At 38.3% G+C, this 144,179-nt stretch overlaps 1 protein-coding gene across 2 annotated transcripts; it reads right to left on the reverse strand.

Annotated features, from left to right (window-relative positions):
- Positions 1 to 21,419: 21,419 nt before the first annotated feature.
- On the reverse strand, positions 21,420 to 100,553 carry slc43a2b (solute carrier family 43 member 2b). Of its 2 annotated transcripts, XM_039757125.1 has the most exons (15): positions 100,448 to 100,553; positions 95,958 to 96,167; positions 61,461 to 61,647; positions 60,333 to 60,388; positions 59,424 to 59,500; positions 45,344 to 45,436; positions 44,042 to 44,175; positions 42,521 to 42,723; positions 40,625 to 40,771; positions 38,977 to 38,994; positions 33,800 to 33,938; positions 32,755 to 32,887; positions 32,207 to 32,280; positions 26,018 to 26,141; positions 21,420 to 23,080 (listed from the first exon to the last, which is right to left on the reverse strand). In XM_039757125.1, the coding sequence occupies exons 2-15, from the start codon at positions 96,115 to 96,117 to the stop codon at positions 22,919 to 22,921; spliced, it is 1,707 nt and encodes a 568-aa protein (XP_039613059.1). In that variant the 5' UTR covers positions 96,118 to 96,167; positions 100,448 to 100,553; the 3' UTR covers positions 21,420 to 22,918. The 2 variants fall into 2 exon arrangements, with proteins under 2 accessions (XP_039613059.1, XP_039613060.1); XM_039757126.1 differs by lacking the exon at positions 38,977 to 38,994.
- Between the last annotated feature and the right edge of the window lie 43,626 nt (positions 100,554 to 144,179).

Consider the following 144,179-nt stretch of genomic DNA (forward strand, 5'->3'; position numbering starts at 1 on the left):
CTGAACAATTCAGTGGCAGCCATCAACTCACATGCAGAACCATAGGTGAAGGGCTTAAGCATTTCACTCTTCTAGTGCTCCTGTGTAGTATAATTATCTCCTGTACCGTCATCAGTCCACACCTTGAACCTGTCCCAGTCATTCAATACATAAGACACAATGTGATATTGATATCAAGAGTGAGCCTGATATGGCCATGCAATATACTGTATAACAAAGAGAATGGAACAGGTAGGTGCCATCTCCGGGCATGGAAACCACTAAGTAAGTGACAGTTCTTTGATCGATGGTGATCACCTCGATAGACATGTTAATGGGGGTACGGTTGGAATGATAAAGGAAATGGGTACCTGAACAATGTAAACCAAGTGTAAAATACCTACACAATAACTATAATCGTAATAAATGAACAAAAAAACAGCGGAGAAGCCGTGGATTAAATAAATAGGCTGTAGTTATCAGCAGGGAGACGTGAATCCTGTGGCGAAGCAAGGAAGGGAATGTAGAGACCGGAGCGACGGACAGCCTTACATAGGCAGGCAACCAACAACGTGGGAGGCGTTGGGATGGGGGACCCAATGCTGCCTCACACGGTGACCGAGCTGCAGGCTATGGACGTATATATGTACGCAAGTAGGATTCAGTTAGCGTTGTGAACCCGCGTACCAAATTTCTTGAAGATGGGCCCATAAGTAACAAAGACCGTTGGAAAGTTCAATATGGCGGCCAACAGTTACGCGTAGAATTTCTAAATGAAACCTGCTTATCTTTTGTAAGTAAGGTGTAAGGAATGAGCCTGCCAAATTTCAGCCTTCTACCTACACGGGAAGTTGTAGAATTAGTGACGTTAGAAAGTTCAATATGACGGTTGACAGTGGCGTCATACCACCGAAATAAGTATGTACATTGGTTTCGGTTATCGCAGGGAAGCTGGCTACCAAATTTTGTGAAGATGGGGCCATAAATAAGAAATTTCAACATGGCGGATGTTGTCGACCGTTATGACCGTTACGTGTAGAATTTCGAAATGAAACCTGCTTAACTTTTGTAAGTAAGCTGTAAGGAATGAGCCTGCCAAATTTCAGCCTTCTACCTACACGGGAAGTTAGAGAATTAGTGACATTGGAAAGTTCAATATGGCGGCCGACAGTCGCGTCATACCACCGGTATAAGTACGTACATCGGTTTCGGTTAGCGCAGGGAAGCCGCCTACCAAATTTCAGGAAGATGGGGCCATAAATAAGAAAGTTCAAAATGGCGGACGTTGTCGACCATTATGACCGTTATGCGTAGGATTTCGAAACGAAACCTGCTTAACTTTTGTAAGTAAGCTATAAGGAATGAGCCTGTCAAATTTCAGCCTTCTACCTACATGGGAAGTTGGAGAATTAGTGATGAGTGAGTGAGTGAGTGAGTGAGTGAGTGAGTGAGTGAGGGCTCTGCCGTTTATTAGTATAGATAATAAATGTGTGTGTTGGGTGTCAAACCGTTGTCCGTCTGTCTGTGTCCGGGCCACGTTCCACAAAGCGAGCCGGAGTTGGGAGGTAAAAGACAGAGCTTGTTGGGAGGTGTGGAGGAGAGAATAGTGATAATTTATTGTTTATTTGTATTCTTCTTATTATTAATGTATTGCCTGTTTAGTGGTGGCTGTGGTGCTTAAGGCACTAATACGAGAAGAAAATTATTAAAAGTCTTCTGGGTGATTTTACTTTGTGTACTGAGCGTCTGTCTGTTGGGGTTAAAGGGGCAACAGCGACCCCTGGCGTTCACAACCTGAAGAGGAAAGTAATTGGCATTATTTAGTCTGGTATAGCAACAATGGTTTACGGTAAGTAAGGGTGTCCTGCAGAGGACTGAATGGCTGCCAGACTCCCATCAAGTATCAGATGGGAGTCTGTTGTCCATAGGAGAGGTCATCTGAGTGTAATGCTCCAGGACATCTTATGGCAGTGTTTCTCAAACTTTACGTATTTGCGACCTGAGTTTTCATAACAGTTTTAATTGCGCCCCCCTAACGTTTCTTGAAAGGGGCCCACTAATACCAGTTTGTTCTTTTTTAATTAATGACATATCATAGATGTATATTTTATTATGCCTACTTAACTTTTATCAACATTTATCTAACTCTATATTTATTTTTCTAGTATCAGAATGTAGTTTAAGTTAATTTGTTTTGGTTTCAATAGATGTATTTTTCATATTTTCGATTCTTGTTTTCTTTTTTTCACATCTTCGCCTTCTTTTTGTTACTTCGTGCCCCCCTAGGGGGGCCCCACAGTTTGAGAACCACTGTCTTATGGTGTCTCCTGACTCCAGTTTGGAGAATGGTGGAATGAATAAGCTCTAAATCAAACCAGGTTGTTGAGGCAGTGCCACCTTCATATATGGCCCTTCTTTTGTTACTCTACTATCTTGTTGCCACTGTTAATCCACTACCATCCACCTCTTTGACATGCCATCTGTTTTCTGTAGCTGCTGTTCACTGCACAGGGTTGTGCTGAACCACACCATATGTTGCCAATGCCGAAATCAAAGATTGCTGGTCCATTCCAAGGCACAATCATACGCATACCAAGCCAATTTATGATGGCCACTCTCCTCTGTAATGAAGGAGGAAGCCAGAATCCTCGGAGGACTAGGGAGGACACACTTACTACGGAGATGAGGCAGTATGAAGGGAATCTAACCAAAGCTACTCCATAGGAGGGGCCATCTGAGTGATACGCCCTAGACTATCTTATGGTCTCTCGTCACCCCAGTAGGAACTCAACATTTGCTCCAGAAGGGGAATCAAATTAATTTAGACTTGAGGGATGAATTGGGGTAAAGCTTCATAGATAAAGAAGAGTGCAAAGATACTAGAAGCTGAGGAACAATGCCATTCAATTGTGGGTGGGTAGGTGGGTGAGCCATCTTAACAGACAAATATGAAACACTATGAGGGTATTTTGTGCTTATTTACACTTTGTGTTAATTCAATTTTAAGCTTTATAAAACCACAATTCAACATGGTGACACAATGTCATCGTCACAGATTGCCTTAATATTGACTGTATGGAATTTGCTTGTTCTCCCTATGTCGATTATTTTTCTCAGTTGTTACTGGTATCCTCCCACAAATATGTCAGTTGGCTTTACTTGTGAATCCAAATTGTTCTTGTGTTTGTGTGTGCATGAGAAGGCCCTGCAATGTACATCCACCTTATCCAGGGTTGATTCCTGTTAGTTACTGATTAGTTAGATTAGCTTTAGTGCTGCAGAGGTTAGCACAGGCACCTCACAGCTCCAGGACCCTGGGATGAATCCCCAGAATGATTCCTGTCTGTGTACAGTTTGCATGTTCTTTCTGTGTCATTTTCTTTGACCACTTCCACAGTGGTATCATGTTCAGTATTCTCAGATCTACTAACTGGGTAGGCAGTTCTGGCCATATATACAAATAAATGGATGAATGAAGGTAAGTTCAATCTCTTTGGATACTAGAGGGCTCTGCCCCCTACTGGCTTCGCCAACCCCCGGGCAGTTGCTCCCCGCTAGCCATTTCACAGCTCTGCCGCTCATACATGGTGAAGCGGATGTACAATTTAAACAGATTGTTATTTTCATGGGAATTGTTACATATGCATAATAGAACTAACTATTTTACATTACAGCAAGTAATTAACCATAGTAAAAAATAGTAAAATTTAATAAATTGAAAGAAAATTATGTTTCATGTTGCATTAGAGGTATTCGTTACGTTATACATTTTCATTCTGTTTGGCTTTGAATTTAACATGCAAATTCTTTTTAAACTTACACTTTTACTGTAAAACTTCAGTAAAAACAATATTTGGAATTAACTTTTCGTCAATATTGCATTGAATTTTGATTCCATGTTTGACAACGCAACATATAGCTACCCATGAGTGAATATTGTTTCTTTCTCTCTAGTAAATAAACCAACTTTTTCAAATGTTTATCCTTGTGATTTGTTAATTGTCATAGCAAAAGCTATTCTAACGGGAAACTGTAAACGTTTTAATATGAATGGCATATCAAGACCTCCTTTGGTGTCTAATGTTACCCGCGGAAGATGTACTAAATTACCTTTCTTGTTGCCTGTTAAAATTTTAGATGTCAGAAATGTTCGACCAATTTTGAATACAACTAATCTTGTCGTATTGCATAGCCTAGCCCATCACTCATACATAAATTATGCAATAACATTCCAATACATCCTTCTTTCAACAGTAATTCAGCCGGTGGAAGACCAGATGGTGTTAGCTGTTGTAGATATTCTACAGGATATTGTAAGTTGATGTTTTCATCTTCCACACCATCACCACCAACTGTTTCAGTATAGGCTATTGATACGCATTTGCCATGTAAAAAATCAACAATTTTCACGTTAATTCGTTTGACTTTATCGTTTCTCGGTGCTAGGATTGCCCATGCACTCATTTCTTCTGTTGATAACCCTTCGGGATGAAATTCTTCAAAAAGATTTGGACATAATAAGTCTTCTTTTATTGAGAACTTAAAGTGAGGAAAACATACAAATCTATAAGAGCCGAGAACACAGGAACTGTGTCTGACAAAACCATTCACACGAATGAGAGGTGACAGGACCGTGGGTGTGGGTCGTTAACCGTAAATGATTAAGAGCAGGGTGGGACTTAAAAAAATCTCTTGGCAATAGTCTCGTCCCAAGGTTTTCTTTTATAATAGAGAGATTTTATTTCAGGCTAAAGGTGCTCTGTGTTGCTGTACAGTGATAAATGTAGACATCTCTGTATTCTTACACTGATGTGGCCAGATGTGTATCCAAGTGCTAATAAATGAAGATCTTCTGAGTCATACAAATAACATACCAACAATATAATTGTTGTAGCATGTTATGGATAGACGTGTTGTACAATCAGTGTATGTGGGTACTAGTCATGTAACGTGATAATACAGTTTACAATACAATACAATACAGTTTATTTTTGTATAGCCCAAAATCACATAGTAAGTGCCGCAATAGGCTTTAACAGGCCCTGCCTTTTGACAGCCCCCCAACCTTGACTCTCTGAGAAGACAAGGAAAAACTCCCAATAAAAACCTTGTAGGGAAAAATGGAAGAAACCTCGGAAAAAGCAGTTCAAAGAGAGACCCCTTTCCAGGTAGGTTGGGCGTGCAGTGGGTGTCAAAAGTAGGGGGTCAATACAATACAATACACAGAACAGAACAATTCCTTAATACAACATAATAATAAAAATTTTAGAAGTACTGTTTAACAGTAGATGATATCACATAATTAGGTTTGGATATTTTTAGAGTCCTGGAGACCTCATCCATCTAGCTGCCTCCCCATTTGGCCATGCCATGGCTGAAACGTTGCTCCGATGAAAGGACCCCTCTTTCCCATGATTCCTGTGATCCTCCATCAGGGATGACTTTACCATAGGCAGGCAAACAACTTGGCAGGTGGGCCGTGGCACCAATTGCCACATTTGGGTACCGAGAACAGAAACAGAATAAGTGAGGGTTAGTATTCAATTATAATAAAAGGAACAAAAGCAAAAAGATGATTGATTGGACTATAAAGATGAGGCTGACTCCCTGTATGTGCAGATTATCCAGTTAGTATTTAATGGAGAATTTTCCTGGTAGCACAAATCAGATGGGCGCTGGATGATTTTTTTTTTCCATGCAAAGCACAAAGGCAGCTTGTGTGGATGCTGCTTTATCAATGTAAAACTGGTCAGATCTGGTTTGAAGGGTACTAATCTCTGTTCAGATGGGTTTTAAGTCTGATTCCATAACAGGAATTAGAAAAAGTAAATCTTTTCTCAGCCGAGAGTCTGTAGCCCACTTTCAATTGCCCTTTGTTTTCGAAAGAGGCTTTTATATGAAAACTTGTGTCGATAAAGCGCAGTTAATTGCTGGGCACCAAGGAGCTGGCTGCTGTGGTCTGTGCCAGCCCTCAGCTTTGCTAATCACCATCTGTCAGGCAGCCACTCTGTGTGACCTTAGTCTGCAGTGGAGAGTCCTTGAGAGGGGCACCCCCTGGTGACGGTGGGAAGGCTTACATTCACTTTTATCTAGTTATACTCTGATTGTGAAATATCATCAGTTCAATTTCTTCTCATTTTTATCACTCTCAGTGAAAAAGTATTATGCTTATTGCTTTAAGCAGGATAGTTAAATATGTAATGTGCTTTACATATAAAAGTGACTTTTACATTCCATTTAACCATCTTAATCCAATTATGTTTCACAGGGGCTGAAATGTAACCTGGCATGGCTTGCAAGGCATGAACAAACCCAGGATGAAATACCAGCCTTTCACAGGGCACAATCACTCACAGCAGATTTAGAGTTGAAAATTACTTCACCTTTGGCATAACAGAGAAAGGCTGAAATATTTGGAGAAAAATGTACACAGACGTTGGAAGAACATGCTGTTTTATTGGGGGCTCACTAGATTCTTTATGGATTGGCCTAAACTTAAAGGAATTCTCCACCTCCAAAATCACTTTATTTCTTTATCTGTTACTTACCACAGAAATGGCTGAGGAAAAATTATGAATCTAATGTCTTTGTAGAGAAGTGAGATCACCAAGTTCCTTAACCTAATAGGTTTGCTAAACCAATGACAGATATTATCAAAATGTCCATGAAAAAAGCTTATTTACTTGTGTCACAAAATGAATATATCAAGTTGTAGGCTCACAACGTCCTGAACACATGTGTTTTGGCTAAAATATCTTATATATTAACATCTACACGTGGAAGTGTGTGTGTCTGTCTGGCCCGGAAGTGTGCGTGTCTTTCTGGCCCGGAAGTGTGTGTGTCTGTCTGGCCCGGAAGTGTGCAGTGGAGTCGGGGTAAAGGCTCCACCTCCGAGGAAACAGAAAATTCACTTAGCCGCTACACAAGCGGGACCAGCACGTCAGCAAAACGAAACCTCCAAAGAAAGACAAATCACTTATCCACTAATGCACAAGCGATGTGAGCATGTCTGTAAAATGGTATCCTTTATTCTTTTCCTCCCACCGCTCATGCACAAGCGAGGTGAGCACATCTACAAAACAAATCCTCCTAGGAGAGAGATGCCCAGAGTAGTTCCTGTCAATTACCCTGACATCTCTACATTTCAATTTTTTTTCTGACAATTTCAATAGTTTCTAGGACTCCAGGCTTTTTACAGTGTGGGCTTACACAGCTAGTTGTTACATAAACCACTTCTGAAAAATCCTCTCATGAACAAGTGTCAGAGCAATCAGAAGTTTTGGAAGGCAGCAAGTTGTGACTGCAATTCCAAAGCCCCAGGGATAAGCAGGTAGATCAACTTTTGAGGGTCGAGCTGTTGGGGGGCTCTTAGTGAAAGGGTGTGGTAACATTTTTTACAAATTTAAGAAAATGTTGTTTTGATACAATAACCAAGTAAAGTCAAGTTGGGGAGCATGCACTGGTACAAATGCGGTGGCGCACCCACTACATGTCGAAACAGCTTGGGATCCTGGTTGGCAATCCCCCAGGCAGACACGTGGTCCAGTCCTACCCTCCGGAATTTACCCTCTATCTGCTGCAGCCAGGTGTTACATGGGCGACCCCTTGGCCTGGCCCAGCCACTTGGGTCCCCAACAATGAGGATCTTATGAGCTGAATCACCCTCGGGGAAACGCACCACATGACCGTAGTGCCGTAACTGATACTCCCTCACAATGCAGGTAATGTGCCTCATTCGTGACTCCATGAGCAACCACTCATTCAACACAAAGTCAAACCAACAGTACCCAAGGATTTTCTGGAGAGACACAGTACCAAAGGAGTCCAGTCTTCATCTCAGGTCACTGGATAGCGTCCATGTCTCGCAACCATATAGTAAGACAGGAAGCACCAGGACTCTAAAGACTTGGACCTTCGTCCTTTTGCATAGATATTGGGAGCGCCACACACCCCATTCTAGTGACCTCATGACCCCCCATGCTCTTTCAATCCGTCTACTGACTTTACAGGAAGAATCACTAGAGACATGAATGTCACTGCCAAGGTAAGTAAACATCTTAACAAGGTTGACACTCTCTCCGCAAACCAACACACTGCTGATGGCTATGCCCAAGAGGTCATTAAAGGCCTGGATCTTGGTTATTATCCAGGACACTCGCAAGCCCAGACACTCAGACTCCTCGCTCAGTCTCTCGAGTGCCCCAATCAGAGACTCCATTGACTCGCGAAGATCACAGTATTGTCAGCAATTTCAAGATCAGTGAATCTTTCTTCACCAACAGATGCCCCACAGCCGCTGGACCCCACAACCTTGCCCAACACCCGGTGCATGCAAGCATTGAACAGAGTAGGAGCAAGAACACACCCCTGACGAACCCCAGAATCAATTGGGAAAAATGTAGAGGTCCTGCCTCCACTCTGCACAGCACTCACAGTACCAGAGTACAGGCCAGCCATGATATCCAGCAACCTTGAGGGGATCCCGCAAACCCTCAGGATGTCCTACAGGGCAGCTCAATCAACTGAGTTGAATGCTTTGCAAAAATCAACAAAGGCTGCAAAGAAACTCTGCCGATATTCGCGCTTGAGCTCTAAAAGAACCCTCAGTGCCAGGATGCGGTTGATGGTAGACTTCTAAGGCAATAACCAATCACTGTTTAAATATGAGACTGTTCAACTTTTGCTAGAAATCTTTCTTTGCATTTCTTCTGGCAGAGAATTACTTTCTAACAAATTGAGAAAGCACTGTAATAAAATAAGAATGTGTAATAAAGAAAAGAACAAGCAAAGTAACATATTAACAAGTAGAAATTAAACATATATTGAATATGTGGCTGATATTGTGTTAAATAAACCACTTCTGCAAAGTTCTTTTGTGAATGGCTGTCACAGCATTCAGAAGTTTAGATGACAAACTTCACGATACACGAGTGCATAGCTCATTGAATAGACAGGTGACACATTGAAGGCCTAATGAACTCCATAGCTGCCTGCACATGTGCCTGCTGCCTGCCTCGTGTCCACTAGACAGAGTGAAACCCACCCTCCAGTACTCAGGTATGCCTTTAACCACAGAGCCGGGAACTTTGGGAAAAGCTGGCAGGCATCTCTTCATCCATGTGCGTACTTATGTCAAAGAGGCTTAGATGGGCTATTTTAGCCCAAGTTTATGAAACTTGTGAGCTCTTTTACTTGTTCACATGAACATTAAGCTCCTTATTTATTTTTATGATTAAAGTCTGCTGTAGACAACACCATTTACTCAGAACAACTAGAAGCTTTTTACAATTTTCTTCAAATTTTTAGTAACATTTTTTGCAATTATACCTCATTACCTCAAATTATAAGCACGAATCGAATAGAACAGTTCTTCATTTTCTCAAAACTGAAGAAATCTTGGTCTTAATGTTACATTGTGTTCAAAGCTATCAATGCTTTCACAAGATAGTACTTTGCTTCAAAAACCGCAAACATCATCCAACAATAACTCGGTCTTCAATATTTACACATTTCTAAATAAATAAAAAACCTTCTTTTCACTGTCCATTTTTTGTTTTGTTAAGCTTATAAGTGATTTTGCAAGTTATATACTGTTTACTAGACATACTATACAGCGAGACACAGCGACAGCGGTTTTAGAATGGTTTGCAGCAATATTATTTACTGTACGTATTCTTTTCATACATGCATGAAAACAAAAAGAATGATAAATACTGCAAGTCACCATCCTAGCAGTACAGCAAAGCAAACATCACACTGTAGTGTTACACCAAGAGGTCAGAGAACTTGATCAGCATCACAATAAATGAGCAAGTATCCCCAGGAATGATGACTCCAGACTTGGCAGGACACGGGTGAAATATTCCCACACACCTCCTCCATGGCTTGTAGCAGGGAAATGTGGTCATAGGGTTTGGGATCATATACCTTCAAAAATTCTTCTATTGGTTTTAATAAGGGGAATATGGAGGGAAATTCACAGATTTACAATGGTAGCTTCCATCAGCCCAGCTCTAAATCTGAGTAGCTCAGTGTAAAGCTATATTACCTGAAATGATGACATGTAAAGGACTCCCTTGTCCTTTTGTTTTCTCCATCATCTTGGCTAGGGATTCCCAAGTTCACCTCTCTAGCCCACTTGCTGGAACTTGTTGTCTAATATGATGGCATAAAAAAAAAATATATATGATATATGTGATAAGAATTGGACCAAGACATCATATAGAGTAAAGATTTGGGGCAGCCACCCGTTTATTGTTTTCCCAGCTGCAAAAGTTGATTTTTAGTAGCACGATGTGCATAGTACAGAGTCCATAACAGAACTGATTAAGTGTAGGTAAGATGGCGGTTTTATGGGCTAGAAAAGGAAATGATGTCATCTATGCCTGAACCGGAAGTGACTTCATCAGAGGCGCTGGAACCTGGAAGGATTTCCCGAGAATGGTCTGTAACAGACTGAGAGAGGCAGTCACCACACTCCGCCACCCCCTGGTCTGATGTAATATTGCAGTTACTCAAGCCCTTTAGCTGCCTCCTACTCGCACATGTGTGACAATATATATATATATATCTGTTTTGAGAAGTCAATGTAACTTTTTTGTGTGAGAAAATTGGAAGTGCACTCCTCCTAGAATTTCTCGTATACTCAGATATGGGAATGGATATTTGAGGAGTAAACCACAAGACAATGATTATATTTTTATATTATGTACATTAAAGAACCATCAACAACAAATAAAATCAAATTAATAATATATTGAACAATTATTATAAAAGTAAAGTTGAATAAATTAGACTCTGCAACTGCAAGAATAAAAAGTACCACTTCTGGTTAGCGGAAATAGCTCAAAAGTTAATAGAAATCTACGTTTTGTACCTAATACTTGTATGAAAAATTTGGTTGACCTAAGTGAAAGCAAACTCAAGTTATCATGTTTACAAACACACAAACACCAAGATATAATTCCAAAATTGGTATTTTCAGACTCAGAAAGGTCTAAAACATTGAGATTCATCAAAATCTTGAAATGGAATTTTTGGACGATTACAATACTTTCCCCATACTTCGCACACAAGAAAGTAAAAATATATTTCCTAGGTAAAGCAGCGCATCACATTAAAAGTGTCTACTGAATCCTGTTAGCAAGTTATTTAAATGTAGGTAAAAATCAATGTTGCGTTTCTCACATGAATTCAAAGAGGGTCCCGCCCTCTCATATCTGTTGGAGGCCTTAAACTCTCCAGACTGCAATGGGATATTTTTCTAAATACCAGCGCACTCATTCATTTGTATCTATGATTTGGATAAAAATACAATCAAGTTTTCTTTTTCTAATATCTGGTTTCTGACCTTACATGTTTTCCCTTTAAATTTGATTTAATGATTAGCGATTAGGCTTTGCTACAATAGGTTTCAAATGAATATGGCTATGATCAGAATATTGAGAGGAAAGTGAGATGTTTTTCAAACTGTTATCCTAGAATATACCTGTAGGAGGAAAAACTGGGAAGTAATGCTGAGTGTAAATGTAAAGGCATGCAGGCAACTGCAGGCAAAGCACCAAATACAGAGGAAACTGGCAGAGAAGAGAAAAAGCAAGAGAGGTAAAGGAGAAAATGGCAGAACTCCACATACCTCAATGACTGCGTAGGTTGGAGGTAAACAGGACAGGAACTGTAAACTTGGATATCAGTGATTGTAATATTCTGTACCTTTAAAAATATCTCCAAGTGTGCTGAAACTCTGACAAAATCAGAATGGAAAAGGCAGTCACTGAGATGAGAAGGGATAAAACACAGGGAGAGGCAAGAGACCACATTGCAAATGGTGCGTTTGTGGGAAAGTCAAGCCAGCTTAACATCAGACGCAGAGTATACAGCCTACGGTTTAATTCTAATGCAGCTAAAGGCACATCAACCCCCAACCCCTGTCCGATCCGCAGATTAATCAAGAGCGTTTAACTGCGGGTCTTTTTGTATTCCAAAGGGGATGTTGTTACTATTTGCTGGGAGTGTGGAGGGGGACCAGGATACTCAGATCATGAATACAGAGTGTCACCCACACACGTATGGGAGGCAGCATGTCTAGCTACTACTGACAAACAGGCACAGGGGAGTAATCAGGTGTACTAATGCCTCCTCTTCCTTCTCTAAAGGAGCAGTAAGACCTAATCTCTTCCAGACCATGCCTTCAGATGACCATTTCCCTCTAGATGACCCACCTCCTCCTCCTCTTCCATAGGAATAAAAAGCCAATTGTGCAGTCGGCCTACTTCAGGACTCAGTCGTTTATGACTCCTCATTTATTTACTTACGTACTTACATGCTTTCAGCAAACCCTACAATAGACGGGGCGGATCCCCAACCCTATTCATTGTATTTTGTCTCTCTTTACAAGGGATGACTACTGTATTAGAAATAGAAAGTAAAGAATAAAAAACAAAGGAGACCAGATCATGAAGAGAAAGAGTCTTTTACACCCTTCAAACCATGGCGGTAGTTGGGAACAGCTACGAAGGTATCTGAATGAACTCGCTCATGGAATGGATGGGGAAAAAGAAAAACAGATGGAAAAATTCTGTCATCATATTAGACAGCCCAGCACAGACTGTTTCTGACTTTCTCCGTTATAATTTCCTTCAGACCTCTGAGAAGTTTATTTTCTTCATTGTTTCCACTGTCAGCGGGCCATAGTTCCACCTTTATATTAATAGACAGACATACCAGTATTTGGGCTCCTTTTATGTTAATCATTTTGGAACAGTTTTTTTTCTTCTTGTGTGTTTAAACAAATATGTCTTCATGTGCAGTATAAGCATTATGTCATTAGTAACTTATTATTTACAAACTGCATTTACTAGAGAGCGTATTACACTGTTCTGAATCTGTACTTAATGAATAGAAAAGTAAACTGAACTGCTGTCAATGTTGGTCTAAGGGTAGACAGGCACATTTAGATCAGTTAACTTTACATCTGATGCTGTGGTTGGGGGGAGGCATGAAGGCAGGAGGGTATTTGTTGCCTTTTATTTTGGGCTTGGTATTAATTCCATTTTTATATCCCCTTCCCTGTATGCCTCTAGAGTTAATAAAACCAGAAATTCATCTTGATATAACTCGTGTGGGTAGAGTTTGCATGTTCTCCCCGTGTCTGTATGGCTTTCAGTTAACACTATTTTGAGATTTCTCTACCACAGAATAAGTTGACTGCGGATTGTAAATTGGCTTGGTGTGGTTTGTAGTGTGTTCTCTCTAAAATGGACAGACACCCAATCCATGAGGGGTTCACTGGCGTGAAAGAGACCATGTGGGATTAGTGGACAAATAAATGGACAGCTAAAAAAAGTATAACATAAAATAGAAATGGATACACACGTACTGTACAGTGGAACTGCCTAACTGCTGAAAGTAAGAAACTGATGATTGGTGGGTCCTTCTCCCAGGAACACTCCAGATGTTGGTTTGGATCACACAGCTACATTTTACTCTTATAAAAAAGCAAACAGGGCAGCCAAATAGAAAAAAATAGATTTTAATTTGGGTAATGGGCCGATGGGAAAACTTCATTAATAAATGATCACCAATGGGTTGGCACTGTCAAGGTGATGAAATGAAAGCAGAAGCAAATATCACCGTATGTAAGATGATCTCATGTGGGAAATGAGACGAGTTTAAGACACAATTACAAAAGACAAAGAAATGAACGACAGCTCTACAGTAAACAATGAGGCAAGGCAAGAAGAAAATGTTACCTTTCAACAAGTGGCATAGTGATGGGGAAAAAAGGCAGGCAAACTAGAGAAATGATAATATGGAAAAAAGAAAGTGACAATAAGACATTAAAGCCATCAGCACAGCAGACCAGGCAGTGACAATAACCTTGATGTGCTGGAGATCATTTACTCACAATGGGTTTCCTTTAGTTTTTGATAAAGAATTTATATTTGTTGGTTGATATTTTAGATTGTATTTATCATAACAAATACAAACAATATAAATTGCTTATAATTTTCAGTATATAATTAAAGTAACCCAAGCTGAGTGGATTCACATCCAGTCTGGCCACTGCCTGTGTGAAGTTTGTGCGCTTTCCTTCTGTATGACTGCCAGTTCTTCTCTGGTGTACTTCAGTTTTCCTCTATCTTTCCAAAGTCGTGCAGGTTGAGGTAACTGGTGATTTCACACTGGACATATGTGGGTGACAAGACCCCAAGATAGACTGACGCCAAGGCCATAGAGGAGGTGCCAGTCTTCTACTTGGTGCTGATAGGTTAGACTCTGACCTTTGAGAACGTGAATTGAACAAAGTAAGCTAGACAAGTATGAAAATGTATGCACGGCGTAACATACAGCTGCATTAGAGAGTGTGAAAGCTGGAGTATTTTTTAGTTGTCTAGTCACCTCATCAAATAATTAATTATCACATTGTAACAATCATGCTCACGCTTGGATGGCAGCAAGTTAAGCAGTGAAGTCCGACCTCGGATTCGCCAAACTGTACTTAACCTTTAATGTCTCACTCGCCTACCACAGTCGACGGATAAAAACAGATAAATAAGTTAAAGATAAAAGGTTAAGTACATGTAAAATGAATATTTCAGAAAAGACAAAATATTACACAAACCCCGAATTCTCCAAACCCAATGTAAATGCGAATATTTATAGTGATAAGAAAAGCACGAAACGGACCCCAACTTACCTTGTCTTAACTATGAAACATAAATAAATTACAAAATGAAGAACAAAAGTCTAACATGAAAACACGGTATGAAAGATGGCAGAATGCACATGATAATATGAGAGTAGAAACACAGTTCAAACGGGGCAATTAGGAAACGTGAGTCAAAAACAATCTCACCTGTGAGTCCAGTTAACAGTCCAGAAGATGAAAAATACAAAACGCCCTTCTGCTGTGTGTAACTGAATGAAAAAAGGGAACGATCTGCTGTTCCTTTCGGTGAAATAATAGCAGTGTGTGTCATGTTAAATCCCGGCCTATTATGATGCTTCCTTCTTCTTCTTCTTCTATTATTTAATGGTGGTTGGCAAACCAACTTAAGGTGCATTATGATGCTTCCTTTCCTCTCCTTGTTGAGGTTTAGATCCAGGATCAATATGCCTTGTTATTTGTTTTCGAACTATTGACTATTAAAAAGGAGTTGCTTGACATGTTTTAAGTGGCTTAGACAGGAACTATTACTTTACAGGCCTCTGATTTTGTTTTTGATGTGGCCTATGAACCAGTGACACTGTGTTTTTGAGGGAAGTGAGGAAACAAGCTTTTGTTTTGGGGCCTGGTGGCTCTGCTAGGCCTTTGGACTCATCAAAGTCGAAACAAGTGTTTTGAAAACCTTCAAGGTCCTTAAACTTAAAAAAATGAACTAAACTTGCATGCCAGCACATAAACACTTTTAACATATACAACATTTAAAATTGCATTTAATTTTATATATTAAGGCTTATGGGTATTCTAGATGAGCAACTTAAAAGCAAGCTGCATTGTGTTAGCTACGATTGAGCTATACAGGAGTTTAAGAGCTAATTATCAAAATAGCCGTTTGCTTTCAGCTCCAGCAGCTCAGCCCTTATCAATGAAGCTGTGTGCTGTGCTTACCAGCACAGCTGCCTACTGGATGCTGGTGCAACAAGCAATTATTAATTGAACAGTTCAGTTTTTCATATGTGGGTCGTCCTGGTTCCAACTTAATGATGAGGGCCGATCAATTAAAAGGCCTCTAATTTTATTAGCTCAAGATTGGGAATGTGAGCAACATAAAACATGATCAGATGATGGTCATCTCCTGGCCAGGCGGAAAGTATGACATTCAACTCTTAGTGATTGTTATAAAAAGATGGATTATTATTAGGGGAAAGAAGTTTACAACGTGAGATAATTTTTATGAAAACAGGTACAGCACGAGGTCATTATTGTGAAGATGACATGTATGAAATAGGGATATTTTGTAATTAGAACTGAAATAAAAATGAAACGCACCCAACCCATCGGGCTCACTTCATGAACTGATGAACAGGCCTTATGTGCTCTACAATTGTTTCTATGCTGTGCAATCAGGTCTAAATTCTGACTGCCTTTCTGAAGATTGAATTTCACCACAACATCCTCTTATTGAAATGCGTGGTCCTTTCTTTTATATATGCAACCCAGAACCTGAAGACAGGAAATCCGCACCTCCTAAAAAGGTCAAGCAGGTGACGCCCTTGCGGTTTACTGAAGGAAACCCTTCTTCAGGTATTTCTCTCTATTATAATACACGAGACCTCTTCAGAGAGACGCTTTCACGTCCCAAGAAACGAGACTTTGTGCCAAGAGATTTAACCACATTCTGGGCCGTAAATTAAAGACAAGGAGTAGATGACAAAGTAGAACGTCGTAAAGAATTTAAAAAAAAGTTGGCACGATACACATGTAGAGCAAGTTAGAGATAATGAAAGTACTAAATTCGAAAGACTCAAAAAATGATAGTAAAGATCGCATTAGCACAAACAAATGGAAATTAGTACTCAGTGAAATAATGTAACAGCGAAAACAGATCAAATATATTGTTTGGATTTAAACTTTTAAGTCGGAGCCTTGTAGATTGTCTAATTCAGAAAAGTAGTGTTTCTTCCCAATGGAAAGGTGTATCCGCAAGAATTAAAAGATTTGTTATTTGGTGAAAGTGAAATCTGCGGTGGGCTAGTGCCCTGCTTAGGATTTATTTCCTGCCTTGCACCCTGTGTTGACTAGGATTGGCTCCAGCAGACCCCATGACCCTGTAGTTAGGATATAGTGGGTTGGATAATGGATGGATGGATGAAAGTGAAATCCACGTGGCAGAGACACGAAGTAGCTGGTGCGTAATGCGGGCCTGTGGCGAAGTGAACAGGGGGCAAAGCCCCCTAGTTTTTAAATAACTAAGAGAAAGGTCTAACAAACATAACACTTACAAAAAACTGAATAAACGCAACTGACATTTTATGTAGCCCCATGCATAATTTTTATTTAAGACATTTTTCTAACAGTGAGCCATTTTAAAGAATAACAGTGATAAGAATGTAATTACATGTACTACAGTACATCAAATGTTTTATTAATTCCATTTTACAATATCATGTGGCTGAAGTTGCTTTCATAGACAGCAGATTTCAGCTCAAGTGATGGACTGCATGATTATGTGGTATTGTTAGTTGTTGGATGCTAAGCGTCTGTGGCTAAATGGATGTGCCCGATGCATATTTTAAAAAATCTATGCTGAAGTCTCAAGCTGAAATTGTTGGCTGCGTCTGATAGAGAGCAGGTCCTTGTGGTATTTTACTGATTAATTGCAGTGTCAGAGAAATATTGAATTATTGTAATCTTTAGATGACTCAGCCATGAGGTTGTTTTTAGTGTAACAGAAACACTGAGTGCACATTTAGTCACAGTAGCGCCAAAGTCTCACTGAGCCATCCTTCATACTTTTCTACATAAGTTAAAGTATTTTTTACATTTACATGGTGTTTCGTCTACGATCTGGCCACCAAAGGACAAAGTGTAGAGTGGTTGGGGCAAAACTCGCCAAAACCAAAGAAACTGTGATTTCAAAAATCGCAAATGAAGATGATGTTAATTGGTTTTTTTCGATGCAGAAGGTGTAATTCATCAAGAGTTTGTCCCTGAAGGGCAGAAAGTAAATGCAGAATTCTATGTGGATATTTTGGATCGGCTACTGAAGAGAGTTCAACGAGTTGGAACGGCTAAATTTCAATCCAGTGAGTGGTTCCTTCTTCACAATAATGCACCATCGTATATGCTGCAATTGTGAAGAAGTTTCTGGCAAACAGGAACGTTGCTGTTCTTCACCACCCACCTTTCTCCCCAGATCTTACACCTGTCAACTACTTTCTCTTCCCCGAGTTAAAATTTCCCTTAAAAGAGCATTATTTTCAAACAGTGGAAGAAATTCAGTGTGCAGTGACAAGGGAGCTTAACAACATTTCAAAAACTGCCTTCCTGGAGGGCATAGAGAAGTTGAAGGAATGTGCAAATAAATTTATTGATCAAGGAGGAATGTATTTTAAAGAATAAAAATAAATTATTTTCATATAAGAAGTTATCTGTACTTTAAAACAGTTATCTAAAAACATTTGGGTCTCACCTTGTATATAGCATTTCTTGTATATTGTGTGCATATATCTCTCTATTATAAAAAAAAATTCTGCGATGTGACATGATCTCTGGAACAGAGATCTTTTGAAGAGAGACAGAGACACTTTCACCTCCCGCCAAATGGACAAGGCACATCATACTTACAACCTTTGGAAGCAAGGCCCGAGATATACATGCAGAACAGGTTACAGATAATGGAAGTAGGAAAATTTGCAGGTCTCAAAAAATGACAGTAAAGATCGCATTAGCACAAACAAACAGAAAATATTACTCAGTGAAATACCAGAACAACTAAACGAGACTGCGGTGGACTGGCACCCTGCTCGGGGATTGTTCCTGCCTTGCGCCCTGTGTTGGCTAGGATTGGCTCCAGCAGACCCCCGTGACCCTGTGTTAGGATGTAGTGGGTTGGATAATGACTGATTGATTGACTAAACGAGATCACATAGTGTTTGTGGATGTCTGTGGGAGGAGATGGTGCTGTACAGACATTTAAACGATTGCAGTGGCACACAAAATGCAAATCATGTGGCACAGCAGAGGCAGCAACCAGCAGTTGATCGAGCAAACTGGAGGTGTAAACAACACTGTATTTGTTTCCATTGTATCACAGTTTAAAAGGGGTTTTGGAGGGGTGGCCGCATCTCCTTGGGGTGCGTTAGCCTGCATCTTCACAATGGCCCATAGCGCTCACTTTGAGGGGTTGGCGAGTGAAGCCCCCTAGTACATATGTACAGTATGTATATATATATGTTGCATGCGAATGGATTCAGAAAGTATTCAGACAATTTATCTCATTCTTCCTAGCCCGTCCTCTTAAATTCCATCAGATTGCATGGGAAGCATCTGTAAATTCCACACATGTTCTATGGGTTTTAAGTCTTGGCTTTGGCTGGGCCATCGACAGACAGTCAAGAGTTTTGTCCAGAAGCCTTTCCAGTGTTGACTTGGCTGCATTCTTGGGGTCATTGTCTTGCTGAAAGATGAACCATCACCCCAATCTGAAGTCAAGTGCATTCTAGGCAGGTTTGCTTTAAGGACCACTGAGAAGCACCACCAAAGCATGATGCTGCCACCACTGTGTTTCACTTTAGAGCTGGCATTAGGCAGGTGATGATCAGTGCCTGAGCTTTGCCAGACATAGTGCTTGGAGGTCTGCCCAAAGAGTTCATTTTTTTGTCTCATCAGACCAGAAAATCCAAGTCCAAGCAGAAGTTAGCCTCTCTACTATAAGTGCCTGCTTGATGAAGCGCTGCTGAGATAGTCACCCTTCTGGTAGGTTTTCCTATCTCATGGTCACCCTTCTGGTAGGTTTTCCTATGTCAGCAGAGCACTTCTGAAGCTCTGTTAGAGTGGTCATTGGGTTCTCTGTCACCTGCCTTACCAAGATAGTTGTTGTCTAGTTACAAGGTTTGGCTGGACAGCCAACTCTTCTAGGAAGAGTCCTGCTGGTTCCATAGTTTTTCTGTTTCACAAATATTGAAGACACCGTGCTCCCCAGGACACTCAAAGATTTAGAAATCGTTTTACTCCCTTGTCATGATCTACACCACACAACATTTTGATCGTGGAGGTCTACAGACAGTTCCTTGGACTTTATGGCTTTATTTACATCCCACCATGCACTTTAATTGTGTGCCTTTCTAAGCCAATCAATTCAGTTTGCCACAAGTGCACTCCAATGAAGTTCTAGAGGCATCTCAGAGATTATTAAAGAAAAGAGGATGCACCTGACCACAATCTGGAGTGCCATGACAAAACGTCTGAATTTTTATATAAATGGGAGGGGTCAGGTTTAATTTTTAAAAAATGTCAAGCCTTTGAAAACATGTTTTCAATTTGTCATAAGTTACTGAATTAAATCTACCATATAATAAATTATTCAAAAAATGAAGGTAGCGGATGTACAATTTAAACAGATTGTTATTTTAATGGTAATTATTACATATGCATAATAGACCTAAATATTTTACATTACAGTGAGTACTTAACCATAGTAAACAATAGTAAAACTTAATAAATTGAAAGAAAATGATGTATCATGTTGCGTTAGTGGTATTTGTTGTGTTATACATTTTCAATCTGTTTGGCTTTGAAATTAACATGCAAATACTTATTAAACTTACACTTTTAGTGTAAAACTTCAGTAAAAACAATATTTGGAATTAACTTTTGTTCAATATCGCTTTGAATTTTGATTCCATATTTGGAGTTACATCGTGACAACACAATGTATAAATGCCCATGAGTGAATATCGTTTCTTCCTCTCTAATAAATAAACCAACTTTTTCAAATGTTTGTCCCTGTGATTTGTTGTCATAGCAAAAGCTATTTTTAATACGAATGGCATATCAAGATCTCCTTTGGAGTCTAATAGTATCCGTGGAAGATGTACTACATTACCTTTCTTTTTGCCTGTTAAAATTTTACATGTCAGAATTGTTCGACCAATTTTGAATACAACTAATCTTGTCCTATTGTATAGCCCATCACTCATACATAAATTACGCAATAACATTATGATACATCCTTCTTTCAACAGTAATTCAGCCGGTTGAAGATCAGACAGTGTTAAAGCTTGTAGATATTCTATGGGATATTGTAAGTTGTAAGATGTTTTCATCTTCCGCACAATAACCACCAACTGTTTCAGCATAGTCTATTGATATGTATTTAACCAATTTACTGTGTAACCAATTGACAATTTTCACGTTAATTCGTTTGACTTCGTTTCTCGGTGCTAGGATTGCCTCGTGTACTCATTTCTTCTGTTTATAACTGTTTGGGATGAAATTCTTCGATAACATTTAGACACAAGTCTTCTTTTATTGGGAACTTAAAGTGAGGAAAACATTAAAATTTATAAGAGCTCGGAGCACAGGAATGTGTCTGACAAAAGCATTCACATCATTGAGAGGTTACAGGACTGTGGGTGTGGGCTGTTAACCATAAATGCTTGAGAGCGAGGGCGGGACTTCAAAAACTCTCTTGGCAATAGTCTCATCACGTCTCAAGATTTTCTTTTATAATAGATATCTATATATATTTGCCCCCTGCTCACTCTGCTCGCCCTCCCCCTAAACCCCCCTCCCCCAGGTGCGTTACACACCAGCCACTTTGTGTCTCTGCCGCTCGCATTGTGAAAGGGGGGGCTGAACGCACGCTAAGGAGATGCGGTGAGATCAGCTGCTGTCTTGCTACTGCTGCTGCCGATCTGCATGTTCTGCTTGTCACTGTGCCCCAGGCAAAATTTTATATGAAGTGAAAATAAAAAAAAATCATAGGCTACTGTCAAAGAAATAAAATTGTTTTATAAAATACAGTAACTGTTTCTTGGAAAAAATATACAACTCCACTCTGAAACTACAATCAAAGATTCCTGAAGCAAATCCAATTGTGAAACAAGGCGTTTTGGATTCCTTGCAGAGTGATTTCGTTCTCAAATACAGTTTAATATATAAGAGTCATACAGAGTCACGACAAAACACATCACTAATTTTTAGACCAACCGTTTTGCTTTTATTATTTTTCTAAAAAAAAAAACAAAAAAAAAAACCTAAATCAGTGGTTCCAATAGCACCATGATAATAAGAAAACAATAAACAAATTAAATGTAGAATAAGTATTTGAGAGATCTTCTCCAGTACAGTACTGCTTATATAGCTCTGCTAAAGTGTTTTATTAATAACACACCCTTCACAAGGAAAGAAGCACTTACATGTGATCCTAAAATAATGACGGGTATTGACGACAGGATGGAGAAGAGTCTGCGCCATATTGCAGATTCAGTTTGGCTTTTAATACTCACATGACATACTGCACAGGACACACTTTACAAAGGAAGATGGGAGCAGACACACACATGCTGCTCTTGTTGAAATTCTCAGCCGACTCTGCCTGTTATCACATGCAAGTTCTTAAAATGGCTGGTGATCTTTTTCTACCCTTGTGTAATTTCAGCAGTACTTGTTGATGGCTAGTTACCTCCTGAGTAAACCAGGTGCTTTATGACTGAATAAAGTATGGCAACCCTTGATCCATCCCCTGCTGAGCCCACTGGACTCCAGTGTGGCTCAGTAATGGCTGATTACTTTTCATCCAGTCCCTGCTGGATCTTCTGCCTCACCTGCCTCTAGCATTTCCCTGTAATATGTCTTTTAGAGATACAAGGACTGCCATTGCACAGCGACACAGTCAACTTCCTGAGGCGCAGACATATTCAGTACAGTTCCCTGGAAAATTTCAACCCCAGCCAGCTGGAGTTTCCCCTTTTTGTGTAGTAATCCTTGACATTTGCTGAGCTTCTGGGGACCTTCCACATTATTATTAAGTATAATACAAATATTATGCCCCTTCTCTCATTTTCTATTTCACTGACTTTGATTAATCCAAATCCTGCTGAAATGTATAACTTCATCTGAACACATTCCAATGACGTATTGTTTCATGATCCTGAACTTGTAAAGGCCTGGCAGCCCTTTTGGTAGATTATTTTAAAACAATGTCCCATAATAAAAACAGATTGCTTCGAGTAAATAGGTCAGTCCAAATTTAAACTAGGTGGTTGATCCATCAACTCTATGGATAGTTCTGGATAAACAGTCTCTCTTTGAACAACTTACTGTCTTCCCACCTTTTGAAAACTGTGTTACTGTGGCTCAGAAGGTGATATGTGCTTAAGTGTGCACATGGGTCTCAATGCCCAACAGACAAAGTAGTAGGAAGATCGCTGAAGGTCCCAAAGTCTTAAATGTATTTCTGTGGTAGCTGTCAAGGTTCAGCAAGGCCTTCTAAACAAAGGCTTCATGTTTATTGCTACCATTGATTTTCACAAACAGTTTTGCTTCCTCTTCTTTTTGCTTCTTCTTTTTGCGGAGATCCCGACTGAACCAGATGAGGTAAAATGGCAAGCAGAACCCAAACATGCTGACTCCTAGAAGGCCGATGTTCACCTAAAAGGACAAAGCAATGTATATTAAACTATCTCTCACTCAGAAATCTTTGAAAACAATGCCATGAAAAGGCTAACAGACTATAGAACGTGTCCTCACTTTACTCCTTATAAATCATTCTACTGCCCCCCTGCCATGTGTTTTTGTTTGGTTGAATTATGTATTTTCAGAAGGACTCCCATTATGCTAGAATAATAGTCTCAAAAATATATAAAATTGTTCTAAGAGTCCTAACTACAAGTACACACAGTTTCAGTTAGTGCATAGGTTCTATATTTCCCCTGGGTAGGCATTTCTCCAGATCCATTGTGTCAGTTTTGTTCATTAAAGGTCCCTGATATTTTTCTCCATATATTTTGGTCCTGTCCCCGAGTGTTTTTTTTCCTTCTGGTGATCTATTGCTCTTATTTTATCCTCTTTAATGGTAGTTCCTCTATTATATATATCCTCTTGGATTTATTGTCTTTCAAACTGTCTTACCACCAAATTAGGATTTTCTCTCTGGGCACCACTGCTACTAAATTGATAATGGCATCAAGATGGAAAACCTCACAGTGTCTTAATGGCCACTATTGGAAACTAGCATTTCACAATTTAAATCTTCTTGAACAATCTGCTTCACATACAGTATAAATAAAGCCATATTCAAGACTTTGAATTTCTGAGGAGACGCATCAAACAAACTCAAGGTTTTCATATCTCACCACTCTTGAGGTAATCAATCCATGCGCATGGATAGGAAGAAGTAGGACAGAACTGAAATCTTTATTTATAGATGAAGTATGTAGGTGCGGATACGTGTCAATATAGATTTATGTGAATATATGCATTATTATACAGGTATATATATATATGTGTGAGTGCCTGTGTTTTATTGTTCATATTTACTGTGTGTATAGTTGTGAGGAAGTATGTTTGAATACAGGTATGTGTATGCGTTTGTATCTACATTTATTGGTTTCTTTTTTGTACATTTATTTACTTTTTATGCTGTCCTTTGACATGTCCTGGGCTGGCTAAATCTTTCTCTTTTTATGATCTTTCTTAAGGTAGGATTAAATACTGGGGAGAGAGTTAAGGGCTTTGGTGGGTAAATGGATTTGGTAAGTTTATCCTTTACTTGTACAGATGGGTGGTCGGTGGGAGACCGTTTCTCGTTTTGGTTTCTCTTTATGTAATAATCTCATTGGCAATGTATTTTTGTATTAAATAAATATCACAAAAATTATTCATATTACTTAACTTTTATTGTCATTCTTCAATAAACAGCAAGACTCACATGAAAATTACACAGACATGGCCAGTGTACACTGTATCCAGATGGCCAGTTAGCAATGGGATTCCTACCACCTGAGTAACACAGGACTGAGGTTCTGGCAGTTAGATGGCACTTCTTACTGCTATGGTACGTAGATGGGGGTCACTAGCAAGCAGTAGTCCTAATAGATGTTGTAGTTGTAGTGGGGCAGAGAAAAGATTTTTGATGGACACAAATTCTGAGATTGAAGCAACAGATAAAATGCAGCAAGAAGTTCTATACTCCAGTATGTCTATAGTGAGGCTCATTTGGCCTACAGTGTTTTATTTTGCCTCTGTGTAAAATATTCATCACTAAATTTCATACTTAAACCAGTTATTTTGATTTATTTTAGACAATTTCGAACATGTATTCAGGGCTGTAATGATCCCTGAATTATCACAACCACCAAGAATGTCCATAAAAGTCCAAATGGACCGAATTGTTACAGCAAGTGGTAGAAATATTTATGGGCACTACAGGAGTGAAGAAACTAAAGTTGAAACACTAAAGAACAGGAGATTGCTTGTAAAATGTAGAGTCATAAGGTTCAGACCCTGCTTAATGCATGTAGTCATCTTTTGTAATATGGCTATCATGATGTCATGGGTCACATGATTCATGCATCACATGTCTAGCAACTACATAGCATGATTTCCAACTAGACACACACAATGGTAGTAACTAATGAAAACCAAAAATACAAAATGGCAGGACCCATACAGGCAAATGAATTAAACGAACAGCCTTTTACAAATCAAATGACAAATTCTCAACTGGATCGACATCTAAACTCTGGCCTGGGCACTAAAGGACATTAGCATTGTTATTTTTAAGTCATTTTTGTGAAGCTTCTTCTTTATGTTTTTACTGGAAAACAAATCTCCTCCCAAGGCACAGGGTTCTTGCAGACTCCATCAAGTTTTGCCAGGATTTTCCTGTATTTATATTTTAATTCTTTTTCCTCCCTACCTTCACAAGCATTCCAGAGCCTGCTGCACAGATGCATCCCAAAAGTGAGATTCTGCCACCACCAGGCTTCATGGCAGGAGTGGTGGGTGTATAGTATTGTATAGCATTTGGCGTGGGGTTTGGTCTGATGCCAAAAAAGTTACAATTTTTGTCTCATCAAACTGTAGAACCTTCTTCCAATTGCCCATGTACCATTTGTTAAACTGAGATGTCATTTGTTTGTTTGTTTTAAACTGGCTTTCTCTTTATCACTCGCCCATAAAGCTGTGATTGGTAAAGCACACAGTCAACAGTTGTTGTCTGGGAATTCTCTCCAGTCTCATCAGTTGTGACTTGCAGTTCCTTGTGGGAGGTGGTGAAAGTGATGAATATTGGGAGCAAAAGTGTTTCTTTATATTCTTTCTAGTCTGAAAAACTCTATTGGTCAGCCTCATTTAAGTTCGGTACACCGTTTTGACTATTTTTCTACTTACTCTACTTTGTTAACGTTCTAGTTGATTAGAGATGCAAGAAAGAATTTCAACGTACCATTTCTCTTTTTAACTTTACTATAAGCAGTTTTTCTACATTTTGACAACAGGCACCACCTAGTCTTTGATTAAGGAGTGATCAAAGGAGTTCTGCTATAATTGGGCATTTCAGTTCAAAAAAGTGAGCAATGATCTTACCCAAAGGGGATCTCCATTTAGAGGACCCATCATGGCCATGAACAGAGGCTGTTGAAGCAAAGCGAAGAGGGCACTGATCAAAGATTGCATTCCAGTCAGACTGCCAAACTGTGTTGAAGGGTAACTACAGAACAAAGGTACAAAGGAAAAAAAGAAATTCATTTAGTTTTAAGCAATGAGAGAAGGGTAGTCTTCATTAAATCATAAATCATAGATTAAATAATATTTTATACTTTATAATGAGCACTACTTTTATAAATAAATACAGAGATGTTAACTTAGAAGAAAGCTGAATTATCTTTAAGGTGCACCAGTCAGCTTATGATCAGTGTAAAAGCTGATTTATGCCTTATCTGTTCGCAAAAGGTCACAATTCTTCTGCAGCAACAGTTACATGACATGAGCAGGGCTGCACACTTCTCTTTTTCGTCATGTTATGTATAATTAAAATATTTAAAGTATACGGTACTGTAGACATGAATAACATTAAAAAATAAGGAGGACTTGAAAGAGAGACTAGTAGTTGAATTGCAAAGCTACAGGAGTCTCTATGACTTTTCAATGCAAGGTTACAGAGACTGGCAGATGGCACTTAATCCAAAGAAAAAGGAAACACTTATTCATTATGGGTGCATCTTTTTAAACTGTAGTACAAATTAAAAGGAAACACATAGAATAACAGTCTTTATTGTTATAAATGTTATTGCTTTCGTAAAGGGAATACCTGTAATAACTATTATAACTGTTTGCAGATATTATACTATAAAAGAAATAAATACATAATCTTACAAATCAATCTTACAATTCCTCTTCCTAGAGCAGCAACAGAGCAACACTGTGTTTAGCCACAAATATGATGTTATTAACACACAGCTTAGATAATCTATAAATATAAAAGCGATAAGTATAAAAGTCTGGTCACAGAGGTAATGTGCCTTTTCTAGGTGACAGTCTTTGTGTAAAATACACCTAATGGTTTACTACTTCTAGCACAAAAACACATTCTGACATGTTTTCTAGCTCTTACACAGTACAAGCCCATTGTCAAATATGATGAACTAAAGGAGTGTTCTCATGTTTGGGAGAGTAGTGGTTGCTCTTAAATATAGCGATGGTGGTAACGTTATTACCTCACCTCCTTCAATAAGCCCAGAAGCAGTGAGCACTGTTCCTAACTGTAGTGACAGAGACACAGTTTAACTTCCTTTATTTGGCTCATACTGAATATGCTCATTTCAAAACACACTTTTAAGCAGGGGACGCCAAGTCTGGTCCTGGAGGACCACTGTGGCTGCAGGTTTTCATTCTAACCCTTTTTTTAACAAGTGTCCTGTATTTGCTGCTAATTAACTGCTTGTGAATTCAGTTTAATAGAATTGCTTTCTTAAGATTTGTTCCCCTGAATTTCTTCACCGTTCCTCTGGATTGCTTAATTTCTTTCCTTAAATGGCATCCAAACAGAAATGAAATGTGAAGTGAGGGAGCCAACATAAGACCAACTAAGTTAGGGCCTTCAACTCCAACCAATTTCACTCCAACCAGCCTGAGGTGCCAATTCTTGCCGTTAATTAAAGCAGTTCTTTAATTTTGTGGTTTGTTGCTGCTCTTGTGGTACATTAGGAGACACTTCTGAAATTGTTGATTTTCTCTTTCTAAGAGCACTGTTAAAATGTTCTGAGGACCTGAACAGATTGACATTCCTGAGACCTTTTCAGATATTGTACGATGGACACCAGTTGTTTTGGCTCATTTTGTATCTCATTATTTGTTTGGCTGCTAATTAAGGAAAAAGAAACAACCAAGGGGTCTAAGTCTCCAAGAACAAGTCAAGTAAAATTTGTTCAAAAGAAGTTAATTAGCAGCAAAAACAGGCCACTCAATAAGAAGAGGGTTAGAATGAAAATCTGCAGCCACGGTGGTCCTCCAGGACCGCAGCTGGCGACCCCTGCTTTTAAGGACTAGAATGTGGAATAATTTGCAGAATGATGTATAGGAGAAAATATAAAGGAGATCTGTAAATGAAAATCATAAAATAGATGTTTAGAGGCAAAGAGGACTTTGTGATCATCTTGGTGAATCAAGAAAAGATTACTAAGGCCTTGAGTAAAACTGAACTGAAAATGATGGATGCTGTCACGATGAAAGGGTGACAAGGCAGTTAAAAGAAGCCTTTCATCAGTTTGCTTTGCAAGCACAGTTGATAATATATAAATTGATAACACTGTAAATTCAGAATTCAGTATGAAAACATTGCATGTGATTAAGAAGACTGTGAGTAAGGAAGTACAGGACGCTAGTTTTAATATTTTGTTGTGGGATTACTTTGCTGTTTTAGGCTAAGGGAAGCTTACTGTCACCAGCTCAATTATGAATTCCACTTTGTAGACAGGACACATTAGCAAAATGTAAGGTCATCTGTTAAAATTCAAAGTTGGTTTCAAAATAGATCTTGTAACAAGTGAACAATAGAGAAAACATGAGAAATCCACAACATGATGTAAAAGGAATCAATAAAATGTTCTAGAATAGATGAGTCAAAGCCCACATGTAAGTCTTAACAAAATGTAATGGGAACTTGAAAGCAAACAGATGGCAGACTGCTCCCGTTTTATGTAAGTAACAGACAGATGCAAGAATGATTTATATTGCATTATTTTCGCACTGTGTAATGAACTTAGATATATTTTTTAAACCTAGGAAATTGCACTTATGTTGACAATTGTTGAATAAAATAACTGTAAACTTCAATTTTCTTTAAAAATAATGCGCTACTGTGGCTGGCTGTTTATCTGTCCAGGATTTTAAATCAACTGTAGCTTGTAAACCGTTTGACCTATCGAACTGAAATTTGGTACACATATACTACGTGATGTCTACTATCCACTTTTGGGGTAATGATTGACCTCCAAGGTTATTCCTCTTTTTATTTTTATTTTATTGTAGAATCAACTCTAAGCAGCGGTCAGCAGGACAGCTTTGCGGCACATGTGTACTGGCGCTGTTCTCATTTCTACCACCTTCGCCGTCACTTCCCCTACCTCTTCATATCTTAAATCATTCTTGAGGCAGACTTAAGGTCCAGCTTAAGTGAAAAATTAAACAATAAGTACTAAGTAATTGCAACAGAAACACTGACTTAATCAGTTTTAACGCGAAAAGATGTCAATGAAAGAAGAGAAAAAGCGGGCCGCTAGGGTGGAGAAAAGAAGAGCTGCTCAGGAAGAAGCAAGCACATCAAACTCTGAGCAAACGAATGGTAAACGTACAGAGAAAGAGTAGGAAAACTAGGAATGCTCAAGTCAAGTGTAATCGCTGTTACTGGTATATTAATGTTACCTGTTAGATCACCTTCATATACTGATGCCATTAAACTTACAAATACATTTCCATATGTCCATATATGTTGACAAATATTTTTCCCCAATATGCATATATCTAATATATGTATACATACGTCAATTGTAACAAGATAGGGAGTACTTGCTGTAACCTGCCACACTCACTCTTAACACTGTGAAGGCCACAATATATTAAAAGGTTAATTCATTAAAGTAATCATTTAAGTATGAGGAGGGAGGACACAAAGTATTAAGTAAAAGGAGCAAAAACTAAACCTTGTTACCTCTTCAGGATTCCCTCAGCTAACCTTGAATCCAACATCCACCAGCTGATGTAGCTTATAGACCTCGCCAACTGAAGATCACTAAACCACTTGCTTACTCTTTTCCAGTCTCTTCTCCTCTCTCCCTCTCAATCCTGGCCCTCTTCTGCAACTTGAGCCTTTGTCCAAACTCTCCTTCCAACTACATACTAAATGGTACTTCTGGCTCATGTATTTATTTTTAAGTCAGTAGAAGGGTGAGATAGGGTGAGAAGCTCAGTCATCCAGGAGGGGCTCAGAGTACAGCCGCTGCTCCTCCGCATTGAGTGGAGTCAGATGAGGTGGCTCGGGCATCTGATCAGGATGCCTCCTGGACGCCTCCCTGGTGAGGTGCTCTGGGCATGTCCAACCGGGAGGAGGCCCCGGGGAAGACCCAGGACACGCTGGAGGGTCTATGTCTCCTGGGTGGCCTGGGAACGCCTTGGGATTCTCCCGGAAGAGCTAGAAGAAGTGGCCGGGGAGAGGGAAGTCTGGGCCTCTCTGCTCAAGCTGCTGCCCCCGCGACCTGACCTCGGATAAGCAGAAGAGGATGGATGGATGGATGGATCAGTAGAAGGGCCTTTATGTAAATCTGGAAGATTCCACCAGGTGGCAGTGCGAGATATCATCAAGGTGTGAAAATGTTCAGCTTCCTTGTATTGTGAACTGCCTGAAAGATCCATTAAATTCTGAGGACACCTTGCCACAATATCTCCGAAAAGGACAGGATGTTTAATAATTACATCCATCAATCCAGGGATGCGCCCATTCCAGCATGCATTGGGCACGAGACAGAAACAATCTCTGGATGGGGCATCAACTCATTTCAAGGTGAATACAAGCACAAACATACACTAACATCATTTTAGCATCACCAAATCCCCATGGGGCAAACAACAAGAAGCTACTTGAACCCAGGACTTGTGTAGTTGTGGTCAGGGAATTGGGACCTGTATCTGAAAGGAATAACATGGGACAGGTCTAGGTAACACAGAAAACCTCCAGAGATGAAAGTGAGCACCAATGCAGGGGCTGTTATGTCCTTTATGTGTATTAACTGCCCAAAAATTGTAATAGTTATGGACAAATTATAGACTAGTGAGGGGGAGGGGGACGGGTTATGAGGGTGGCAACCTGGGCAGAATCATGTCATACATTCCCAAGACACTAAAAGGCAAATGATCCAAAAGGTTACTGAAATATGTGATCTTGCAAAAATTGCTAGACAAAGAGATACCAATAGGTGGCAGCACAGTGCCAATATCTGGAGAAGCTTGTGTCAGACTGTCCATTCCAGCTGCAATCCAGGAAATTCCACAGTTGACCAGAACTATCCCTCTCTCCAGTAGACTAAACACATTTCCTGTGTAAATTTTCCAGACCAAGAGAATAGGAAGGAAGGAGGCTGTCTTAGAATCTCAGCTCTTTAAGGAAACGGAAGGCTTAGACACGCACCAACCCCACAGCCTGGTAGAGGGCATTCTAGTCTGGAGTCAATGGAGCAGAATTAAGGCAGACCGTTACAACAGTGGTGACTCCAGGATGAAGTCATCTCACAACTAGACTTTCAGGAGTCCAGAGAAGAATTTACAGTGAAGACTTAAATGGCAAAAGGAAGAGAGGCCACAGTTGAGAGAGACTGAGTGACTGTAGATGAGGGGAAGAGTGTCTCTGTATGGTATTGCAGTGGACACATGTAGGCCACCCCACCAGAGGGAAAAAGAGAGAGAACAAAAGAGAGCAAGAGAGAGGCCGTATGGCAGTAGTTTTGGGGTATGGGTTTCAGTGTTAGGATGACAATTGGCCTCCCAATAAATATATGGCACCTCAGAGGGAACTAACTGCAGCACATGGAACCATTGTGCCCATCTAAGAGAAGAGCAGGAGAACAGCTCTATTATGCTTATATAATAAGGGGAAGCACTTTGTCCTTGACTTGAAAGAGCAGTGCTATATTGCTCATTTAAAGAATATCCAGCTGGGACCTGTCTTTGAGGCCCAGAGGTCATACAGAAGCCAGTCCCGACCCTGACAGTACTGTAATTCTGTGCCTGAGATGGAAGTGACCTGGATTAGGCTTAAAAATACCATTGATTTTGAAAGTGAGATGTGAGTTTAGGGCCGAGGCTAACTGACTGCTAGAAAAGACGTTAGGTACATCTGAGAAAGAAACGGGGGTGTGTGTGGGGGGGTAGAGAAAAGCAGGAGGTGAGAGCTCAGTGTGGTGGTGTGGTACTTGGGAGGTGGGCAAGTGGGGCTACGTCACAACACTTGAGAGACAGTGCAGTTACCCTTAAGGTATTTAGACAATGGCCGTTGCTTCATTCTGTTTCTTTCTACTTTGTGTTATTTCTATTTATGAATAAAAACCTTTCCTTGGTAGCTGTAGCTCACTTTGTATTGTAAAATATATGGGCACTTTTATTTAACTACAAACATACACACATTTTATATATATGCATGCTTTTGTGTTTAAGCACACTTTAGAAAAATGAACTTTTAAAATTAACATCTTAGGAAACCACACCATTGTGTCATCAAATACTTACACAGCTGCATAAAGACCTCCAACAGCTGAATGAATAAATCCTCTAACAACTGTGTGTAAAATAAATGAAAGAATCTGAAAATACAAAAAATAAAATAGTATGAGGGAACGGGGCATTAAATTAGCATTCATAATATTTTCTTGCATTACCATAACAAAAGGAATTATCCAATAACTTTTGCAGAATTCATTTGCCTTTTGGTAGTAGTCCAAAATCACCACCAGGGGCCAGCAAAACTTAATTTGAAATGACAGTGTAAAAAATTTACTGTTGCTTAATAAAACATGCATGTCACTTATATAAATAGCATCATGGAAAATATAATGTTACTTTTGGTAAAAAAAGGTGAATGAGTGAACTATTTTTCAAAAAGTGTTTTTCGATTTTTTTAACATAAACCTAGTGACATCTCTTTGCAGGAATTAACTTTAGTGCTGGAAACTGATCATCAACTCTGCGACTGGAGCCATATTCTTCATTATGTCAGCCAAGATAGTAGTAGATAGCACTAGGATTTACTCTGAGTGAGTTAAGGATGCCATACTTACTTGAAGGGGGAGACTAGAGATGATACAGGTAATACCAAAAAAAACCAACAGGAGATTGGTGAAAATGAAAGCCCGAGTAGCATTTGTAATTTTCTGGATTTGCCTATCTCTGCGTTTTGGTTGGGTGGAATCACTGAAAAAGAATCAAACATGTAATGTATATTATTGATGATACTTCATTTTTCACATGGGATAAAACTGTTAAAATACTACTTCAGGTGGGGAAAGAATTTATTCTACCAATGCTATGAAACTGCCAAATTAATTTGTGGCATTATTTGAGGAAGTACCCCTTAAAACAGGGGTCCTCAATCACGGTCCTGGAGGGCCGCAGTGGCTACAGGTTTTTGCTCCAAACCAATTGCTTAATAAGAAGCACTTATTGCTCAAGTAACCCTTCTGCTTCACTTTAGTTGTCTCACGTGTTAAAATTTTGAACCTTATTGCTTATTTTAATCTTAAACAGCTGTATTCTTGGTTTTTAATGGCTCCTAATTAGCAATAACAGGCAAATGACAAAAGAGACCAGCATTTCTCCATTTAGCTTGTTACTTTTTACACTGGTATGTATTTATCATGCACTATTGGGTTTAATTAAATACTTGGAAGGAAAGTGAAGTGAAAAAAGTAAAGGACTGAGAATTACTCATCCATTTTATCCTCCAAATCATTTGGATGTTATCCTTAGAAAGGGGAAAAATATCTAGGATATGAGAATTACCTGACATAGCAGAGTTAAAGAACTTGAAATCAAATTATTGGCAAGAATTGCCTTCTAATTAAGCAACTGGATTTAAAAACCTGCAGCCACTGCGGCCCTCCAGGACTGTGATTGAGGACCCCTGCCTTAAAACATTAACCAATTTGCATACCTATTTCATTCCTACATTTTACTGGCATTGCAATGGGTTTGCTAAGAAAATCATACACTTTTCTTTACACAGTGTTTCCTATGTGTACTTGTTGCTTTTCATTTGGATTTAACTACAGGCTACCAATTTTTGTGTCTTTTGTGGATGAACCTTGCCTTTCACTTTGTTCATACCTTCTGTCCTCCTGCTCCTGGGGTGCAGTATTACCATCATCACACTCCTTGAGCTTCCAGTCCATAATGTAGCCAATTACAGGAGCTGTGATAAGGCACAGCAGCTGCAGAACACCGAAGATGGATGTATAAAGACTTACTAGAAAGGAGGAGCAAAAGCAGTATAAGCATCACGAATAATTAACAGATTTTCAAAAATAAATGTAATAGTCAAACATCTACAGTTGTTAGTCGGCAAGTAATATGACATGATTTATACATATAAACAGATATGGACTGAAATTAAAGAATAACTGGGCTACATTAGGTACAATCTTTAAATCGTGGTGTGACAAGTTAGGAGAGATCTAGTCCAACTGACTTACCACAATAATTAAAGCAAAAGTCATTGAAAGTGGAATTTTTAAATAATCAGTTTGCTTGTGAGTAACAATAAAGGTCAGACATGATTTGTCTCCTAGTGGTTAGGTTTGAACCTTTGGACCTTTTGTGAGGGGTTTTCCTCCCATGATTCTGCTGTACATAGGCCCTGCTCAGACTCTGCAATGGACTGATACCCTCATGCATGCTAGGGACCTGTCTTGCACCCAAAGCTGCCAGGATATGTGCATACAGCAGTTAGTTTGAACTGAATTAAGGAGGTCTGTGAGTATTATTTTAATGCATGTTTTCAAATAATTTCAGCTGTTACAAAAAATAAGTTAAAATCAATAATGCTGCATAAAGGTTTAATAAACACTGCATAATGTAAAACATAATGTGACTAAATTGTGAACAGGTATGTTTAACTAAAAGAAGCAGCCTTGCAGCCTCTCCCAAATAAGGGCTAAATAAAATAAAACATCCAGCCATTCTACTGTACAATAATACAAAAACAAACTGAAAACACCCAGAACATAAATATAGTAAGAATAAAGTTCAGGTTTGTGCTTGGATGGTTTATTCAGTATTTGCATTTTTTATATCAATCTACTATAAACTAGCTAGCAATGAACAGAAATAAGATAATGGACACAACCACAAAAACAATAGCCAATTATTTAACAGCCACTCTTTGGGCTCAACCAGGCTGGATGATTTCTCTATTTTCATCAAGTTGTTGTTCTTGTTTTGGGTCAGATCAAATCTGCTCATATCATTCCCTACTCACATGTGATGTTGTGCCTAAGACAAATATATACTGACAGAAAAAGAAACAACGCTATATAATGCTTATTGCCGGACTGAAATGTTCTCCATCATTGCTAAAATAACACAAAACAATGAGAATAATAGGAAAACAACCAGCACAACAACAAAAACAAAAGGAAAACAAAAGAAACAGATGTCTTGCAATCCTTCTGCACCCAGTATGACCGTTGCTTGTGGCCACCACTGCTGGACACATCAGGCAAACACAGCCAATAAACAACTGCTTCTGCAGATATGGAGTGTTATCCTAGTGCAGTAGAAAGGCCTGATGAAGATGCCAGCCATTATCTGTCAGAGGGATCCTTCTCCTGATGTTTTGACCCATGGGATCCCAAAGGTGCTCTATGGCAGTGGTTCTCAAGTTCGGTTCGGGTGGCCCCCAGTGACTACAGGTTTTCATCCCAGCCCATTTCTTTTAATTAGACTCCTTAAAATAAGCTGTTATTTCACAATATTTACAGCATGGAGCAGGAATTTAGGTTTTAGATTTCTAAGAATTCTTTCTTCTTTCTTTTAAATATGTACCTATTTTAAATATTTGGGTTATTTAGGCCATTACTTACTAATAAGTGCAAAAGTGGGAAAACACTGAGGTAAATGCTGCCATTTAGTATTCAGGGTTATTTGTGCTGGAGGCTGCTTTGCTCATCATTAATTGTTAGGATACAATTAAAAAAGCAAGCTCGACAAAAAATTTAATTTAAACAAAACAAATGATGAAACATAATTAAGCATTTTATATGGCCAAGACTATAAACATGTCTTAATTTCTTATGAATGAAAAAACGAATGGAAAAAAAGTTGGATAATTAAACAGTGAGACTGATAAAAGGTAAAAATTACTCAATGATTTTGAAACAAAAACCTGCCGCCACAAAGGCATCCAGAACTGAACTTAGAAGAACTGCTTCTCTGTAGAGTTAAGGACAGCAGGCAGGCCAAGGCAGCACACCTGAACACCAGCATGCATTCCTTAGGACAGCTGGGACCTGTGCAGCTGTGTGTGGCCTGGTATTGCCCTGCTGTGGGGCCAAGTTGTGTAGGATGTGTGAACAGAGGGCCACCAACTACACATCTTACACCCAGGCTGGCATCATGAAGCCTATACCTCAATTATCCTGTCATTGAGGTGGAAATTGCATCTTCCAGCAGTTTCAGCAGATTAGTAAAAGATCTGAAATGATTTCTCAGATGGAGTGGTGTGATGTGTCAGTCCTGGTCTGCTGTGGTCACTTAAGGGCGACCAGATCTTGGAACGATCATCTGTCCTGCTTGTCTGCCTTGATCTTTCCAGCAGTCAGCACATAGTGGAGCAGCTTAATCCACAGTGTCTGGCACACAACATACCTCCTGCAGCACACCAGTGGTCCTCTCCTTTGTTTATGACATTAAGGTGTTATGAAATACACATAAAAAAAACTTAACTAACTGTGCCCTTTGTTTTATTGTGACACAAGTTTTGAATTATTGTGTTTAAAAAGTGAATGATATTCCACCCACACCTCGGTGGGCAAAAGTTCATTAAACTTGCTTGCCAATGCCTTACTGCACAAGCTACTTTGCTGGTCAAAAGGCTAAATGAGTTTTTGTGCAAGTACACAATCTAAAATGAAAGTATTCTCAGTCCAAATGATGTGTTTCATTTCTTGAACTGTATTTCAGAGAGTAAAGCATTGTTTTTATAAACACTAGGGGGCTTTGCCCCCTGCTTGCTTCGCTCGGCAACCTTCCCGCCTGTGCTACTTCGTGTCTCTGCCACTCGCGTATATGAATTTCACTTTCACCAAACGACAAATATTTTAATTCTCGCAGATACGCCTCTTCATTGGGAAGAAACACTACTTTTCCCTGATGGCATCATGAATTAGACGATCTACAAGTCTCCGAAGTTTAAATCTGAACAATATATTCAATTTCTTTTCGCTGTTCTGTTATTTTACCAAGTACTAATTTCCGTTTGTTTGCGCCAATGCAATCTTTATTATCATTTTTTTGAGACTTTCGAATTTAGGTACTTTCATTATCTCTAACCTGCACTGCATGTGTATCGCGCTAACGTTTTTGAATTCTCTACGATGTTCTACTTTGTCATCTACTCTTTGTCTTTTATTTCCGGCACCAGGTGTGGTTAAATCTCTTGGCACAAAGTCTCATCTCGTGGGACTTGAAAATATCTCTCTGAAAAAGTCACGTCTCGTCCCAGGCTTTTTGTATTATAACAGAGAGATTTAAAAACCAATCATTTTAGTGATGTCATTCTGTAAATAACAAGAGCTCCCAGAGTGATATTGCATGTACCTGTATTCCTAATGTTCTTTTGAAGTTCCACTGTCCACTCTTGATTACTTCTATATTTCTAAAATATTCTGTTGAGTGAATGGGCATCTTAATATGTTTGCATGCTCTGTAATGTCCTGTAATCCCATCTATGAGTCCCATGTTGTTACTATTACTGCATGGGTTCACTCTGGCTCCCCATAACCATAAATTGTAATGCTAGTTTGTCTTCTTGTTTTTCTTTCATGGCCATATCTCTTTAGTCTTGTTGGCAGCATCTCTATCCCCTTGATAACAGCTGAGGATATGCTCTCATATGATACATATACTCTTATCTTCTTTATATTTAATATTTAAGTAAACACTGTCTGGCTTGAGTATTTAATCACAAAATCCTCTTAGAATCAAACTTTCTGGTGCTTTCTTGGTTTTTCAGTCAACAGTTATTTGACTTCTAACTACTTCTGTTCTGACTTTTGACTGTCTTGGCAATTTTCCCTCACGCACTACTGTGGGTTCAAGTGAAGTGAAAAACTGAATGTGTGGAAGGAAAATAAGTGTGGAGGATATTGCTAGTCTACAGCCTGTTGACATGTTATGAATGAAAGTCCAACTGGATGAATGGACTGTCATTCAAACAACTTCTCATGTAAAAAATTGAACTGGATATTAAAGGCAAATGATCATTTTAAATTTATAAAATGACACATTTATTGAAGATGCGATAAGATCTTATAGCCTTTTTTGCATTACTTATGGTGGCACATTATTTAGCACTGTTAGTTTGCAGATTCTAAATTGGTTCGGTATGGGTGTGGTTGTGAATGTTTTGTGCCACAAACAAGCACTCCATTAAGGGTTAGTTCCTGCTTTGTACCCAGTCCAGGTGGAACGGGAACCAACTTCTTGAGACAGTTCAAAAATAAAGGAATTATAATAAGGATAATCCCACTGATAATCCCATGTCACTGATATTGAGATCTGAATGTGATGGTCCTAGCCATGTATATTGCAAGCGTCCACATTATTATTTGCTTTGCTAAAAAGTGTACAAAACTGGCAATAGATTCTTGAGCTAAAATGTACTGTTTGTCACAGTAGATGATTACTAGACAATGAAAACTTTCCTTTACCAGCTGAGGACAAACACTGCATGTTTCAAATGAACTCTCTTCCTCATTAATTTACAATTAGTATTCTTTACTGGTTTCTTGGGAATAATCCTCCGATGAAAAACAGATCTTGTAATTTGTTTAATGTGTACTGTAATTCAACTGTTATTGTAATATTTTGATTATCCAGACATCCATTAATTTTCTTAACTAAGTTATAAACAGCAGGTTTGTAGGAAAGCTGGAGCCTATTCCAGCAAGCTTTGTCTGCATGGCAGGAACAATTTATAGATAGGGAACCAGTCCATCACAGGGTGAACATATACAAAAAATAGGGGCCAATTTACCAGTCCACCTAACACACATGTCTTTGGACTGCGGGAGGAAACTGACACAGGCACAGATATATTTTTAAATATTGTTCATTTTTCTTTTTTGGAATTGTCAGTACTGAATTTAAGCAGGGTCCTCAATGTATTATAAACTCAAAGTGTGTTAAAACATTTACTCAGCTATGAATATAATTTAGTATAATGCACAAATATCTAATCTAACTATACTATATCACTAAATTTGACTAAATATTTTCAGTCTTACCAATTTTCATCTTTTCCTCTGTAAACACAAGCAGCACGGACGCAGCAATAAAGCCAAAGACACAGGGTTAATAAATTTGAGAGAGGGAGAGAAAGCAAGACATATTAGAAAGATTAATGAACATTAATCACATGAAAGGTATAGAAGAACTGCTTTTTTGGGATGCCCAACTTCCCAGAACATTCCATAAAAGAAATATTTTGCTCCCCAAAAGGCATTGTGTTTGATCACATTTAAAGATTTGGAGCTGCATGCATGCATACTGGCTCTTCATGCTGATTAGATACATTGTTGATGTAGAGAAACATTACATAAAGGACAGAATAAGACATAGGTTCACTTGAAAGATACAATTCTCTCAAACTTAGATGTTGTTAGAATCAAGATAACAGTCATTTGTCACATGCTCATTGAATCTGTGCAGCAAGCCTTCCCATATCTTCTTTGTAATAAATTACTATCATAGTCTAATATTTTGTGCCAGAATAATGTTGATATTTGCACACTATCATTATACACTTCACCTTTCCCATTAGATTTCAAAGATGTCTATTTAGTTTAACTGTTTGTGTGGTTACGTGTGATGGATTAATGTCTGATGCTGCCAAACCTCTTTTTACCCTGTACTAGAATTAGTGACTCCAGCAAATAAAAGAATGAATGCATAATTAGGCTTCAGTTATTTTAAACCGTCCATTACATTCAATGCTTTCCAAAAAAAGATTTGAATGTGCAAGAGGAATAGAAAAGTGCTGATCAATGGAGAAAATCTATTAATATATTTTCAAGGAAACGGTTGATGTGTAGATGAGATAATAAGTAAACCAGGAAACAAAGTCTTTAAATCATTCAGTTGAAATGCTTAAACAACAGATGTAAGGCATATTTCCTGTAGCTCGCAACTAGCTCACTGCAAAACTAGTTCTAGGCATTTTATATAAAAAAACGTAATTCTGGAAAATGTGTGGCTGGGTTCTAATCAACTATATTTACCTATTTAGCTGATGTCTTTATATAAGGCAACTGTCAACATTTATGATACAATTGGTTACATTTCTTTTGGTTTTCCATTTGGAGCACAGACAGGTGACTTGTTCAGGGTCACACAGTGTCAGTAGCAGGATTTGAACCCATAACCCTTAGGGTTTGAAGTCCAAAACCTTAACTACTACACCACACTGCCATGCACACTACATTCAAGCAGTCCCCTTTAAAGGTGAAATTTCTGTTTAGGGACAAATTAGAAGGTAAGTTTATTTTTGTTGGAACCAACACAAATTATGCATGTATAATTCTGCTTGGTAAATGTAAGAAGCAGGATAAAACAAAAATCTTGACATGAAAGTTAAGCTGAGATCTGCTTGTTTTCAATATACACTACAGAACACTTCAATTTAGGGTAATAACCAACTTTGAGAGATTCAGCAAATAAGTGAATGAAATAATATTTGGAGTGTGATTTATTAAACTAATGTAAACCACAGCAGAAATGGTTTAAGACTAGGATCTGCAGAATCGAGGCAATATTATACTTAACATCTCAGAAACAATATCCCAAATACAAAAACAACAAGTTGCTCTCAGACCATTTCCTAGAAATTTTCCAAACTTAGTTAAGGATTAGTCAGTAAGTCTTCCCTTGGCTTACCTGTTTCAAGATTTCCATCAACAAGAGACTCCAGAATGTTGTTCATGGCACCCATGTAGAAGATGAGGCGGAGCTGTGTGACGCACATGGTGATTAGACTCAGAAGGAATATGGGGCTGAAGATGCTGCGCATGAAAGAGGGTGTCGCTGTAAGAACAGAGGAAATATTTCAAGTTTAAGCCCAGAGAACTTCAGCTTTTCTGTTTAATGGAAACTTTTATGTGAATCTGCTAATTCTTGTTTTGACCATTTTAGGTACAAAAATTCTCAATGGCAACTTTGACCCAGGAGAGACACATTAGCTGTAAGTTTCTTGCTTCTAGAAGAACAGATTATTAATTAAAAGAAATGTTCTGACTCTTATTCTTTTGCATTAGACAAAAACAATTTATAGTTTACTTTCTGATAAAGTCAACAAAATATTTTTATAGTTAGAGTTTATAGTTATAGTTCAAAATATTTTACTGAAACATTTCCTTCACGAAGAACACAAGAGTGCAAATAGTACAAGACTGCTCTTGGCTATGTTATTACTTAGATCTCATTGTTAATTGGGTACTGGTTAGGAGTGGGTGGGGACACACACACTCGATATTTTTGAAAAGCAAATGATGCAAAATGAAGTAACTCAAGTAAAGGGAATATCCATCCATCCATCCATCATCCAACCCGCTATATCCTAACTACAGGGTCATGGGGAGTAAAGGGAATAAATTAACTAAATACACCTCTAAGCACTACTGTAAGCTGTTTTTGGAGTTCCATACAAATGTCGTAATGTTTTGAGTTTGCAGACAGAAAACATGGGCAGGCATTATAATTATACAAGAAGCTCAATTAACAGCAGGGACTGGCTACAAATTAAGAGACTGGTTGGAGTGAAAATTTACATCCAATGTGACTATCCCAGACCAGGATTACCTATGCTTCACGAAAAACTTTTAGCTATTCATTATGCATTACATCGTGTATATGGCTTTCAATTATAAAGTACTACGTACAGAAAGAAAGAAAGAATAGGACAGAATAGGCTTGATCTGTTTTTATGAGTACATTTCTATAGGTAAGAAATCATTAAATTGCCTTTCTTTAAATCATTTTAAAACTTCCCCTGCCAATTTTAAACTAAGAAACTTACTGACATTTTATTTTTCTCTAGCTCTTTGTGAACTATTGCCTGTTAAAGTAAGATGCTGCAGATGTTCTACCAGACGGTTGTGGCGAGTGCCCTCTTCTACGCGGTGGTGTGCTGGGGAGGCAGCATAAAGATGAAGGACGCCTCACGCCTGGACAAACTTGTTAAGAAGGCAGGCTCCATTGTAGGATTAAAGTTGGACAGTTTAACATCTGTGGCAGAGCGACGGGCACTAAGCAAACTCCTGTCAATCATGAAGAATCCACTGCATCCACTTAACAGTGTCATCTCCAGACAGAGGAGTAGCTTCAGTGACAGACTTTTGTCACCGTCCTGCTCCACTGACAGACTGAGGAGATCGTTACTCCCCCACACTATGCGACTCTTCAATTCCACCCGGGGGAGTAAATGCGAACATTAATTTTATTTTAATTCTTTTCATTTTTATTATTATTTAATTTAATATTGTTTCTTTGTATCAGTATACTGCTGCTGGATTATGTGAATTTCCCCTTGGGATTAATAAAGTATCTATCTATCTATCTATCTATCTATCTATCTATCTATCTATCTATCTATCTATCTATCTATCTATCTATCTATCTATCTATCTATCTATCTATCTATCTATCTATCTATCTATCTATCTATCTATCTATCTATCTATCTATCTATCTATCTATCTATCTATCGAGGCTATCTTTCATAGTGGTGTGTTTTTGTAAGCCTGTACGTTTTACCTCATGATTAGTGCTTCTTACCTTCAGCTTGTGGTTCACACTTGACCTCAAGATCCACTGTGGACAAGCATAACTTGTTGCCATCTTGCACAGCCAGCTCCTTAGGTTGCTGCTTCATTGAATTTCCCACACTAAGTCTTCGGCCTACTGTGGTCACTTGCTTGTAGAACTGTTTCCCGGTGATTTTGTGGTCAAAACCCAACCAACTGAATTTAATTTTGACCCTGTCAGGTGGAAATACAATACAACATATTAAATTAAATACACTATACTACAGTGACCATAGTGACTTCACCATGTCTAAACCTTTTCTTTGCAACCATATTGTTGTAGAGCTAATTAATGTATAAATTAAAATAGCATTAAGGATAAGCAGATATTTCATGTCAGAAGTGATCTGGTCATTTAAAATGAAAATATGTAGTAATTATTTTTGTACATAAAACTGAAGAAATCTGTAATGTAGTTTTTTCAGCAAAAAACATAGGTTCCTGCTATATCTGTCAGTATAGACAAGAATTTCAAGCATCTTTTCTTCTCAAACACAAATAAATGTAATTAATTAGTCATTATACTCTGTGGTAATGACAACTAACAGCCCAGGTCACCAGGATCAGTAATAGAAATATGCTGATGTATCAGATCTTGTTCTAAGTGAATAGAAGATAAAAAGGTCTTTGCAAGGATAGCAATCATAAAGTATCATTTACTAATAAGACAACTCGATTGCTATAAGAAAAAATAGTTTTATCCTTTATGACAAAATGTATTAAATTTAAGCAAACATACACTGGTAATTCTTTTTGGGCTTCTAGTTATCTGTGGATTATTTGTAGCATGGTAGCTCATTAAATTCAGACCCACAGTAACATTACCATTTTGTATTGGAATACAACTATGGATACTACCTTCAAATTGAAATATTCTGAGTAAAAAGTAAACAATTAGTATATCACTTTGAGTTTGAGATTTAAACAGATGAAAAGCAATGGCAGTACTTTGTTACTGTATAAAACTACAACTCTTAGAAGAATTCATCCTAACTGTTGCATCCTCATCCCATTCATCTTTCTACTCATTTCTAACCCATTTGTCTAGTTTAGGCTCACATGTAGCAGTTCACTTTTCTGACAGTACTTGGCACACATTCTCTCACACTGGAAAAATCCTCTTTAGACTTGCTGATACGTACAGATCTGGGATGTGGCAGAATAACTGGAGTACTCAGTGGAAAATCTATGCAGATACAAGGAATATGTGTAAACACCTAACACTCTGGAACTGTAAGACAGCAGCACTAAACAATTCTGCCACTCACCCACAAGTCAATAAGGTATAAATTACTGGCTATTACATCTTTCTGAAATTTTTAAACAAAGAAGTGTTGTACAGGAATGCAAAAGAAGCACATTTTGCATGGTACCATTTCACAGAAATCCCACAAAAACTAAAACTGATACAAGAAATGTTGCTTTTTGTCATTAAATTTACAGAGATAGAATATATGTATGCATATTTGTGCATGGTACTGCTGTGACTTACGTGTAGTCCATATCTTCTGGCCCAGGGAAAGGCTCCAATGGCCAATTAAGGAAGCAATTGAGGAAGACAAGTCCAGCACAGCCTGCCCACACCAGTAGAATAGTGATAAAGGTGACGCCCAAGTCATAGATGACCTAGAGATGACATCTGTTACATTAGTGATTACATTCCTTGTATACTGATGCTATACTGCATTAAAAGTTTCCATTGACTTTTCGTAACATCTTGTGTAAAAAAAGAACTTGGTATTTCATATGATGAGTTAATCTATCTATCTGTTGAGAGTTGTTGAGAAGTAAAAATACATTTATAGTTCTGAGGCAGAGAACAGGTAAAAGAACAACTGGAGATAGGGTGCTGGAGTTGGTTGAAATGGAAATGAGTTCATGGAAGTGAATTGGGGTTAGCTTGTTTCCACCTTTCTTTAAGAGGCTGCTGGAAACAAAAGGTGTTAGCCTTGCACAGGAAAGGCTACCAGGTTTAAAGGGTTGACAAGTAGAGGAAACGTAAATGAGCAGTACATCAAAACCAAATATCTGTCCTATCGAACTTCAATACCCAATTCAAAACTCATAAATTGCAGTAAGAGTAATCAGAGCAAAAGTCAGAAATGGGAAATCTTAAAAGAACAACTAACACATAGACAAAGATAGATTTTCTTTTTGATATTCACTAACTCAGATAATGACTCGTTTAGATTACAGCACTTTCTTGACTAGAGTTCTTGTTTTGCCCAATCACAAAGTTTCATCCAAATGACAGGCCACTAATAGCCTTAAAGTTTAAGTTTCTGGATTGCATATTTAACTCTTGCAACTTGTAAAAATAAACACATTTTTAAGTGAGTTCTGCTTTGTGAGCCCCTGTTACCCATAGCAGAGATGCATAAAAGAGGTAACATCAGATTAGTCACGTGAGGTTCAGTGAGGTTTTAATAAGAGCATTAGTCACTAAGAGTTCTTTAAAGAAAAAGGGTTATTTATAGAAGAAACATGTTTGTCTGCATAGAGTTAACAGGTAAAGGCAGAGCCAGACACACAAGCAATCTAATTAGGCTTGACCTCATACCATAATTTGTAAATTTTGTATATTAAGGAATAAAAGCCATCCACGTCTAACTTTACCAAAAACACTGAATAACTATCAGGTGAAAAGCATTGAGGACATAAAAAATACAATAGGAAATATAGAGAGATGACTCAATCTGTAAATATTAAATAAACAGTATATCAGTCAAGATGCCTACAGTTATAGATGAAAACTTGTCAAAAAATATTAAAATAATTGTAGGATTGGCGGTACCTTAATCCCTGGAAACGTGACGGCAGATGATGCATAAGAGCCAATCATCAGGGCAATGAAGGTAGAGCGCAGATCACCAAACATGTTTGGCAGCTGGAATAAAAAAATATACGTTAAATTTATCAGAAAAAAACATGTCACTCAACCTTGTCACACAGCAGCGTGTGAATGAAAGCTGATGGCATTTGTTAACTGGCAACCAAACAGACAGATAGATAGGAAGAAAGATTGCACTTTATTGATGTCCGAGGGGAAATTTACTTGCTACAGTAACACATAAATTATAGTGTGTAACAGAAATATACAAAGTGCAAACTACAGCAGTAAGTACAAGATCCAGAACTATAAATGCAATAGAAACATACAAATATAAATTAAAATATAATAATGTCAAGGTAAGGAAATGCAGTTGTTATGACACTCCTCCTAACTTCATCAGCCTACAATTCCAATTGTCTTTTTTTAAAGCAGATTTAACTTTGCTAAGTTTTTGAAATTATTTTAATATCATTAAACAGACAAAATAGAATGCCTTTTAGGAAACGATTTAGAGAATAACAGGGCTCTCTCAGAGTTTCCCTTACTGATTCACTTTTTACTTAAGAACCAACACTAGTGTCCTGATTTTGCCAAAGATTTGCTCTTATGATTCTACACTTCATCTGATATCAGATATTGAAATATATCCCTTTAACCTAAACATTAATTTGATTTCCTTACTAAAGAAATTACGGTCCAATATCCATTAAAATGAGATGCTTATTGATGTTTAATTGGGATGTCCATTGGCACAATAAAAATTGTGAGAAGGGTACTTCACTAAACTTCAAAACTGGCAGTGAGGTCTGCATCTCACTACTAACTGCCTTTGTGTGAACTAACCTTGTAATACACGTGCCAGTTTGTGACCGGCAGTTAGGGGTCTCTTTGTTCAATGTAGAACAGTACTCACAGTCCAACCCCAAAAAAATAGAAAAAGCAAATTTAGATTTCTTTCCTATGGCTCAGCGGCTATTTCACAAACAGTAACAAAAGCTTCTTTCAAAACAATAGTTTCAACTTTACTGTTTTCCTGATTTCTCCAAACATTGGAAAAACACTCCAACAAGTCATTTCTCACTTCAAGGGTAGGATCATCCGAGATGTTTCTCTAGCTTCTCTCGTAACCCATGCCTCCTCTTTTTATTTGAAGCTGGCTCATCAAAGTAAAAGATCTGATTGCCGCCAACTTTCACAGTGAAAGTACAGGATGTTCTGTGCATACAGCTGTCAACAGAGCTAACAGAAGCCATGGCAGCTGATCACTACCATGATAAAGAGAGGGAGCTGCACAAGGAAAATGAAACAAGGCGGATGGTTCATTTATTATTATTAAAGAAAAAAGATTTCATAAACTGATATGTGTAAGCCTTCAGTGTGATTCATGACAAATAAACAAACCAAGGCACTCTTGTTAATTTTTTCATCGTTTTCCAACAGAGCATAGTAGTAGGGTGTTGTACCGTTGTTATGGATGCAATGAGAAGTCAAGCAAAATGACACCTTTTATTGGCTAACTGAAAGATTACAATATGCAAGCTTTCGAAGCAGCTCAGGCCCCTTCTTCTTCTTCTGCAGAAGGGGACTGAGTTGCCTTGAAAGCTTGCATATTGTAATCTTTCAGTTAGCCAATAAAAGGTGTTGTTTTGCTGGACTTCTCATTGCTCCCAATAGAATCAAAAGATCCCTTAATAATGGAATTGTCACCTTTGTATAATTTTGCAGAACACCAAAAGGTATTTGAAAGGGTTTGTCATGTAATACCTCTGTATAGCTTTGCTTTAAATATCTATCTGCATTCTCTCTATTGCCAGTCTTCTTTTGTTAAGTTGTGAAATAATCAGTTACAGAGTTTCTACTGCCCCAGCAGATATTATCCACCTAAATTAAAGGACAAGTGTCTGTTTATCTGTGTGTCTTTCTGATTGCTAGGGCTTGGAGGAAAAAAATTACAATACACCAAACATGTAGAAGAAGGGTAAAGAAAAGATAAAAAATCTAAAAAGGGTATAAAAATAAGAAAATTGGGTCTTATCGGTCCAATCTGTCATCCAGCATTTTATGCTGGCAACAGCAGCATGGTAGCAGCTTTCTTCAACGCATTTGCGGCATAGCGAATTAGAATTATTGCTGTAATGCTAATGACTAATAACTTTGCTTGGTGGGCAATATATGAATGTAAATACTAATAAATTGATGTGCATGTCGGGACTAGGTTAGAGTCACTAAATCAGGCTGACGAGGTAGCAACCACTGCCACATTTCCCAGCAAAACTCTTCAACTGTAAGAGATTTTTAAGAGCAGCTTTTTCCAAAGAGGAAAAGGCTGCCTCAGATGAAAGGAATTGGGTGCTTATTATGATATCAGACCAAATGGACAACTTGTGTATCAAATAAAAAGCATCAAGTCTACGTTGATTAGTTAGATTTCAACTCATAGTACAGCTACTGTTAAATTAAATGAGATGATATGAACAGCTTATAAAAACTGCACTAACAGTATTAAACTGCAATGCTGGGAATTGAATGCTTCTTCTACGCCTGGAACAAGCAGTCCAAAATGAAATCACACATTGTTATGTACAACACTACCCCTGAAATGTAATAACTGTTGTCACACACGTGCGCATGGGAGGCAGCTAAAGGGCTCGGGTAAGGACAGTTCTGAGACATACCAGGATGTGGCACAGTGCACTGACTCTTTTTCTTCCTTGCCTGCAGGCAGGGCCGGATTTTCCTATAGGCTAACTAGGCTTCAGCCTAGGGCCTCAATATCAAGAGGGGCCTACATTCAAATTGTTAGCAATTTGAACAAACTTAAAAATGGTAGGTGAAAGGGACTCATAAGTGGAATAGCCTAGGGCCTCTTTTCATCTAAATCCGGCCCTGCCTGCAGGCCATTCCCGGGAGATTCCACCTGGCTTTCCTGACGTCACTTCTGGGACCGTGCCTATCGAAGGAGACCTTGCCGGCTCCGGCCCCTGTGATGTCACGTCCGGGCACGAACCAATGGCTGAAGACCTCAATGAGCCCGACCCCTATGATCTCACTTCCTGTCTTCCCCTTTAAAAACCTCCTCCTTTTCCCTATGCCCTCAGTTCTGTATTGGACTCGGTTTTGTGCACAGCAGTGCTATCATTTGAAAAGAACACTTCGCAGCCAGGAAAACAAATTATACGGGTGGCTGCCCCAAACCTTGCTTTGTCTCATCGTGGCTTTTGTGACACTGTCAGCAATGATAGTGATTAAGAATAAATTGGGTGGCAAGTGAAGATGTTGTTACCTTTCTATATATATTTTAATTTTTTCAAATTCACATAAACAAAGCATTGTGTTATTTAGAACTTGTTTCACCCTATATCTTTATAAAGTTTAAAATTTCAGCCTGAGGCTAGACACTGTTTCCAAAAAACTACCAGCAAAAACAAACATTTAATCTTATATAGCACTTTTCTATAGTAAATGCCATCTTAGTGTACTTAAGTGTATCAGAGTGTGATGGAGCCCATATTAGTGTATCAGAGTGTGATGGAGCCCATACCTGGCCAGGACACCTTCTTAAAGGAAGGACCGGAGGAGCAGATATGCACAGGTCACTACCTCCCCTGGAGTGCTAGATGGCAGCCCCCTGGGTTGCAGCAATACCTGGCATTCCAGTAGACCTCCATGGGAGATGGAGTTTGGTGACGCCATGTTAGGATCAGTGGAGGCCACCAGGGGGAGCTGCAAAGCCCTACTCTGTGAAGCTTCTGCCACACCTGGGAGTGCTTCTGGTCCTCACTAACAAGCCACCTGGAGTACTCGTAGGTGCAGCATAAAAGAAACCACCTGCATTTATTCAGAGAACCAGAGTCGAGAGGAGGACAAGGACAACAACGATGATGATGATGAAGACCACAATGACAAAGCTTGCCAGTCAGTGGAGGAGTGGAGGCAGAAGGATACAGAAAGAGGAAGAGAAAGAAAAGGCCAAGTGCTCTGTGCTGCTTTATTTGTTGTTGGTGCTTTATTGTACTGTGCATTGGTGGTAGACGAAGAGAAAGCGTTTCCCACATCAAAATAAAGCTGTGTGTGTTGATGGACTTGTGCCTAGTGTCTGTCTGTGTCGGGTTTGGAGAACTGGTATGTCCAAAGGAGGCCACAAGAGATACAGTAAAATTACATTTAGCAGACAGCCAAAATAATAAGTTGATTAGGGTCACATTGTAAGCAAGAAGTGAAAATGGAACTGGCCATGTTTTATGTTTAAACATCCATTCCTTAGCCATTAGATTACACCTCATATGAATAATGAGCAATCCTTGAATGAACAATACAATGTAATATGAAATAGAAAAAAAAATTCTCTGTGACATTTGTTTTCCTTAGATATTGTCAATAGTATTTCTTTAGATGACCTTTGCAGTGCACGTTTTAGGTACTCCAATGGTTTGCTACCTCAAGTTAGCACAAACAGTAGTTAAAGCTGATGACTGCTGCAACGCATCAGCTGTTTATCTGGTATCATTACACTCCATCATTGCTAATTTTTGGGTGTGTTCCAACAGTGGTGAAGGATTAGGACAATAGTGAGTGGATGTGGCGATTATGGTTGAGTGCTTACATAAGAGCATAATAAATTCTGTAAACAAGAGGAGACAATTTTGTTCATTAAGCTTGTTTTGTTAGGTATTAGCTAACAAAACGAGCTACGTTAAGTTCTCCTTACATCTGATCAAAGTGTTTTTTTAAATCATTTGGGCTCCTGTGACAACTACATAACTCTAAAAAGCATGTTAACATTTTACTTATGAATGCACTTTCCTTTAACTTGGTTTTGTGGTGAATGTCTGTAATGTAGGGTGGCATGATGGCGCAGTGGGTAGCGCTGCTGCCTCGCAGTTGGGAGACCCGGGTTTGCTTCCCGGGTCCTCCCTGCGTGGAGTTTGCCTGTTCTCCCAGTGTTTGCTCTGGTTTCCTCCCACAATCCAAAGACATGCAGGTTAGGTGGATTGGCGATCCTAAATTGTCCCTAGTGTGTGGTGGGTGTGTGTGTGCCCTGTGGTGGGCTGGTGCCCTGCCTGGGGTTTGTTTCTTGCCTTGTGTCCTGGTATTGGCTCCAGCAGACCCCTGTGACCCTGCAGTTAGGATATAGTGGGTTGGATAATGGATGGACGTCTATAATGTCAAGTAAAATTCTCAATTAATTTGTATTACTTATTTTTCTGAAGAAGTATTAGCCTGTTTTCAATTCTTAAATTGTTTTATTTTCTCTTAAACTATTCAACCATATATAAATAAAGGAAACATTTTCTAATTATGAACAGCACATAGTACAGAAAACTCTAGACAATCCTTCACAATATTATAGTAAGATGAATGCAGATGGATTCAAAAATGAGATGAAGCAAGTTTAAAAGATTGCAAGGCAAGGTCATTCTGTGACAAAAAAAAGAAAAAAAAAATTTGTGCTAGATCAGGGGTGGGCAAAGTCAGTCCTGGAGGGCCGCAGTGGCTGCAGGTTTTTGTTCCAACCCAGTTGTTTAATTAGAAAATAATCCTTGCCAATAATTTACTTTCACGACTTGTTAATGCTTTAACTCTGCCATGTCAGGTCATTCTCATATCCTAGATTTTTTTTCCTTTCTAAGGATATTGTCCAAATTATTTGAAGTCTAAAACTGAAGAGTAATTCTCAGCCCTTTACTTTTCTCTCTTCACTTTCCTTCTAAGTATTTAATTAAACCAAAGCGTGCACATTAAAAACACACTGGTGTAAATGGAAACAAGTTAAATGGGGAAATGCTAGATTCTTTGTCACTTGCATCTTATTTCTAATAAGGAGCAATTAAAAACCAAGAATACAGCTGTTTAAGACAAAAATAGGCAATAAGGGTTCAAAATCTTAATGAGGGAGACAACTAAAATGGAGAAGTGTTACTTGAGCAATAAGTGCTTCTGATTAAGTAACTGGGTTGGAACAAAAAACCTGCAGCCACTTCGGCCCTCCAGGAATGACTTTGCCCACCCCTGTGCTAGATGATGGTCAAAATCAGCACTTCTTTAAGGAGAAAGGGTCTTATATGGGCCTGCCACAGCCAAAGCTAGAAAAGAGATCAGCTTCAGATAATCTAGACTGAGTAAGACAAAATGCATATGTGTTGAGAATATTCTTAGTTAAAAGCATGTTTTCAGTTGCAAAAGACTCTTTCACAAAATACAATAAGCTAAGCTAAGCTAACCAGCTACCGTAGACTGACAACAAACCATTTGTCTTGATGGTGGTTTGAGATGATGCGCTGTAATTACAAAAAATAAAAACATATTCCAACATTTAGCACATCATGGCACAATGCCAAAATCAAATGAAAACATTTAGCAATGAATTCTGAAAATGTTTTGGCAGTTGTGGGGTTGTGTGTTTTTAAACAATCAACGCAGTTTGCTCTCTACTGATGTAGTGCTCTGGTGAACTTTGTTGTTTTCTACCTTCTACAAATACAAAAAAATCAAAGCCAATGGTTTTTGATGGCACGTTGTAACCTATAAGGGATCATGGATTGGTTTAAACTGCCTTTGCCAAGGTTTCTCCAATTTTTCACCTACAAGGGTTTTTTTGGGAGTTTTTCCTTGTCTTCTTAGTGAGGCTGGGGGGCTGTCAAGAGGCAAGGCTTGTTAAAGCCCATTGCTGCACTTCTTGTGTGATTTTGGGCTATACAAAAATAGATTGTATTGTATTGTTTAGAGCAGCAATGTAAAAGGAGAAATGACAAATGTGCAGGCATACACACCACACCGCATTACTGGATATTAATCAAAAACATATATATGCACACATAATAAAGTATTAATAAGTGACAAGGATTAAATGAAACACACACATATAAATGTGTACAGTATGTGGGTGAATTTACGCACTGTTTATGTATGTCTACTGATTGTTCCAGATTGTCCAAACTGTAATCCTGTGCCCCTCCAAATATGCCAGTTTTCAAGTGACTGTTCTTTGCTTCTTTTTTTTTTAACAAAATACTGACATATATAGTTTTTGTCTGTGAAACACATTTTGGCCTAAATACATATGCGTGTGTACATGTGTTTGTCCTTTAAGAAGGGGTGACTCTGAACTTTAAACATAAACACTGTCAATACCTTTTAAGAAGCGCTAAGGACACTGCCTCCTAAATAACTATGTTGAGTAATACTTGACTGGTGTGCTCAGTTCTCCCCTCCAGGCACACAAACAGCTGGAGGATCTTGAGTAACAAAAAGCTGATCACATGTTGTTTTTCTGTTGGAGGAAGGGGGCAGGAGAAGAAGGCAACGTCAGCTGTTGGTTTTGTGTGGATGTTGTTTTTCTTCTTGGTGAATCTGAACAGACCTTTTCAGTGTGTTGTTACGGGCTTTATTGCACACTCTACAAATCTTGAGGAACATCTATAGGTGCTGATGTGTCTCAGCTATGCACTGATTTGAAGCTGCAGACTCAGGGACCTTGACTTGTTCAAACAAGTTGGTAAATACAATTAAGATAGTGTTTTTGCCAACTTTCTACAGCATTGATTTTTTTTTTTCATATTTCAAGGGTTTAATTTCCCAGATTTCAGTATCTCTTTTCACAATTTGTGTGGGAAATTATCTTTTTCTTTTACATTTATTATTTTTAGAATGGAAAAATTCCCACTGCTGTAGGATTGTATAGGTTTATTGGGTCATTATTGACATTTGTACAGAGTTTATGAAATTGTTATTATTATTATTATTATTTTTGACTTAGCACATGTTTTTACCATAAGTGAATTAAAAAAATTGTTACAATATGCCTGAGGGCTTGACTTAACATATCCACAGTTCTTCAGGATTATATACAGCGGTGTGAAAAACTATTTGCCCCCTTCCTGATTTCTTATTCTTTTGCATGTTTGTCACACAAAATGTTTCTGATCATCAAACACATTTAACCATTAGTCAAATATAACACAAGTAAACACAAAATGCAGTTTTTAAATGATGGTTTTTATTATTTCGTGTTTTTTGTGTTTATTTAGTAAATTTTGTGTTTACTTGGGCTATATTTGACTAATGGTTAAATGTGTTTGATGATCAGAAACATTTTGTGTGACAAACATGCAAAAGAATAAGAAATCAGGAAGGGGGCAAATAGTTTTTCACACCACTGTAGGTTTATTGGGTCATTATTGACATGTGTACAGAGTTTATGAAATTGTTATTATTATTATTATTATTATTATTATTTGGCAAATGTTTTTACCATAAGTGACTTAAAAAATTTGTTACAATATGCCTGAGGGCTTGACAACATATCCACAGTTCTTCAGTCTGTTACCATTATACTACATTATTGCTAGTTGTTTAATTATTTACAAGATCTGCAACATGCAATTTCTAAATAAAAATCACTTCTTATAAAATAATGATTTTCATTTTATTTACAGCTGAATAACAGACAACATGTCTTAAGCTTTCTGAAAATCAAGCCAAAGCTTCAAAGCCTTTGTATGAACCTTGACAGCAAAATATTTGACAATTCCGTTTAGTCAGTAAAGTGACCCTTAAATAAGACTAACCATCAAAGAATAAATCTAGAATGGCAGCAAATACATACAGCAGCAGTACAAAAAGGAGAGCAAACAAATTCCTCTTCCTTCTGTGCTTGCTGCACACGGAGAACTGAACCTCAGAAAGCACTTTGCCTCCTTGAAAATTTCTGCCACTCAGACTGACTAAAAACAGATTTTCAGAGTGATGGCTGCACCTAAAATATTTCTGAACTGGCTGCAATCCCATGGCAGCTGCACTTCAGACAAGAGAAAAGACAGAAGTGTCGCCTTGCTATCAAGCAGCCATGAAAAACAAACGTGAGGGAGGGCCAGTAGCGTCTTGGCTGATCCCGATATCAGGCGTCAAGTTTCTTAAGAGTCCAGCTACAGGCAGAAGCAGGCGTCCCTAACTGACCTGACGACTGCACATTTTATACCTTAAAAGTCAGTGTTACATTTTGAGAAATAAACATAAAGGGGAAGTTACATGCCATCTTTCAAACAGTGAGACACACAGGACTCTTTCTTAAAATATGTCTTCCGAACAATTTGATAAACAGACTGCTGAAACTTTCTTTTAGTAAACATAAAAATGAACGCAACTCACTTAATACATTTTGTAAACCTCTAAATGAAGCAACCTATTACTTTAAAAACAATCTAATACTTTATTAGCACACACAAAAAACTGACATTTTTTTAACTTTTAGTGTATATTTAATGTAATATATTTATTAAATATTCTACCATTTTGTCTGAGGCTGGTTTCCGGCTTGCATTCAATGCTGCTTAAATCCCCGTAACCCCCCCATAACACACACACACACAAGTTCTGAACTGAATTAAACATATAATACTAATATTCTAACTCAGAGGTACAGAAAGATAAATGACCTGATTTGTGTTTTTGTTTCCTGAATAGTTTATTATGTTTTTTCACACTCTGAGTGACACTATTGTCCAGTGTTGTCTATTAAGTCTTTAGCCTTATGACCACTTTGGTCTCAAACTCTTTTTCATAGGACTAGCTAATGCCACCCAGCTATTATTGGCTCCCCAATTTAATTTAGCACCAAAATATTGCCATACTCTTAAGCCAGTGACACATTACACAACTTCTAGTCAGAGGGGATAGTAATCTTGACAAATGCAGCTGCTGACTTAATCGAATGAAGAAGTCAGTTTACACAACTAATTTTCATAAGGAATGACAAATTATTCTGCTTAGTGACAAGTGGTGAGTATTCTGAGTTTGCCTTCTTTTTCTATAGAGCCAATAACAAGCTTCCTGGCAGAGCGAATCCCAGGTATTGCAAATTCTGTTGAGATCTGCCCTTTTTTCCATTCTGTTGTGGTAAATATAATACAAGACATCAGACAGACAAGCCTCTCTTCTGTTTGCAAGGTCCAAAACACTCAGATTACTTAGTACTCGTAGCTGTACTGTATGTATTGTACTTCTGGCACAATGCGCTCATTGGTTCTCAACTCTTGCACACATTTGAGTCATACTTGTTTTGATTTTGTTGGGGTGAGGCGCACACGATTTTGAAGGAGTTCATTCGTATGTCTGCTAAACAACTGGTGGTCAGGGGAGTGTGCCACGACTGCTTCTGATCTGCTATGATTTATGCAAATGAAATCTGCAACTGAAAATCCCTGGAAAAGTTGTGTCTGGGGCTTCACAGAGTAAAGGATGAGTTTACTAAATGAAGGTTGGCAAGAGAGGGCCACTAATGTTATATTTCAGCCACGGTTCCTCCATTGATGATGCAATTGGTTATATTTCTCATTCCTTTTTCAGTTTGAGCACACGCAGGCGAAGTGACTTGCTCAAGGTCACACAGTAACAGGATTTGAGCCCCCAACCTCAGGGTTTAAAGTCTAAAGCCTTAGCCATTACACCACACCACTTTTGAGTCCAGGCTCTGATAAATTCAGGCTGTTTTTATCTCAAGTGTGCAGTCAAGTTGCTATTAACTACACTAGTTTTATTTAATAAAGTAGACACTCAGTGTACAAGCTTTATACATACTGTATATTATCACTTAAGTAAAGTACACATAAGCTAAATACACATTTACATTTTTGACAACAGTAAAAACATATTAATAATTATGCATTGTTTCTGCTGCCTGAAACCTTCTCTCTTCTCTCAATACTAAGCCTGGTCATTATGTCTGTTTTTTTTCTGAGATTGTAACCTTATATATCCCAAAGAGGTGCATTTCAAGGTATGTAGCAACTGAAAATTTACATAAAGTGAAACCATACATCTGCGGTGGGTTGGCACCCTGCCCGGAATTGGTTCCTGCCTTGTGCCCTGTGTTGACTGGGATTGGCTCCCACCGTGACCCTGTCTTCGGATTCAGCGGGTTGGAAAATGGATGGATGGATGGAAACCATACATGTATGCCTGAAAGCACAAGTAGGCCCTTCAATGTAGTTGTGCTTCATAAAGCCATGACTTCTGCCTTAATCTCAATGCTGTCATGATAGGATAGAGAAAGCTTCAGAAAATGGATGGATGCTACAATACAAAGTTACTTTAAACAAACTGAACTCAGAATTAGCTAGATTAAAAGAATGGTAGGCTCTCCAATTTTCAGCTCTCTTTTCCAATTTCCTAGTACTGTACATTTTTTAGCATTTTTGATAAACACTAGGGGGCTTCGCTCGCCAACCACCGCCCCGTGCTACGCGCCAGCCACTGCACATCTCTGCCACTTGTGTACTGTATGTGGATTTTACTTTCACCAAACAATAAATGTTTTATTTCTAGCAGATACGCTTCTTCATTGGGAAGAAACACTACTTTTCCCTGATAGCAACATGAAATAGACAATCTACAATTCTCCGATTTTAAAGTTTAAATCCAAACAATATACTTGATCTCTTTTTGCTGTTCTGTTATTTCATCGAGTAATAATTTCTGTTTGTTTGCGCTAATGCGATCTTTACTATCATTTTTTTGAGACTTTTGAATTTTAGTACTTTCATTATCTCTAATCTGCTCTGCATGTGTATCACGCCAACGTTTTTGAATTCTTTACGACATTCTACTTTGTCATCTACTCTTTGTCTTTTATTTCCGGCCCCGGGTGTGGTTAAATCTCTTGCCACAAAGTCTCATCTTGACGGGACAAGATGTCATCTCATCTCTGAAAAAGTCGTTTCTCATCCTAGGATAAAAAGTCTCGTCTAGTCCCAGGATTTTTTAATTATAATAGAGAGAAGAGATATGCAACAACAAAATGCCACAAATAACTTAGCTGACACTTGCCCCAGTGACAGATAATGTGGCTTTCACTGATACAGATTATCCTTGTAAAACTTGGAAAAATGTTATCAAACACTAATTTTAGAATGTTGTAGACCATGATCTTAACTCCTTCTTGTTATGTGTGGAGTATTAGAAACACAATATCTCCACTATGGGGATGATAAAATCTTACTTGATGTCTGCCCTAAAGTTATATAATCCTCTCTTTTAAAAAAGAAAGAAGCTCTGCATGTGTTTAATTGAAACAAGGTACTAATGTGTGTTTAAGTGTCAGAGATATCATTCAAAGCATCCATGTCATATGAATCTGTAGAAAAATTAATTGTTAATTTATCATTCCATTTAGTTCTAGAAAGTACATATATTTGAATGCCACCTGGTACATATGTGCCACTATAAATGCTGTCTATGTCACCTGGTTTACATGCACCACTATATATATGCTTTTTTTTTCTTCAATGTGATCAATGAAATGTTATCAGTATGGTTACCTTACTGGGACTCAGCCTGAATATCTGCATACTGAGCAAGTTCACTATGTAATTCTTTTTCGTATAAATTATAAATTGTGTACTGTCCATGCTTGTTCCAAATGTTTCTTGAAGAACAATTTTCATTGGTGATAATCACTAGGATAGGTTTTGAGTTTGTTCCACTCTTTTATAACATCTTTTCCAGACGCTGAACGAAACCTGGTGTACGTTAAACAGTCAGGCAGTTCAAATTAATGTATAATCTGAACTGACCTTGTGCTAAGCATTTCTATTAACGGATAATTATAAAAATTTTAACTCAGCAAATCTCCTTCATTTCAGTAGAAAGAGAACCCAGTAAGGTAATGAGGCGTAAATACAAATGGCTTCTTTGTGTACAGTAACCACACCAACCGCCTGCTGACAGACAGTATATGACACTTTACAGACCAGGAGACTCGTTTTTTGCTCCAATGACAAATCAACAGGTGCTGATCAAACAGAAACTTCTGGAAAAACCTGGCCGGAGACATATAACATCTGTCAGAGATGAGTACTGACCTGCATTAAATAATTTAATGGCTGATTAAACAATTAACATGGTGATGTGTTGTCTGTTCTAAACTTCAGCATAGATTAACCGAAGTATTTAGTACTGTACACCAGGAGGCAGTTAACTTATAGCCATTTCCATTTGTGTTTATTTTTGTCAACATCTACCGAGGGAGACTGGAAATACATTTTGCTCGTTTTCATCTTCTAAATCAGACATGCCCATTTACATTTACTATTGCACGTGGCTTAGATTTTTTTACCGTGCAAGGATTTTAAATTGGATCTAAAGCCTCCCTGAAGCCAAAAAGTAGATAACCACATTTTGTTTTTTCACACATTCCCACTTCTTAGGCAGTTTAAGAACTTTTCATTGCATAAATATCCAGATCGAAAAAACCTACGCACTTCATGAGTAGATTCTTGTCAAGTGCAGATTGAGCTGCAACAGTATTGACATCACTAGGAGGGAGATACTACAGCCATTGTCAAAATCCCTTAAATTGCCCTTCTTTGTCAACCTAACAGTAATTAGAACCTTAGAACAGTTTTGACAAGAACAGGTAATTCAACATCTCCTCACACCTGAGAATACAGTAATTTTTCAAAATAGAACATTATCATTTCAGGGCTGACATATTTTTTACATTTGTGCATTGCATGCCATCATCACTCTTTTGACTCCATGCAGACTAGCAAACCTGCTATATTTCAAGTGATGCTCTGTGATATTACTCCCAGACTCAAGTTAATTCTGGTTTTCATGTTGCCATTGAATATATTTAGTTGTTTAATTTGTTATGGTTGATCCAGAAATGCACGTTTTTCATAGCCTTTCTGATATTATCATGAAACATCTTTAGAGTCTGTTTTCTTTCAACCAACACAAAAGCAATGAAAAAGTAGCTTTCAGCTAAGGTCTCTATAACAGCTATAGTTGTAGACATGGCTGACCCAAGACATAAATGGAGAGCAACTTTCATCAGTGAACTCAGATGTCACCAGAAAGATTTTGTAGGTGTTGGAAGTGCTGGTGCAGGATTTGATAGCACAAAGCCAGTGTGTTGTAAGTCTGTGTAAGAATTCCTGCCAAAGCTGTTCCACCTACACATCAAGTAGTAAATTTAGCATCCTGATGTTTGGAAATAAGAAATCATTTATGTATGGAAGCAGTGCAAGTTTGTAAAACTTACCGTAAGTGAAGTAAATGTCATGCACATTCCACCAAATCCATTTAAAGAAAGAGCAATAAAAATAAGAACTGAAAGAGCTGTGGAAATACAACAGAAACAGATATGCCATCAGTTATTAACACCATTTCATGCCACAAATACCATACCATACCATACCATATTTATTTGTTGAGCGCTTAAAAACACAGCATTACAACTGACCAAAGCGCTGTACAGTTACAACAAGCAGGACTAAAAGCAAAATATTAAAAATAAACATTAAGAGAGAATTAAAACAGAGATACTAAAAACAGGTCAAGGGACCAAATAAAATAGAGAAAATAGCAAAAGACAAGTGGAAAATGAAACAGGTTAAGAATTAAAAGCCAATGTGAAGAAGTGCGTTTTTAGGCGAGATTTGAATGTGGCGACTGAAGCGGCTTGCCTAACCACTAAGGGCAGGGAGTTCCAGAGCCTGGGTGCACAGACGGAGAAAGCCCTTTCACCACGAGCTTTAAAACGTGCCTTGGGAACGGTTAGGAGCAGCTGATCTGTGGATCTAAGAACACGAGGGGGATTGTGACAATGGAGCAAGACACTCAAATAGGCGGGGGCTAGACCGTTTAATGCCTTATAGGTTAGGAGGAGAATCTTAAAATCGATTCTGAATCTAACCGGCAGCCAGTGAAGGGTTTTCAAAATTGGTGAAATGTGTTGGATTCTGCTACTTCCAGTTAGAAGCCTTGCAGCCGCATTTTGAGCCAGTTGGAATCTAGAAAGTGTGGCTTTACCTATTACTGTATTAATATCACACCTATATGAACTTTTAGCCTCATTAATGAAAGCTAAAAGAATCTTCTAGAACTGAAACTATTTATGTAGATCCCATCAATTCCCTGAAGCAAGGAGTAAAAGTTGTATTGCACTTACAGTTTGGCTTGCTGGCTCCATAAGCAATCAGCATACAGGACACAGCAAAGCAGGCACTGAAGTGAAAGAAAAGATACAGTCACATTTATTTTTTAATTTGAAAAAGTAGGTAATTAGTTGAAATTTCCCAGCAGCTCAGATTTCACATTGTCTCAACTTTCTCTGAAAATTCCTGTTTTGATATCCAACCCGCTATATCCTAACACAGGGTCACGGGGGTCTGCTGGAGGCAGTCCCAGCCAACACAGGGTGCAAGGCAGGAAACAAACCCCAGGCAGGGCGCCAGCCCACCACAGGGCACACACACACACACACACACACACACCAAGCGCACACTAGGGACAATTTAGGATCACCAATGCACCTAACCTGCATGTCTTTAGACTGTAGGAGGAAACTGGAGTGCCCAGGGGAAACCCACGCAGACACGGGGAGAACATGCAAACTTCACGCAGGGAGGACCCAGGAAGCAAACCCGGGTCTCCTAACAGTGAGACAGCAGCGCTACTCACTGCGCCATTGTGCCACCCCTGTTTTGATATATCAATGTCAAATTTAAAGTTTTTGTATCTGCTGCAGGTGAATATAGCAAGTGGTGTAAAAACAAAAAAAAAAGTGTTCATTTTTACTGACCAGACTGTACAGTTACTCAGGAGATAAGCTGAAAAACAGCTATCTAAAATGACAGTAACTAGTTGCCAAATGAAAATAATATAAAATAAGAAAATAGAAAGTTTTCTTCTACTTTTTACACAGCTTTATTTTTTTTCCCAGCTCAGTGATGTCTGATAGGCTGGTGACAATCCTTAGCATTTTTATGCTCAACATTAATGTTATAATGTTATCAATTCAGGTACATGTCTGTGGTCAACGAACTGGTGAAAGCAACCATCCTCCTTGCATGATAAGTACTTTGGTACATAGAGAACAAGAATGTCATGCAGGATAGCAGCAGATGGGAATTCTTTGGGGGGATTTTCCTTTCTCAGTACCCATCCAATTTAACAGAAATGTAATAGGTCAGATATTTCACTGTCACGAAACTGAAGTTAACCGTACTTGAACTTTATTTTTTCTTTCAAAATGAAAAGCTATGTCAGATATTTGAATTTTGTCCACTGCACTCACCTTCCCAGGAGGCGTAATTTTCTGGGCCCATACTTGTCCATAACAATTCCCAAGGGAAGAGTGATGGCACTGAGTAGGAAAGAACCAACTGTGAAGGCCAGGTTCAGCATCTCATCTTGGTCCTTGCAAATGAGCCAGCCATTTACGCGGACCACTTGTTCAGTGCTGTTTGTACTTGTATTATTATCTGTGTGAGGTGACAAAATGAAAACCAGTTACAGAGTAGTAGATGTAAAACATTGAAAAAAACTGATTAACTTCATAGAAGAGACAGACTATAAGAAATTAAGTGAAGGCAATGACAGAAAAATCCCTGAAAAAACAGCTTGAAACCCAAGTAGGTCGAATATAGCTGTACAGTTTGTAAATGTGAAATTATTTAGGAAACCAAGATGTTTCATTGGCCTTTGTACAAAATGCAGATGATTGCAAATACAACTGAAGGCAGCAAAGTCAGCAGACTGAAGAATCTAAAACAGTGAATCGGGGATTGAAGAATACCCTGTAATATATGTACTGTAATATATGAGGGAATGTCAAACATAACAATGATAAGGAAATGGTTGTGAGCTGTGTCCTAGTGTACACTTATAATTAGAAACTTAAGTTAAAGGAAAAGCAAACTCAATACAAGATAGGTGTACACAAAATCAGATGTTTGGCTAACAGCTGGCTTTCACATTTAACACAGCACTAAAATCACTGCTTATAACAAATAAACCTATAGATTATATTTCTAAATCCCTCTCTCAACATACATTTTACTCTTAGTAGGCACTTTTGGCAAAATACACCAGAAGGATGAACTTAAAACAGAGGGAAATAGGTAAAAGGTCACCTTGTTTTAGTAAAAAAAAACAACAAAAGGAACAAAGCCAGCCCTTCTGGGGGAGAATAGGGCCAGGAGGAGTTGTCAGGCAGAAAAAAGCACATCTGGGGCCAAACACCCACACAATCGTATTTACAAGCTCAGATTTATGGCAGGCAGGCTCCACATAAACAATTACATGTAGATACAAATATGCACAATGCCACAAGCACATATAATCAGACAAATCTAACGGCAAACAACTGGAGTTTAAAGTGAAATGTTGTTAAATATGGATTCGACTGTGCACACATTTTGAAATTAAAGTTTTTCTCATTTATTTTTTTAATTTCCTAACCTGAATCTCCAGTTTGGGGTTGAAGTGAGCCACTGCCTGGAACTAAACAAGATCATCATAGGACGTGCTTGCATATATACCCAAACACAATCATACTGGGCCAGACTGGAGATGCCAATAAACTCCTAAACACACTTCTTTTGTCTTTGTAAGGAAAACTGGAATACCTAGGGAAAGATCCCCACAGACATAGGGAGAACGGGCAGAGTTCATACAGGAGGTACCTGGGACGGTATCCAGAATCAGTTTTCTGTGTCATTATGTCATGATCATCGAGTAATCATCATAATTACAAAGACGCCAATAACAAACTATACTAATCAATTATCATAAAACAGCAACAGATTTCTGCTTGTAAGCTTTCTGATTAAAACACTGTTTCCAGATATCTAAAAAAAACAATTTTTGATATTGCCCAGTGAAAGGTAGGGAAAGGGAGGGACAGAAGTTATTTCTGTATCAGCTTGGCAGGAAAGACAAATCCTTAAATTAAAGTCCCAATAATCAAAGAAACAATATAAATTAAACAAATACCGATTACACTGGTAAAAGTCTCTTTGAAATGTTCTTCCCAAAATATTAACATAACGCAACAGTTTTAAAATGCTGCTTCAAGATTCCTAAATCACCTTGTACCTAATGTAATGAAGCAAGCAAGGAAGTAGTTTTCAGTTAATGCAAAAAAATGGCTTCCACTCTGATATCGAATTATTTTTGGCTTCATACGGTATCTATTAAAAAAGAAAATCTTGAGACGAGACGAGACTATTGGCAAGAGATTTTTTCAAGTCCCACCCTCCTCTCAACCATTTCCGGTTAACAGTCCATGGCCATGGTCCTCTCACCTCTCATTCGTGTGAATGCTTTTGTCAGACACAGTTCCTGCGCTCTCAGGACTAATAGATTTTTACGTTTTCCTCACTTTAAGTTCCAAATAAAAGAAGACTTATTATATCCAAATCTTATTGAGGAATTTCATCCCATAGGGTTATCAACAGAAGAAATGAGTACACAGGCAATTCTACCAACAAGAAACAATGTCAAAACGAATTAACGCAAAAATTTTTGATTGGTTTCACGGTAAATTGGTTAAATGTGTATCAGTAGACTTGCTGAAACAGTTGGTGGTGATCGTGCAGAAGAAGAAAACATCAACTTACAATATCTACAACCATTAACATCGTCCATCTTCCACTGGCGTGTTAATTTCAAAGCCAAACAGAATGAAAACGTGTAACGCAATGAATACCTCTAACACAACATGAAACATAATTTCCTTTCAATTTATTACATTTTACTATTTTTTACTATGGTTAATTACTTGCTGCAATAGTTAGGTGTAGTAACAATTCCCATAAAAATAACAATCTATTTAAATTGTACATCCACTTCTCCATACGCAAGCAGCAGAACCATGAAGTGGTTAGCCCGTAGCCCCCACGCGGGGGTTGGCGAGTAAAGCGAGTATGGGGCAGAGCCCCTTAGTAATCTAAATCTTAATTCATCTGAGCAAAACTTGGTGAACATTATTTTAAGTTTGCAGGTCTAGTTTCTATGGAGCTTTCCACAGATCTCTTTCTATTATTCTCCATCAGTGTTAAGTACTGAGATTGTGCCTCAAACTTCATCACTGCCTGTTAGCATTTAAGACTCGCAAAACTTGGTTGTTAGGCTATACCCCGAGTTGTACTAATTTACCTAATGGACTGATGGTTACTGAACCGTACTAATTAGTGGCCCTTCTGTTTAATCTACTTCTATGGATTATCAGCTCATTTTTACTTTTTCCAGCTATTCCTGGTGTTCATATAATATGTGCTTTCATGCATTTAAAATAACTTACATTGATTGCACTTTATTAGTTCATTTGAACTGTTATTTGTATGTGCATTGTAAACCAATTTCTTAAAGCCTACTATATCTGCCTGACAATCCCTAATCTCCTACATGGGAAATGACCAAATATTGGTACTGCATCTTATAAGTAGTAACCATTGGACACACAGCTGAACAAACATCTAATAATAGATTCAAATCTCCATTGTTCTGTCTCTTCGACACTACATAAGTCATTTAACATACCTGTATTTCAATGGTGTCAGTATGTATCTTTGTAAAAATTATGTTGAAAAGCAATTCTGAGATGGAGTTTACCATGAAAGGTTAAAAACAGAAATTGTCAGCAACTCAAATATATGCAATGCTAAAAATATTTCTGAGCTTTTGCAAATCAAGTTATTCCACAATTTCTTCAGCACATCTTTAAACCTTAGACTAGGGGTATCCTGGAGATTTGATTCCCATACTATGAAATCATAATCTCTCTATTATAAAAAAAAAAAATCCTGGGAGAGAAAAACTAGGGAGGCGAGACGTGCTCTTCACAAGAAGATCATGGAAGACACTTAAAAGGCCCTTGAGACTAAAGAGATTGGCTTCTCACGGGCACCTTAAACATGACACTTTGTGCCAAGAGATTGACCCAGGACCATCTCGCTGCACGTAGAACATGAGATTCTTGCAGGACACGCCCTACTTACAACCAATATCAAATAAGACCATGGGCAGAAAAACACTTGGTCGTGTAAAGGCTTTGAGCACACACAGATCCAGGGCTCTCAGCGCATATAAAGCATAAGGACAATATGTTATAGATGAAACGTCGACAACTAAGCGAAGAAGAAAGAGCAGCACAAAGAAAAGAGACTCAAAAGCGTTGGGAGAGAAAAAAATGCAAAAAAGAAAAGAATAACCTATGTGCAAATTAGGAAAATAAGGTAAGTAATAATCAGCCCAGAACAAAAAGAACTCTAAAAAACGCATGTCCAATCGGGCTCAGAATTAAAAGACAAAGTAGAACTTCATAAAGACTTACAAAAACGTTGGCGCTATGCACATGCAGAGCAAGGTAGAGATTATGAAAGCAGTGGAATTCGAAAGGCTCAAAAAAACAGTTGGCACGATACAACTGCAGAGAAAGTTAAACAATATGAAAGCAGGAAAATTAGAAAGCATCAAAAAAAGAAAGCAAAGATCGCAGTAGCGCAAACAAACGGAAACTATTACTCAAAAAAGGGGAAAATAATCACCACGGACCAGGTATCATTGTAAAAAAAGCAGGACAAAGTGAGGTCAGAAATAAAAGACAAAGAGTACAAAAAAAAGTAAAATGTCATAAAGAGGTTAAAAAACAAGGGGGCCAAACACATGCATAGCAGGTTAGAGATAATGAAAACTGGAATTCAAAAGACTCAAAAAAACGGTAGGCGCGAAACACATGCAGAGCAACATACAGAGTATGAAAACAGAAAAAAAACAAAAGTGTCAAAACAAAGAAAGTAAACATCAACAAAGAGAAATTATTACTCGGAGAAATAACAAAAAGGCGAATAGAGATTGAATATATGGACATAGGTGATATGTCATAAGTATGTAAATATTGTAAGTCTTTGAAGTTTAAGTCAGAGAATTTCAAAAACAGGGTTTACCTCACATACATTTATTGGTTACTTTGCAAAAAATATTACTATTATTTTGTCTGTGTCGAAATTCCAAACAGAGAAACCTATCCTGAATTATGGTACAAAGTCATTAAACACATGTCTCACGGACCTCATTTAAAAGATTCAGCACGTTGGGACTCGAAAGATTCCAAATATTGTTTTTACAAAAGTTCTGAAATAAAAGTCAAACTAATGAAATAGCAAAAATTCAAAGAAAAAAAATCTTAAAAGTGTGCTTCCGGAAAACCAAACACAGGGGTTGGCGAGCGAAGTGAGAAGGGGGCAAACCCCCCTAGTAATGTTTAAAGAAAGAATGTATCCAGATTAAAAAAAGAAACACTGAATGATATAAAATCTAGTTTTTGATTCTGCATTTAATGTAGTTACACAGTACACTGCTACTTGTATATTAACTGCATTTGTAACACTTTACTGACCTTTACAAGCTACAAAACAAATGTCGTTAATAAATTAAAAAAATCTAATTAACCCAATAGCTATTTATACATGGCTACTCTCACACCTCATACTGGCAGACATTATTTGGCACCTTGCACTGCACTTCTTTCTTGCACAATATCAAACCCGACGAGTTTCCTTGAGTGCCTTGCTTGTTTTTCAATCAATATGGCAGTAACAAAAGCATACTCCCCACCCCCATGTACTGGGCTTCTTGCAGATGAGAGAAGCTGGTGTGCAAACTGATGGTGGTTGGAGAATTCATGGAGGGGGAAGGGTGTTTTTTTTTTAACTCCACAAACATTTCTGTTGGAGGATTTTTTTTTTTTGCTGAGTAAGCCTTGGAACTGCCACTGTGCTGAGTCAATGGTGATGACAGACACTGCAGATGCTTAAGCAGGAACTCCTTTTAATGCTACAGCAGTAGCTATTGTCTGAAGAGTGACACTTTTTTATCAAAAACATTGAGCAATCGTTCAAAAACAACATTTGTTTTCTTCTTTAAAGGCTTATAATCCATTTAAATAGCAAAGAATGCACAACAAAGTATTGGCAGTGCTGCTTTTAGTCAGCAGACCCCTAAACACGGCAGACGATCTTCTCGCCAGGTTAACAGATAGATGCCTCATCAGGCCTTGACTTGAAATCTATTGTCAGTCTTCTTGTTTATCAAACATGCAGCAAACAGTCTTTGCTGAAACTGTTGTTGATACATAAAGGATGCTGTCTGATTTCATTTTAATGACCTGTGGACCTAGTGCCTATGTTTCTTACTTGTTTTTCCCAACTCTTTCAGGGTGCCTTGTGGAAATATAACGATTTCATGAGCGATTCCTACCAAATCAAGTTATCAGACATGTTAAGAAAGACTGGCTAATGCACAAAGATTTACGGCAACAGCATGAAGAAATTAATATTTCATTTAACTGAGAAATATCTAAAGATTATTTGTCATAGTATTTAGAAAATTTACTGGGAGTTTACTTTTGGCTTTGATGCTTTTATTCTGAACTCTGAAAATTATTCATGCTAGTGCATGTTTCTAAAGGATATTCTCATTTCCTCCTATTCAAAGCATGTAGTTTGTGGAATGCCTAACGTTGAGTGGTCTAGCACAACAGCGTAGTTCTTGCCTTGCCTTCACTGCTGCTGGGCTTTGTTGCAGCTCCCTGAGTGTATTTCAGAAAGAGAATGGAAGGATAAATGGATTAGATTTCCACAAAGTGTTCTTTGCTTAGTATAGATAGGATGGTCCAGATCTAATTACGCAATTTTCATTACGCTATAACTTATTAAGTTTATTACATTAGAAAACCACCCGAAAAATCCCGGACCATCGATAAGTGTGCGAAGTGACGACATGAAGAATCGTCTTCTCGCCGAACTGGAATCGCATAAATCAAAGTCATCCAGACGATCTGGATCTGCATAATTAGATCTGGACCACCCTGTATATCTGAGCCCCTTAGCTTCTTAAAGTCTGACACCCATTTTAGTCTTATGGTTTACGTTATGAGTGCACTTACAGCATAACAGAGCATTTACATTGTTTTATATATCATCTTATAAGTTTATTGTAGTATTTCAGCACCTTTTTTTTAATTTATCATATATTCTATACCATTTTAGTCATACAGGCTAACATCTTATTACTCTCTTTAATTACTTGTTGCTTTATGTCATTATCAACTCCCCAACCTTCTTTCTGAAGTTTCTTTGCTGCTGTATAGGAATATTTTTTAATCTGTACAGTAAACTGAATTTTGTACTTACTGTATTTAGACAGGCGACACGGTGGCACAGTGAGTAGCGCTGCTGCCTCGCAGTTAGGAGACCCGGGTTCGCTTCCTGGGTCCTCCCTGTGTGGAGTTTGCATGTTCTCCCCGTGTCTGCGTGGGTTTCCTCCCACAATCCAAAGACATGCTGGTTAGGTGGATTGGTGAATCTAAATTGGCCCTAGTGTGTGCTTGGTGTGTGGGTGAGTTTGTGTGTGTCCTGCGGTGGGTTCCTGCCTTGTGCCCTGTGTTGGCTGGGATTGGCTCCAGCAGACCCCTGTGTTCGGATTCAGCGGGTTAGAAAATGGATGGATGGTATTTAGACATTTTTTTCATTTCTGAAGTGCTAGTGCAACCTGTCCACAAAATTGTTGCTGATTAAGGATTTACCGGACTTCACTTATAAACTAATTCCAAGTTCAGCATTATCCTCTTATCTGTACTCTTTCTCATTAAAAGTCAAATTTTAATATGTACATTCTCCTCCTTAACATTAATTTTCAAGTTATTCAACAGGCTCCATCTATTTTTAATCAATATCTGTTTGTCCTTTTTAAATACTCTTCTGCAATTATTTTACATGCAACAGAAGCAGTGCTTATTAGTTTATATGAGATCAGTTCTTCCTCTTGTGAATTTGATTGAAAAGATACATTTTTTCACTATGGGAGTTGTGTAAGATTGCAGGCAGTTTGAAATAGTGTCTTTCACTTACCGAATTGATCCAATCATGACTGCTTCTTCTGCTTTAAAAGGTTTTAAATATATTTTTACTTAATTGTTATTCAGCATTCAATTTGTTTCATGATACATGTGTTATTTGTTATAAACATGACTTGAGAAGCGCACTAAGTATATTGGCTCATTTGTGCTACAGTCTATTCAGTTTGATTTGGTTACCATACCCGTCCACGGTGAGCAGACCGCACCACCTGGCACAGTATTAAGGGCATCAATCCTTTACTTCACTTTGGATGTCTGGCCTAAATCCAGCACACATCATAACTGCCACTAAAGATATTATTTAAAGGTAACATTGAATGCAGTCAAAAACAACAGCATGATGAAAAGAAAATGGAACGCTCAAAACAGGGAACAAAAAACTAGAAATAGATTAAGGTAGAAATAATAATCCAAGACATTACCAATAATGACAATAAATCCTGAGGCTGATACAGCGCACTGTCACACCCACCACATGACAAACCAACTCAGGATCCCAGATTAGGACTCAAGTGCAGCCATGCAACGGGTGTCACCTCAGCACCACACTTGATCAGATGGAATGGACCAGTGTGAGGTTTTCTTAAGGTTCTGCCACCAAGCCCCAGATTTTTCCCAGCAGGTTGTAGGGCCTACATGCAGGGCTGGATGCCGATTAACGTCATACCCAGGACAGAGCAATTGTAGGTTGAGTTATTTAATAAATGCAAAAAAAGTCATTCTAAAATTTGAGACAGCATGATTGATTAGTTAGTACTGCTTTCTCGCAGCTCCAGAACCTTGGGTTGAAAACTCCTACCTGACTACACCACACGTAGAATTTGCATATTTTCCCCCATCAATGTGTGCATTATTTTCTGGGTGTTTCAGTTTTCTTCCACGGTAGTTATGTTAAATGGCAATAACAAAATGGCTCCATACAGGTAAGTATGGATGTCTGTGCCTTACTCTCTATGTTTCCCAACCCAAAGCTGCTTTCTGCCTTATGAATGCTAGAATACACTGTCACCTATAACTCAAACAGGCAAAAAGGGTTTCATGGATGGGACAGCACCAATTTACCCAGAAGCTTCGACCAGATTTTGCTTGATGTACCTCAATTTTTATTTAATGTATTAGATGTGGCTGCTGTAAGCATTGCATTTAACTGTCAAGTATCTCTGTTGATAAATAGCATCTGTAAATAACTGTACAGTACATTAAGTTAAAAAAAAACTATATGAATGTTAAGAACCTTTAATCTTTCTGTTTCACTACTCAGCAATTCATTTCTTCCATAAAAGTAAGATTGTGCAATGAAGCAAAATAAATGAAGTGTCAGCAAAAGAACTATGACTTTACCAAACTCTAATGATAAAGTTGCTTCCAAACTATTAGGAAAATGTTTCTTCGCTGTTTTGAGATTGTGTAATTCAGTGGTTTGTAACAGATTTTTTGTAATATAAAACAATACTGTGGCAAAAAAATAACTTGGAGTTTCAGTGCTTTGAAATAAAAAGAATAGAGAAGAAAACTTCAATATAGAATTTGCTATTCACCAAAGTTACAGAACTGGTCAAGAGACTTAATATTGTAATTCCCCACAGGTTGCAACTTAAATTCAAGGAAATTACATTTTTTTTTAACTCTATCATGTAAAAAATCTACTTCTTATAAAAATGAGCAACCACCCACTAAAGGAGAACTTGGAAGTAAAATCTTCAGGATTAAGAAACTGTCCACACCTGGAAGGTATTCATACACCAGGAAACAATCTGCATATAGTGATGGGAGTGGAGTGTTCTAGAGACCTTGAGACACAGGTGATGCTGGTTACCAATGCTGCCCTGAATCTGCCCTATTCTTACAGGGTTTACTAAGGTGTGACGGATTACGCCTTAGTTAGATGTAGTTAGACTCACTAAAAGCCAGTTTCTCAAAACTTTCTAAACCTCTTTCAAACATTCAAGATGTCTGTGAAAACAATTATTTCTTAGCATAGGATGCGAATAGTTAAGCCTCTTTTGTTACTATAGTAATATCTAATAATAGGAGGGCATTAGCAGCAATCACAGGTAAAGCTGGAGTAGACACTTTAGTCAAAAATCTACATTTTTTTTGCAAAAATAAATAAAACTTTTAATCTGTAAATAACTGTTTTTAAAAAAAGTCATATTAAGATACGCCAATAAAGTTGTCCTATTTAGTCCAAAGCAGCAGAGGATGTTTTTTTCCTGTGTTTGCTGCATAATTGTTCTTTTCCCCTTGGCTAAGCAGAAAATGACTTTTCTTTAACCTATGGCAGGGTGATAAGTGTGTCTGGCTAGAGAGAGGGGGTCGGAGGGGTGAGGTTGCCAGGGACAAGGAAATGATCAGAAAAGCACAGGAAATGGTGAAGTCCTGTGGAAAGACAAGCACTAAATACACAACAGCAATAAGAGGTAATATTGCTTTGGAATGACCGTAAACTTTAGGATAAGCTAGAACTTTCAGCAAGGCTTGGATGTGTCTGTCTTCTTCTTGGAAGAGTTGGAGAAGGAATGGATGTATGAGAAGAAGCTACAAGATCACCACATCAACAGGTAGCATCCCGTAGTCTCTGAGAAAATTGGGATGAGGTTACTCAGGTAAGGAGAAGGGCTGGCACAATGTCACTACCATCCTGCAAGGGCACAGCAACAGCCCACAGTACATGTTACCTTTGTTAAAAAAATAGGCAATTATGGAGTCATAGCACTCTAAAGCCCACAGAGCACCCAAGAGAACAAAGGTACTATGTTCATGTGCTATTGGAATTTTCAGAGTTACCATGTGTAATGTCATAGCTTCCTAATCTATTACTGGAGATTTCCACCTAGTGTTTTAAAGAAAATGGAGTTTCCAGTTGATTTTCTTTGTGATATATACAAAAGACAAATGAAGATTTGCTCTAACTTTTTTTTCATTAAAACAAAAACGAAAATTAATTAAGCACATTCCACATTGCATTAAATAAAACTTGATTATAAAATGTCTTTGTCTATTGTGAAGATATTTAATATTATATAATGAAATGAAAACAAAATTCAGTTATGTTATATTCTGGCAAATTTTAATTTCAGTTACCTGCAACATTTCTCTTTGGTAACTACCAAGTGGAAAAGAGGTCATTTTGAATTTCACCCACTTAATGTGAACCCAGGAGGACACAATGCACTTCTAGAGAGTTTTAAAGTCAACACGAGAGTTGAGGCAAAGGTTCATTAGTGCATAAAAAGAAAGATGACAGACGATGAAGATGAGAAGAGTGAGTGCTTGTGTAAAAGTAGTATATATATATATATATATATATATATATATATATATATATATATATATATATATATATATATATATATATATATATATATATATATATATATATATATATATATATACTGCTCAATAGAATTAAAGGAACACTTTTTAATCAGAGTATAGCATAAAGTCAATGAAACTTATGGGATATTAATCTGGTCAGTTAAGTAGCAGAGGGGTTGTTAATCAGTTTCAGCTGCTGTGGTGTTAATGAAATTAACAACAGATGCACTAGAGGGGCAACAATGAGATGACCCCCAAAACAGGAATGGTTTAACAGGTGGAGGCCACTGACATTTTTCCCTCCTCATCTTTTCTGACTGTTTCTTCACTAGTTTTGCATTTGGCTACAGTCAGTGTCACTACTGGTAGCATGAGGCGATACCTAAACCCTACAGAGTGTGCACAGGTAGTCCAACTTCTCCAGGATGGCACATCAATATGTGTCATTGCCAGAAGGTTTGCTGTGTCTCCCAGCACAGTCTCAAGGGCATGGAGGAGATTCTAGGAGCCAAGCAGTTACTCTAGGAGAGCTGGAGAGGGCCATAGAAGGTCCATAACCCATCAGCAGGACCAGTATCTGCTCCTTTGGGCAAGGAGGAACAGGATGAGCACTGCCAGAGCCCTACAAAATGACCTCCAGCAGGCCACTGGTGTGAATGTCTCTGACTAAACAACCAGAAAGACTTCATGAGGGTGACCCAAGGGCCCCATGTCCTCTAATGGGCCCTGAGCTCACTGCCCAGCAGCATGCAGCTCGATTGGAATTCGCCATAGAATACCAGAATTGGCAGATGCACCACTGGTGCCCTGTGCTTTTTACAGATGACAGCAGGTTCACCCTGAGCACGTGACAGAAGTGAAAGGGTCTGGAGAAGCCATGGAGAACATTATGCTGCCTGTAACATCATTCAGCATGAGCAGTTTGGTGGTGGGTTAATGATTGTCTGGGGAGGCATATCCATGGAGGGTCACACAGACCGCTACAGGCTTGGCAAAGGCACCTTGGCTGCCATTAGGTATCAGGATGAAATCCTTAGACCCATTGTCAGACCCTATGCTGGCACAGTGGCTCCTGGTGCACGACAATTCCTGGCCTCATGTGGTGAGAGTATGCAGGAAGTTCCTGGAGGATGAAGGAATTGATACCATTGACTGGCCACCACACTTTCCTGACCTAAATCCAATAGAACACCTCTGGGACATTATGTTTTGGTCCATCCAATGCCACCAGGTTGCACCTCAGACTGTCCAGGAGCTCAGTGATGCCCTGGTCCAGATCTGGGAGGAGATCCCGCACAACACCATCTGTCATCTCATTAGAAGCATGCACCGATGTTGTCAGGCATGTATACAAGAACACAGGGGCCATACAAAGTGCTGCGTACAATTTTGAGTTGCTGCAATTAAAATTTGGCAAAATGGACTAGCCTGCCACATCATTTTTTCACTCTGATTTTTGGGGCGTCTTTGAATTCAGGGCTCTGTAGGTTGATCATTTTCATTTCCATCAAACGATGTGGCATCCTTTCGTTCCTAACACATTACCCAGTCTATATCAGTATAGATATCTAGGAGGATTTCTTTTTCCCATTGAGATCTGATGTGTTTTCAAAATGTTCCTTTAATTTTTTTGAGCAGTTTATATATATATACCTATATATTAAATATATATATATATATATATATGGAAGCGAAGGTCTGTGATATGGTTTGCATATTTGCAGCTGTAGATCCACAAAGGGAGAAGATGAATCGCGAATCATAAAGTGGTTTTTTATCCCTGTGCTATCAGCCCCTGCCAGGAGCCATCACCTATAGATCTATACGCATACAAAATCAACTGGACATACATTCAACTGGGACAATGTACAAGTAAGATTTAAGGCCAATACTAAAAGTGCCAGAGAGTTGGCTGAATCTTGGCAATCAAATGAAAACAACATTAACAGACATTTGGACATAAACCCAGCATATGCAAACGTAATAAGAACATGTTCATAATAAATAAAACGTTACAACCAATACTCTTCCCAACCCCCACCTCATTACCCCTCCATACACTGACCAGCCCCCATCCGCCCCATCCCCCCCCACCTAATTTTGCTATATATTGCCTTTGATTCTTATATGTCCAATCATTATCCTCTGATGACGGCTCCTGGCAGGGGCTGAAAGCTCAGGAATAAAAACCACTTTATGATACGTGATTCGTCTTCTCCCTTTATGGATCTCCAGCTGCATATATATGGGGGCCATAATATTTAAAATGATTACAATGTACTATCAGCAATCAAAAGGAAAAGTAAGATGGAATCATCAGATGGATCAATATTGTATAAACAAAAGTCAGAATATGAGACAAAATTGTAGCTTTCACGTAGCCAAATCCAAGAGACATAAATGAAAGTCAAAGAACAGAAACAAAATAATAACCACAGATATCATTGCAATAATGAAATATTTTTTAGTTTTAATTTACTCACAAACTTGCACGGTTGGTAAATGTATGGGACTGACACTTATACCATCAGGGTGAAGATGTCACGCACTCATGATGGTTCTGCCTAGCAACAGCCTGGCAACTTTGCATCACACACAGAAAACAATGATGATACCCGTAATTAAGACAAAATGTTACCATGGGAAGGTGTATTTGACAAATAACAAACATCCTTAAAGATATTCTAAATCAAAAAAGCTATCTGACAGTTTCATTCCATTACCTCTAAAACACCCACAACAATACTTCCTTTATTTTTATAGGCTAAGGAAAAGGTTGGAAAACTTCATGACAGTGATTGAGCAGCACTCAGAAAAACAAACTAACCAAATAAATTTGAAAGAGATGTTTAATTTCAACTATTGTTTTGTTTCAACTTTAACTTAAGAGAGTTCAGGCCTGTTAATAATAATACAGTAACTATTCTTTGGTTTTGCCTTTAAAGAAAGACCTTTTTGATCTCTACCACATGCTAGTCAATCAGTTCATTTGGACTCACCCTTGTCCAACAGAGACACAGCAGCCTGAAAGAGCTTCTTGAATATATCTGACAGATTTGCCTGTTTCTTTGCAATGTCCACTGTTATTGTGGATCCTTTCCGTGTGGGCTTTATTTATTAAGGCATACTGATATTCTCCATATTGGTATTATTTGGGTTACATATAATATCAGCGGGTTGGACAATGGATGGATGGATGGATAATAGATGCCTAAAATCATAACTATATCGGGTCAAAGAAAGAAGTAATAAACCTCAAGAAAATGTCCATCCTTTACATGTTTGCATACATGTGAAAAGTCAGTGGAAGTCAATTTTAAACTGGCATGAACTATAAATTTTGCCATGACTATTCATTGGGTATGCATAAACGTTTTTCTCCCCAAACATATTCTGAAAAAAGTTTTTGACCACATTGCAATATTAAATGCTGCCTTGGCACCATTTCTTACTTGAGTTGTAAGATCTCTGTGACCTAGCACTTTTGTAATGATTAACTAGAAAAATACATTCCCCATTAGAGGTGTTACGATTCAGATATTCAGACAGAACTATTTGGAATAAATCATAGGTATTTGAAACAGTGTCCAAAGATAATAAGCCACAATTTATTCATAAAAAATGGAACTAACAGTCCTTGCACTACAAAACTGCTACCGGTGAATAAAAAAATAGTAATTTAACAGTAACACAAAAATCAAAGTTATACAGACTGTATCTGGGTATTTATGAGGTTGTAGAACCACATATTTGTTATGCTACTTGTTCTCCTGAAGGAATGAACTCATTAAATTGGTAAATAATCTGTTTCAATAATTACATTCAATATTTTCTGCACTCCCTAGAATTTCTTATATTACAAACTACCCATTCTGAGCGGCTCTGCCCATGTAGTAATGACACAGGACAAACTTTAAAAATCAATAAACAAAAAGGTATCGCTAGCTAAGCGGAGGCAGGTTACACTCCAAAACACAGAGGTAGACCCAACAGAGTGTAACTGCAGACTGCAGTACATATGTGGTCAGTCATTTAATGCCACAAAATCATGATATGCCCTCAATGTCAGTCACGTAACACCCATCGCATTAGACTATTATTAACATTAGGGCCCCATTACACAATGGTTAAGGTTAGGTTTGTAGGAAGGTTATCTGAGTCAAAGGGTGTTTTGTGACTGATGTTGTGGGCGTTACCTAATGTATGTCTTAAGTATTGCAAGCTGCAGCTAGACTCTTCTTGGTAGACCGACTCCCCGCTTCTGATTTCATGCTTCCCTTTCCCCCCTCACTAGCTCCTGCAAGTGAATTATGATTCTTAGCGCGATGAGAGTCGCAAAATCAACTGGAATGTTCAAACAAATTTTAGGAAAAAACCTGATCTAAATCAGTTAAGTAGTTCTCTCATTTGCTAGGTAAGCAGATGCAAGATACACCCCGAGGATGGTACATGAGTGAGGAGGGCAATCAGCCCGCTGCGTCTCTCTCGGATTTGCGCAAATAAATCGGTACTGCAAGTGAACTATGATACTTGCCGTGATCAGACAGGTCGCAAAATCAACCCAAGCAAATTAAAGAAAAAGCCTGATCTAAATCCATCAAGTAGTTCTCTCATGAAAAGTGGACAGATATACAGACAAACGTTGGATTTTATATACATAGATTTATACAATTGACTTATGAGACTTTAAGAGAAGTGGTATATTTTCTATTGTATATTTTTAGAAAAAACGATATGTGAAGACATGTCAGATGTCTTGAGACAACTGAGGAGGTGGAGGAACTTAAAAACCTCATTGATCAATTGAGTTATGTGACAAATCCAAGTTATATCATAGTACTGATGAGTCCAAATACCTTTAAACTACAACCTAATTTTACAGCAACTCAGATGATATAAAACATAAGACCTTCCCCTGTTTTTTAAAGTCGACCACCAGCTTCTTATTTTTGCTGTTAAAAATTCTGCCACTTCCTACAAAGACAAAAGGCAGAAGGCGCCATGGATCTACCTAACTTCCAGTTTTATTACTGGGCAGCAAATATACAGGTAATAAGAACCTGGACACAAATAGAAGAACATACACAGGCTTGGACTGCAATAGAAGTAAAATCTTGCAGTACTTCTTTGTATTCCTTGCTCTGTGCTCCAATAAACACATGTTATCGACAATACACTCACCTAAAGGATTATTAGGAACACCTGTTCAATTTCTCATTAATGCAATTATCTAATCAACCAATCACATGGCAGTTGCTTCAATGCATTTAGGGGTGCGGTCCTGGTCAAGACAATGTCAGAATGGGAAAGAAAGGTGATTTAAGCAATTTTGAGCGTGGCATGGTTGTTGGTGCCAGACGGGCTGGGCCGGTCTGAGTATTTCACAATCTGCTCAGTTACTGGGATTTTCACGCACAACCATTTCAAGGGTTTGCAAAGAATGGTGTGAAAAGGATAAAACATCCAGTATGCGCTAGTCCTGTGGGCGAAAATGCCTTGTTGATGCTAGAGGTCAGAGGAGAATGGGCCGACTGATTCAAGCTGATAGAAGAGCAATTTTGACTGAAATAACCACTCGTTACAACCGAGGTATGCAGCAAAGTATTTGTGAAGCCACAACACGCACAACCTTGAGGCGGATGGGCTACAACAGCAGAAGACCCCACCGGGTACCACTCATCTCCACTACAAATAGGAAAAAGAGGCTACAATTTGCACAAGCTCACCAAAATTGGACAGTTGAAGACTGGAAAAATATTGCCTGGTCTGATGAGTCTCGATTTCTGTTGAGACATTCAAATGGTAGAGTCAGAATTTGGCGTAAACAGAATGAGAACATGGATCCATCATGCCTTGTTACCATTGTCCAGGCTGGTGGTGGTGGTGTAATGGTGTGGGGGATGTTTTCTTGGCACACTTTAGGCCCCTTAGTGCCAATTGGGCATCATGACCACCATGTACCCATCCTCTGATGGCTACTTCCAGCAGGATAATGCACCATGTCACAAAGCTTGAATCATTTCAAACTGGTTTCTTGAACATGACAATGAGTTCACTGTACTAAAATGGCCCCCACAGTCACCAGATCTCAACCCAATAGAGCATCTTTGGGATGTGGTGGAACTGGAGCTTCGTGCCCTGGATGTGCATCCCACAAATCTCCATCAACTGCAAGATGCTATCCTATCAATATGGGCCAACATTTCTAAAGAATGCTTTCAGCACCTTCTTGAATCAATGCCACGTAGAATTAAGGCAGTTCTGAAGGCGAAAGGGGGTCAAACACCGTATTAGTATGGTGTTCCTAATAATCCTTTAGGTGAGTGTATACAAATAACCTAATTGTGCTCCACTCACTTAGAATCTGGAACCAATGTAGAAAGCATTTTAAGACGGAGAAGCTTCTATCTGTGGCACCTCTGCAAGAGAACCACCTCTTTCAACCTTCACAAACATGCAGTTTTTAATATCTGGAAAAAATTTGGAATTAACTTGCTTAGAGATCTTTATATAGACAACGTCTTTGCATTCTATGAACAATTACAATCCAAATTTAACATTCCAGTAACACATTTCTTTCACTATCTTCAAATCAGGAACTTTGTTAAACAGAACCTTCCAGATTTTCCTCATCTTCCACCCTCATCCATGCTGGAAAAAATATTGCTCAATCTTAAGGACTTAGGACTCCATCTCTACAATATATAAAATCATTTTACAATCCCTCCCTTTCAAAGATCCAAGAGGACACTGGGAAAAAGATCTCTCAATTAATATATCAGAAAAGGAGTGGAAAGTAGCAATGCAGAGAATTCACTCGAGCTCCATATGCGCAAAGCATACAATTATACAACTTAAAATTATATGTCAAGCACATCTGTCTCGACTAAAACTAAAATAAATATAAAAAAAAAAATAAAAAATTCTGCCACTTCCTCTCTGTAGGCTGGCTCATCATTTTTTGTAATCTGTCTTACAATGGCAGTATCTGAAGTAAACTTCAAGAGGAAACTGTAGTTGTTTCCACAAAGCCATGAGTATATTGTTCAGAGGGTCACTCTAGATAGTCAGCAGTACACTAAGAGATATAATTCCTCCCAAGTATTGTGAGTGTGTTTTATGATTTCAATACAGCAGGTTGTGCCTGATACAACTCCCATGGTAGACACCGACGTGGCACTTTACTCAAATGCTGAATCCACCTGATCCAGACTGAGTAAGCGAAAGGAGGAGGATCATTTCTGCCCTTTCATTCATCATTCATGATCATAAATAAAAAAAACAACATACAGCTTAATATGTAAAGCAAAAACAGCTTTGGTAGGAAACTCTGCTTTTATTTCAGAATTTCTTCTTTTGCTCCCTTGTTAATGGATGTTTTGCTTTTTTCCAATAATGAATGACACCTACGACTACCTCGCCTTAAAAACTGATACAAAGAAAGTGCAATTTCAAGACTTTACATTTTGGTGCAGGTCATCATCCATTGCTATTTCTTTTGGGGATTCAATGTTTTTGCCGCCCATTACTGACAAAATTATATTTTATATAATATCAGTTCACAGAATAAGGGATCTGGAACAACAATCTAGCCCTAAACACCATTACGTGTAGAAACATACCATAGCCTTTTAATAAATGAAAAAGCTTGCTAATATAAATTCTCATGGATCATGCCTCACTAAGCACTGATGGAGATGATGTGCTGCTTTAGATTTCCAAGGATTACACATCGATTAGCATTGTTGGAGACAGCTGGCTGCTTCAGATTACCAAGTGTAGCATCCTAATCAGCACAGAGTGAAATTATTGGCTACCTCTGGTTCCCTGGATTACAGATCTCTTGTCAACACCACAGCAGTGAAAGGGTGATTAAATAATATATTGTTCATACCTTATAATGCCATTTACGTTTGAAGGATTATTCAACACCCTGTATTATAATAGAGACAATACTGTACATAAATTGTGTTAGGCTGACTCCTTAGTTGAAATACTAGCCCTGTGTAGTCTGTACACATGCTCCCACATGAGGTTTTTTTAGCACTCCATGAGAGACTGTTGATTTGGGAGCAAGTGCACCCTAGAATGGATTGGCACACAGTTCAGGTTTTTTTTAATTTAATACTTATGCTACTTAATGATAATCTAGCCTTACAATCATATATTGGAATAAACAGGTTTAGAAAACAAATGGATGAAACATATTGAATCTGTATTGCTCTCTTGAGTTCTTCTATTTCTATTTCTATTTTTTATTTTTAATGATTAGGCTAGTCCAAGTAAAATTTCTGATATCTTTTTGACATGCGAAAATATTAAACTGGAACCAAGATTTTCTTCTGTTGCTTTTGAAACTACAGGGTGGTCCAGATCTAATTACGCAGATCCAGATCGTCTGGATGACTTTGATTCATGTGGGGACGATTCCAGTTCGGCATGAAGACAATTCTTCATGTCATCACTTCGCACACTTCGATAGTCCGTGATTTTTCGGGTGATTTTCTATGTAATAAATTTAATAAGTTATAATGTAATGAAATTTGCATAATTAGATCTGGACCACCCTATAGTGAATGTTTCTATATCTTTCTTCCTTGGAGTGATTCTTCTGCTGGACAGTAAATTACTCAGTGATTTATCAGTTTCAACCATTCTTTGCTAAGCCCATAATTAGTATGAGTATTCTACCATTTGAATCTGGAATTTCAAACTGTCTATAGCTCTTTTAACCAAATATTTATTATTTGTATTGAAACACTGAAAAGTATCATTACTATGCCCTCGTTAATGTCAAAAGCCTAGTAACAGTGTTTACCCAGAGTGTAAAAAGTTTTTAAAACAGAAACTGCTTGCAATAGTTCACCTCTGACCCCCAACAGCATAACAGAAACTCACTACCATGTCGACAGCATGAAACATTGCCATGGAGACCTCATGTGCCCCACTAGCATGTGACTCCCTTAGATAAACCTATTATTAATTACTCAATTACAGTACTGCCTGGAAGGCAAAACTTGAGTCACCTTCAAAATCTTCCCATGGTGAAAGAAAAACCAAACCCCTGCAATTATGAAACTTGCAGTAGTAATCTGTCAACTATTTGCAAGTTTATCTTGAATTCTGAATTTTGCTACTATCTATCTACAGAACACAACTCCTTTACAGCATACTTTTCATTAAAGCTAATCTAATTTTATTAAACACTAAAACCAAGTTATCTTCAAATGTCACAGATGGAATAAGAGTTTACTCAATTGAAGAAGGTGACCGCGCCATTTGTTTTTTTTATGTCCGGTACTGAAGGATTTGCGTAGTCCATGCTTAACTAACCTTGGTTAATGTTGTGAAGAAACAGGAGTTTGGTCTTCCAGAAAGTATAGGCACATTGAGGCCACTGCCTCACATCTTCAGCCACCATTATTTTATTTCTTTACAGACCATGTCACAACACAAAAGCTACTAAAATCTCAATCTTAATATGCATCTAAGCCAGTGACACCTTTTTCTTGAATCAATAAATTGATATTTCATTTTGACAAGTTCTTTAGAAAACAATAGTTAGTTTTACCTAGTAGCTGACTGTTTTGTACAAATTCATGCTTACATATTTGAAAATGACTTTGAAAAAAGTACACTTGAATGTAATTTATGATTTTATAGCCCCAAGAACCCTTCAGGCTTTGGGAACCTGTTAGAAAGCACAGGGTGGGATGCTGGACTTATTAGCTCTTACAGGTTATCACTGCTATGCTAAGAGAGAGGCAGAATGAAATTATGCATCAAATTTAAAAGTTGACTGAAAGACATTGACAGGGTTGATACAACACCACTTTAATTTATTTGGGAGCTATGTAGTGAAAATGCTTGTTCCCTTTTTAATTTGTAATGTTTTACTCCATTTTGCTTTTTTATTTTCTTTCACCGTATCTAAATCTTAACACTGTAACAACTGAAGCATACTGCTGAAATTTGACAGAAAAATAAAACATTGGTTAAGCTATCTATTTGCACTTTCATACCATGCACTTTTTCTACTGTGACAACTGTTGCATATTTTCACACAAAGTCTAATTTTGAACACATATTTGTTTTCCTATAATTAATTTTAACATTTTACATCTTTTAAAGATAAATTTACACTTTGTGATTTCAAAGAGCATGTTAAATGTGTCTGCAAGTTTCCTAAAGATTAGTTTTTTCTTTTTGTTCTGCGTGATGGGCAAAGGTAAAAGTTCTTGAAGGAAGGTACTTTGCTGTAATTGAATGACCTCTGATCTTAAATTATTCACCAATCTATTCTCCATAAACATTTTTTCAGAGTTATAATATGGAGAAGGATTTAAAAAGAAAAACATCTTAACATAAAACTGATTAATATTTGGAGTCTGTGCCATATATTTTTGATGACATTTTCCAATGTTCTGATATGACCCAGAAGAGACTCATATCAATTCCACTTTCTAACCTGATGTGTACTGAGTATGTAAAGAGAAATTTGTATTTGTATTCTCAAAATTCACATTTTGGGGCGGCACGGTGGCGCAGTGGTAGCGCTGCTGCCTCGCAGTTAGGGGGTTTGCTTCCCAGGTCCTCCCTGCGTGGAGTTTGCATGTTCTCCCCGTGTCTGCGTGGGTTTCCTCCGGGTGCTCCGGTTTCCTCCCACAATCCAAAGACATGCAGGTTAGGTGGATTGGCGATTCTAAATTGGCCCTAGTGTGTGCTTAGTGTGTTTGTGTGTGTCCTGCGGTGGGTTGGCACCTTGCCTGGGATTGGTTCCTGCCTTGTGCCCTGTGTTGGCTGGGATTGGCTCCAGCAGACCCCCGTGACCCTGTATTCGGTTTCAGCGGGTTAGAAAATGGATGGATGGATGGAAATTCACATTTTTTAAATGACCCCTGAAGAGAAACTCCTTATAGTCAAGCCAAATGTTAAAAGAAAGTAATCTTTTAAAAAACGTCCACTAGTCATTTTAGAACTACATTAAACAAAAAAGACGAATATGAAGAACTGAAAGTTCATAAGTTGTAGAGCAGACTATTCTGAGTAAGGCTTTTCTCAGCTGATAAGCAAGCCTAATAGAGATTAGAAAGATGCCTAATCAGCAGTTCAGGGAGTTTAACTAACAGGTTGAAAAAAAAAGAATCTTGTAGATTATGTAATGAATGTTCATGCTTTTAATAAATGGTAGTCTGCAACTATGGGTTACTGATTCAATAAAGATATATACTTAGCAATACTACTTATTTGTAAAAGGAAATAAACACCTATATAACAAATAATCGGTTCAACCATGGATACATACTTTGTTCCATGTTCATCTATTGACAGAACTACAATAATTGTAATTTTTTTAAATATTTACTTCCTGACACATTTGAAAATATAATAAAAGTAGTTAAAGTATGACCAGAGTTTTCTTTTAGCCTTAGGTTGGTTGAAATTGTTATCTGTCAGACACCCTTTAAGATTTTCCGTTTAGAAAAGCTTGCATTTCTGTCACATCTTTGAAAATGTTATGTGTTTATTGCCAACATTTCAGGGTTTGTACTTCTGAATTTATATGTTAAAATTTTTCCGGTTATAACATTAAACTATGTACTGTAATGTAACTTAAACAATACTGGAACAAATAAAGCATATATTGAAATCCACTGGCATCAAACACACCTCACCAATTAAAAAGGGCCAGTGGAAAAATACGTAAATGTATAGATAGTAGCACCTGAAGCTAGGTTTGCAACAACAAAATGCAGCATGAAAATGTGTATGGAAAGTTTGGACCTCTATCAAAAGCCAAGTGAAAATATAGATTACCATTCTGCAGATTCCAGCTTACAGCAATACAGTAATACAATGGGTATCACGGTCATAACCGACCAAATGGGCTTAGAGTTTGGAAAATCTGTCTGTTGTGATTGTATGCTCCCTGATATATGTTAGTACTGCTGGAGTAGGCCTCAACTATCTGTGACCCTAACCACAGAAGGTGGATTTGGTAATTCATACTAATCCAGTAAAATAATAATGGCGTAATTACACACTGTATAGCAGTGAAAGAACACGGTGGTACTTCAGAAAAATAGTGAACAGCTAATATTGCCTGTTGATCAACTTGTATCAAATTTAAAATTCAACTGCTGGGTCATCTGTTCTTTTTCACAGTATACCTTAACAGGAATTTCCAAAAATCGAAAAATAATCTTACAGCCTGTTTATTATGAATCCGTTCATTTAACTTTACTTACTTTAACTTATTTTGGATTAAGAGACTGAGGGAATGTCAAACCTATGCCAAAAAATGCAGTGGAATATGTAAGAATTTACCTGAATTATCATGGAGGTACACAAAATAGAAACCATGCCAAATCTGAAATTTCCACTTTTCAACCCAACAGACAATGTGTCTCTTAAATAGGGCAGTAAACATCCCAAGGAATTATTTATTCAGACTAGGAAATCTAAAGGTATTTGGCAGTGACACTAGTCATTGTTCAACACTATTTCCTTTTAACAATGAAAAAAATACAAATTTGATTTGTGATAGATATTTCTGCTTGGATACTCAACCGGGTCATGTCCAAAGAAAAAGATTTTAGAGAGAGAAAACAAGCATGCAGTACAAAATGTACACTACAGTGAATGAATGTAGAAGTCCTTAGTGCAAACATATGTAGGCAAAAAGTTGCTAGTTACTATTTTTGCTGAGCTAAATAATTTCACAATCAGAAATGGCACTGATTGCTTACCTTTGAACCACCTTGCCAACCGCACCCACCAGTAACTGTAATCTCAAAGACAGGCACACCCGCCATCTGGGAGATCAGCAATTCTTTGTTTTATGATAGCCGTGCGTTACACAAGCTGTATAAAATACTGTACATCTGATATCAAAGTACCAGTGCCCCAGAAGGTATGTGTGCACATACAGTATACAGTGGGTACGGAAAGTATTCAGACCCCCTTCAATTTTTCACTCTTTGTTATATTGCAGCCATATGCTAAAATCATTTAAATTATTTTTTTCCTCATTAATATACACACAGCACCCCATATTGACAGACAAAAAAAAGAATTTTTGAAATTGTTGCAGATGTATTATAAAAGAAAAACTGAAATATCACATGGTCCTAAGTATTCAGACCCTTTGCTCAGTATTTAGTAGAAGCACCCTTTTGAGCTAATACAGCCATGAGTCTTCTTGGGAAAGTTTTTCACGCCTGGATTTGGGGATCCTCTGCCATTCCTCCTTGCAGATCCTCTTCAGTTCTGTCAGGTTGGATGGTAAACGTTGGTGGACAGCCATTTTTAGGTCTCTCCAGAGATGCTCAATTGGGTTTAAGTCAGGGCTCTGGGCCATTCAAGAACAGTCACAGAGCTGTTGTGAAGCCACTCCTTTGTTATTTTAGCTGTGTGCTTAGGGTCATTGTCTTGTTGGAAGGTAAACCTTCGGCCCAGTCTGAGGTCCTTAGCACTCTGGAGAAGGTTTTTGTCCAGGATATCCCTGTACTTAGCCGCATTCTTCTTTCCTTTGATTGCAACCAGTCGTCCTGTCCCTGCAGCTGAAAAACACCCCCACAGCATGATGCTGCCACCGCCATGCTTCACTGTGGGGACTGTATTGGACAAGTAAAGAGCAGTGCCTGGTTGTCTCCACACATACCGCTTAGAATTAAGGCCAAAAAGTTCTATCTTGGTCTCATCATACCAGAGAATCTTATTTCTCACCATCTCAGAGTCCTTCAGGTGTCTTTTAGCAAACTCCATGCGGGCTGTCATGTGTCTTACCTCTACTCGGTGTGTGGAGACAACCAGGCACTGCCCATCACTTGTCCAATACAGTCCCTTAATGAGGAAAAAAATTTATTTAAATGATTTTAGCAAATGGCTGCAAAATAACAAAGAGTGAAAAAATGAAGGGGGTCTGAATACTTTCCGTACCCACTGATTAGTTATTGGTATTTGTGTGGTGATGGGTTGCCTCGCGAACAAGAGGTAAAAAGCCCATGAAGAAGGCATAACAGTATCAGAAATTACAGCAAGGGCCATTAATTTTATTAAAGAGTAAATCACAATGGCAACTGGACAGCTACTACTATATGTATACAGCGGATTTTGTGGGGCAATGTGGGGACAGAGGTCAGCTTAATCTGAACACAGAAGGAGAGTATGCAACAAAGATTCCTTGACAGGAAGGTAGAGAGGCCAGGTATTAACAATTCAAGAAAGATTATGGTGTATGAAAGTGGCTAAATAGGCGAGCCACAGTGTTATTAATCAGACCCACTGGTGCAGAAAACAATATTGTGTTGTTTTACTGATATAATTAGTTCTTCTATTTGCTCATCCTTCCCTGTGCTTTTGCCGAAAACAATACTGTTGATATACTTGCAATCCTCTTTGGAGTGCTTGTAAGGGGGTAGAATGTTATAGCATGTTAGATTAATTTAGCGTGCTAAGACTTGTTTCTTGTTTTCTCCTGGTAGGTTGAATTCAGGACTATTTTAAAACTGAACTGAATAGTAAAAAAGTAGATATACTTTTTCAAGGGCAGATAAAGTTGCTCAAGGATGTTGCTCTAGATTAGGCTGGCTTGCAAGTCATGTAGCAAAGTGGGGAAAATAAGAATGGGATTCTGAAATAAATGTATCAAGGCTCCTTCACACTTCACATAAAGTATAAAACAAATACTTAAAAATATTATTATTTTTGCTTTAACTTGTTTCTAAAGCAAAATCCTTAAGAGTTATGGCCCTGCATTCTTATTTTTTACCAGCTCTTTTTGAAGTATGAAGCCTTACCTTTTAACAGTTTTACATTTTAATCTGTAGTGCTTATTCTAAATTAAATATGTAACGTCTACAAACAAAAACTGATTTAAAGCAAATGAAGATAGATTAGGCGGTGAGAGTGCATTATGTTGGCTACTACCTTGCTCAGACGTCACCATTTTGGCTTTGATTCATATAGATTTCTCATTCAGACCAAAGTAAGTAACTTTAACTCACACATAATGAATAGCTAAGCAACCTGTATTGAGTCATGCTATAAAACGTATTTAGAATAAGAAAAGGCCATTGTTTCCACCCCAGGTCTCAGTTAGATTCATCATTTGAATAAGCAATGCAGCACAGTTACATTTCAAAAGGGAATACCCTTTGTATAATTGGACTGATTTAGAATTTCACTTGCAACCTAAACATGCAACCTGGCAACTAGTCCTGTACACAGTAGCAATTTACTATTTGGAACAAAGAGAGACAACTGGTAATTTCCAATAGTGACAATTTACAGGTATAGCAAACAACTAACCAGACAAGAAGCAACAAAAGAACATAGCTTAGAAAACCAAGTACCTGCAACTGATATTTCCCAAGGTTTAACAGAAGCTGCTCTGTACTGCAGAAACTTAAATAGTGACAAAGATGAACATGGGTACTCTTATAGTTTGCAAAGTACTCTCTTCTTATGGACAAGTTGAAGAGTATGCCAATGAAGCAGACAAAATGAGAGTATATACACCTGTAAATCTCCCCTAAAGGGAGGAAACAAATTCTTCTCTGTATGTATAACATTCAGTATTTTTTCCATAGCATCTGAAGAAGTTTATTGAAGACACACCAATATGTTTTTGAAGGTTTTGCTTTACTCAAGTGTCATGGACAGTTTCGCACACAAAATTTGTGAACAAAATGTTAAGGAAGACTGAATAAAAAGTAGTAGTAGTAGTAGAAGTAATACTGTCATGTATATAGAGTGCAGGTAACAGCACTTATACAATATCCACCACATAGATCAGTGTGATTTCTTCACAACAATCTCACCACTGTTAAATTTAAGAAATATGCCACCCAAAAATTTCTATTTTTTATCTTACATTACCCAAATGGTTTGTAGTGATGCCAGGTTCTCCGGTTGTATGCTCAGAATGAACAAAACACATCCATTTTTTGCTAAACTACTGTTAAATAAATACCTTTGGAAAAAAAAGGTAGTCTACAAACAAGAAGTCCATTCACATGGGAAATAATGGAAATGAAAACATTGTATCCATAAACACACTCTAAGGGGTTACTTTAACATTACTTAAACATACATAACAGTTTAAAGCAGCTTGATCCAATTTGGGGTCACAATGGGGCTAGAGCAATGCAAAAACAACTCTGGATTGGGTGCCACTCCATGATAGGGCCCACTCAGGGAATGCCCCATACAGAGACAATTAGGAATTGCCAACTAACCTAACATATTTGTGTTTAGGGATGTGACACTCAAAGGAAAACCCACACGTCATGTAATAAGTCAACATGGAAACAGACAAATACAAAATGCTTGATTAGTGAGATGGCAGTGATTACCCTCACCACACCACACTCCATATTTGATCCTGGCCAAAACACCCAGATGTCATTTAGCCATGGCAATGTTTATGAGCTTTAATAATACCATAATAATAATATAATATATATATAATATATATAATAATATCAACCATTCCTATTAGCTCAAACGTATTATTACTTTAACTTTCAAAAATAAATATATTTCACTGAGATAGATAGATAGATAGATAGATAGATAGATAGATAGATAGATAGATAGATAGATAGATAGATAGATAGATAGATAGATAGATAGATAGATAGATAGATAGAACAGTTTTATGTTAAGAGTATGTCTATAAAGCAGTTAGAAAAAGTATTCATCATTAAAGGTTTCTTGTACATAACTATCAGAGGAGTCTCCTAATTCCAGTCAGTCCAAATATAATTTAATTGTGTATGTGTTATGATTGAACTGAGGTTTTCTGTACCATCACTAAAATGCCTTCTTCACCCAGTCAAAGTTCCTGATCCTGACATGTAATGAACTAAAAAACATTAAAAGATTTTTTTTTTTCCCAACAGATGAAACAGATTTACTTGTTGCCTTATCTCAGGGGAAGCAAATGACCCAAGACCTGGAATTTGGGAGCACTGCAGTGAGGCTGAATACAAATCCATTGGGGTTCACTATCAATGAGGTGCTTTATCTTCTTAGTGAATGCTGTCTGACCCATATAGCCAGCATTTTACTATGCTGCTTTAATGAATTACTGATTTTTTTGTCTTTTCTTTCTAAAGAAACCTTCCTTCTCCAGGACATTCTGCACCAGATTCACAAATAGTGTGAGATTTATTGCTCTGCTGAAGATAGAAAACCATGCTAAACATTTAATTCAGGTTGGCACAGTCCTGCCCTATTGAACAATGGCTCTCACTAGTTGTATGCTGAAAAAGAGACATACACACTTTTGAAATAATTGTTTAGTGTAACAGTTAACAGAAACAAATAAACAAGCATGCCATCTTAAATTTTGTTTGGTCACTGTAGTATAGACAAGGGATGTATACAGAATAAACAGAAGAATTATAACCTGCATGTGTGGATCTATCAATAGTTTCCCTATTCCTATGTAGTTAGCTTTTCTGTATGTTTTCTGCTATAACGTGCACAGTCTGGAAGAGTACGTGTAACTAGCATATGTTTTCCTTTAGCTGAGCCAGCTATTTTCACCGAGTTTTAGCAAGATGCCATTTCTCCTTTCGTTTACTCTGTCATTTAGCTTAAGAGATTTAAAGACAAGCATCTAAGCAAGTCTGACTTTTATATGAGCACAATAGTTGCACAATTGCGCAATGGATTCAAGTGCAATCACGGATGCATAAGTATTATGTAGTATCCACATTCTATTGTTTTCTAGTTACTTTAATTTGTGACCCAAAACTGGGCCAGTTTATGTAAGAGTGAATGTGTGCCCATATGGAACCATATTGAGAGTTGCTTCCTGCCTTTTGCTAAGTGAAACTAGGGATAGGCTCCAGCATGACTCTATCAGGTCAGGTTAGGGAGCATGCACTAGTACAGCGCATTGTTGCACCCCCCACAAAGAAAAACAGCTTGGGATCCTGGTTGGCAAAAATGATTGATTCAAAACAGTAAGATGTAGGCGGCACGGGTAGCAGTTAAGGGACTAGATCTCTAAACCAGGATGTTGCCTCTGAAACACTTTATGACCCTGAGCAAGTCAGCTAGCCTAACTGTGTACTCCAACTGTAAAACAGTACTATGGCCTGTACATACAAGGGGATAATGTGTACTATAGAGAAGGTACTTGATTATGTCATTGTAAAAAAGGCAGAAAAACCTGGGTGTGTGTTATGCCAAGAGGTATCTTCACCATTGCAATAAAACTGTTTTTATTAAATAAATAAGTGTGTAATAAAAATATATAAACTGAAGAACTTCCAAGGATGTTTGTGTACATTTTGATGACAAGGGTAACAATTATGTGTCAGCTACTTTCTTTAAAAAAAAGCAGATTACAAAAACCTGTTTGTTCGCAAAGAATAGAGCAAGAGATTAAAACAAAAAGAAAAGAAAAACACCATCACAAATGAGAATACACTTGTGTGTGTATGTATATGTGTGCATGTGTATGTATATGCGAGATCGGACTGACAGGGAAATTAGTGATTATTTCCTGCTTATTAGTGAATTCAGGACAGTCTAAATAAAAAAATGGGAGTAATATGAATTTAATACTGCTAGAAAAGAAATTCTGTTGTCCAAAACAGAAAAGGCAGTTCATGTCAATACAGTATATTTAAATGCTGCTCATAGTTTAAAGATCTGTTCTGAATAAGACTTTACTATGATGTAGTTCACTCACTGCAATGAAATCCTCAAAAATCAACAACATATTAGAAAATACACAGCTTAAAGACAAACACCATGAAATGCATAGAAACAGGTGTTGTCTTTCAAGTGTTGTTGCTCACCCACAGAGCTGAAGTTAAAAAATAAGCCTTTGCTGGACAATACGGTTTGCAACAAAACAGGATTTTGGGCTGGTGAAACTGGGAGAAACTGGACTTCTTTATTATTAGCAATTTTCGGAAATGGGGTATGCATTGAGTTTTCGTAGATTTACATAGTTGTGTATTCATAAAGAAAAAAAGAAAAAATAGAAAAGGAGATTAGTGACACAATCTTTAGTGATATGGCCTTTGTCATATGTCAGTTGCATGTAGGTGTAAATGTATTGTACATTCATGTTTTAATAAAAGAACACTTATTGTTCTATTTTGGAAGCTTTGTGAAAAAGTGTTATAAAACTAAAGTTCACTTCTGAGTGTGAATATTCAAGTCGATTTCCTTCCATGCTCTAAAAACCTACCATTTCTATGACTGTAGATTGTAAAATTCTACTGTGAAGTAAATGCTAAAAATTTTAGCATGAACTATTATGCAAAGTAGTGGACTGGCTTCCCACTTGGGAATAGATCCTGCTTTGTGTTGGTTTTCTGGTGGGGTGGATGGTCAACTTGCTGTTCAACTTCACTAAGCACTCATTTTTCACCTCTCATTTCCTTGTCTCTCCATTGACACTAAATCTGCCCTTCACCCAAACCAAACATTCCTGCAGATCTTTATGGTATCTCTTTATCATCTTCTCTGTAGTATATATGGTGGGGTGGGTTACTGGTTTCCTCGTGGGAAATCTTTCTCTCTCTCTCTTCTCTCTCCTTCCTGCTTTATGTTACCTGCATGACAGGGCTATGTTTTTCATCATTGGTATGCAAAGGAGCAATCTTACTACCAGTGTCGGCCACCTTGTTATGTCCCAACACACAACAAACACAATTATTGTTGCTGTCAAAACAGGCATGTTATGGGACAGTAATAAGACTGGAGAGATAAGGGCCGACGAGTTGTTCTCAAATGCTCTTGTGTCCTTTTATCTTTGTTTTTCTACCAACAAAATTATTGTATGTAATATATAATAATTTAGTCAGTACTGTAAAGTAACTGGCACAATGTCATTCCCTAATTTGAATTTTCTGCCTGCAATGCATCATGTCGCTTAATTATCTATGTTTATAACATACAACACTGAGTCGTCTTTCTGGTCCTCTTTCCACCTTCCTAAATTCATACAAAACACAATGATGTTCAACAAAGGAGGGTTCAGTAATCTACTGGGTAAGAGCCACAGTAAGTGTAGACTGTAAGCTCGGACATTTGGGTGTATTGTTGATAGAAGAGTCCCCATCAAGGTTTAGTTTGCCTTCATAAGTTATATAAAATCTACTGGGTTTGAATATCCAACATTCTATTTTCACAGCATACTCTGTTTTTCAGGAGAATTCTCATTACAGTGGGAGACATCAGCAAGGGCATGGGTTCACCAGAGTTTGTTCTATTGGTCTCTTCCAAATCATTAGCTCAGTGAAACGTGACTTGCAGCATTTCTGTATCTGTATTATTATCCTTAGGATAACTATATGTTACGGAGATGTAAAAAAAAAAACAAATAGTCTCATGATTTAAAATAAGAAACAAATGGAGTGAATATACCACCACATTTTCACAGTGAATGGCAAAAACTCTTCAAATATCAATTTTTTGTCCCCAAATTTTTAAGTGTGATTAAAATGCAAAATGCAATGCCTTATAGTTTTATAGGCACTGCTTAGACTATCGCCCAAGCTTCTGACAGTGATGATAAAATGAACATTCTCTAGGCATGCCTTGCTCACAGATGCCATTTGCATAATAAACACATGAGTAAACCATACCCTGGAAAAGCAGCTCAGTAGAAACACTGAAACAAGGGGTGGCTCTATATCTCTCCGCTGAAGCATCAGATGGGCAACAATTGTACAGCTGACAGGCTGTGCTCATGTCAAAGTGTATTTCCAAAACAAAAGCTGAATTATAATCCATCTGCTGTTCAGGGTTGAAAACAGTATCCATTACAACATTTTGTTAACTGTAAAATAAAGACAAACCAGTTTTTGACAAAGGGGAAAAGTAGGAAGCAACATAAGCTCCTCTGCCTGGTATTATCATTGTACACTGTAACTCTTTCCAGACTTGATATGCTGTGGCTCAATGATTTATTAGCATAACTGTTTACATTACAGAGATCTATTTTACTATAGCTAGTAAGCTCGCAGAAAATGTATTTTCTACAGCAAATTTCACAGCTATATACTGTAGCTTGCCACGTATTTGCATTTTTTGATGCAGTAGTTTAAATGTCACACAGGATTATTCAGCTGTATTTTGTAGGGCAGTGAATACCTTTGTGTTTAAAGTTAACTGAAGCTGACCATATTAAGTGTAGTGTTACAGCACTCAGAAAGAAGCAAAACAAAATTGCTGATGTCAAATTGGTACATACAAAACATAGCTGAATTCCATATCATTCAGTTTGTTAATTTAATTTAATTTTAAATACACATGCAGAAGAAGCATATGTCTGGCAAATATTGAAAAATTGACAGTGTGATGCCTAAAACAGCTGAATAAACTAGTATCCACCCATCCATTTTCCAACCCGTTGAATCCGAACACAGGGTTACGGGGGTCTGCTAAAGCCAAGCCCAGCCAACACAGGGCGCAAGGCAGGAACCAATCCCGGGCAGGGCGCCAACCCACCGCCGGAATAAACTAGTATTCTGTATGTAATTCAGCTCAACCCTCAACACTCGAAGATCCATAATTAAGAAATGCCTAAAATTAGATTATCTTGTTTGCAAAAACTGGAAGGTAATTCTTATTACTCTATTCAGTATATCCATCAGCTCATTTTCTAACCCACTTATACAGTCCACGGAGGTGGGTGGGATGCTCATGCCTATCTTGACAACATTAAGCATAAGGCAAGAAACCAGCCCTGAATGGGAAGAAGAGTACGTATTTAACTGCAGTAATTTAGAAGAACTTGTAACTAAGTCAGGCTTTTTATTGTCTAGCATTACTTTAGCTGGTTTTATTATTAATGTATCTTAATGTGTTTCCAAAACATCTTTTAAAGAATTTGAAACTGCTGACTGATAGACATATACTGAACAATATTTATTATTAGGCCATCACAAAACTGGTACACGTCGGACAAAAACTGGACTGAAAAAATATCATAAACATGTTTGGTATGAAAATATATGAAAAACAGCAACCAGCATGCAAACAAAGTCATAGTTTTATTGATCTGTCCATTTTTAAACATGTGTATAAGTATGTGTAAGTTTAGGGTCATTGAGGATCAGAGCCAATTCTGGTAACATCAAGATTAAGGAATGAACTAAACTTCATCAGATTTCCATACACAGTGAACAATTTCAAGCTGGGATTCAACCAAACCTGCAATTCTTTGGGATGTGTGAAGAGACCAGAGTGCTGGAAAAAAACAGGCATGGGAAGAACATGCAAACTTCACACAGTCATCCCCTGAGCTGAGATTTGAACTCAAGACTACCAGCACTGTAAGGTAACAGCAGCAATAACTACTACTCTACCACCATGCTGCCTTCAGTTGTACATAAAATTGACAAATTAACACTGAATGGTCAAAAATATTAAGCTAAAGGACAAAGCAAAAAGACAAACTGAAAAATGTCAAGAACACAGGAAGCACTACAGAGACATTACTAAGCACTACTAAGACATGCTAATAGTTTTTTGTTTCCTAAGAGCTAAAGTGAGAACATGAATAAAAACCATTGGATTTTGAATATATAGGGACAACACCTGCAAAATACTGTAAGATTTATCAAACAGAATCATAAACATTAACTAAGGAACCAAACTTATGATACATTAAAAGATATGAAATAAAAAGAGAACATATGCTAAACCCAGTGGGAAAGGAAGTATGTGTTTCAGTTAAAGGACATAAAAAGCAAAATATTGAAAAGAAATGTTAATAATATAGAATTGATTCACTAAACACTACCATTACAAATATTGTGCTCAGTTGTTACCTGGCATTTCTAACATGAGAAACACTGCATACAACAAACTACAACACAGCCTGGGCGTTACAGAAGTGTAAAAAACACCTAAAGTGGGATAATGATAGAACAAGAATGGAAATTACATATTTACAGAAACACGTCACAGAAGCCCAGCGTAACTAGACGGGTAAAACGTAAATGCTGTTCTCATTCTGTGTATATTTCTCATTTCACTTTTGATATTAACATGCCTTTTAGATTCAAGTAAGTCACAAGGACAACCCATTGACATAATCTGTTTTTACCTGCCACAACCAGCGCCTCATCAAGGGCAGCTTTGGGCACAGTAAATGTTTTACCAAAAACAAAGTGATATTGTGCATATAAAATATATGAATAAATAGGATATATCATTGTGTTACAGTACACAAGTGTGCCTATCATGACAATGACTATAGTTTAATGTTATACTGAACATGACTAGGATAAATTAAGGATTAATTGATGTTTCAAAATCACAGGCCATTGGATAATAAGGTGCACTTGCTATCTGCATGGCTCCCTTAATAACAATACTTTTGCAGACAAGCAAGTAATGAATGGATAGAGATCTCAGAACAGCTTATAAGAAAAGTCTGACTCAAACACCATAGTAGCTGTTGTGTGTCTGCTGCTCTGTCATTATGTATATCTATTAAAAAGCAACAAAGCATTCTGGTCTTCAGTGTTGAACAGGAAAGAAACACTAATACATGACACATATGCTTACCTGGTTCATGACAGAGGTAGGAGTAGAATCCCTCCGACTTCAACATAATCAGCAAGGACCCCCATCCTAGTAACACTGCAGAGAAAAGCAGGTTCTCTATGACAGCTGTGACTGCCATCCACCATCGTCGTGCATGGGCTGTGGCAAGTGTGGGAGCCATGGCAGTGTTTTCAGGAAGAGCCTTCTTCAAATAAATAATACTGCAATACCCTAGAAAACAAAGCCAAAAGCTAATCCCAGAAGACATATTTAGGAGCAGTTAGATTTGATGAATGCCTTTCCATAAATATTCAGAACAGTTTTGTTAAATGTTTAATGCTGACAATATTTAGTCAGAGGGATTTAAGTTATTATTTATACTCCTTGGCCTTAGTGCAGTTTTCAGTTCAACATGTAATTATTTACAAGATTCAACCAAACCAAACCTGCCACTATTTGGGATGTGTGAAGAGACCGAAGAGACCAGAGTCCTGGAAAAAACAGGCATGGGAAGAACATGCAAACTTCACCCAGTCATTCCCTGAGCTTAGATTTGAACTCATGTCTACTGGCATTGTAAGATAGCAGCAGCAGTAGCTACTCCACAAACAATGCAAATAATTACAAGATTATTTCAATTTTACAGAATTATATGTGATACAGTTATACATTTATCCATTCATCCACCATCCATCCACTTTTTTACTCACTTATTCAATTTAGGGTCAGGGGAACTAGTATCTATCATGGTACCTTCAAGCTGAAGGTGGGGACCTACACTGGATGGGTCACCAGTCCATAGCAGTACACACTCACACTAACAGTCTCCTCAAATCACACATACTGAGTGGTTTACACTTCCTCTAACATGGCTGAGCTGTGGATAATTATTTTGTTTTCTTGTTTGCTCTGCAAAACATGCTGTGAAACTGCACACTTGATAAAATACCAACTTATGTCAAATTAAACATTTATAAACACGTTTAGATAACTATAAAATATAAATTAATATGTTTATGAATTGATGTATTCTATTATAGAGACACATAGAGCCAGAACATCCATGTACAGTAGTTTTGTGTACAAAGCCTGGGTGGGCCAACAGTGCTCTTCATGTATACATTTGCAAATCAACAAAAAAGTAAGATGGAGATCAATAAGGAATTTCGTTCTCTTTCTATAATAGTTAAAAAGCATTTAGCTGAAAATGGCACAATGGAAAACTCTCCTTACCCAGGCCTTATTTTGTTTAAAATTCACACAGCACAATATTCTTGAAGAATTTCAAATATGTTGGCTGCTTCTGATGTCTCATTACTTAACATGGCCTAACACTGGTCAATACTTCCACATGAAAAGATCAAAATGAGATAAGTTCCTATAATAAAATAAAACTCTGTTTGACTAAAAGACTATGGAAAGACTCCACCATCATCATCACCATCCATCTGTCTACATGGTAGATACCAGAAGCTTGTCCTGCACAACTACTTCTCATCTATTTCCCACTGGCGCAGTTGCTTTTGTTCAGGTCTTCATTTACAGTTGCTTTTCCAAACAATGTAAAGGCACATCCCTTTTTGTTTCAGACCCTTTCTGGTCTTCATCTGGCGAGAAGGCGTAGGACAGGCAGGACCGCTACACTGCATTGCGTTCAGTGTAGAATATATTCTTAATTAAAGACTGGCGAACCAATCTTATTACAATTTAAAATTCCTACATGGAAACATAATTTATGACCTTTGCATTGGATGTGATTAGGACTTTATTTGATAGATCAGGCAGATGCGTATAAGGAGCTTCCGTTACAGGAGATGTTTTTGATCATATTGTTCACTTCCCCCATATAGCGACGGTCTTTTATAAGTAAGCGCATGTTACATAGCAAAGGAGATAAACATCGTAAGATCCCGCCTTCTCTTCTTTCAATTGGACGCGTCTCAGGGAGCTTACATTCTTATTTGTTACACTTCCTCCCCCCTCCTCTTTTCATTGGTCGTGTCTCAGAATGGTCGCAATTGGCTAACTTCCTCTGCAGTAATAAGAAGAATACGTTTTGTTTGTGGCCGGTTCAAACCGGCGCGGCGCGAGATCTTCGTTCGCTAGTATACAGGCAGGTGTAAGTAGGTTCGTAAGCCAGCCTTTGTGAATTCAGCAGATTGAGACAACCTTTGCAGCTTCGTCAGTGCGTTTGCATAATTGCTTTGGGGTAAATATTGACAGGAAACGGAGCTCAATAATAGGAACTTGGTATATGTTATTTCATCAAACAGAACCGCGTTTAAAAATGTCGTCTGCTTATTACAGTACATTGTCCTATTCTGCTGCCATTTCTGCCTGCAAGACGAGAACACTGCTAAACTGACAAGACGCCTTGGAGCTTGTTTTTCTTTTGACAAAATGCATTATGTCTATTACTACCAATCATGACAGTGTTTACAGAAGACAAGCTATCAGGAGATACGAAATTTAAATGGGAACTAAAAATGTGGGCAAGCTGGTTTGAACCGGATAAGTTCTGGATAGTAAACAGCAGAAGGTACGCCATGTACAATTGGAGTGCGGCTGTACATGACGCATGCACACACATCTGGACGTCGGCAATTGCGGCTTATGAACCAGCACTTCTCTTAAGGAAGCTGCCGATCGCAGGATGTACAGTGTGATCGGCTTGTTCTCCTGCTGAAAGAGAATATAGTAAAAGCAACAATGACCCGTATTAACTATCTTATAATTGAACGAGTGTTAAATCGAGCATTTCAAAAATCGATTAGACATAGTATACGGTATAATATAGATGCAGCCTTAGGTGTAATAGTGTAATAAAATGTAGCGTTAAGTCTATTAAGACTTCCGTGACAATAGGTCGTGCATTACACAAACCTCAATACAACATACAATCGTGTAGAAATCAGAGAATAAGTACAAAACGCTGCCTAGGTAGACAGCAATACTTTACTTGTCGGTCTTTAGATGGGAAGCCGGTAAAATACATGCATACGGGGCTGGTAGTTAACTATTTCGACTATTGTATTCCATTTTTATCCCACATACAAATACACACCTTATTTTTCGTACGTTGTGTTCTTCAGCTGAAGCTTTTGATGAATACCTCTATTGTTATTGTATGTAGTGCTTCAGGCACTTGAGAATAACGAATGACAATACAATAATTCGTTATGTGGTAAAACTCTGTGCGATGTAAATATTGTAACAAATATCCAAATTTAAATAAGTCAACTGCACGAATTAGAGTTAAGTGATTTTAAAACTTAATAGAAATCATAATAAAGTCGATCTCAGTACTGTAGCTGCAGCACACATAGAAAATAGGGGTGCGATTTGAATTTTATTTAAAGGAGAACATCACTGAATATCCGAATAAGTAGCGGCATTTAGTTTTAGAAATTTGACAAGCCTCTAAAAGACGGCTTATTTCTTTGGATTTTTTGACATACTAGTACTCGTAAATCGGCGAGTACTGTATCGCACCAGTTCATCTGGTGGCGGGCTGCACCACCCTGGCTTAGCACACTGTTAGCTTTGCACGATTCTATTATTTTTTTCAGATTTCCAGTTCTCTTCTTTAAGAAGTGGTTCTGCTTTTTTTTTTTTTTTACCCTGTGTTAACCGCTTCCTTGCTATTCTGTCTGCTCCCTACCTCCCTCTGGTTTTCGTCCATGACTTTGTCATTTCGGACTGCATACTGTAATGGGTGAAATGGGACGTGTGGAGACAAAACCACATAAGTATAACAAATTGAAAGTATTAAATAATGACTTGAAGAAGCATAATATCCATTGCAAGCCTCAACATTCATTCATTTTGTCTTTCAACAAGTATCGGCCTCGCATTTAGATAACTCTCGCTTAACGGTTCTAATGAGTTCTATGTGCCCAGAACGTTTTCACAACAGTCGGTTTTGGTGTTAGTTGAGCAGCTTATTCGTGTATTTAAGGAACAAGTAAACCCGCTTCACCTTATTTATTTCAAGAGAATGTATCAAAGATAAGAAAATCAAAAGAAAGCTACGTCCTTACACTTTATTTACAAAGGCTCTCACCTATATGACACACTACCCGTTATAGACTTAACACATTTCTAAAACAAAGATCATGTTGATGGCTAATATTAAGAAATCAATTCCGCATCTCTGTGGAAAGCCCCGTTTACCCCATATTAGCAGTCGTGTGTTTTAAAGGTACCACCGCTCCATTTACTGAAGAGAATCGCTGACATTTCATAAAATGTTTTTAACATGGCACATTTTATCATAGCATGAACATTTCAGTTATAAATATGGATGAGACCTTCCGTTTGGTTTTGCTTTCTGTCATAAATAAAAACAGCTCTCTCTTCGGTCCGAGCTTTTATAGCGGAATTGATGACAACTGTTTGGACGACTGTACACTTTGTTGCAGTGCTCGGCTACACCAAATGCATACGCTCCTGTGTATGTCTACATTCGCAGGATTTTTAAACGAGTGGCTTTTACATCTTGATGCTCTTACCTGCGGCTGCCCTTCCAGGTTTGCAGTGCGGATGCGCTGATACCCACTTGCACCCGACCAGACGGATACCCGTTCTCTCGACTTGCGCTTCGCCTGTCGGTTTTATTTGGCAGAGCGAGCTGTTGCACAAACACGAAGGCGACCCCATTGGCTGGAAGGAACAGCCAGAGACAAGGCATGGCCAATGAAAAAGAAAGACAGGAATGAAGGAATAGGAATATTTATTACACGAGGATTCGGCTTACTTGTATGAACTAAGGGGCCACTTTTTGCCTAAAACCCTGTTTATGTGGCTTGTGATCCCTGGCTCCTGGTTCATTGGAACGTATGTGTGGAATGTATATATATATATATATATATATATATATATATATATATATATATATATATATATATATATATATATATATATATATAAACAGTACAATCACCTATAATTCTAACTAGAGTAAGAAAATGAACAGGCAGAGTAATCAGGATGAAATATTCTGTGCATTAAAAAGTGCGCTATACAACATCCTATTGGAATGGATCTGTTAATTTGCAAATCTTCGCTCAATTACATTAAAGAAATGAATGAAAGAAACGCGAGACTCCTAAATATGTATTATTTCACCTTTATATATTCTGTCACGGAGTAAAACACGGAATTAAGTAAACTAAATTGAAAATAAAACGTTAGGACCAAAGAGACTGTGCTAAAATTATTAACACAGATCTTTCATAAGTATATTTTCGTGTTTATATTTTGAAGGTGTTCTGTTTTAATACTGGTATTGTAGCAGTTATGGTATCTCATTTTTTTTTTCTGTTGTGTTTTAATGCCGGGACTGTGCCTGTTACATTAATCTAATTTTTATCTGGTTAAAACATTGCCTGTATTTCCACATTGGCTTTATCCTTTTATTTCTACCTGCTTTATTATTCACATTGTTGCTTAAAATTACATTATATGTGAAGAAAAAATAATAAGTCAAGTTAGATATTCCCAGCTTGTCAAGTTTACCAAGCCAAAAGCTGAAGCTCCACTTGATACTTAGAATTTTAACTCTGCACACACTTCATTTAATGTATACTGTGAAATGTTCCATTATAAGATAAAAGAAAACATGTGGCACCTGAAGAATAATTTAATAATAATAGTCTGTTCACGCATTTGTGGTTAATTTAAAGTTACCAAATAACAAGACTTTAGGGACAATGGAGGAAATCAAAGTATCCACAGACCACCTATGCACATGTGTCATAGGTGATAAACTGGCTTAAGCAAACTTGTGACCTGTAAGAGGACAACCAGCAACCTGGTACACAGCTTTATCCATACACATCCATCAGGTATGATTTGTGTTTTCTATTTGACAAAATTAAGTTCTGTATTTTAATACATTCATGTGTATCATTTGCACCAGAAAGTAGTGGTATGTTGCATGTTGATCAGTCCTGCAACTACAAATTTCACGATATTATATAATACTACTACTACTACTGCTAAATTGATTTGCCAGCTCCCAGGCCTACAACAGCCTACAACACCAACCATTATATATAGCACCATGGCATTCAAGTAACAGTAATCGTTTAGTGAGAATCAGTGCTTTTGAGTGTTTATAAAGAATATATCTTCGATAATTTCTAGGACAGCAATGTATCAGTCTCTTCAGTTCATGCAGCAGACTTGGAATGTACGTAGTTACAGATTTACATGATTACACTGGAAAAGAAAACAAAAAGAGTATTTAAGAGTGACCTCAGCGTGACCACTGATGGAAGTTTCACAGTTAGACCTAGGAGAGATTAGCAGTCACACACAAAATAAGCATTTTGTCTGAAATTCATGCTACATCACATAGCATGAGATGGGGACAAAGCCAACAAGAGAGATGCTAACTTAAAGGTACCTGCTCATGCCAGCCAGGGTCGAAAGATACATACTGTCAGGCAGTGCTAGACTCTGAGTGTACAAAGCATGTCAAGGACGCTCAGGCTGGAGCTTAGCACAAATCTGCATTATAGGTGAACTGATAGCAGCTGAAAGAGACTTCACACGCTGCAGATGGTAGGGGAAAAAAAGGCAGACCGTTAAGGGTTGCTTAGTGTTGACGGGTGCAGGGACACCAGAATTTTCTAGAAGATGCTGCGATCTGAAGGCCATGCAGCCTTTTGATTGTCATGCTCTTAAAATTGTTTACTTCTGGATAGGGATTAAAAACCACCACAAAACCACCCGGAACTTGAGTGAGTGTTGATTCAGGAGGTGGATGATGATTTGGGTAAATAATCACCGTCAGGTGAAAACAAATCATCTGAGAAAATGAGAAACTGGTGAAGATGAAGCAGCCTTGTTAGTAGGTACCTTGTCGGGGAGTCGGAAGAAGATCCAGTATACAGCAGCTGAGCACTTTGTAAAAGAAGGTTTTAACTTGTGGTCCTGTCATTTCTTTTATTACTGGATGCTCTGCCTGTGATCATTCCTTGCTTGTTTGTTTTGGCAAAAAAATGTAAAAGTCTGTAAAACTCTTGAAAGGGAAAAAATGCTCTTATACGTGTTTACTAGATCAGCGGCTAACTGGAAAAATCATAAGAAAACATGCTTCCAAATATGCTGACTTAGTGGTGCCTGGCAGCATATACTTGTGAGTATTTTTGACTATTTAAAAGAGATAACTGCAGCTGAAAACATCACATAAATAAATAAAGGTATTTCTGAAACTGTTGTCAGATACAGGAGATAAAGCAAAAGTAAAACTTTGGGTTATTGTATAGATTTTATTCTTATTTGGACAAAAACAAGGATGTGGTATATCATTTCGTAGGAAAGATGGAGGAAGAACTTTAAGCGTGTAGAAGGTGTGAAGTCTCCTTTACATATGTAATTGGTTAAGCATTGTTTCTTCACCCATTTTAGACCATATCTTCCACTGTATGTTATTTCATGCAAAATTTTGATTTTCTTTTTTGTGGTACTAGGGCAGAAAGTGCATTTACATACATAAAAAATGTACATTATGCACTGCTTTGATAGAATAATATATTTTAGTCCTGGGTTACTATACTATTTTTTGTGACATTTCTTGGATCCAAGGTTTTTTCACCTTAAACCTAATTGTCTTCATACTGACTGGCAAACTGGTGTACAACCAAGGCAGGATTAAGCAAATCTGTATATGGCAAATGAATTACTTTCTTTTTAGCCTCAAATTATGTATTTGTTTACAAGTATAAAGCCATAAATCTAAACCTACATTCTTTATTGTGAGAGACTGGCGACTAATCTAAAGCTCACTGCTGTTTTGCCCCTCAATCTGCCAAGACAGTCTATCCATAACCTACCTATTAAAAATGAGGGATCAGAATATAGACAGGTTTGAATATGAAATCGGGCATTAATTTGAATCAATGCTTATTAATAATACATTCATTTATATGTCATATAAATTGAATGTGGCTCAATGTGTTTCAATACAAAAGGTATACTGTTATATATTATAAAGACAAAACAGATTTGAACAAGATGGTAATAATAATAAAGTGAACAAAGTAGCTGAAATGTTGCTTAAACTTTTATTTATAAACAAGTGCTGAAAAATACCAATAGTTTAAGCTAGACCTAAAAGTGGTCAAACATGCCTTCAGAAAATAGTCAGACCCATTCATTCACTTTTTGCACATTTTGTTATGTTGAAGCCTTGCGCTAAAATCATTTAAACTCATTTTTCCTTTATCAAGCAACACTCAGTACCCCAGCATAACAAAACAAAAGTAAGATTTTAGAAATGTTTGCAAATTTATTAAGAATTGAAAAAATATCGTGGTGACACAAGTATTGAGAGCCAATAATTACTATTTCGTTGAAACACCTCCATAGCAATTACAATCTGGAGGCTTCTTGGGTATGATGTGACAAGCTTTGCACACTTGGATTTTGGGGTTTTCTGTCATTCTTCTCTGAAAATCCTCACAAACTCTCCCAGGGTGAATGAAGATCATTAGGGGAAAGTTATTTTCAGGTCTCCTCAGAGGTGTTCAACTGGGTTCAAGTACTGGCCCTACTGGCATCTTACAGACATTCCCAGAGTTGTCTCTAAGCCAGTCTTGTGAGGTCTTTGCTTTATGTCATTATCCTGTTGGAAGGTGAACCTTCGGCCAATTCTGAGGTCCACTGCACTCTGGAGCAAGTTTACATAAAGTATGTCTCTGTACTTTGCTCTGTTCAGCATTCCTTCGATCCTGACTAGTCTCATTCCCAAAAATAAATCCACAGCATGATGCTGCCGCCACACTAACCACTGGAATGGTATTACACAGGTGATGAGGTGTGCCTGGTTTCCTCCAGATGTCCCACTAAGAACTGAGGCCAAACAATTTAATTATCTGTTTTGTCAGAACAGAGAATCTTGTTTCCTGTCCTTTGTGTGCCTTTTTGCAAAATTCAAGCAGGCTTTCATGTATCACCCTGACACTCTGCTATAAAGCCCAGATTAATCATGTGTTGTAGTAGTGGTTGTCCCAGAAGTTTCTCCCAAGTCCACACAGGTTCTCTGGAGCTCAACCAGGATGCTTCTCCCATGATTGCTCAGTTTGGCTGGGCAGCCAACTCTAGGAAACGTTATGGTTGTTCAAAACTTCTTCTCTTTAAGAATTATGGAGGTCAACGTGCACTTGGGAATCTTCAGTTGTGCAGAAATTGCTTGTAGCCTTCCTCAGATCGATGCCTCAACACAATCCTGTCTTTAAGCTCTGCAGGCAGTGCCTTTGACCTCATGGGTTGGTTTTTGGTCTGATAACATTATCAGCTGTAGGGCCTTCTATAGACGGGTGTTTGCCTTTCCTAATCATGTCCAATCAATTGAAATGACCACAGGTGGAATTCAATCAAGGTGCACAACATCTCAATGATGATCAAAAGAATGGGGTGCACCTGAGCCAAATTGCAAGCGCCATAGCAAAGGGTCTGAATACTTAACTGTCAATATATTTCACTTTTCTGTTTTTAATGAATGGTAAACATTTCTAAAATCCAGTTTTCACTTTGTTATTCTGTGGTACTGAGTATTGTCAGATAATGAGAAAAAATACATTTAAACGGTCTTAGCAGAAGGCTTCAACATGACAAAAAAAAAAACAAAAAAAAACGCTGATCCACAAAAGCAGAGTTCTGGTATGATCCGGATAACAGCACAACAACATTACCCTCAACTGCCTGTTTTCCTGGGTGACTAATGATGTCTTTGCTTCACGTGATTATCTTCCTTTCTGAAATTGCTTAGGTTTCTGAAATCTTTGTAAGATCAATGTAAAAGCTCTTAAAAGCAAAGTCGGCCGCTAGTTTCACTCTGTTGGGGGCAGTGCGATGGCGGATACGAGAAAAGTACGCCGCCTTCTGGTGGTTGGCTATCACTGCTGTTTTTTTCTGCCGCGGCACTGTGTTTGCGCGTATGTGTCTACGCCCTTGGATATTTCTGTGTTTTTCGGTGTCTGCGCGTGTCAGACACTGAAGCAGCCACAGCCCAGTTTTAAGCTTCCTACACAGTATGCCTTAGAACCAAGAGTATGAAAGTGGGCAACAGCGCGGACGTCAATTCGGAGCAACTTTAACAGAATGCAGATGTTTTCCCAACTTTCCACATTACACATACACAATTTCCAACACTTACTCTCTTAATCCCACCGACCCCGTTTCTCACACTGTTTACTTTATGAGGGGTGGTTTGATAATAATTTCATAATGCGGTGTAACACGATGGATTTATCATTCACTCATATATATTTTTGTAAACATTACAAAATACAATCCACAACAATTCCATTATCCCATACAATAAAAACAGTTTTGTTAAAGAAATGTCTGCTCAGGGATCGAAAGGCGGAGTTTTGCTAATGGATTTTTACATACTTAAAGAATCTTCTCCGGCCGAAGATTCCTTTTTAAGACGCAAAGCAGAGCACAGATTGTGATCGTGTAGTAGTTCTAAGAAGGAGATGAACCTGGGCTAGCTGTAATAGATGGATATTAAAGTGAAGTGGGAGGAGCATGGCCCACATGTCATATCGCCGCTCCCGTCGGCAGACTGCTCTTCAAGCCGCTATTTACGTGTCCGCAAAGTCGCGCGCACATGTGTGTCCGCATCTTATGGCTGAATGCGCTGTCTGTTTGCTGCGGTTTGAACAAACCACCGTGACAAAATATTTAATAAACAAAAATATCGCTTTAATGAAATAAATAAGAATGTAAAGTACTTCGGGTTACATTAATCCATCGATCTAAACGTACTTATAAGGAGCAAGGACACAGGGATTTTGTACAAGACAGGGACAATCACTGTACAGGACGATAGCCATCGCAGGGAGAACACACACACTCATCAAGGGCAGATTTCGCATCGCCAACCCACCTAAACTGCATGTTTGTCAAAACAATTAACACAATCTACAACAAGCAGACAAAAAACGTGTTCTCTCATTTCATTATCGTTAGCGCAACTTGTATAGTTTTCAGATTTTGAAAGTTTTAAAGGTTTTATTTTAAGTGAAATTTGGGTTGTATTGTAACGTTATATTACGAATAATGTATAATATGTGGCCTTATGTAGCAATATATGGTCATGTCTCCAAAAATGCTATTTTGTTTTACGGTTGGCTTGCAAACCCTCAAGCCTAAATCCCAAAATCTTGAATGATTTGATTTGTGACGAATCACCATTATTTTTTCCAGCTACGGAATATACAGATGAAAGTTGAAGTCACCTTTGGCAGGGACAGTGAAAACATCAGTTGTAACCGTAACCGTTTATTTTCATTTGTTTCCAGTGTTTCGAACTACAATATACCAACATTACGATGGCGAACTTAAATTCCTTGACTAATACGGAGGACTGGAGCCTATTCGAGCAGCTCTGGGTACAATTCAGGAACCAGATATTTAGAAAGCACCAGTCACCACATTGCCCACTCAAACACACACACACACACAAATACTATTTGGAATCACCATTTAATCTAGACAACACATCCCTGGAAATGTGGGTGCAAGCTTGAGTACACGGAAGAAACTGCTCACAAAAACAAGGAAATTATGACAACTACATACAAATAATGACCAGAACTAATGACATCGGAACGTTGAGGCAACATTGCTAACCACAGCATCATCGTATAATAAATATTAAATTGTTTAAAATATATTATTTGATTTGTTTTCAGCGTCACACTGTGTCACACACGAGCATATGGGGCGTCTACAAGGTGCTAATAATGAAAGCGATACTACCAATGGAAAGACAGGGGCGCTGTGGCTTACGACCTTGTCTTTCCTTCCGCAGCTCCAAAGGACAGCAGTCAGTGGCCTGACCACGCCCTGCAGTCCCCCGAGGATATATAAAGAGCTGTCCGACAGAAGTCGGTGTCTTTTATTTGGGTTAGATTCCAAGAATGGTGACAGAGAGAGGCACTTCACTAAGATGGCAAATATTTGTTAATGGCAGCGGTACAATATGCTAGTTGTACAATTTGTTTTTATTTTTAAGACAGGGCGTATTGTGTTGGTCCCCAGTCTTTGAACTTGTGTTCATCTTTCCTTCCACTCCAGTTATATTAATTTTATTTCTTCAACATTATTACTTGTAATACTGTATATGATTACTTAAAAATCCAGAAATTAAATGCTAGGATAGCTGACTCCCACTTCCTCTTTTATGTGATACTTCTGTATTATTCATCAAACAAACCCACATTCATATGCAGTGAGCTATGCTTGGACTTCTTGATTTTTAAATACATTGTGTGAATGAAGTAGCACATGACTGCCAAAAGGTCCTCTTAGGCAAGTGTAACTCCTGGATAACACACAGCAAGCTTTGGTCTAACAGGCACCTCCAGAGGACACTGATGGCTTGACAACCATGTTAAGAGATTTGAGTGAGACTAACCCTGGCATGATGTTCCAGGACCTACTTACTGTTAGAGAGGTAGAATGCACATGGCTAGTAGGCGAGGACAAGGTGTTTATTCAAAGGTAACTTGAGGATGAGCTAGCAAGAGGTGAGGCTCTGTAACTCATCCATAAAGTGATTGCTAAGAACACTGTGTATATTTTAGATGTACAGCATATGTATGTGATACTAAAAAATAATCATTACAATGTAGCCTTTTTGTTCTATGAGTTCCACATTCCAGTGTGCAACTTCAGCAGCAGTCAGCAGTGGACCATAGCACAGGCCTATGATGGTCTGACCGTAGGTTAATTATTGACAATGACACTTCCACTCCAAGAAAAAACAGGTGCCACACTGGGACTGAGAGAATAAAAAGGAAACTGAGGGAAAAAAATATGCTTAAGTATTGAGTCTTCAGCCTTCATTTAAATTCTGAGACTGGTGGGTTTCTCTAATATTGGTAAGCAGACAATTCCAGAGTTTTGGTTTCCCAATAATTAAAGGCTCTGGCTCCATGAAAGTTCAGGTAGCCTTGTATTTTGTGATCCAAATGTACACTTTTAGCTATAGGAATTAATGTGTGATCTAAAGTAAGGGGTCTAGGCCACGTACAATGTATATGTCAAAAGGAGAATTTTAAAATTGTCTTTAAAAATAGCTATAAGCAAGTGTAATAAACCATCAATGTGACTAGAGAGTGTTATGGCCATACTTCTTACTTCTAGGTATGATACTTCCTGGCTTATTTTGAATTACAGTAACTGTAGAGAGGTAAGTTAACTATTTGAATATGTTAACAATAAAGTCTTGCAAGAGTCAATTCTGCTTAAATCAGAAGAATAAATTAAAAGATTTAAGATTCTGAAAATGAATATTAAAAGTGTACTTGGAGCTTCTTTCTACTGGGACGACATTTATATAAACAGGTTCCCTGCCACTGGAAGAAACTCAAAACTTAATTATTTTACTCTCACACCTTATGTATTATTTATAAATGACAAGTTAATAATATTAATAATGTTCAGATACATTTTCGTGTCCTTATTGCTGCCTTAATATATACTGTATGCTGGACAATGTTTTGTTAATTTTGAAAAATGAACATAAAAGAGGTATCATTGCAGTACAGTAATTATCCTAGATGAAAGCTACATTGTGATTCTTCTTGGCTTCTGGTTTAACAGCTTCAGCCCAGGTAGATGGGTAGGGGGCTTGACCTATTCAAAATGTAAAATTTACATCTCCCTTTGATCAAGCTTTGAATTACTGCCTCATCCTGGTAGAGGTGGACTAAACATTTCACCATCGCTATGAGCCTAATGTTCTAAACTGCCTATGCCATAGGCCATGCATTGTCACCCTGTGGGAAGGACCTAAACCAGCACATACAGTATATCACCTGTACTGCAGGTCACCCAAAGAACCTGCTTAATGATTGCTGACAAACAGTTTAGAAACAGTCCTTGGGCCGACTAATCAGTATTGCTATAACAACAAGTAAGATATATGGCAAGGGCAAGTAAAACCAGACACAAGTAGAACAGTGGCAAATTATTGATAAAGTATCATGCAAATTACTGATGTCAGGTAGTTCAAATAGAATCAACCATGTTTATCCAAAGGCAACTTACTTTGGCTCATCAAGCATCACAGAATATGACTTTAGAAAACAGCTAAGATGTATACTTGATTTGGAGAAGTGTATATACAATTGATGGTTAAATAATTCATACTTTAACTTTTTAATATTTGTGTGCAATTTGCACAATTTTGAACTGTAGAGTTTATGGATACTACTCCCATTACATGGAATCTGAAAGAAAACATCATATATCAGACATTCTTTAAAAATGGATTTTACTAGTTATAATATTCATCTGATTAATAATAATACTTAACATTTATATTGCGCTTTTCTCATTACTCAAAAATGTTTCAGTGAGTGACGAGCCACTTCAACCACCACTAATGTTCAACATCCACCTGGATGACCTGATGGCAGCCATTTTTGCACCAGTACGCTCAACTCACATTAGCTGTTAGGTGGTGAAGTGGTGAGAGTGATAGTCAGTTAGAGACAGAGGATGATTAGGGGGCCAGAATGACAAGGCCAGGGGTGCCCAAGGCGTCGATCGCAATCAACCAGTAAATCACAAAGGTAGTGCAGGTAGATCGCGTTACATTCAAAAAAATTTTTTTTAATGTTAGTCATTTACCACTTGATTGACATACAGGGCGGCCAGTCTGAGATCTCTTTTCTTCTAACACACTGGTCATCCCGCACACACGATCAAACACGCGAGCTACTGCAAAACTCCAGCTGTGATCTAGTTGGCCTTCCAATTTATATCGACTAAAGAAGGGATTAAAAAAATGTTTGGGGAGGGTATGGGCTGGATGTGGAATTGGACGAAGTGCGTTTGTCTGATCTGTCAATCTATCATTGCTGTTCCAAAGAAGGAAAATGTGGAAAGGCACTTTCGAACTGTTCATAAAAACTACCAAACTGACGTCCTTCCAAAAAGCGATCTGAGAAAGAGAAAGGAGAGGGAACTAAAATCACAGTTAATCGGACAGTCGTCATTTTTCACTCGGCTGAATTCCAAAGCTCCTTGACTGCGTTATTCGGCTCTACTTATTTATGCGAGTCAGCTTTTTCCCACATGACGATTATTAAATCCAAATACTGTAGTGACCATAAATGTATTGAATTGTTATTGTGCCATAAAGGTTATTCAGTTATGCAAGGTATGACAACATATATTTTATGTATAAAGTATACTCAGTATATATATATATATATATATATATATACATATATATATATAATCATTTTTAATGTAGGTAGATCATTTCGACCTGGTCATTTTAAAAGTAGCTTGCAAACCGAAAAACTGTGGGCACCCCTGGACTAAGCCATGATGGGGAATTTAGCCTGGATATTGGGATACACCCTGCTCTTTGCAAATGATGCACAGGAACCTTTTATGACTAGAGAGTCAGGACCTCAATTTTATGTGTCATCCAATGGATGGTGCCATTTTTTCAGCACAGTATCCCATCAGTCTGCTGGGGCATTAGGATCCAGAGGGTAAGCACCCCATGCTGGCCATGCCAATGCCTCTTCCAGCAGTTACCCAAGCTTTTCCTAAATGGATGACCTGTGATTAATGTATGATAAGTTTAAATTAGCAATAGTACTTCTGTTTTGGAGTACATTTAATAAATGTTTTTATGACTGCCCATAACTAGTGCTGCTACCTTGTAGCTCCAGGAGTCTGAGATTAAATTCTTGTCCTGTTTAACTTTGCATGTTCTCTCTGTATGCACATTTACACATAAACCTACACTCACTCTTAGGGAGCAAGTTTAAATTTACCAATTATTGTGACATATTCATAGTTGGAATGTGGCAGTAAATTGGAGTATCCTGAAAAAAACATCATGCTGACATGGAGAGGATGTGTAAAATCTATACAGGCAGTGCCCAGTTTAGGCTTTATACCTTTTATTCTGTAGCTGGGAGGAGGCAGTCCTACCACCTTTCCAAAAATACATTTAATACATTCAAGAGGAATAAATACTTGTGTATTCAGTTATTTGGTTTTTATAATTTTTTTAAACTGCTCTGTAGGATCATAAACTTTTGTTTACACTTTGATACTAGCTTTTTATATTGGACAACTGCAAAAATACATTAAGATTCTATTTTGTAGCACAATAATATATTCAAAACATTGAAGAGGCTGAATACATTTTATAGTCACTATATAAACAATTTTTATCTTTCAAAGCTTAAAAAATCATATCAGCTGTTTTATTGGAATAAGTAATTTTGGAATATATATATATGAATAAATGAAATAAAAAAACTGGTAATAGTTGACTATTGAAATTGAATTTGAACAGGCTGGAGTAAAACTGTTAAGAAGATACACTAAAGGGAGGACAGCCCTAGAAACTCTTTTGATGTGTGCCACACACAAAGACTACAAATATATGACAAGATGGGGAGGTGAGGAGTGGTGTAATGGAATTAATCTGTCAGGTAAGCTGGCAAGTCATAAAATGGGAAAGCAAAATACCTTGACACTGTTCAACCACATCTTTAGCCTCGCACTTCTTGTACAGCCTCCCTTTCCCATAATCTCTTTTGAAATAATGTTATCCTGGTTACATCAATAATTTGCCTCATGCAGTTCCTATGATTACCATCTAGTTTATTCTTGATACCTTCTTTATCAAGCACCTAACGGAGTAAGAGTATGAAAACGATCTGTTTAATGGACATACAGATGGATATGACATCTGGATTCACTCCACAAACCAAGCTCTTAAAGTTGACCAACTCCAAGAAAAAGATCTGGAAAGCAAGCTCTTACAAAAATGGAAATGAAGGAATCATTGCCTGATCTCATGTGGCTTATTGAGCCTGAGACTGTGGGCTGTGATGCCCTGTTAAACTTACACGCCCGCAGGTTCAGACTACAGCAGCTTTGCCAACGTTGTCAATTGAGCAACTCATTCAGCTGACAGAGTAGAAAGCAAACCGGTTTGTGTTACTACATCCAAGTTAAAGTGTGACTGTTAAGTTGTAAAACGTGGCTTTACTGCTGGTATAAACCAGTCTGTACCCAATTTAAGCTGTTATCAGGAGTGATGATCATAGTTTTTCTATTTGTACTTTAAAAGAATTTTAACAATACTTTGTGATGCATAATTGCAGAATCCAAAAAAAAAAAAAATCACACATTGAGAAGTTCTTTAAAAAAATGATCATTTCTTTAACTGGTTCAGCTCTTTATCCATCCATCCATCCATTATCCAACCCGCTATATCCTAACTACAGGGTCATGGGGGTCTGTTGGAGCCAGTCACAGACAACACAGGGCGCACGGCAGGAAACAAACCCTGGGCATGGCGCCAACCCACCACAGGGCGAACTCTTTACATTGTTTTTAAAAAGTATTATAATTAGTCATTAGAAATCAGTGGTAGGTGTTTATTGTTAATTTTGGCTTAGCATTAGTGTCTTCAAATAGAAAAGAAAATGTAAAATATACATTTTTGAACTCACATTAGACTCTATAAACACAAGGAAATTATTAATAAATGTTTGTGAACCCACATTAGTTTATAAAACAGATGCCTGCACATCCAGAAGTAAATGTCATTGTGTTTTCAGGCAGCAGTTGTTTTTATCAATACTGTATATTCTTCAAGCAAGACACCATGACAAAAGTCCATTCTCGAACATCACTTTCTTGTAATCTTGCATTTTTTTCTTCTCACTGGCATTATCCTACAAAGCTAAAAGGTAAACAAATGTTCAAGCCTATTGTATTCTCCATAATATTTGTGACAAATACACATTTTCCTTTATCTATCCTGCTGCTCCACAGTTTACAATTACAAATCAAACAATTCAGAAGTGATAAAAGCGCACTTTGCAGACTTTAATTTAAGGGTATTTTCATGCATTTTGATCACATCATGTACAAATGACAACTTTTCCTACATGGTCCCTGCATTTTAGGGCACAATACATTTTGGGAGATCGCAATGGCGGGTATATTAAAGCATTCATATTTAGTACAGTACTTTCTTGCATATCCCATGCATACAATGACTGCTTGAAGTCTGCGATTCATAGACATCACTAAGTGCTGAGGATCTTCTCTGGTGATGCTGTGCCATCCCTCTAATTCAGCCACCTTCAACTTCTTCTTGTTTTAGGGGCTTGTCCCCTTACGTTTTCTTTTCAGTATATGGAAGGCACACTCAGTTTGATTTAAATCAGGTGAGTTGCTTGGTCATTCATGAATTTTTCATTTTTTTATCTTTAAAATATTCCTGTGTTGCCCTAGCAGTGTGTTTGGGATCATTATGTTGTTCTAGGATGAAACACTGAGCAATGAGTTTGGAGGCAATCACTGGAACTTGAGCAGATGTTTCTATTCACCTCAGAATTCAATGTGCAGTTGCCATTAGCAGTTAAATCATTAATGAATTTAAGTGTGCCAGTACCTGTGGTAGCCATACATGCCCAAGCCATGAGACCTCCACCACCATGTTTAAAAGATGAGATGTATGCTTTGGATCCTGGGAGTTCCGTTTTGTCTCCACACTTTGCTCTTGCCACCACTCTGATTTAGGTTCATCTTTGTCACATTTGTCCACAAGACCTTTCTCCATAAATCTTTCAGGCTCTTTTAAGTACTTTTTTCTCAAACTGCAACTTGGCCATCCTGTTTTTGTAGCAAACTAGTGGTTTTCTGCAGATAGTCATCTCTAACACATGTACAGATACACATCTGCCTCCTGCAGACTGTTTCTGATGTGTTGGGCAGGCATTTGAGGCTTTTTCTTTACCATAGTGAAAATTCTTTTGACATCAGCAGTGATGGGCTTCCTTGACCTACCAGTCCCATTGTGATTACTGAGCTCACCAGTGCATTCTTACTTCTTAATGATATTCCATACAGTTGATTTAGGTAATCCTATGGTTTTTCAATGTCTCTAATAGTTTTATTCTTGTTTTCCAGCCTCATAATTGCTTATTTTACTTTCATTCACATAACTCTTGTCAGTCTGTAAGTAGAAGCAAGCCTAGAAATCTTACAACTGAGTAATCACAAACACCTCTGACACCAATTGTCTCAGACATTGTTGTGCCCTGAAATGCAGGACCATGTATAAAAAGTGTTGCAATTTATACATGGTGTGACTGAAATGTATGTAGATACCCTTAAGGTCAGCAATGTGCACTGTAATCATATTTGAACTGTTTGATGTGTAATATTAAACTGTGGGGCAGGGAGGTAAATCAAGGAAAATGTGTCTTTGTCTCAAACATTACGGAGGGCACTGTGTGTTCCCTTTCCTGCAGCAGATTGCTCGTCCTGTTCCAATTACTTGTTAGAAAATGTAAACATGCATATTTCATGACTTTGGCATATGGGAGAGTCTTGTGGCTGACAGGCATATGTTTCTACATAGATGTGTTTGGAAGGACAGATTGCCCAACCTGATTCAGAGAAATGAATAGATTTTAGAGTTTCATGTTACCATGATAGTTCATCATTGTACCTTGGGCCAAAGACTGGAAATCCACTTTATATGCATGCATCCTATTTTAAATCTATATTTTCAGCTAAAAGAAGATTATGCACTGTTAATGTATCATTTCCTGCTGGCAAGTTGCCTCATAAGGTCAGAATGTAATTGGCAAAACCCAGAACATGCAGATGGGTAGTGATGATGCACCATGAAGATGAACAGTGGAAAGTAGTTGGACTGTTACCGTGAAAATAACTTCTTTTGCTTCCTGGGTTATGGTAGGCAAATACAGTCTGCATGCAGTTTCTACAGGATCTCACTATTTAAGGTAGCTGGAAGATAGTCACAACCTGCCATGTCACCCCTAATACTGCTGGTGAAGACTAGCAATAGAAAAGCCATGAAGAGAAAGAAAAAGGAATCCCATGGAATATTAGCAGAGCAGCCTATGGTTTTCACTGAGAGTGACCAGCAGAAAAGAATACAGCAGGGGCTAAGTGAAAGTGAGTTTGGGGAGGCTATGCATTATGTTTAAGTTTGCAGAGACAATTTAACTAATGTGTTCTTTAAGGGCAAGGCAAAAAAGTATGATTAAAGTCAGAGCAAATGTCTCTGTATGGGAAAACGTTTTACCTTTTAACCAAACTGAAACAAAATTGGAAGTCAGAAAAGACTAAAGACAAAACCTGATTTTTTCCTACTAAAGATATTTAGTTGGCACAGGTCTATAATTTCTTTTTTAAGAGTGGAATGGTTTGGTCTCATCTCCATTCCTGAGTCCAAAATTTTATCATTTTCCTCATTCATCCATCTTCTAAACCCAATTTCCTGGAGTAGGTTTACAGGGAAAATAGAGCCAATCCCAGCAAGCGTCAGGCACAAAGTGTGATCATAATAAGCACATAAGGGTCAATGAAGCATTACAAATCCACCTAACCTGCATGTCTTTGGACTTTGGGAGGAAACCAGAGCATCCAACGGAGACAAGGGGAGAAAATATAAACTCCACACAAGGACCAACTGGGATTTGAACCCTGGTCTCCATTTTTACAAGCAGCAGCTGTTCCAATGCACCATGCTTGCCATTATTCGGTTAGCTTTAGTTGTTTCTCTCTGTTATGGTTACTTGCTTTGTTTATCTGATAAGTAGACAAGATTTTTACTTAGCCAGTATCACGTGGTTGCTGCTTCAGTTCAAAATGTAGTAACATGAATGAGATTTAAGGACTGGCATTTGCCATATTTCTTTGAATTATGACTGCAGTGAGTGATGTCTTGGTGAGGGAGACATTTTATTCGCAGCTTCACTCGGTGGTTGATGGGTGCCCACGAGGTGACACTCCTCTGGTCATGGGTGACTTCAATGCAACCACTGGCACTGACAGAACACATCGTTGGACTTGGTACTCCAATACTGGTGGTGCGGCGAAGGAGTTCGATCACATCCTCATGGGCAGACGCTGGAGGCTCTTGCAAAACTGCAGGGTCTACAGAAGTGCCCAGTTTGTGAATTCTGACCACAGACTTGTTGTTGCTACTCTTAGGATCCAGCTTAGGTCCAGCAGGTTACCACCTACTAGGAAAATGAGCCTGGACTTGGCCAGACTCCAAGATCAGGCTGTTTCTAATGAGTATGCACGCAGTTTGTGTGAGGAACTTGCAGATTTGGGTACAACTGCTGATCCTAATGTGATATGGGAGACCTTCTGTGACAAGACCCTGAAGGTTGCTGAGGGTTGTGTTGGTGTTACCAGTGTTCCCAGAAGGAGGTGTTTCATCTTGCAGGGCAACCTGGATATCATCGAGAGGAGTCGCAGCACATGGCTTAATAGCAACTCTGGTCTGTACCGGGAACTGAGAAGGACGGGTTTGAGGGCTCTGAGGGCAGATAAGGAGACATTTGTTAGAGGAATCTGTGAGCAAGTGACACACCATCTGTGGTCTATCAACTCACATCCTGCTTACAGAGGAATTGAAGCATTACGCACATCCAAATCTGTTCCTCGGAGAGTTGCAGTCAGGGCAGCTGATGGAACGGTCCTTACGGATGACACTGCAGTTGTGACCCGCTGGGCTGGCTACTTTGAGTAGTTGTTCAAAGCTGATCCTCTGGCTAGGATGTTGGATATCTCTGGGTCCACAGTTCTTGAGGCTGATCCTCCAATTAGCTGTGAACTACCCAGTCTCACTGAGATTGCACAGGTAGTGAACCAGCTGAGGGGAGGAAAGGCTGCAGGGATCTGTGGTATCCGGGGTGAACTTCTCCAAGCTGGTATTAAGGCTATCCTCCTGGCATTGCAAGCAATCTTTGTTTCCATTTGGGAGACTGGCATCATCCCAACTAACTGGAAAACAGGACTTATCATCCCTATCTGGAAAGGAAAGGGTGATCGCCAGGACTGCAGCAACTACAGGGGGATAACACTGCTGTCGGTGCTAGGTAAGGTCCTTGCTAGGGTCGTCCTCAATAGGTTCCGTGATCACTTGCTCACCTACCAGCGACCGGAACAGTCTGGTTTTACGCCTAAGAAGTCTACTATCGATCGCATCCTGGCACTGAGGGTTCTCATGGAGCACAAACGCAAATGTTGGCAGAGTTTCTTTGCAGCCTTTGTCAATTTTCACAAAGCGTTTGACTCAGTTGATCGAGCTGCCTTGTGGGACATCCTAGGAGTTCACGGGATCCTCTCAAGGTTGCTGGATATCATGGCCGGCCTGTACACTGGTACTGTGAGTGCTGTGCAGAATGGAGACAGGACCTCTGTGTTTTTCACAGTTGATTCTAGGGTTTGTCAGGGGTGTGTTCTTGCTCCTACTCTGTTCAATGCTTGTATGGACTGGGTGTTGGGCAAAGTCGTGGGGTCCAGCGGCTGTGGGACATCTGTTGGTGAAGAAAGATTCACGGATCTTGACTTTGCTGATGATGCTGTGATCTTCGCAGAGTCAATGAACGCTCTGACCCTGATACACAAGAGACTGAGTGAGGAGTCCTAATGTCTGGGCTTGCAAGTGTCCTGGATAAAAACCAAGATCCAGGCCTTTAACGACCTCTTGGGCACAGCCATCAGCAGTGTCTGTTTGTGGAGAAAGTGTCAACCTTGTTGAGAGGTTTACTTACCTTGGCAGTGATATTCATGTCTCTGGTGACTCTTCCTATGAAGTCGGTAGACGGATTGGGAGAGCATGAGGGGTCATGAGGTCCCTGGAAATGGGTGTGTGGCGCTCCCGATATCTATGCAAAAGGATGAAGGTCCAAGTCTTTAGAGCTCTGGTGCTTCCTGTCTTGCTATATGGTTGTGAGACATCGACGCTATCCAGTGACCTGAGATGAAGACTGGACTCCTTTGGTACTGTGTCTCTTCGGAGAATCCTTGGGTACTGTTGGTTTGACTTTGTGTCGAATGAGCGGTTGCTCAACACATTACCTGCATTGTGAGGGAGCATCAGTTATGGCACTACGGCCATGTGGCGTGTTTCCCCGAGGGTGATCCGGCTCATAAGATTCTCATTGTTGGGGACCCGAGTGGCTGGATCAGGCCAAGGGGTCGCCCATGTAACACCTGGCTGTGACAGATAGAGGGTCATTTCTGGAGGGAGGGACTGGACCGCGTGTCTGCCTGGGGTGTTGCAAACCGGGATCCTGAGTTGTTTTGTCATGTAGTGGGTGCAGCAACGCACTGTACCAATGCATGCTCCCCAACTTGACTTGACTTTGAATTAGCTTTTTATATTATTTGCCCCGCTTACTTTCCGAATTGGTCTGTTTATATACTTATAACGATAACTCTCAGCATTTATGCACTATTACATGCAAGTACATGGGAGACACCTTAACAGAAGGTGACACAGAGTAATAACAATCTCTCTTTTCCTTCCTCTGCAGAAAGGAAGATTGAAGATTGACTGCTTTTCCACCTATGATGTCACGCCTGGAGTCCGTCCACCTGGACCTACCTCTTCCCTGCAGAATGCCTCATAAGTAGAAGAGCCACCTTCTTGACAGTTGACCTGAATGACACAAAAGACTTGTTTCGAGTTTTACATTTGTTTTCTTTAAAATCATTTATTCAATTATACAGGGTTGGCTGCAAGGTGCCCCCAAACCACTTACATTGTCTGGCTTTGTTTTATGGACAAAGTTGGCAAGATTTGAAGTGGAGTATTAGAGATGGCTGAACCCCAGGATGATTCTAGGGTCATCCAGGTCATGGCCTCTGATATCCAGGCATTAAAAGTCCAGATGGGGAAACAACAGACCCAGCTCATCGAAGAGGACGTGCGTAACTAATCTCATATTGCCTTCCAGCCAGAGATCCAGATGGAACTATCCTAGGTTTTCATGCCGTTCCACCTGGATGACAATATTGAGGCCCACTTACTGATGTTCAAACACACCGCCACCTGTCATTACTGGGAGTGTACAGAGTGAGCACACCTACTAGTGCTGTCCTTGAGGGGATCGGCTTAGCAGGCCTATTAAAACCTCAGCGAGCAAGAGGCCGGTGATTATGACAAACTAAAAGCCGAGGTGCTGCTACAGCATGGCATCAATCTGGATCAGGAGGCTAGGGCATGTCATGAGTGGGTGTGTGACCCAGAGAACCATCCCTCTCCCAAATGTACAAACTCTGGGGTAGAGTCAGGCAGTGGTTAAAGCCAGAGGTTAATTCAGCTAAGGTAATCACTGAGATAGTCATCTGCAGCCTACTCAGTAAAGCCCTCCCCAAATACTTTGCCCAGCTGGTCAGAAGACAAGAGCATATGAACCTAGACTCCTTGTTAGCAGCCCTTGAGCGAGACTGAGCGGTTGGCTGATAGCCTTAAATCTCACTCTAGATCTACTTGTTGCAATATGAAACTAGTGGTTCGACCAAGGTACATGGGCCATACATTTCCCCCAACTGCCCTCTCTTTGGCGAGCTAATGGACTACAGTTGAGCACAAAGAGAAAGGCACTGTTTAACTGCTAATCCCCTGTCTCTTTCACATAATGAGGATTTGGAAGTGAATAGGCACCAAGTATCTGTACTTACTGACTCTGGCAGCAATATTTCTAATGCTGCCCGCCTTTATGTGCTTCTGCGACAATGGGAAAGTTGTTTGGCCAATCTGAGAAACTCCATGGTACAAGTCTGTTAGTGGTATCATTACATATTAAAGGGTAACAAGAAAGATTAGGGTGGTTGTAATATGTGGTTCATCAGGTGAGACTGGTCACAAAATAAAACTGGAAAACCACTGGCCACCCCTTCTATGGTGCTGGGTCTAGTAACTTATGAGAAAAACCCATCACAAGCTGTCTCCATGCCGCACTTACAGCCAGTTTCTGGGAGGGGTCATGCAGCTACTGAGTGGGACAACAGTGACGTCCTCACATCATGTTCTGATGCCTCCAAAGAGGCAGAAGGAAAGCCATTGTGGAGCATTGCCCCACCCATTGAACACCCCATCCTTTCTCAGAATTACATTTCCAATTTAGGAAAATGCCAGCATAATTTAAATTTGCCTTAAATGTGCCTTAAAAGCGGTAATGCTGATTGAAGGGAGCTGCACAAATTCTCGCATGCCCCAATGCCTGCACTTTACATTAAAGAACAATTTATTATACCATGTAGCTGAGCATGAATGTGAAGTGTGGTTGTTGTTGTTGGTTCCACAGACCTTCCAGCAGCAGGTTTGCAAGCTATCCAACTCCCATCTACTAGGTGTCCACTTGGGTGCCGAAAAAAAGTTTAGAAAGGATTAAGCTCTGATTTTACTGATCAGGAATTTATGAGGTGGTCCATTTATTTTCCGTTTCCAGCCTGGAGTTGTCAATTGAGACAGATTCCTAAGAAGGACCATGCTCCTATCATTCCTGTCCCAGTCATTGACTTTCATTTTGAGTGCATAGGGGCCAATATTGTCGGATCCCTTGAACCCTCTACCAGAGGACACGAGTACATATTAGTACTCGTGGATTATGCTGCTTGCTATCCAGAATCCATCCCACTGACAGTGTCAAATTTAAAAACTATTGCACAGGAACTCGTAAGGGACTTTACATGAGTCAGTATCCCTAAACAAGTCCTAACGGACCAAGAGACACCTTTTACCTAAGAAACGTTCAAGGAGATTTCCAAGTTACTTAAGATTAGGCATTTAAAGACATCAGTATACCATCCTCAAAATGATGGCTTGGTGGAGCAGTTTAATCAAATGTTCAAGCAAATGCTACAAAACGTGGTCAATGAGGATGGGTGGAACTGGGATCAGTTACTCCCCTTCCTTTTGTTTGCCTTTCAGGAGGTCCCATAAGCCTCCACGGGTTTTTCTCCTTTTGAACTGTTATATGGACAACTACCCTGAGGAATCTCAGACATTTTGAAAGAAGACTGGGAAGAGGAGGCAATCCCTTCAAATAATATTCTAGGATATATTGTACACAACAGATTTGATAAAATTAGACCTATTATAAAAGAAAGCACTGAGCATGCACAGTCAACACAGGCATGGTATTATGATCATGGTATGACGCTCTGTGAATTTTAACCTGGAGATTTCGTCATTGTCCTTCATTTCAACTTTGCAGTCAAAACTGTTGGCCCATTGGAAAGGCCCCAATGTAAAATTAAGGAGAGCAAGATAATGGTCATCAATCGAATCATCAACCAACTAAGTGAGTCTATCAAGTGAACCTGTTGAAACTGTGGAAGGAAAGGGACCCTGATCCCTACGCCAGACAACCTTGCTCCTTCTTTTCTCAAATTAAACTTAATTTCAATGCAAATATGTTCTCCTCAAGCAGCTTGGGAAGGCTAAGCACTTGACTGCGCTTGACATGATAAAAAGGTACTAGCAAATTCCTTTAATGGAATCTGAAAAGAAAAAGACTGTGCTCAGTACCCAAGTGGCCATTGGCCATATAGGGTCCTTTCCATTTGGTTTGCATGGAGCACCAGCGACTTTCCAGTATATGGTGGTTAGAGTGCTTTGAACCCACTAATCCTATTGTGCCACCTCCCTCAATGACGTTGTCATCTACCCCGGGACATGAAAGTGACAATAGATACATGTGGTACTTCTGGCAATAAGCGAAGTTGCGCTACGAATAAACCCTACAAATGTGTCTTTGGGTTAACAGAAGCTAGATATTTAGGCTACTTAGTTGGCCGATGTACAAATGCCATTTTAAAATGGCCCCGTCCAAAAACAAAGAGGCAGGTCCAGGCCTTCCTAGGATTAGTTGGATACTTCCGTAGGTTCATTCCCCATTTTTTCGAGAGAGTGGCACCTCTAACTGATTTCACAAAGAAGCAGGCTCCAAATACAGTGGCACAGAATAAGTAAGCAGAAGCTGCATTCCGTCAGCATCTGCATGTATTACTACTGACTTTTCCTTATCTTTTATCCTGCAGACACAGGTCTTGGTGCCATGCTGAGCCAAAACATGAACAGTGTTGAATACCCCATCATGTACCTCAGATGGGAATTACAGGATTAGGAAACCAGGAATGCAGTGGTGGAGAGAGAGGCCCTCATGATTAAATGGGCTCTTAACCAGCTTTTGGGATGCAAGTTCACTCTTGTGACAAACCATGCCCCCTTATAGTGTTTGGCATCACATAAGGAGTGGAATCCTCAGGTCACTAGATGGTTCCAAGATCTCCAGCCTTATTGGTTCAAAATCCTAGATGGATGGATTGAATTATTAAACATGTATAACAAAGATTTTTAAATGTTCCTTAAAAGTGTTCTACGTTTATAGCTAGATCTACTTTCACAAATATGTTTAAGTGATTGGTTATTTGGAGAAAGAAAACGGAAGCCTAGGAACTAGGGGTTGGTGCATTTGATACGGCTGTAATTCTTGTCGATCCATCCATCCAAGGTCGCGCCCACTCCAGCAAGCATTGTGAGCGAGGAAAGAACAATCCTTTAAAAGGGAGCCACCTCATCGCAAGGTGAATACAAGCACCTCTATATAGTGTCAACTTAGCATCACCAAATTCCCCCGACCTGCATGTCTTTGGAGTTAAACCAGAGAACGCTGAGGAAATTCACCAGGAAAACATGAAAACTCTAGGCATGGACCATCTTGGACATGACCTCTTTACTGCAAGGCAGAAGCGGTGCTTCACCACCGTGCACCCCACATATTTAATTATTAACAATATAAATTATTTAAATTGAGTTAACAATTTTTCTGTAAAATGTAATACACATGCTTTAATACATTTTATCAAGTACATCTTAGGATTCTAAATGTTCAGTGTGCTGTAACATCATGAATTTAACGTATTCTGTGTGGCTGTTGCTGTCTGCGGCTCCTCGTAGTGAAAGAGGATGCTTGTTTAAAGAGCACACAGCAATTAACGACTGGGTTTGGGAGGGTTTAGAATATGAAGCATTTAACATGCTATTTTAGTTACAATGAGATTTGAGAAACTCTAGTAAAATTAAAGAAAGATTTTAAGATGAAGTTTATGATGACATAAACTACAAGGTTAAAGTTGAAATTTCATCTTTAATGACAAAATAAACCACAAGATTAAAGTGGAACTTTCAAAATTAATCACGAAACAGACATTTTTCTGTGTCACTCTCGTCCTAATTATTTTTCGGTGACCCTAATACACTTCTGTACCATGTTCTAATCGTGCTACCTTGTTATTTATTTCGTTGTTATGAATTTGGCTATTTTTTATGTGTTGACAGGTTTCTGCTGCCCTCTTGTGGAAGATTTAACTAATAATACAATGAACATATTCCTCATAGTATCTGTAATATTATTAAATGAGATCTCCGTCCATTCATTATCCAAACCTACTTTGCCAACTTGGAAGTCACAGGGCCCAGAACCTGTCCTACCTTAACCTGCAAGTCTTTAGGTTGTTTGAGGAGAACGAATTATGTGAAGACACTATATAAAAAGTTCAGGAATCAAACAGTGTCCTGGAGCTGACAGGCAACTATGGAAAATCATTGCTCTGTTGTGCCATCATTTTGTTTTTGTTTGCTTGTTGTTTTGAAAGTTAATGAAATCCAACTCCATTCTAAATTAATGTGGTTTTCCATAACATGTTGATTCATTCATTACATTAATCTATTAATTTTCCATAGTGGGAAGACAAAACCTGGACAAGCAGTGCCAGATGCAGTAAATGAGTTCCAGTCCAAAGCTGGGCACACTAACATATCTGTACCGGCAGGTCTTTGGGACAATCGAGTTAACACGTGAAAATGCATGAGGAGAAATGGAGGATGATTTGAAGGATGGGAACTGAATCAAGGACTGTGAGACTCTGGGACAGCAAAGTTAATAATTGTGTTACCACATCTCCTTTAATTTCATTATGTTTAACACTATATAGTTCAAACTTAAGGTATAACCAAAAATGTAAACGGTTATGTTCATCATACCTTTGGAAATTGTGTGGAGCAATACCTGCCTTTGTGCTTGCTTTGCCTAACAATACAGACTGAAGAAAACGCACCATTCTTAATTACCCATATCCTCCAAATCCAAACTCACATTAAAGACCTCAGATATCCTGCACAGCCACTTTTCTCACTCCTCCCTTCTGGTAAAGAACCATTGACACTCACACCAGTAGATTCAGGGAAAGAATACCCACAAGCTGTGAGGTTACTGAACAGTCAGTCAATCATAAGAACAAATATTGAATAAATACATACTATATGCTATGTATGCTTTTAAAATATTTTTGCATTGTATTTTTAACAACTGTTCTGAGGAGACATGCAATTAAGAATTTCATGACAATAAACTTGACTTGTCTTGATTATGCAGTCTTCTCAACTCACCCTGCTTACAGTACTAGACAATTATAAAATATAATGTTGTAAGTTAGTGTACACATTTCGGAATTGCTGCTGCTGGAAAGTTTCAGAGACTTTGCACTCAAACAAATGATTGATATAATATGAAGGTGGCAAGAATGCAAATTGTTGTATAATCTATGTACACTTAGGTAAATTGCAAAGCAGAGTGAATTATGTGATTCAGCTGCTTTTCTACTAGTGAAGTGGCATGTGTTAAGAAGAAATACTGTAGCTGATGAAAGGGCATTGCATAAGTGCCATGACAGGAATCTCATCTCTTATGTCACCTGCTTAATATTCTTGAACATGATGGTAGTGTACAAAATGAACATCAGTTTACACAAGTCTCTTATGTAATGTGTATGTGTGACCTCATGCAGTATGCACTTTTTATTGCACCTGCATTTCTGGTAGATGGATAGGTAGGTAGGTACGTATCTATGTAGTGTTGACATTCATCTCTTTATGTATCTCTGGCTGGACTCGTTTCTAGGTGTGACCTATAGATGCAATGCTTCAAAATAGAATTCCTAAGTCCTGTTAAATTTGGCACAGTTATTACTTTCCCTACACACACTGTAGGAATATATATAGGTAATGTACTATGATGGGATCCAAATTTTGACTTTAATCACTTTCCTAGTGACATCTGTCTGAATTTTAGGATTTGAGTCCATGCAAACAATAACTCAGAACTAATCAATCAACAGGAATGAAACTTATTATTATAAGTGTTGTAAAATGCTACAACCCTTTTGATTTTGAGCAAAGTAGTATCTCTACATATATAATTATTTTGCATTTTTGTGCACATTTGTCTGTAATATTTTACTGCTGAAATCAAAAATCAAGTTTTGTGTTGGGAATATCATGTCTCAGACTGGGAGAGAAATACTTCAAAGAACACTCAGCCTGAAATGAAGAATAAAATGTAGACAGTCCATCATCAACCATTCATGGTAATTAAAACCATTGTGAGGTCGCACCTACTCTACATACCGAAGCTAGTGTTTAAAATTCTGTCATACTGTGCAACAAATTTAGAGGACAGAATGTGACCATCTTGTCCAATGGCTAAAGTGCTGGTCTAAATACCACAAAACTGCCAGTTCAGTCCCTGGTTCCAATTTACTATATGACTGTAAAAACTTACGATACATGTAAATATCTGTAGAACACATCTGTACTTGTAAGGTGTTTTGTGATAGTGGTAATTACATAAGGGCAAAAATTGAAATAATCATTGAGTACCACAACAGATCATTTGTATGAACTGGGCAACACATCACGTAAAGAAGTCTTCATGTAATTCTAGATATCAGTTTTAAGTTTTCTCCCAAGTTCACAATACATTTTCTCATGCAACCTTCAGCACAAACAAATTTGGTGAGCAGAAATTAAAAAGCGCACAAAATACCTTTTCCCATCCATGATATTTGATTCTATCTTTTATTGACACTCGAAAGAGTCATTTTTGGTAATCTCCCACTCATCTGAGGCTCTGCGGCTAGGGATCAGCACTAGTAATTGGAAGGTTGCCGGTTCAAATCCCAAAAACAGCAAAAGTGACTTTGTTGAGCAAGGCCCTTAACCTGCAATTGCTTCATCCTGGTTATGATGTTAATCTCCATCCAGCCCTGCATGTAGCTCTCCAACCTGCTGGGAAAAACCTTGGGGGTTGGTGGCAGAATTGGCCACCATAAAACCCCTCCCACTGTTCCACTCCATCTGAACTAGTGTGGTGCTGAGGTGTCACACGTTACATGGCTGCACTCGGGTCCTAATCTGGGATCCTGAGTTGGTTTGTCATGTGGTGGGTGTGGCAATAAACTGTATCAGCGCATGCTCCTAACTTCTCTCTCCATAAATCTTTAATGTTTTATTGTTGCTGGCTGCGATCTAATTTCATCTACAGTGATTAAAAACCAAGTAAAGCAATAATGTAAACTATGAACAGTGATATTAATCATAAAAATCCCTTAGAAAGGTCATATATGTTATTAGTTATGATGTGCGGCAAATGTCTGATTTACCGGCGAACAGCATATACGAAAGAGGGATCCAATTGGTCATTTTAGCAAGTTAGGGACTCTTACCCACCCAACAACATGTCTTTGGATTGTAGGAAGAAACTTGCATGAACATGGAAAGAAAATGAGAGCAACGCACATATGAATATGAAGTTAGTTTTTTTCAATATTTTATCAATGAATTCATTTTGAATTAGATGTTTTCACGTGTCATCATTTGAGTGGTAAGCAGTTTAAGACTTGTATCTCCTCATTGAAGTTTTCCCAGTGATATAGCCCTGTGGTCTTATCTCATCAGAAGTTAACTGCAGGTTGATGTGGTTATTCATTTACGGAAGTGTATTAGGGCCACGGTGGAAAAAAAATATGGACGCGGTGAAGAAAAACAAAATCTAAATGTCGAGATTAAAGTCGACATGTTGACTTTATTCTCGACATTTCCACTTTATTCTCCTCATTTATGTCGAGATTAACGTCGACATTTCCACTTTATTCTAGTAGTTTATTTTATCAGTAGAATGTCGCAAACTAAACTTCATCTTAAAATAAATGTTTAATCTACTACATTTTCTCAAACTCCGTCATAAATTAATGTAGCACATTAAATGCTTTATATTAAGTGTTCCCCGACCCAGTTGTTAATCTCTATGCGCTTCTTAAACTGATTTCCTCTTGCACTGAGAGGCGCAGACAGCGATCGCCGCACATTGACTTCATGATATTCCTGCTCTATGAACATTCAGAATACTAAGATAAATACTTGATATCTTTTTCACGATGAAATGCATTAAAGCATATATTAAACATTGGTGGCGGGGGGCACGGTGGCGTGCTCCCTTGCAGTAAGGGGTCCCCAGGCGTATGTTCAGTGTAGTGAACTTTATGGCAGGTGTGACGAGGCTGCAAAAAACTGGATATATGAATAGGTATCGCACAGGTTTAACTTAAATATCGTGTAAATGTTGGGTTCGTGATGTGTTGGTCGGAGACACTAACGCAGAATTCAATGGATGTTCTTCTGAGCGGGCTTTCTTTACTGCATGCGCGCTCTCTCTATCTGACGTACTAAACCTCCAGTTCCTATCCTTGCTTTTTCTTTCTGCACATAACCAATCACCACACCATAAACGTTTTTGTGAGATTAAAACAAGTTATAAACTTAGACGTCAGAGTTTTCAGAACTTAAAATATACAGAACCTAAAATGTATTAAAGCATGTGGGGGCACGGTGGCGTGGTGGTTGCACTGCTGCTTCGCAGCAAGGGCGTCCCGGGTGTTCCCTGCCTTGAGTTTGCATGTTTTTCTGGTGAGCCTACTCGGCGTGTTTCAGTTTCCTTTCAAAGACATATAGGATGTGGGGTTTTGTTATGTATTATGGACCCTGCTACTTTATGTGTTGCACGTATTCACCCTGCGATGTTTTGTCGCCTCATGCAGGATTTACTCTTGCCTCGCACAAGATGCTTGCTGGGGTGGGCGCAACCCTGAATGGATGGCATAATTAAACACGTATAATGAAGATTTTTTTTTAATTTCTGAAAACTCCATCCCAGCAAGCACCGTGCCCCCACATGCTTTAATAATTTAAACTTCTGAAAACTCTGAGGTCTAAGTTTATAACTTGTTTTAATTTCACAAAGACGTTTATGGTGTGATGATTGGTTATGTGCAGAAAGAAAAAGCAAGGATAGGAACTGGAGGTTTAGTACGTCAGATAGAGACAGCACGCATGCAATAAAGAAAACCCGCTCAGAAGAACATCCGTTGAATTCTGCGTTCGTGTCTCCGATCACCGCATCAAGAACCCAACATATGCACAATATTTAAGTTAAACCTGTGCTATACCCATTCATATATCCAGTTTTTTGGTGCCTCGTCACACCTGCCATAAAGTTCACTACACTGAGCATACACCTGGGGACCCCTTAATGCAAGGGAGCAGCTCTACAGCCACGACACCGTGCCCCCCGCCACCCATGTTTAATACATGCTTTAATGCATTTCATCGTGAAGAAGATATCAAGTATTTATCTTAGTATTCTGAATGTTCATAGAGCAAGAATATCATGAAGTCAATGTGCGGCGATCGCTGTCTGCGCCTCTCAGTGCAAGAGGAAGTCAGTTTAAGAAGCGCATAGAGATTAACAACTGGGTCGGGGAACACTTAATATAAAGCATTTAATGTGCTACATTAATTTATGACGGAGTTTGAGAAAATGTAGTAGATTAAACATTTATTTTAAGATGAAGTTTAGTTTGCGACATTCTACTGACAAAATAAACTACTAGAATAAAGTGGACATGTCGAGAATAAAGTCAACATGTCGACTTTAATCTCGACATTTAGATTTTTTTTTTCTTCACTGTGTCCGTATTTTTTTTTTCCATCGTGGCCCTAATATGCTTCCGTGTTAATTCAATAGGGTGCTTACACGAAAAAAAAAAATCAGACTACTTATTGCAGTGGTGCTGATGGGCCAGTAGGCGGCACTCCTTCCCCTACTTCAAGGATTTTATACGGCTGCCACTCAGCAGAGGCACAAGGGATACTGTATCTTAAGAGGAGTCATCTTTTAGAAGATCAAGCTGACATTCTGATACTCATTAAAACCTCATAGTTTCATTGTGAAAGATTAGGGAATAACTACTTTGCTAGTTTAGAATGTTACCTATTCAATCTGCAACATCCTGTATAAACAAATAACCTGAGCATTTATTCAGCACAGTAATGCTTTACTGCCCCACCTTATCTATTTGATGAGATACCTACATGATAAAAATCTAGTTGTTTCTCAAAGCAGTTTAAGTGGGCCAATATATGATGTTTTTTTCTGTGCTTCAGAGATTTTATACCAGAGAATTGATACAGGGAACACTGGACTGTTGAGGATCATCAGGTCTGCTCTAGGCCAACTTCAAATATAGTCTACACAGTTTGGGGGCCATACGCAGTTCAGAAATGTGCAGGCCCCGGAATTGGGGGCATTTCCAGGGGGGCTCAGGAGCTTAGGAAAGTGTTCTAATAAAATGTCCGGAAAAGGCCTTAGATGACCAGTAGGCCTACATGTATGCTTGTGTGTATGCAGAGTGGTAAAATACTGATTTTGTTCTGGATCTGGTAAAGGCCGGTAATATAGGGATATTTCATGATTTTATGGGGATCTCAATGAATGAATTCAAAACAAATCTCTAAAATTAACGTTTGCTATAGTGCATTTGGCAAAGTTACGACGGCGTGACAATATTATTAGGGATTTAGGTGAAGATTGTAATTTGGATAATAAATTACCATTGTTAATAAGACTAAGAGATGCACTGAACTGAATTTCCTGAAGACTTTAATTAACATAAGAAATCTACCTTCCGCACTTTCATCCTGGCGAAATCCTTTATCAGTTCTGAATAATCAAGGGTTTGGCCAACATCTTGCTCAATTGATATTAATGCCAAACCATTCAGTCGCTCTTGGGTTATGCGTGACACACGATGTGAGGGACTGGCACAGACAGCTGCAGTGCCAAGGGTATGAAGGGGCCCCAGGCCCACAGCCCGACAAAAAAAAATTATAAGTCGGGACCGGGCCATGGGCCCCCCTCACGGTTGGGGCCCTACACGGATGCATAGTTCGCGTATGCCTAAGAACGTCCCTATACACAACCCGGCCAAAAAGAAAACCCTAAGAGCTTATTTGAAAAAGTAATTCCTTACCTCTTTACCATTTTTGAGCATAAAAATTGTGAGATTATGTGTGGATATCACTCAGTAATGTGTGTAAGCCGAGCGCTCCTGTTCTCCAGAATGCATGTAAATTATTGCATTTAAGTCACTCAGTAACCCTGAACAAGTCATTTAAGCTAATTCAGCTCCAACTTTAAAAAAATGTATGTAGAAATGTTCATAGACAGTATCTTGATGTTGTATCTTACTGTAGAGAAAGGCAATTATAGTAATAATAATGATCCATTTATTTTTGAATCTGGTTGTTTAATTCAGGGTCATTTCAACTGGTATGGCCAGTGATGAGTATTCCTCTGACCATCAGTATGGGCTATTCATAACTGATGACCAAGTGAGGAGACAACTGGGGAGGCTACACCACATAAAAGGACAGTTGGACCAAATGGAGTTGATTCTTGAGTTCTTAAGGCGTGTGCTGACCAACTTTGAAATATCTTCTGATACCCATTCTGTTTTTCACTGAAGCTTTACCTAATGACTGCAGACCAGTGGCCCTGACATTCCACATAATGAAGATCTTCAAGAGGCTCTTCCATGACTATAAATAAGTCCTCTTGATGAAATCCACTTGGTCTCACTACAGTCTGCCTATCAGACAAAGATTGGACTGGAACATGCAGTTATCTTTCTGCTCCACAAGGTTTATTCCCATCTGGATTAAAAGCTGGCAGTGCTGTGATGATTATTATTTTTTTATTTCTCCAGTACCTTCAATACCACCCAGCAAACCCTGTTTAGTGATAAGCCTATAGTGTCTTGGATAATAGATTATTTGTAAGGCAGATCCCCGTTTTTGAGTGTCAAGGACTGTGTTTGAGATATGGAGGTAAGTAACACTGGAACATCACAAGTTCTGTATTCATGTCTCTTCACCATGTGAACCATGGATTATAAATACAATACCAGTTTGTGTCACTAAGTTCTCAGAAGATTCTGCACTAATAAGGTATATTGATAAGGCTGATGACATAGTGTATATAAGTCAGGGTGAGAACTTTGTTTACTGTGTAAAATGAACAATCTGCAACTTAACTTCATCATAACCAAAGAACTGGTTATTGACTTTCCCAACACCAAAGACCCTCTACGCCCAATCACTATTCAAGGAGTAGATGTGGAGGTAGTGCACTGCTACAAATACCCAGGGTCACTACAGGGGCAATACAAGCTTATAACGCCTCTCTGTGATTGTGACGGCTCTTACGTTTTTTAAGTTATAAATATCAGTGCAAGCTGTAGTAATTGTTTTAATTTTAAAAAATTGTTTCCAAAAAACAAAACTTAGATAAAAAACTTAATAACATTAACATATTGAGAATTATTGAGAAGTAAATTATTGGACTCCATATCAAGTTTAAGGTTTGGCTATTTTCATATCTAAACTATAAAATTAATTTTATGCAAAATATTTTGAAATAGAGAGCTAACAGAATTAGTGAGTAGCTCCTGTCCCATGTATGTAACCCTGTATTGGACTAAGCAGGCTGAAATGGATGAATGTATAATAATAATAATAATAATAACCCAGGGTTGGATCCAACTTTATGGCTCAGTGTCTCTTATTTTAATAAAAGAGTTTACATAATATAATATAATATAATATAATATAATATAATATAATATAATATAATATAATATATCCCATCTTTCAAATACATTTATCCACAGCAGGGTCACAGAGAAGATGATGCCTATCCAGCGTCAGGCACAAGGCAGAACCAGTCTCTAATAATGATGCCAGCCCATTGCAGGGTACAATATAATATAATATCAAATAATTAAGCAAGAATGTTTGTCGGTCCCAATGTTCATCACAACGCAATCACCAAGTGACAGGAAGAATAAATATCCAAAACCTATAGTTTCGGTAATTAATTAAAAAATTTTAAAAGCATGAACATGATTGTAAATTTTAATTAAATTTGGAAAAAAAATATATATGAAGGTTGTAAGAAATGTGGCAACACTTTCATGTCATCCAAACGTAATCATTAGCAGACATGGTCTATCTTTCCATTGTTATGCCGATGACACTCAGCTTTATCTTAGGACTACTCCCACCTCCTCTACTGCTCCTCTGCCAACATCTTCACTGACTATTTGTTTGGAGGAAATAGAGGCATGGATGAGGCTCAACTTCCTTCAGCTAAACAGATCTAAAACAGAAGCCATTTTAGTTGGCACACCACACTATCTTCGTTCTTCTACCATACCCTTATCACTTTTTCTGGTTAAAACATTCCTCTTTCTACAGCTGTTACCAATTTGGGTGTTAAAATGGACTCTCAACTCACTTTTGACACCCACATTAAACATCTCTCTAAGTCATCTTTTTACCATCTCAGGAACATTGCTAAACTTCGTCCAACACTTACCCTGGCAGATGCAGAGAGGCTTGTCCATGCCTTTGTCTCGTCCAGGCTGGATTACTGTAATGCGCTCCTCATTGGGATTCCTGGCAAGAGTATCCAGAGACTCCAGTAAATTCAGAACAGCACTGCCAGGATCCTGATGAGGGTGCGAAAGCATAGCCACATCACTCCTATCTTGAAAACCCGTCACTGGCTCCCTGTACCGCTTAGAATTGAGTACAAGGTTTCCCTCCTTACCCATCAGTGCATCTATGGATCTTCTCCCCTGTATTTACAGGAACTCCTTATCCCTCATACTTCCTCACGCACCCTCCGCTCTGTGCATACTAACAATCTTCAAGTTCCCAGAACTAAGCTTAGCAGTATGGGTGATAGGGCCTTTTCTTTGGTGGCGCCAAGGCTGTGGAGTCCTCTCCCTGACTACCTGAGAGCCTCACAGTTGACTGATGCTTTAAAATGAAACCTAAAAACTTTTTTAGGCATTAAAAAACAAAAAAGGCATTTTGTTAAATTATTTCTATAGATTATCTTGTTTGTTAATTTATTCTTATTTTGTAGGACTTTGAGATTGTTAAATATAAAGTGCAATAAAAATAAAAATTATTATTATTATTAATCGAGGCTACAATTCTAGCTGGAATCGGAAAGGGAGAGGACATTTTCATTTCACATATACCTATGATTTCCAATGAACTTAGAATTCAAACACTTCAGTTTCCAGTACGTCTTAACATTTGCAATGTCCATAAATAAAGCGCAAGGACAATCACTAAAAGTTACTGGAGTTTACTTCATGCTTTTCACACAGCCAACTCAACGTTGCCTGTTCCAGAGTAGGATCAAGAAAGTATTTATATGTTCTTGCTCCTAATGGCAAAACAAAAAAAATTGTATATTATAAGGTACTGTAAATGATTCGTAGCAACTCTAATCCATTATTCATTAATAATGCCAGTTTGACTTTTGAACAATATTTGAATAATAAATGAATTGCAAAATAAAAAATGGCAATTGTTTCACTTTTTTCCAGGCCAAGCAATAGCCAGGAATCCCCGCTAGTAATATAATATAATATAATATAATATAATATAATATAATATAATATAATATAATATAATATAATATAATATAATGAATTGTATTTATAATGTACTTTTCTCAAATTCAAAACAATACAAAGCCATATTTTAAAAATGTAAGACTAGATGGCAAAATAAAATATATACAAAGTAAATGAAAGCAGCAAAATAACAGCAAACTAAATCATTCAAACTTAAAACAATTAAAATAAAAAATAACATATCTCCTAGATGTTACAGTCCTTAAAGGCTCCTTTAAAAAGGTGAGTTTTTATGAAGTAGCTTCATAAACCAGTCAAGAGTTGAGGCATTTCGTATGTCTTCTGGCAGGCATTCCACAGCTGAGGGGCAGTGCAGGTAAAGGCTCTCCCACCTACAGTTTTAAGTTTGCAGTGAGGCTGCTGCAAGAGAGGAGTGTAAGGGTTGATTTTTTTTACAAGTGTATATAAGTGGTATGCCATGAATTGTTCTGTATGTAAGGGTAAGAGATTCAAAGTAATATATGCATGAACTTGGTACCAATGTAACTGTAACAGTACAGGGATGTTATGTTTGATGCAAAGAGATTTGAGTAAAAACATGAGCAGCACTCATATTCACATTGGAACATTTTGAGAAATTCTACAGGTAGTCCAAAAGGCCTTGAAGACAAATAGTGCAGGATTTACCACCATTTCCCTCACAGTTCCAGAGACTTGACTTCATTTCCCAGTCCAATTTGAATTGTACATGCCTTCTGTGTCCATGAGCATTTTTTCTCTGTTTGTAGTTTACACCTATAAACCAATGGTACCCTGTGTTGGCTGGGATTGGCTCTAGCAGACCCTCATGACCCTGTAGTTAGGATATAGCAGGTTGGATAATGGCTGGCTGGCTGGCTGGCTGTTTACAACATGTTAACTGATATCATATCTTAAATGAGCTCAGCATGTATGAGTTCTGGTGTATATCAGAATGCCTACTAGCCATCTACAAGCAAGATTCCAAACTACTGCTAGCTGTAGTCATATGCACAGGATCAATTTAATGATCTCAGTCAAGCTAACACCCTGTAACCCTGCATTGCAATAAACAGAGTCAGAAAATGAATAAGAAAACTATCCTAACAGGTTGTAAGTGCATGAATGAAATCAGACTTTCTAAGAAAACTCACAAGAACCTCTAGAAAGCAGGCAGGCTGCACACAGATACAATACATTGACATTATTAACTGGCAACGGTACTCATGGCATCACAATACAATCTATATAAAAATCCACTTCACATCTGTTTTAGGCTATCCTGACAGCAGGTGGAAGGCAATGCATTTATGCTTTATGCATTTGCTTCGATTTCTTGCCAGATGTTGATGCCATTTTGCTGCTGTTTGCTCTTCACTACTCATGTGAGTGCAAGGAATCTTGGTCAAACCAACCAGCTTACTTTCATTCTAGCAAAGAGAGTCAAACTAAAACGTAACAGTGGGTTTTGTCATTGTTTACAGTTGATTACCACCCTCAACCCTTCTTGTTGACAAAAGTCGACATCCGCCCTGAAAGAGTTAATATAATATAATATTCTTCTTTTTCTTCTTTCGGCTGCTCCCGTTAGGGGTTGCCACAGCGGATCATCTTCTTCCATATAATATAATATAATATAATATAATATAATATAATATAATATAATATAATATAATATATCCCTGTGTGGAGTTTGCATGTTCTCCCCGTGTCTGTGTGGGTTTCCTCCGGGTGCTCTGGTTTCCTCCCACAATCCAAAGACATGCAGGTTAGGTGGATTGGCGATTCTAAATTGGCCCTAGTGTGTGCTTGGTGTGTGGGTGTGTTTGTGTGTGTCCTGCGGTGGGTTGGTACCCTGCCCAGGGTTGGTTCCTGCCTTGTGCCCTGTGTTGGCTGGGATTGGCTCCAGCAGACCCCCGTGACCCTGTGTTCGGATTCAGTGGGTTAGACAATGGATGGATGGATAATATAATATAATATAATATAATATAATATAATATAATATAATATAATATAATATAATATAATATAATATAATATAATATAATATAATATAATATAATATAGGGCAGCACAGTGGTAGTGCTGCTGCCTTGCAATAAGGAGACTGTGGCTTGATTCCCAGGTGCTCCCTGCATGGAGTTTTAAAGTTCTACCCATGTCCACATGCTAGAGGGTGCTCTGGTTTCCTCTCATAGTCCAAAGACATGCAAATTAGGTGATTTGGCATTGTTAAATTGGCCCAAGTGTGTGTGTGTGTATTTACCGTGTGATGAACTGGTGCCCAGTCCAGATATTGTTCCTGCCTTATGCCCAATGCTTGCTGAAATAGTCTCCATCTGCTAAGCCATCCTGCCTTGGATAAGCGAATTAAGAAAATGGTTGGATGATATAATAATGTAACAATAGACCTAATGATGGGCAGGTTACATTTACTGCCAAGCACAAACCAAGCCACAGTGTGTGTGTGTGTGTGTGTGTGTGTGTGTGTGTGTGTGTGCGATTATGAGCATACACTACAATTAACTAGTTCAGATCTATTTCTTGTCATATACCCAGAGCTATCCAGGGTACCTTATGACATAGAAATGGTATTTAATGGATTGATTAGTGGATGTTTTAAATTTTCTCCCAAAACAATAGGAATGCCCACTAATATAAATATTGATTTATCTTCTGATGTAATTGCATTGCCATTTTAAAGCAAATGTTTCATTACATAAAACAAAGTATGTTTCCTTACGTAAGCTAAATCATTTGTAAGATGTGTTTTTTTAACAGTAATAAAGAAACCAAACTGTACTCTTTTCTTGACCTTTTATTTAGTTCTGTTTGGTTGGGAAAATGTCTTTGGGTAACTGTGAATAACCCAATACCATAGGTTCTACATAATAAACTAGTTCTGCATTTCAATGAAACAGCTATAAGTCAGAATGAAATTTCATTATATGTGAAAGTATGAGATAATTTTGAAATATCTCTGTGTTGTTTAATTTTTCCTTAATTTTCCCTCTAACCCAAGATAATCACTACAATTTTAAACATTTTCTGTTGCCTTGATGCTACAAACAGATACACAGAAGATTATGCTTTGTGATGACGCAACCATGCGTCTAAAAATAGGAGGTGAGCTTTGAAACAAGATGATCTACACAAGATCTACACCTGGATCAGTTCCTTTTTATTTGCAACAGAAAGCAGCTCCTAACGAAAACTACATTGTGTGCCAATCTTCTATAGTCCACTCTTCTCTAGTCACTTTTGTACCCATTATGCATGTACCTTCTGACTTACCTGATTTTCTAATATATCCTCTCATTTCATGCCAATCTTGATGATAGGTTCTGAGAATTAAGCATTGGGAGCTCCTCTTCCATGGAAGAGGTGACTGCCCCCCTTTGCAAATCATTGCTCCCAGAGTACCACTTTATTAATCTGTGCTTCTCGGCTATAAGTTCAATTGTCTAATAAATAACAACTAGTGAAAAAAACTTCAAAAGCCAGACAGTGTAAATCTTGAATGGGGCAGCTCAACCCTGCATGAGATGAATTAAGAGGAACACTCATTTAAAGAACTATGGAAGCCTGTTGATTTACGTAATAGCATCAATTTACTAAAAACACTTTTATTGTTTAGTTTTCTTCTGGTGTTTATTCATTAATTTGTTTTTTTTCTGATTATGTTCATTCGAATAGAGGGTTGGATACCACTTGTAGCAGATAGAGGCGTGGTCCACCTCCAACACCCTCAGGTACAACTCTGAACGCCAGGTGAGAGTATAATAAACTATTCTTTATTATAATCACAATGTGCACCAAGCACTCTACACTACTCATAAACCACAAATAAATCAACCACAACACTACAATTTTCTCTCCTCCTCGCCCAGACACTTCGCCCTCCTACCTCCCAGCTCAGCTCAGTGTCTGGACTGGCCCATAGTCCTTTTATAGCTCCTGACCCGGAGGTGTTCCTGCCCTATCAGTCCTCAGTTCCTTATTCCTTCCGGGTCAGGGTAAACAGTCCTTTTCTTCACCCCGGGAGCACATCGTTTCTTCCTGTCACATGACTATGACGTACTCCTGGGTTATAGGGCACATGCGGGCCTACGAGCCCCCCTGCAAAGACGCCTGGTGGCCCCCAAGGTATCCAGCAGGGCTGTGTATAAACACTACATAGTCCATGATGCCCTGCTGGAACTCGGGGCATGAACATGCTGTCGGGAGAGCTCCTCCTGGCGGCCTGGGGGTGAGGGCCAGAGTAAAACGCCGGCAATCCACCACACACTCTAACAGTACTGGAAACAAAGTAGGAACCAACTCAAGGGGGACAATAGTCAATGGCAGGTCACAATTAGGTAATACACTCACATTGAGCAAGTTGAGAATCACCAGTCAGTCAAGTTGGTCTATCAGAGAACACCAACACAGACTGTGACAGAGTTGTGATTTGAACACAGAACGTTCTACAGTGTCAGTGAGATAGCAGCATTAACAACTTCACCACTGGGCCACCTCCAGCAGTTGTAAGTGATTCCTAATCTATATATATAATTCACTAAGGCAAGACACCCATGGAAAGCACGCCGGAAGGGGCGTGGATTCACTAAACTGCCAACAAGTAAGACAACTATGGCGCAAGCAGAGAGAAGCCATGCCCACCAACTCCAAGACCATTGGATACGACAACTCGCAGAGCCACGCCCACCAACTTGGACGCGACGACACAGAAAGAACGGCGTGATTTATATTCGTCTGTCATAGAGGCCTCATGTACCTCCGAGCCACCTTGACTGTTCATAGAGGCATATTTCTCGCGGAGGTGAGTTGCCATATGCAGTGTGTAAAACGGTTTGCGAGGGGTATCCCATGGGATCCTTAAAACATTCCTTTACAACTGAGGTTAAAACACAATGAAGTAAGCAGTCTTTAAAAACAGTTTTCGGTTGCGACGCATGACCGCGTGCACCATAGCAAACTGTTTTACACGCTACATACAGCAATTCGCATCCGCGACAAACATGCGTCTTCTTAGATGCTCCTGCACTTTGTTCACACCCCCCTCCCGCTGCTACCGTGGTCGGGTGTCTTGATGGATTATATATAGAAAGGCAGCCAAAACCGCACAGAGCAATGAAAAGTCTACGTGAGTCACAGGTGCATCTGGACTGTGCGAAGACGACAACGACTCGAGTGACGAGTTGGAGGTGGGCACATAAGCGGGCAGTGCATACTGAACGAGAAATCAGCAGACATGCATGACGGAGGGAGTGGAGTGGATGTCCTTCTCCTCTCCTCCTGTTCCACAATCCGCGCCTGAGCGGCGCACGGACAATTGTGTGTTGGTTCATTCCATGCATTGTTACAATGTTACTTTTCTTGCTGATTTATTACATTACAGATTTTTCAAATGTTAATTTTCTCCCTGTGCTTAAAAATCATTAAAAAACTGGCCTGATTATGCGGCGTATGGTATGCCGCGGGTTGACTAGTTTGTGATAATCCACAACTTCAGAACATTCAGATTTATCAGGTGAAAAGAAGAAGTAGCTGGATAAACTCCTCTGAAAAGTATTTTCTGGATGTGCTAAGAGGTTTTTGGTTTCATCTGTTGTGTGACATTTAATAATGCCAGCTTTAAACAACTCTCAGAAAAACACATTTTTGGAGGAAACTTTGAAAAAAATGTCTAGTGCAGGTTTCCCCTTCCTCTGCATCCAAAACACTTTTGAAAATGATTTAAAAATTTGTCAGAGTTTTTATTTTATGCAGCAAGCTGGCAAGTGGGTGAGGTGAAATGAAATGTGCAATAGCTGGAAATTTGAATTAGCAGAACTGAGATGAGTCAGGCACTGTAAAGTTGCATGAGCAGCAAGCTAAACAATTATATTTATACTCTTTGGGCCTACGTGTGCTACACTGAATTATTTGATTATGAATTTATCAGAAAAATCTGGCAGAGAACCACTGCACGGATCTGCCAAACTTGGACAACTTGCAAAAGGCATTTGCATTCAGCTGCATTTGATGGTCGTTGTGTTCATTGCCATATCTGTAAATTTGACTTTGGATTTTGTAGATGCATACCAAAATAATATAATTTGGCTTTTGTGTCTGCAATGGCTGTCTAAAGCATGTCACCATGTTATGGCTTCATGTTTGCTATTGTGCTTCTACTATTTTTAGGATACTGCCTATCATCTGAAATGATTATATATTACATTTCCCACTTCTGTTTCTAGCCACCCTTTCTATTTTTTTAATAAAACGCCACCATGTATATTATTCTCATCTGATCTCTTGTATTTATGAAGGTTTCCTACATGTAATTACATCCCAATTACTGTATGTGCTGCTGCTGTACATACAACTTAAACTCAGCCTCTTTATTACCTTACTGCTGAAATATCAACTTGACATCCTTGACTGTTATTTACAATGTTTGCTCCAGAATGGACCCCACTTACCTATCATTCTAACAACAGTAACTGCATGCAATCTGACTCAGTAAAACTCATACAAATAAAATATCAGTAGAAAAACAGAATATAAAGGCACCAATAATCACTAACAAATGTTTCCTTAACCTGGGTCAGAAGCCCACCCATAAGTCCAAGTGCATCTCCAGAGTACCGATACATACAAAACACAAATGTGAATGGAGCAGACCTCCATAGTAGTACTTCTAATATGTGAGCACCCCACTATAATAATGATCATGCTGAATTTCCTCACTCCTCCCTGCCATCTCTGAGCTACATGTCTACTCTTTAAGTACCCATATACGGCTGGGTTTGCTACTTCTGGTCCGTGTGAAACTACAGCATTTAACTTGTACCATTTAGCAATGGCCCTGTCTGAGCTACTTTGGATTGTTTTGACCTCCTGCTTTGTTCTTGGGCTGCTTTAAATTTGAAGACCTTGTAATTCTCAAGTTCATTGCAGTTTCACCAAGTTTCTGCAACATTGACATCAATGTGCCAAAACAGTTGACAATACTTCTTATGAAAACTTAGTCATCATAATAGACAAGCAGCCATAAATTTTATTTTGAGAAATATTTAACACATTACATAATAATGTGGTGAGTAGAGACATGTAACTTGAATTTAATAGCACCTTTCTGGCATACAGTATTTACATTAAATTAAATGTTCGGTGGGCCATATGTGCTCAAACTGTATGAACAAGTTTATTAGGTAGTAATTCTACAAATCAAGCATCTTCTATTGTATGTAATGACCATATACCTGGAATGTCAAAGGGGAAACAATAACATTTTTAAAGCCATTTTCATAAGCTGTTTATTTGTTTCTGATATGTTTTTTCCCACCAATATCTAATTTGTATTTTCTAAAATCACTGATATTTTTGCTGTATTTGATTATGAAATTGAAGATATATTACATTTTTCATTTCTTAGGTTGCTTACAAAAAAATAAATTCATCATGTGCTTATCTTCTGAACCCATTTATTCTATTATAGGGTTGCATGGACTAACAAAACTAAAGGTTTTTTTTTTTGCCAGATTTTATCCTGTGACTGCTCCACCTTTTTTCATTGCCTTTTTGTCATGTTCAGGGGCAAGTCATGGAAAACATGAGACAGACGCGAGTTTGCTTAAATGAATAATGGAAACATTCAGAGCCCATTAACAGCAGGTCTATGCTAAAGAAAAAAATTAAAGAAATCAGAAAGAAGGAAATATCAGTTAAGTATAACTTACATAGATTGTGTTACCAGAGGATCACTATTTTAAACAATTTAAAGCTTTATATGTAAGAAGAGGGATTCTGAATCAGCCCTAAACTAACTAGAAGCCAATGCAAAGACATACGAACAGGAGTGGTCATACTTTTCTAGTTCTAGCAAGGATTTTTTTGGTAGCGTTTTTAAATTAACTGAAAGCTGCATATAGAACATAGTAAATATCCTGTGAAAAGGACATTGCAGTAGTCAGTCCTACTAGAAGTGAAAGCATAAATTAATTTCTAAGTATCCCCCTTATTTAGAAACCATCTTAAGCTATCAATATTTTTATACTGGAAAAAAGCAGTTTTTACAGTGTTGTAATATGTGCTTTTAGAAGAGAGACTGGTGGCAAACATAATAATTGTTTGATGATTTGGTAAAACTAATGCTAAAATGTGACAGGATATTGTTGCATTCTTTATTGATCTCCAATAAACTGCATTTACTAATTAATTCAATCAATCAAGTTTTCATCAATCCATTCATTAAAATTACTGGCAAAATTAATTAAGGACACTGTAGAAGAGATTTCACTTAGTCTGAAAGAAATAAAATGATGTCAAAAATATATGACTGCATGCTTAGGAAACTCTCAAGGATCTACAGCACTGCACCGCAGGAAATACCAGTCTGAAAAGAAGAAATACTGAACACATAAAGTTTAGTAATGACTCTGAAAACTTCCGTCTTCTAGGCCCACACAGTGAAATATTAAAAGTGAAAACAAAAATGAGATATCATTAACTGAGCTCCGCTCAATTCCTATGCCATCACCATGAAATGATTCACAAGCAAAGATTTTGTGTTTCAGTACTAGCGCGGTAACTGTATTTAGAGCTTGTACAAAACTAGATGGCTCCAAGATCTGCCATGAGTGATCTTAATAAATGAGTGTGTAGCAATATTTTTCTTATTCTACACTTTTTTTGTACAATATTGAAGAAAACAACCTTTATTTTCAATCCCATTAATTCTATGCTAATAAATTGTAATAGCCATAGCCTACTCTGTTCAGTGTTAGGTAGCACCCAACTGTTTGTTTGACACATGCCCAGATCTAAAATAAAACTGTACTTTCCTAGAGAGTAGTTAGCAAGCGTCAAAAACCTAAACGTCATGTAAACAAATTATCTGAATGTTGGTTTATTCATTCATCCATTATATTTTCCAAATTAGCTTTCCATTATAATGTGACATTAACATCCTGCATAATTCAACGCCTGGTTGCGGATGGATGCAACCTTGTCTAAGCATCTGGTGCAAGAAAACACACACACACACAGGGGCCAATTTGGAATCACCACTCAATCTAGCATGTACATCTTTTTGTATGCAGAAGGACAATCAAAACATCCAAATTAAAACCCACATTAACACGGGGAGAATGCGAAAACACCAAACTGGCAATAACCACATATGGGTTTTGAACCCAGGACCTGTGAGGGAGCAGCACTAGATATTGTACCATTATGTTAACAATAGAATTGAATAGAATATTCATTCATGTTATACATTCATCCATCTAATTTCTAAGCTTTCCTTAACCAGCTTTAGAATCATGGACCACTCTATCACAGAGCACAGATATGAACACTCACCAGGCTAGTTTACAGTTGCCATAAACTGTGCATATTTGGGATATGGGAAGAAAACCCAGATAAAACCCACATTCACGTGGAGAGAATGTGTCAACTCTATAGAGATATTGACTTTTTTAGAATTCTAAAGAAGAAGCACAGAGACATTCGTGTTAATGACTGCGCTTCCATATCTTCAGAGCATTGCCATCATGCTAGGAAGAACACATTTCCTGTGTTCCTTCTAGCATTATTGGGTAACCATCTCAGCTTTCCAGGATGCCCTACCCTCTCTCTTTCTCGCTCAAGGGCCCTTACATGCTTTACCTGTAAAAACAGTTCATTAGGAGAGTCTACTACACCCTGTCT

This window comes from Polypterus senegalus, chromosome 6 (genome assembly GCF_016835505.1).
Source record: "Polypterus senegalus isolate Bchr_013 chromosome 6, ASM1683550v1, whole genome shotgun sequence".
Taxonomy (NCBI): domain Eukaryota; kingdom Metazoa; phylum Chordata; class Cladistia; order Polypteriformes; family Polypteridae; genus Polypterus; species Polypterus senegalus.

What these genes read in the sequence shown, in the direction of transcription:
- slc43a2b (XM_039757125.1), bottom strand. Translation starts at nt 96,117, where the DNA reads ATGGCTCCCACACTTGCCACAGCCCATGCACGACGATGGTGGATGGCA. An exon ending in TGGAGCCAGCAAGCCAAACT is followed by an intron (nt 59,501 to 60,332) that starts GTAAGTGCAATA and finishes GTATTTCCACAG; the next exon opens with CTCTTTCAGTTCTTATTTTT. An exon ending in TGACATTTACTTCACTTACG is followed by an intron (nt 45,437 to 59,423) that starts GTAAGTTTTACA and finishes TTTTTATTCCAG; the next exon opens with CTGCCAAACATGTTTGGTGA.